This window comes from Cyprinodon tularosa, unplaced genomic scaffold, assembly GCF_016077235.1.
Source record: "Cyprinodon tularosa strain WSP-4 unplaced genomic scaffold, ASM1607723v1 ctg31, whole genome shotgun sequence".
NCBI lineage: Eukaryota > Metazoa > Chordata > Actinopteri > Cyprinodontiformes > Cyprinodontidae > Cyprinodon > Cyprinodon tularosa.
This window is the reverse complement of record NW_024039019.1, coordinates 2,045,649-2,189,827: the sequence shown is the minus strand read 5'-3', so window position 1 is coordinate 2,189,827 and position 144,179 is coordinate 2,045,649. Positions and strand designations below refer to the sequence as shown.

The following is a 144,179-nucleotide window of genomic DNA, read 5'->3' as shown; positions in this document are numbered from 1 at the left end:
AAATATGTAATTGCAATAGTTAGTCCCTGCCCATTCTTTGCAGGCAGGAAGGGAAAAAGACACATTTAGCATTTTGTGAGACAAACAGAGTGAATCATGGAGGAATGCAGTGTCGTAACAGTTGGTGCACACCAACCCCCAACTGCATTGTAAAACCTCTGACCCCAGGAGATGGGATGTCCTCAACACTTAGAATTACACTGCAGGGCTTCAGGACGTGAAGAAAACAGGGCGCCTCAGTGCTATACTAAAATAAGAAGAGAACAATGGCATCACACACTACAAAAATTTAAAGAAAAGAACTTATTCACCACTACCAAGTTGTGTTGGCACCCATTTCGTCTCCAACCTGCAGACTGAAGGGAACCCCAGGAGTGGGCTTTGGCGCCCAGGTCACATGATCAGAGGTGAGAATCCAGGATCAAACATGAGAACACACAACAGGACCACCGCTGAGCGACTTGCCATGCCCCAATTCTTTATCTGCTGAATCAGAAGGTGTCCAGAATAGCAGTCAGAAACATCTGGATACAGTCCCGCTTTAATGAACTTTGGTCAGCCTTTCGTGGTCGACAGAGCAGGACATAGAAACCAGCAGACCAGTCATCTACTGAAACCCCCGTCCAGGTTTGGACAAAAGGCTATGATCTTTGTGGTCCCAACTCACTGCTGATTCCCAGCCATAGAAGACTCCCCCAGATAACGCTTGAGTCCCTTTTGTTTTCAGCCAGGCATGAAAAGCAACAGTCAAAGGAGACATCTGTTGCCAGGTCCTATGAGCAGCACTTTGCAAGCACGTGCAGCATCATCATGTACAGCAGGAGAACAGTTCGCTTTCACTGACCTTCGTAATCGCTCAACAGCGTTCGGCTTTCATACAACAGTCCAGCAGAAGATGGGCCTAGTTCAGCATCATCATGTCTTTGTTCAGCAACAACAGCGGCCTGATGCGGTAATCAAGAAGATCCCTTCAAATACATCTTCCCATGATCTCTGAGCTTAAAAGACCCTTCCCCCAAGATTGCCATCAAGTCAGAAGGAAGGAGAACTGCCAGAGAAAAAATAATACAAAGTAATTCAAAAGCAAAACTTATATTTGCCACATTTTGTTACTTTCACTATCATAAATAAAATTTATCTTGTGATGCCTCCTCCCGTGTGGCGCTAGATTTGTTGTTGTTATAGCACAAACGGCCAACTGCCCCAAATCCTGAACTGCAAAAAGAATAGATAGAAATTTGTTAAAATAGTCCACGATCGGATGTGCCAGAATTAAGAAAATAATGACACTTACTGTTCAAAATCAATAAACGTCAATACCTCGATGACATTCACTCTGCTTGTGCCAAATATCAACTACAAATTCTAAAATCACAACCTCACAAACTCATTAAAGAATTAGAACAAACTCTAGAATGTCCAAGTACTGATACTTATAAAAGTTGTGATGGAATTACCCTTGGTCAAATAATTATGAATTGCATATTGTTCTACTAAATATCAAACATCCTTATCATTGTCCCACGCTTCAAGACAAAGTCCTATTTCAAAATTTCAGAAATCCTTTACATTTTATCTGAATTTCATAGCAGTTTTAACCAAAATTTTCCTCAAAATTAACAATTTACACCCAACTGTATATAATCAAAGTCAGCAGTGATGCAGAAATCTATCAACAATTTTAAATGTAAATAAACATGGCATAGATGTTATTTGAAACCGTTCAATTTTAGATGATCAAATCTAATTCAGTAGAAGCTTCTATATCACATACATCATATTTTAGCAAAGCAGGAAGGCCATATGACTCTACATTAAAGAAATCCATAATTCACTATTGTTGAATCGAAAAAATCAAAATTATTGATTAACTAATTTACCATTAACCATATCCAAAAATTTACCAGGAATTAGGGTCTACTTCTGCTTCTCCCCCTGTTGATATAATAAAATTCTCATTTTGAAAACAATTTGGAATCTATGTCACTTTTATATAATAATTTGCTGAAAAACCAAAATATCATAAGATGTTCCACCATTTCTCCAAATCTTCCATCTAGTATTCAAACTAGACTGAGATTATGTAAATTTCAAAGTTCCATCTGTAATGTCTTCTCTTTATAACATCCCCCTGTGTTTTCTTATTTCCAAAAGAAAAACAATTTAGAGGTGGAAAAACAAAAATGGAAGAACTTACCCCCATTATGCTAAAATTTCAACATGTCCAATCAGTTACCCACAAAAAATATAAACCAAGTTTATTTAGTTAGAATTTAGGTTAGTTTGTTAGTGTTGTTAGTCAAAGTGGATAACACAGTTTCCTAATAACTACATCTATCTGCTTTAAGCCAAGGCTGAATTCTCGTTTCATATTAATTTCACTGCACAAGCAGATGATTCAGCTTTAACCAGATCGTGACAGCAAAATATGAAATCGTCATTACCTTAAAATTGTCCCTTAAAGCAGTAATAAAAACATATTTATGAAACAAAAACCTTCAGTGTCCCTAAATAGTTTAAAATAAGAAAAATATCACACAGCTACACACTAAACTGAGGTCATATTTACACAGAGCATCCTAAAACCCATCAAAGGCCATCAGCCTACACATTCACTCTCATTCACACTCAAGCAGACTCATCAACACCCCAGTGTAAGAAAGATGCAGGATGTTACCCCAGATTTCAAACCAAAATTCGTCCTGTGAAAGTCTTAAACACAATTATTATAACACCATGGTTGAAAAAAAAAAAATCATCCAATAGGTCCAATATTGTTCAGTTTTGAGTGAACCTTTTAAAAAACTCCAAATTATACACACACCCGTATTTCATGATAGCCCACTGTTATTAGATGGCTACCTAGACCCCCTGTAGGAAAACCCAAAAACCGTTCATGTGGTCATGTAATATGCGAAATGGGCTGCACACGAAGATCGTCCTACAAGAAACAAAGTCATTCATTAGTGTTTCAACATGTCCCACATTAACAGTGTAGAAAACACTGTTAAGCAGAAAAACATCCATATGTTCTCCTGTTCCAAGCAGTGAGGGTGTTCCCTCCTGTGTCAGGAAACCTAGAAATTTAAGTGATTGTCAATGTTACAGTATTATAATAAACAATTGGATCATTCCAGTGCTCAAGCCTGGAACTGATGCAACACATTTCAACCGCTGAGAAAGTAAAAACATCTGTAAATCTGTTATTTTGTACTTTTCATTTCAACACAAAACACAGTCCTAAAGCAATTCACATCAAAATCCAAGAACCCTGAAAGCGTGAGCTGGAAATAGCACAGAACTGAAGCACTCCCAAAATGCAAATAAGGGGGGTCAATCAGTCCCCCTGCTGTGAAACAAAACTTGCATCCAAAACGGAGACACCTCTGTCCCACAGAAGCACATTTTAACAGAAAGTTAGTAATACAACATCCAGCAAAAATATTTAACAATATTTCAGAACACAATCTTGAAACACAAATCACTTCCGCACAATCTCAGCACAATTCAGACACAGACAGACGAATAGACAGCAGCGCGTGGTGGGACATAGGCTACAGTATAACGGGGGAAGACAGACACACAGCCACAAACACAAAGAAACATACAAAACACAGAAACACAGACAACGTTGTAGTTCAGTCAAGAAAAGACAGAAAAGAAAGAAAAGAAAACGTCAGGAGCCGGCTAAAAGAATGTATGACGCATCTTTTAATTGTCCAATTTCAATTTTACAAATCCTTTTTATTCTCATTTCAACTTCTCAGTCCTACACTTCAGAGCTGGGTCAAGCTCGAGGCGAAAATAAGCCTCAATTTAGTTTATTCGATCACTCAATCCGCCCAGTGACAAAAGGTTTTTTTCTTTTTCAGCTGGGGAGAGCGATTGAACCCGTATTAAATCAAATAATTTATTTTAGTCCTTTATTTTCCACGAGTGATACAACTCGGTCCAATTAACCCGCTATTAGTCCTTTTCCATGAGTGATACAACTCGATCCAATTAACCCAAATAATTATAAGTCCACTGGAGATGAGTCGAAATCTCCGGCTGATACAAGCCAAAACTAACCAATACACAAATTTCCAAAATACTTTTTTTAGAGGCCCAGGCATTGCTCCTCAGGGTAAAAATAATAAATTAATCTTTATTAATTAATCAATTAATTAATTAATCAATCAATAAAACCTTCTTTTAAAAAACCCAGCTTAAGTCAGAGTTAACGTAAAGGCTCTGTTTGAACTAGCCACAGTTCCCTGCAATGTGTATTTATTCAAATCCTTAAACAACCGACTCTTTTAGAAGGGATTTTATCTACCTCTGCAGCATCTGAATTCTGTGAGGCCGCACACAGCAAATCAGCCCCGGTCCGACCACACGGCGCTTCAGACAACTGAAAAATAATCAGATACTGTCTTACCACACCGAAGCGTCGGGCCGAAACGGATCAATCAGGACCAAACAGCCGTCCGCCGAGACTCCAGAACCGGCACGAGCCCCCAATTTTAAAGGAAGAAAATATTCTAACATAGTTAACTTTGGAAAAAGGTTGGCTTTTGATTCTTCCCTTCCCCAGGTCCACTCGGCGAGCTGCGTGTGGTCACTATGAAAATCAGCAAGGCATGTTGACATCACAGAATTACAGAGTTTAATCCAATATAAGACAATGCATACACTTAGAAATAAGACAATGCACAAGCCTACACCAGAAACTGCAGAACAACAGAGACATACATTCCATTACCTGACATAGGAGGAAAGAAAGCAAAGACGTACAAGACATCTTTGGAGAGTTTGCAAGAGCAAAATCTGATCTGTAACTTCTATTTAGAAAGCTTTATCCTCTTGTATCTAATCCATTCAAAAAGGGCTGGCCCTCGGTCCTCCAACCAGAGCCATCTCTGACACTGAGCTTCACCTAATTTACTGCAAACATCTGGGGTCATTTGCTTCTTTGTTTTAACAAGAAAAGGCGGAAAGCTTGTCCTGGCATCTAGCATTCCTAAAGTCATAAAACACAAGATAAGCTCTCACAGACAGCTTGTGGAATGCGGGGGGCCTCACTTTTGACCTTCTGTAAACCAAGCAGAAATCTCTCCTGCAGGCTTAACTGTTATTCACCCCCCAGGAGATACTCATTCTATGGGCTGGTGGTCTAAATACTTATCCATTAGTAGTTTTAAATCATTAACACAGCCTTGTTCAAAATTAAGAAATATGTTCAAGTGAGAGTGTTTACACATGCCATAAGATTAACTGTATTAAAGTCTAAAAAATAATCATTTTTCTTTAACACCTATAATCAACACAAACAGAAAGATTTTTCAATAGGATGATCAGCAGTTATTCAAAAATAGCGGAAACATGGTAAAAAATAAAAATAAACAAAACACCTGATTTATGGTAGGACAGTAAAAAAGCATCAAAACAAGATTTATTTTTGTTGCCACGGTAACTGTTGCTACCACCTCGTATCCATGGTTGTCAAAGATGTGCTCATGACTATTGTGATGCTGAGCTATTTGTGATTCATCTAACTTTCTTCAGCTCTTAATAAAGGCATTGTTGCGGTGGCTCTCTGGCATGTTGGCTGGTGTCGTATACTACTAGTCAGAGCGTCTCTGGCTTGAACCCCAGCTGTTCTGGCCCAAAAAAATGTTAATAATAATACTATATTCTAGGCTGCTGCAGACATAATCTGTATTACTAAGAAATTCAGGAGGATCAGGTATGTATGGCTGATTCAGGGTTTGGATACATCAACACATTGGAGCCTCATTAGTGAGGATGTCCTGTTTAGTTTACTGTTTTTACATAAGTTTAAATGGAAGTCAGTTTAAAATAAAGTTGTAGTGATTGTGGCAGATTGTGAATTTTTACAGCATCCTAGTTAAAACAAAACTTTCTCTCCCCACAGCCTCATTAAAACAGATGCTCCAGTAATTTATTGATGATGCCCTAAAGCTTGTTGATGTTTAAAACATATATAACTCAGATAATAACAGATAAGATGCCAAATTCATTTATACTTCAATGCCTTTAAAGTTACAAGGCTGTCATTTATAGAACAAGCCCTCATAGTTTGATTTTTGTCCTTTCTTTTGTTACTGTTTTCTGTAAATCGTTATCTAATCAGTCAAAAAATGTTTCTTTAAAAAAAAAAAAAAACCTTTCATGCTGTCATTTGTTTGGTGACCTCAGAAAAGATTAAAGGTGCTGAATGAAGTTTTTGCGGGTTTTTCTTTTTATTTAACTTAGTTTTCTTTATTTGCAATTTTCTAATCAAAATCTCTCTTCACAGGTTTTCCCTTGTATTTTGTACGGCGGCGTTGGTATCGAAACACTTGGAAGGGATCCCTGAAGAGGACCAGAACTTAAGTGGACTGACCTAATAGATCATAAGCTATCATATGGATTGGTGTTACTGAAAAAAAAAACTTTTGGTCTAGTTGATGCATCGCATAGAGATGCCTTTAAAGTCTCGAACCTGGTTTCTTCAGAATCTCACAGAAAGTTGGAGGAAAATTTAGAAAAATATGCACACAAAAAACCATCTAATTTTTATTATTATTATTATTTTTATTTATTTTTTATTTTTGTATAATCTAATGGCGTAGGAGTTGAGCAGACGACCATGGAGGCCATGGTTATCAACATTCGTGTCCCAGCTTGTTGACCTTTTCCGAAAAACTTGTCCCCCTCTCTTTTAATCCCATTTGTTTATCAGTATACTTAAAAGAAACATGATCAAAAAAAGGCCACTAAACACTAAAAAATGTATTCTAGTTATTCTTTTTTATTATTATTTTAAAAGGAAGCAAGCAGAGCAACGCACAGAGCCAGTGCCAAGCACTGACCCTGGTGAGACGGAGGAGGAGCAGGAACCGGAGGCACCCCACAGTTTCCAGAATCTCCATGCTCGACATGCTACACCTAGCAAACCATCAGAACAGCGTCGGGTTTTATGGCCGGCTACAAACAAGGAGGCTCAGTGGCGGCAGTTTGATGAGGATGTTGATGCTACTCTAAAGGCATCTTGCAGAGGAGAAGTTGATCAGCGACTCCAGTTGATGAGCACACTAATCATCAGCATCGGTGCAGAGAGATTTGGCATAAAATTACCAAAGGCTCAGAACTTTGCTAGGCCAAACCGGCGTGAGACCAAGATCTCCCAGCTTAGGAAAGAGCTCAAAGCCCTGAATCGCCAGTATAAGAAGGCGGGTGAGGAGGAAAGACCAGCCCTGAGAGAACTCCGGGGCATCCTGAGGCAGAAACTATCTCTGCGTCGGGCTGAGTGGCACAGGCGGAGAGGCAGAGAGAGGGCTTGTAAGCCAACAGCCTTTGGTGCAAATCCGTTTGGATTTACGAAGTGGCTTTTGGGGCAGACGAGGAGTGGGACCCTACAATGCTCAGAGAATGAGATCAACCAGAGCCTTAGTGCCACATACAGCGACAGCAGGAGAGAGGAGGAACTGCCTACCTGCAGAGAGCTACCCACACCTCCGATACCATCTGTCCAGTTTAACATTAAGGAACCCACCCTGGCAGAGGTCAGGAACATCGTACGAGCTGCACGTACTATTGCAGCCTAAGGTCCAAGTGGAGTGCCCTACAAAGTCTACAAACATTGCCCGAGACTTCTGGAGAGGCTCTGGAGACTTATTAGGGTAGTATGGAGGAGGGGGAAGGTGGCCCAGCAATGGCGTCACTCAGAGGGTGTTTGGATACCAAAGGAGGAGAATGCGAGTGACATCACGCAGTTCCGCACCATCTCCCTACTCAGTGTGGAAGGCAAAATCTTCTTTAAGATTCTTGCTAACAGGTTATCTGAGTATCTCCTGAGAAATTCCTACATTGACACCTCTGTGCAGAAGGGCGGAGTTCAAGGCATGCCGGGCTGTCTGGAACATACAGGAGTGATCACCCAGCTGATACGGGAGGCGAGAGAAAACCGAGGAGACCTTGCAGTCCTTTGGCTTGACTTGGCAAATGCCTACGGATCTATTCCACAAAAGCTTGTGTCAAAAGCTCTGACAACATACCACGTTCCTGAGAAGATCACTGAACTCATATGGGACTACTACAGTGGTTTCAGTTTGAGATTCACCACTGGAACAACAACATCTGCATGGCACCGCCTAGAGAAGGGCATTATCACTGGTTGCACCATGTCAGTGGTGTTGTTTGCCCTATCTATGAACATGCTGGTCAAGGCTGCAGAAGTGGAATGTAGGGGCCCCTTGTCCAGATCTGGCATTCGCCAACCACCAATTAGGGCCTACATGGATGACCTGACTGTCACATCAACATCAGTGACAGGATGCCGGTGGCTCCTCCGTGGTCTGGAAAGGATCATGGCATGGGCAAGGATGATATTTAAGCCAGCCAAGTCCAGATCCCTTGTCCTGAGGAAGGGGAAAGTGGAGGACAAATACCGCTTCTGCGTGGATGGAGTCCCAATTCCGACAGTGTCAGAGAAGCCTGTGAAGAGCTTGGGGAAGATCTTCGATAGCACTCTGAAGGACAAAGCAGCAGTGGAGGCAGCCCAGCTAAAGCTAAAGGCATGGCTAGCAGCAGTGGACAAGTCTGGTCTCCCGGGGAAGTTTAAGGCATGGATATACCAGCACGGAATCCTGCCAAGACTTCTGTGGCCGTTACTGATTTATGAAGTTCCAGTAACCATGGTAGAGGGCTTTGAACGCAATGTCAGCCAATACCTACGCAGATGGCTGGGTCTACCAAAGAGTCTCAGCAGCATTGCCCTCTATGGGCACTCCAACAAGCTGCAGCTTCCTTTGACTGGCGTGACGGAGGAGTTTAAAGTCACCAGAGCCAGGGAGGTGTTGCTTTACAGAGACTCTGCTGACACCAGTCTCTTCTGCCGGCATCACAGTCAGAACTGGGAGGAAATGGCGAGCACAACAGGCAGTCAACCAAGCAGAAGCAAGACTGAGACATAGTGTCATAGTTGGCTCTGTGGCGGTGGGATGAGCTGGTCTAGGTAGCCTTACAAAGCTGCGCTATGACCAAGCCCGAGGACAAGTGCGTCGACAGATGATACAGGGAGAGATTCGTGCAGAGGTGGAGGAGGAACGCCAAAGTAGGATGGTGGCAATGCGCCAGCAAGGAGCCTGGACCAATTGGAACCATGCTTGCGCCCGGAAGATCACCTGGACAGAACTATGGAAGTATGAACCAGCAAGACTTAAGTTCCTGATCCAGTCAGTGTATGATGTCCTTCCAAGTCCATCTAACCTTTATACCTGGGGCCTTGCAGAAGCACCAACATGCCCACTGTGCCCGGCTCATGGTTCCCTGGAGCACATCCTGAGCTGCTGCCCTAAAGCACTGGGAGAGGGAAGGTACACGTGGCGCCATAACCAGGTGTTGAAGGCAGTAGCAGACACCATCTGCACTGGAATCCTGGAGTCAAAGCACCAGTCCCCTTTGAGGCACAATACCTTCTTTGTCAGGGCAGGGGAGAAACCTGAGAGAGCAGGTAGGGGCACATCTGGACTGCTAGCCGTGGCTCGGGATTGGCAGTTGCATGTGGACATTGGAAGGCAGCTAAAGTTCCCAGAGCACATTGTAAGGATGTTACTGAGACCAGATCTGGTCTTAACATCTGACTCAACGAAGCAAGTTGTGTTGCTGGAGCTTACAGTCCCCTGGGAAGACAGGATGGAGGAGGCTCATGAAAGGAAGAGGGCGAAGTATCTTGAGCTGATCGAGGCATGCAGATGCCGTGGATGGAGGGCCCGCTGTGAGCCAATAGAAGTGGGCTGCAGAGGCTTCCTAAGTCAGACTGTGCATCGGGCATTCAGGCTCCTTGGCATCAGAGGGTTGCTTGAGAGAAGAGCCACCAGAAACATCAGTGAGGCCGCTGAGAAAGCCTCAAGGTGGCTGTGGATCAAGAGGGGACACGCATGGAGTAGCGCGCTGCTTGAACACAAACTGGGGCCTGATCAACCCCGGTTGGGTCGCCCAGACGAGGGTGTCTGAAGATCAAAGACCCGAAACACCCTATGACCCTGGGTCCTTCACTGACGATGTGTTCAGGCTGCACCGGCTAGGTGTTTCAAAATCTGCATTGGACCTTTCCAGGTGTACCCCCTTCTTTCACCCTCCTTTCATAGCTGCAGACAGGCACCAGCCCCCTGTGAACCTCACTGACAGGCAGCATAAGATAGATGGTTGGTTTCTATAAAATATAACCTGTAATAATATATCATCCTGCCAAAACAAACCCTGGGGATTTCAAACTGAAATTTGAGGCTCTTCCGCTGTCCAGCTATGAAAGACAGGACCACCACACCCTTGCTGACAGGGCGCTGAAATTCATTTTCCCTTTTCAAACAGCCTGCCTATGTGAGTCTGGCCTTTTTACTCAAAAGATACTAAAAGAAAAAAAAGCATCTCTACATTATAAACACAGATTCCTCTTTACATAAAATGTTAATGTTTGGAGTTTCATTGCATAGAAAAGTTTAGGAACCCCTGACTTATACCACTGCCAGGCAACAGGCAACATCAATGGGACAAAGTAAACAAAAACACAATTTCTCTTTGGACCATGTTCCTTCTCCGTTTCTAACCATCATTTGCAACATGTCAGAATCTAGATAGCACTTGCTTTTGTACGTGCTTTGGGGTAGACACCTCACAGCAATTGCTAGCTGTAATTCAACAGACATTTAGAGTGTTTATCTTAGAGGGCTAATTCTTAGGCCTATTTGACCATCTGCTGCTGCCTCTGCTGCTGACGTGTTGCCATCTTGTGGAAGAATTAGATCTTAACAGGTGGACTGATGAATCTCATGAACAGGCTTCAAACAAACAAGTTAGATAATTACAACTTTTAATCTCCTTTGCTTTTGCAGTTGACATGTTATATTGCAATATATACTTACTGTCTATGTTATTTATCCTACAAGAATGCAGACATAAGGTTTTTCTTCTCATGAAAAACGTTTATACCTCTGAAGCTGCAGAGACCGGACCTTATGATAGGAAAGAGTTTTATATATATATATATATATATATATATATATATATATATAGTAAGACATCAGCCCCTCAGTATTTGCTAGCACAATGGATGGAGCTAAATGTAACACAATGCTGAATGGAAAACCTGATAGCATCTGGAGAAGACTTCAAACAGTAGCAGACAACTCAAACATATAAGCAAGTGTACTGTAACTAGTAGGCATACTGAGTGAGCTCAACTTTGTTAAATAAGTTATATGCACTACACTGAGAAATTTCACTTGCAGTAATTTAGTAAATCAAATTTATAATTGTGATTAGTCTTTACTAAGTAAAACCTAAATCTAAAGTAAGATATCAAGTTCACATTACATGGTTGTTTTAGTAGCCTAAACATATATGTCAGTCAACTCTACAAAGGATGCACTACTTAGTACAACTTAAAACAAGTTATGTAAAAATCAGCCATAGAATTATTGACCACACTTGAGTAAATAGTAAAATATCATTCTTCAATTTAAAATGAACTTGATCCACATTTTGAAGTTGTAGCAGCTTCATCTCCTCTGTGGAAGTTGTCCATAATTGGGGGTTATTTACATGACTTTTTTGACGATACTAACATAACTGCATTTGAGAGGTTTCACTAATGTTGGACAAGGAGGCCTGGATGTCAGTCTCTGCTCTAATTCAGCTCAAAGGTGTCCTCCCGTGTTGAGGTCACAACTCTTTCCAGGACATTCATGTATGTCCACACAAATCTCTCCTGTCCATGTCAGTTTGGACCCATGTGCACTGGTCCACAGCCATGTTGGAGAAAGAAATTTCAAAACTATTGGGTTACCTTACTAAGAGTTGGGGATGTAGATTTGTCCAAATGATCTTGGTTTCTTTTACTCGAACTGAAAAAGCCTACAATATAATCCCACTTCCACCAAACAGATTATACTTGAAATTATAACCACCTGCAGGAACGAAAATAAATATTTAACCCTCTATTGACTTTTCTTGAGCTAATCTGGAGGCCACAAATACAGTTTGGTAATCTGTAGAGACTGAGTGCAGAAATTTGGTGACCTCTGTGGGCTTCAGCATCCACTGTCCCCCACACTGTCAGTTTAGGTAGCCTACTGCTTTGTGGCTGAGTTGCTTTTCTTCACTTCCTGTTGTTTCGTATATTAAGGAGTGAAGAATTTCCACAACTTGAGATTTTGCATTGACACAGTAGCATCCTATCAAAGTACCTCAGGGAAGTTCATGAAGCCTATGAGAGTGATCCATTTTTCACATTTGTAAAAATTTAACATTTGCATGCTTCGTCTTATAAACCTGTGGCCATTAAACATTCCTAGAATTAATAGAGGAAGTCAACACCTACGGTACATAGAAAAAATTGAGCACAGTGTATTATGTTAATTTATGGTGTATGGGGGTGGTGGTTCTACAGTGGATGAAGAGCTTTTTGATTTGCAGGAAACAATTTGTGAAAAATAAATGACTATTACCAGGGGTGTAGATAGTTGGGGGCCACATGGGCTCTGTGTTCATCGTCTTAAATGTTAGAATATTAACGTAATGTACTATTAACTATTTGTTTATTGTTAATATGCAAACAAATAAAATGTAAAATCTATTAGAACATTCTACTTGAGAGTACCGCTGCTGCCACACTGTTTTACAGGGAAATTGCTTGTGAATTATGTCCACATGGGAATCACCTGGTAGGGAAGGCTGCAGAGGTGGCCAATTATTGGGTAAGGATGGCAATGGCCGACTCTGTGGCCCTCATTTCCCATGTTTTTCTACTTTCTAACTGCCTCAGCCATATCTAGACACGCACAACCTATTCTCATTATGAGTGCGTATGAAATCGTACGAATAGTTATGCACCATAATTTCGTACGTTTTGGACGTTTTTTTCGTTGTATGCGCATGCACATCTGACGCACCATTTACGAATCTAGAATATAAATTACAATTAGCCCTAACCCTGAATCCATACCTAAACCTAACCCTTGCCTTAAAATTACACTTAGCCTATCCCTAACCCTGACACTAGCCCTAAAACCTAATTTTAAGCCTTGCCCTACCCCTAAAACCTAGCCATTACTCTAAAAGCTAACCCTAATTCTCCAAGTTCTACAAACTGGCTTGGCTATGGATCTGAGAGATACCAACGAACGTGCGCCGGCCCGTGCAATGCCTTTGATCCCCTAACCAACTGCTCTAGTCGTCGGACTGGGTGGGGGGGTCATCGAGAGAGTGTCTAACGCCTAACCCTAAGATATAAAACAGCAAGCAACGTAGTTAGAGACATGAATAAGTGATGATTGCACTGTTTTTCCCAGTTTTACATCCGTCCGCGGATCCGTTTTTTTTTTTCTATCTGCCAGTGCATGCGCACTGATGTGGTTTTCTGAGGAAAAACGTCCAAAACGTACGAAATAGTGTGCATAACTTTTCGTACGATTTCATATGCACTGATAATGAGAATATGTTGACACGTAGCTAGTCCGTGATTGTCCCTCTTGAGTTGTGGCGTGGTTAAAATGTAGATTTAAATGCGGTAGTATAACCAGGCTGGACAATCATAAACTAGCTCAGGGTATTCTCATGATGAGTTCGTATGAAATCGTACGAAAAGTAATGCACCGTAGTTTCATACGTTTTGGACGTTTTTTTCGTCGTATGCGCATCTTACGCACCATTCAAGAACATAGAATTTAAAATACAATTAGCCCTAACCCTGACCCTAACCCTAACCCTAAGATATAAAACAGCAAGAAACGTAGTTAGAGACATGAATAAGTGATTATTGCACTGTTTTTCCCAGTTTTACATCCGTCCGCGGATCTGCTTTTTTTGTCTGTCTGCCTGCGCACTGATCTGGTTTTTTGAGGAAAAACGTCCAAAATGTACGAAATAGTGTGTATAACTTTTCGTACGATTTCATACGAACTGATGATGAGAATATGGTGACTAGCTGTGGGTCTAGATATGGCCGAAGCGGTGAGGAAGTGGACTAGTTTGCACGACAACAGAGAGACATGATCCCAAAAAAGTGTGTGGATCCAGGTGGAAAAAGGGTCCCGGCGTTCTCGCGCATCTTGCTCTTCTTGGCCATACAAACAAAACAGGCCAGTGAGATACTAAACATGAAATACGCATAGTGTAGAGCGGATGTAGATTTGAACAATCAGAGGCCTCCTGTCTGCGGTCATCTACAATTTTGGAGAAGTGCAGCACAGTGTCAGAGGGGTTGCAGGTTTAATTCTTGGCCCGGCGTCTTTCTGCATGGAGTTTGCTTGTTTTCCCTGAGCATGCGTGGGTTCTCTCCGGGTACTCCCGCTTCCTCCCATAGCCCAAAAACATGACTGTCTGGTTAATTGGCCTCTCTATATTCTCCTTAGGTGTGAGTGTGAGTGAATGGTTGTTTGTCCTGTTTGTCGCTGTGTTGCCCTGCGATGGACTGGCGACCTGTCCAGGATGTACCCCGTCTCTCGCCCATAGACAGCCGGAGATAGGCACCAGCACCCCTCATGGGCCCACTTGGAATAAAGCGTGCCAGAAAATGGATGGATGTTGTCTGCTAAATACATAAACAAGGAATCAGAAGGATTGTTGATGTTGGAAACAATAGAAAAGAGAGGAATTTGATTAACTCAGTTTCCCTTCATTCTTGAATCAGACAGGAAATCATACATACAGCATAAGGTAATTTATATATTGTTAATTATAAATAATATCTCTATGAGTTTAATAAGTAATTTTACTGGGTTGTCTAATATAAAGTCATCGTTTTCTAATTGTACTTAGATTATGTTTTACTTTCCATAATCTTGTGTGATGTCTTCATGAAGTGAGAAACCGTCAAAATGTAGAGGGAGCTGCGGTGTGTTCTTGCGGCCGCTAGGGGGAGACATAATGTCATTATTGAGAAGATAATAATGTGTGTTTCTGGTCTCCAGCGCCTGTGAAAAAATGTTCTTCTGAAATATGAAACAGTTTTACATATTTGAAGCACTAGGTGGCTTTATACATATTAGAATTAAAATATCTGTAATAAATGTCTTATTTATTATCTTTTTTATTATCTACTCCAAAAATAAGATGATATGACTGTTAAAGAGATAAAATAGGGGCAAATAAAAACACATCATTAAGTTTAAGATCTTTACCCTAAAAGACTGAAAACTATCATTATGGACTCGCTCCCATGGATTCTGGCTCTGAAACATGTCGATTTGTCATGAGTTTTCTCTAGATGGATCCAAAACTCTGGTCCAGGTTAATTAGGCAGTTTCTGACACCAGTGGAATTTAACTGCTGCTGATATAAGCTGAGATGTTTAGCAAAAGATGTATTACTAAATACTGATAAGAGAGCATCTGGTAAGATGTTCAGTTCAGATCAGAGGTTGCTTTCTAGACAGCTCATATGGCTTAAGGGGAAACATCTATAATAATTCCATCATAATGCTTGTTGAACAGACTGTTGGCTGTTGCTTGATCACTAATGAAAAAAGAACCAAAAAATAAAAGAGAATTACACAGTGTAAATCACTAAATCCTTGTTTATTCTGATTTCTTTCATCGTCTATCATATAGCCTGCAATATAATAAGCATACATGATTAAGGCCACTTAATGTTTAAACTGGATTTCAGATTTTTGTCATATAAGAGGTTTTAATTTGACAGATCCACAATCTCTCTAGGGATGTTTTATTTTTCTTCTCGACAATCGGCATGCAGAAATGACAGAAAACGCTCAAACTCCATCAAGTCAATAAGCGATTAATCTGTTATTTAGATGAATCTCTTACATAAACAGCAGTTCAGACATTTTATTTGAAATCTTGAGAGATGGAACGGGCTACAGTCTGTCATCAGAGGATATCAGACAACAATAGCAATCAATAAATGCAGTAGTTCTTAAAATAAAATAGCTTTATGTGTAGTAGGCTATATTTCCTTCTATAAATAATTATAAGAAAGAAACAGAAAAGTTTTGTGAGTTTCTATTCAGGTGTTTGTTGCACTGTGAGATAAAGTGTTGGTTTACTCCAGTTGAACAATCTTATGTATAAAATGTATCTAGCAAATAAAAAAAAACCTGTAGTGATTAGCGGTTTAGTTTAATTTTTTTTTTTTTAATGGTTCAATTCTGACATTAGAAAGGAAAAGATAATAGCCTTATATTCTGGAAAAAGCCGCATTCAAAAACCCAATTCTGAGAAATGATTTATCACCAAATCTTTTTTGTTGAAATCAGAAAATCATCTAAATTTCCAGTCATACTTATTCTGTTTGATGTTATGTCTTCAGCTCCGCTCTCCGATCCTGTTCCCATCGTTTAAATGACAGGGAAAATGTGTTTGTACATCTTTGCTTTGTCATCAGCATCGGTTTCTCTAGCACAGTTTAAATGCATCAATTTAGTCGGCTGTAACCTGGATTCCTTCTTCTTGTTCTTTAGTTATTTCTTTCAATGGGAATTTCCAAAGTGTCAAAATGACTAAATGTTAATCAGTGTGTCTTTCAGTTAACTGCCAATAACCAATATCTTTTTCAAACTGAGTCAACAGTAAACTGTTTTCATATTTCATTTATGTATATTTAACTCACAGCATAGTTGTTATGACCAAGTTATCAATCAATAAGTGGGCTTATATAAAAGTAACATACAACTCTTTTAAATTCAATCTTATTGCCATATTTAGCAGTTGCTGTTTATGTGAAACAATGCAAAAAAAAAAATCGGATTCCAGGAAGCCACGTAATTACTTTAATAACAAAAGATAGAATTTCTATCTACTAATAACATGTTATTAAGTTATTAGACTTGAAGCATCATTCAGATGCTTCATGTCTATTGGAAAACACTCATGACTCATCCTGTTCACAGCTGACAGTTTATCTATTTTATGAAAAAAGAGCATTCTTTTTTTTTTTTTTTCTTCATTTGACGTTTTTGAAGTAGTATTATTTTTGGAGAGAAGTTCAAGGCAGATATATCAAACTTGCTTATTTATGTTGAATATGAATTAAAAATACACTAAAAACAGTTACTCAAAAGAAAAAAAATGGAAAACACATTAAATAATGTTCTAAATACTTTTTTCTAGTCAGATGTAGGTAAATGAGAAGCAATCTGATAATAGATTAAACGCTTCTAACTTAACCCAGACTTAAACCAAAAAAGAAAGAAAAAGTTAAAGAATCGGCTCAAATCAGTATTAACATTTTGAAATAATTCTTAGAAGAATTAGCAGCTAAAATGCCCACTGTCCAGACACACAGTGATGGACAGACAGAATTGAAGGTTAAAAAGTCTGATGTTATGTAGTTAAAATTAATCGAAAAGGATTTCAATCTGAAAAACTCACACAAAGAGAAAGACAATTAGAAGACATTTATTGATAAAATTACTTTGTCTTTGACGCTTAAGAAAAATAGCGCTGAATTTTTAAAGATATGCATGAACAGGAGCAAAGAACAGGGCTGTTTCCCCCCGAGGCCTGAAACTGGTGATGGAGTGGAGATAGAGGGAGTTGGTCAGTCTGTAGACTGCTGGTTAGTGAGACGGCCTGCTGAGCTTAATGGGGAGATCCATTGGACTGAGTGAGCTGATACTAGAGCTTCACTCAGGGACCTGGAAGATGGAAGTCCAGTTAGATAACACAGGTTGAGAGAACCTGTCCATGATGAGCAAGTATGAAGCGACAGTGGAGAGGAAAACTCACTGTTGGGAAGAAACCTCTGGCAGAACCAGGCTCAACATGGCGGTCTTATGCCAGACCGGTTAAGATGAGACAGGGAACACAGTGAGATTCCAGGAGGAATGACACTCTGATGAAGCTTTAGCTACAAAGGTGGAGGAGGGGCTGGAGGTGGGTTGAAACGGGGACATCTGAATGAACAGCGCAACCACCGCCCCCGCACAGGAGCAGACAGGAGCGGATCGGAGGCCTTTTAAGATTTTGGATGCTGATTGGCCTTCGTGGAGGTGTGGTTCAAAGCTGATTGGCTGTGTCGCAGGTGGATGCAGGCGAGCAATCAGTTTCTTCAGTTGAACTTCCGCATAGGCTCCATTTTAAAATACCTGCCATCAGCTTGTAAGTTCATCAGAGGTGGGTAGGGTTCCCAAAATCTTATCCTCAAGCGAGTAAAAAATGTATTTGGTAAACAGACTATTTACGTACTGAGTGGTTGTCGGATCATAAGATTTGATTTAATGTTTAGAAATAATGCAGCTTAAAAAAAAAATACAAATACAAATAAATGACAGGATTGGAAAATTACAAATGAACAACATAGAAATACGCTTCCAAATCCTTTTCTTTTAAGAATAATCTTCCAAACTAACCCAACATGTACAGTAAGAACTGTTTATGTGTGGGGATGGCGTAATTAACTTCTACTGAAAATATCTACTGTTTTCTGTATTTTCACCTGATCTCAAAATAGCTCAAGTTACTCTGATTAATCAAAAAAGCCAGAAATTGTAATCAGTTAGGAGTAATAATATTTTATAGCAATATTACTTAGTTACAGTACAGTCAAGCTTTATTTAAAAGAATAATTTTTTTAAACTGTTAATCAAGTAAATGTAACTGAGTAAATGTAAGTAGTTCGTACTAGTTCATCAAAAATATTATAGCCTTAATTTCGTAGGTTTTTTCCATCTTAAATGACATACAGTAACAATGATGGTGATTAGCTTCTGGGCTAAAACCGTAGGTGACTAAAAATAATTTGTATCTAATCAAAACAGCTTTAAACTACTAGTAACCAGGGGTGTCAATACTATTGATATTTATTACTCAAGTAGAGTTAGAAAGTGTAAAAATACAATTTTTAAAAGTATTAAAAGTATAAAAGTAAAAGTAATGCTGGAAAAAATGTAAAGGAAAGATGATTTATTGCGCTAGCCAATAAAAGGAACATTTTTCTACAATTCTGGATGATAATACTTATACATAATTTTCTCAGTATTATAACTAATGGCAACCGTGCCAAATTTAAATTACACCATCTTGAAAAACTTTGGTGTTTTTTCAAACTATGGTGAACAACAAGTTGTTGCAGTAACGAGTCCAACCACAAATAAAGTAACAGTAGCAGTCTTCCAAATTCTGAAAAATAGAAAACATTCAATTCAGTTAAAATTTGAAAGGAACAATTTGCAGTGTGAGGGATGTAGGTTTTACATGAAAAATCAGGTTCAGTTCAGTTCAAATCTGTACAGAATTTTCACACATCAAGTGACACTGTGAACGGATCATTCATCATAGGGTAAAACAAAATACAATGTAAACACCTAATCATTCCTTAGAGAAATTTAGAGGTTGCCTGAACCAACATGCACATATATCTGGAGTGTACTCTATCTAATACATTTTACATATTGCCAGATTTAGTAGAAAGTACAAGTCTGGCTTTCCTTCTCTTGAAGGAAACGATGTTACAAAAAGTATTCATTTTATAACAGTCTTAAATTTTGCATAAGCACTTTGGAAACAGGAGAGGAATTAAAACCATGTAAAAAAGAATAAGTAAAAAAAAAGGCCTGACTGGGCTGCTGGTAAAAAAATAAAATGAATCTCATCTCAAAGATGAGATGAAAACAAAAATAGCAACTTTATTACAGTTAATTCACTGTTACTTTAGTAAGTCATCCTTGAAATGTTTCCATGCGCCTCTCAAAACAAATCATAAACCTTGGATTACCTGCAAAAGCCAGTCTCATCTTTGAAGGCATCTCTAAGTTAAATATATATATTAATTTATCAGTGACTTCAGAATGACAAGTATTCCTGGATTACAAATCACACAGAGCAATTGCTTATTCATCTTGGCAGTGTATTCTGAAGAGATGTTTTTACAGTATGTAAACTATGGCTAAGGCTTTGATTACAATTGTAAATATGAGGTACATCTTAGTGTATGTTGGAGATTGATGGCAAGAGACTGGAGTAGATTTAGATTCGCATTTTTATTGTTTGTAAATATTCTGATAGGACAGGCCACCGAGATATAGACAGGGAAGACAGCACTGCATAGAACAAAGAAGAAAATTCAAAAAATATGTAAAAAAGGAACTAGGAAAGCCTTGCAAGGGAAAAACTAACACCTCCTGTTGTCTGACCTCGTGTTTTCAGCCAAATATTCTCATCAGTATCTTAAAGGACATCTTCTCTTAAATTAAAGTGGGGAAAATATCTTATAGTGTCATATCATGTCTCAGCTTATGCTGTTAAGTAATCACTAGAGAATAACTGATGCAGAGTTGTTATGGCTGGTTCAGATTATTTTGATATCAGTCTAATCAATTCCTATTATGTGCTGAAGCTGATTCTATTTTTCTTCCTCCATTTACATGATAAAATTTACACAATGATAAAAAATATTACACAAACCTCAGTTAATAGAAATAAAATAAAATGAAAAAATAGAAATGTAATGATGAATCAGATGAGACATTAACAGTGGATAGAAAAAGGGAAGGAAGGGCAGCAATCCAAGGGTGCAACTTTGCGATAAAAGTTGGTGGGGATGCTCTAAGGGTGGTGGCTGATGGACCTACAACTACTCAATCTGAACACTTTCAGTAGGGTTTATATTCTCGCGAGGGATGCTGGTGCCTATCTCCAGCTGTCAATGGGCAAGAGGCAGGGTACACCCTGGACAGGTCTCCAGTCTACCACGGCATCACAGAGACAAACAGGACAAACAACCTTTCATGCACACACTCACACCTAAGGAGAATTTAGAGAAGCCCGTTAACCTAACAGTCATGTTTTTAGACTGTCGTAGGAAGCTGAAGTACCTGGAGAGAACCCATGCTCGGGGAGAACATGCAAACTCCCTGCAGAAAGACGTCGGGCCGAGAATCGAACCCGGGACCTTGCTACTGTGCAGCCCTCACATCTATTCAACTTAGATTTATTTTATATTAAAAAAAATTGTGATTAGCATGACATAATTGATTATGTTGAAAAGCAGAGAAGAACAAAGCCAATTTTCAAGTGTTGCTACAGTTTCTAAGTCGAGTTTAGGTTTTAAATTTGACATTGGAAAATTTACTTTGACCGAGGTATGTCCAATGAAATTCTGACAGTACGTTGAGAGTCCATCACGGTCTAAAATCATATGTAATTGTTTCCTTGATTGCCCCTTGTTTACCTGCATCCATCAGCTATGACTAACTTCCCCCACCCTACTTAAAAAAGAAAAGCATCTTTAAACATAGAAATAGTGAGTTCTGGGTGAAGAGTAGTGTTAATTTTCTATTACACATTATTTTTTATCATTTAAGGAAATAATTCAGTGTTGGTCACATCTGATCATATAAATATATATATTTTTTAAACTGATGCAAACTTTGAACATAAGTAAAAACTATGCAACTACAGCCATCTTACATGGGTCTGACAAAACAAAAGAAAACTAAACGATCCAGCTCTGGTCATGTCTTCACAATTTTGTGTAAACTCAGATCCAGAGAGCAGATTTTATCTCTAAATAGTATGTGCCATCACTTTGCATTGAATGACACCAAAGGTTTCTGAAATCAGTTTATCACAAGACTGAGACAGAAGGGAATTAGAAGCAGACAAAGTAAAATAGAGCAATTTACTGAATGCAAATGGTGCGGAGGCAGGAAATGACAGGTAACAGAAAGCAACACCTTCTCAGAGCCAGGCTTATTTTCATGGTATGATGGATGACTGAAGGTTTTGGTGAGGAGGGAGAGGGAGGCAGACATCTCCAGCTTGCCCTGCCCCCTCATCGGTCTCTGGGGAGCAGGGGTTTATAGAAATATAAAAATGCAAGAGAGAGGGACACTGACAGAGAGGAGGAGAGAGAAAACAGGAGAGCGGGGGAGAGACGGAGCAACGCTATTGGCTGACTTTTATAACACCAACCGTGGTTGAAATTTTTCTCTCGCAGTCTAAGAAATAGAGGAAAGAGACAGCCACAGGCGGCAGACTCAGGAAATGCACTCAAAATCTCTGGAAGGGGGTTTGAGAGAGAGCGGCTTCAGGTAGAGAGACAGCACAAACAGGGAGATGCGAACAGAGACTGGTATCAATAAGTCATGACTTCTGAGGGATTTGGACATGTCTTACTTCTCAACAGGAGTGTTTTCAAAATCAGCATAACTGCGTACTATGAACATGGGTTCTGGTTAAATTTCTCCCCATCTTCCCCTACTTTTTAATTGTTTTTTGTTTTTTTTCCCTGTCAGAAGTGAAACATTTTCTGGCACATTGGAGAAGATCTGCTTTGAAGACTCCTCTTTGACGGGAGAAATCTGAGGAATGCATCTGAGGCGTAGATATAGGGCAGACAGTACTGACATGGTGCCAACCCAAACTGATAGAAACAAGGGCAGAGTGGACTGTTCAGAGGCAAAAACGACTCCTACCAGACACAGGTATTCTCTACTTGATGTTAAGGTCAGTTAAGACATCCATCCATCCTTAGATCGTGCATTTGTTGATCCTCAAAGTCTTACATTTTCGTAATTCCAAACTTATCTGTGCTGTCTTGATCTTGCTTTGGTAAATCACTCAATCAACAGTGAATCTGGGTTTTCACAGTTAGCCTACTTAGTTATTAAAGCAATATGTTCAATTTAAGTTAAGAATAATAAAAGTTCAACAGCTTATTGATGAAATAAACTGGGTACCAACTATAGATGTCTACAAAGGTGTTACATATAAGCTGAAATAACATGCCATTAATGATGTTTTAGACTAAACTGTAAGCCATAAACCTAACTACTAAACTAACATAAAGCCATAACCATCCTAGACAATATTCCTGTTGGTATCTTGTTTTTTTACTGCTCTTAATATCAACAAGAATCCTGTGCTTCTGCTCTCAGCGTGTCCATCAGACACTCTTACCTTCAGAGACAAATGTGTGGGTTTCGTCTCAGGAGAAACTCCTTTGGGGAGGAGGAGACAGACATTTTGCCTGTCAGAGATTGAAAAAGAGGAGCACTGGGGGCACAACAACAGACAACTGGCCGAGAACATATTTCCTCAGAGCTTCCCTTACCCCAGCGAGACGACTGACGTTTTGCTGTCAGCTACACAAAAGGAGAAATAGTGGAAGCAGCACAGCTGCAGCTCGAGCTCACTATTGATTGTTACTTTAAGTGATTGCTCTACCTACCAGGACTGTATAGAGTCTGCTTGCACCTGAAGTGGAAACCGACAATAAGCCCTACTCAGGTAGAAGAGGGAGGGGAAGCTACCAGTAGCTTAAAATCGATATTATTAGAGCAGGCAGGAAGTTCTACTTCCTTTTCACCGGTCATCAGGCTGGCTGGTGCAGCCATGGCGTTCACCTTCGCGGCCTTCTGCTACATGCTCACCCTGGTACTGTGCGCCGGGCTCATCTTCTTTGTCATATGGCAGGTAAGTGGCACTGTGCACACTGAATCTACTGAACACATCGGGAAAGTGAAACAGGCCTGTGGACATCCACTCTTATATCATCCCACACATGCAGACAAACACATCCACCTACACGCAGTTGTACAACACCTCATGTGTTTTTTCTCTTTTCTTCAGCGCACACACTGCTCAGGCCATTTAGGGTTAACACAATAAAGTTTAGTCCTTAAATGTAATTACCAGTGCTGCCATGACCAGACATCCCTACCTATGATCACAACAACCCATTACTACCCTGAAAAAACACAACCTGCATCACTCTATATTCTGTTTTTCTGCAAAATGGCCACTATAGCAGCTATTCAAATAGCTTTTTTGTGTATTTGTGCAGGTTTTGATGTTATACTTGCACATGATTCACTTACTAAAATCCCTTGTGTTACTCTGTACCACTTCCAGGCCAACTAATGTAAGTTAGGGCTAGGCAATTAATCCCAATTTAGAAAAATGCGACTTTCAAAATGCAGAGGAACTGAATTTTAGTCACAATACATTTAACAAGACACTAAATTACTCCCTTAGGTGGCAGTAAAGTGGGTATGATGTTGCATAAAATGGAAAAGAGAGTTGCAGCTGGCACTTAGATCTATACATTACTGGATTCTGGACAAGGTGGCTTCCAAGGTCATGGAAAAACTGAAAACCTGGAGTAAAACGTCGACATGGCTGTGCTTAGTGAAAAGTATTATCGCAATAAAATCACAATATAGGTTAAAAATAATCACAATTTGGATTTTTGGCAAAATCAATCAGCCCTAATGTAAGTTTGCAGGGTTATTTTTTAAGTAAGTAAGTAAGTAAGCATTATTTATATTTCACATTTCACAGACCAAAGCCACAATGTGCTTCAAAACACAGTTTAAAAACATCAGAGAATACACAATATAAAAGGCCAAGACAATACTGTAGAAAATCATTGCACCCCAAAAGGTAGTTAATTAAAAGCCTGTACAAATAAATGGGTCTTAGGCGAGCTGTTGAAGGTGACAACAGACACAATAGAGCGCAATGCTTGCAAAAGATCGTTCCAAAGCCTGGGAGCAACAACCTGAAAGGAATGGTCACCTCTAGTATGATAACAAGAGCGTGGATCCTTCAACAGATTCTGATCCGCAGGCCTCAGAGCCCCAGCATGGGTTTAATACTGGATCAGATCACTGATGTAAGAAGGAGCCTGATCATGTAAGGCTCTGAGAGACATAAGGAGAATTTTGAACATGATCCTATAAGACACAGGCAGCCAACAAGCACTCTTGTAGAAATGGGAATACTGTAGGTGAGTCCTTAAGCACCAATGTAAGTAAAAACAACATCAAATAAAAAAATATTGTATACATCCATCTTAGGTTTTTTCATGCACTGTTGTTATATTTTTCAATAATAAGCAATACAATGACCATGCTCTTCTGCAAAATACTTTAACAGTAGTAGACATCTTAGTCTGACTTTTACACCTTTAACCTTCATTTCGACCGTATAAAAATCAGAAGACGTTATGATTTTTGATATGACAATAAGTGTTGAAGTTTACTGTATAAGACAATGATTGGTAGGGTAGAAGAAATTATATTTATGTCAAATTTATTTATAAATTTTTTCATGCATGACTCGGTTTCTTTGCAGCACAGATGTTATATGCTGGATTTTAACTATTTGAAACAGAGGGTAACTTCACCCACGAGGTGCATGCAGTTTTTTTTGCATTTATTCAACCATTACAGAGATCTAACAATAAAGAGTTCCCTAAAACACGGTGCTCTGCATTTTTGCTAAAGCACACTGATTATAAATCTTAGCCTCCTGATTGGTGGGCCTCTGTTTCCTTTGTTTTGGTGGAATTTGTACAGACATCTCAGGAGATCACTTTGTTTGGCCGTTACACAAGTACACACCCTGTAAATACCTCAGCTTTGATCTCTCACCTATATTTACATTTGCTGCACGGAGGCAGGAACGATGCAAACTACAAAACGCCTAATTATGACTATAGGACTTAAAATGACTAACGTACCAGTTGACTAAGTGGGTGAGACTACATGTGAGTCACTCGATGTGTCTACATGTGAAAGAGATGGCGGGAGGAGTGCGTCTGGCTCGGTGTTGATTTAAAAACGCTGTTCAAACCTGGAATATACACCCCCAGTCTGCTTCCACCCACGGGTGCAGCACCCCAACTATCTATGGCTCGCAACCAATCAGTTTTTTTTCTCTCTATAAGAGTAACCATGGTGCCCAGCGAGGGACTCACCATGTCTCCATGGAAACTGCATCTGTTTATAAGAGAGCTAAGTGTGAAAGATGAGGGGGTGCCATATGGACTTAGTTGGGGAAATTACCAGGACATTTTCTATTAAACATACTAGTGGTTTCTCTTCATGCAATCACTTACTAGACGTTAACGTCACAGCTGATAGTTTTTCTCTCCTCCAGTATTTTAACAAGTCTTAAAAATGTGTTGCTTCCCTTTAAGGATTAACTTTAAAGAATTACTAATCAGATAGATAAGAGATAAATTCTCTTTCATCCCGAGAGCTCACAGCTTACACCAAAGACGACTGAAATAATTTGATTTTGTTGTGCAACAAATAAGCAAAATACTTTCATGTAACACAATCACTGCATTTATATTTTGGATACATGAAATTTATTCCATTTTAAGATTAAAACAAATAAAATCATACATTTAATATTAATACTTGTATGTCCGTTTATTTATCAAAGGTTGGATTTAAAATTACATTTTCCAATCATTTATTTGTCTATGCAGTCTGTCGTGGCTGTTTCTATGTATAAAGGCTTCTGAAACATACAAGGCAGCAAGATCAATCCTTTCACTAATTGCATATGCACATTCACTCCTAAATCACCATGTGTGTTCCTACAATGTGAACAATGTGGCCGCAGCTGTGTGGGATGCTGAGAGGCGCTGCCATCGATGGTATCGGCCTGCTGCCTGAGACGAGGCAATTCTTACAAGTGAGGAAGAATCGAAACAGAAAAGTCGAAGGAACATTTTCTCACACCATTGTGCTGTTTTTTTTTTCTTTCCAGATTATTGCCTTTGATGAACTCCGCACAGACTTCAAAAACCCCATTGATCAGAGCAATCCCACCAGAGCGGTAAGAACCCTGTTGTTTTTCCCTTCTTGCAAAAAAAAAAACTAAACATAAAACCTTCATGTGCACAAAGAGCAATCTCCACTTTCAACTTTTAAAATAAGCCTTTTATTTTCTTTCTCTTGAGAAATGATGATATTTTTATAATAATAACAAACACAGTGAACAATAGACTCGGTCAGTCACCATTTAATGGAGAAGATTTGTCTCAGGATCCCACCAAATATTTAATTGAGCTCAGTTAGGGCAATGCATTCATTTTGTTAACAATAAATATTTGTACTATTATGATTTTACTGGTAATCCTGGCTTCCAAGCGATTGCCTCAGTGGTGAGCAGACAGTGTTTTCTTTGAGAAGTCATTTGTATGCAGATTAAAGCAATCAACGTTCTTCAAAGACGTTGGCTCCTTGGCCTAATCAGTTAAAGAGATCCATTCAAATGAAGCCCCTGTTTATACACTGATAAACTGTGCTGCTGTCAGAATAAAACTTCTCCCCCCAGTGTAAAATTTATTCTAATAAGGAAGTGAATAATTATTCAAAAATGCACTTTTTGGTCTTTAATGATGGTTCCCAGCTACAATGTCTAGCAAAAGTTTTCTTACCTATTAGAATTTTATTTAAAAAAAAGCATCACATTAGTCTGCTTTTTTAGAACCTGTTGTTGTTAAGCATTGTTATATATGAGATATATAATTTGATCAAGCCTTTTCTAATATTCCAATCAATAAAATAAGTAATAAAAATATGATTAATGCAGATATTATATGAAGTCCATATCAGTATCCATCGATGCTCAAAGATGAAAATGTAAATTTATTTGCTTTATCAGGACACCCCTCGTTTTCAAAATCTCTCAAATGTTTAAAAGTGATCTATTTTCATTTAGTCCCTATTACTATGATGTCCCTAAAATTCAACAAAACCAATCAATAAACCCATAGGAAAAAGCATTGTAATCAGGGGATGCCAGAATTTTCCTCTAGTCAACACAGAAACACTTTCGCCCTGGTGTACTAACAATCTGCATGTACCGTATAAAAACATGTGCAAACAATGAGTGGACTTGCAAAGCTGATCCTCTAATCAGGTGCAGACATTATTTTATATAAGACAAAAAAGCAGGTGGCCATTTAACATTTCATGAATATGCAGAACATGATGATCATCAGAAAGTGCAAAATACTAGGAGGAAGATATCTAAATACAATTATTTCACTTTGCATTAATCAAACCTGAAAATGATTGGTGTTATGTGCAGGCTAAATAATCTGTGGTTGTTGTGAAGTATACGTGCAATGGAAAATGCAATAGATAGAATATTCCATGTGCATATCAACACTCTTTGCAAGACACTGCATTGTCTATTATATGGAAGGATCCTTCAAGCATACTGTCGCAATTAGTGGCACTCTGTCCTTTTAACAAATACAAAGCAAGCTGCTGCATTGGCAACTTACGCACAAAAAGTTTTATTCAAATGGCAAATCTTTGCATTTGTATAGAATATAAGAATTAACATTTTAAAATTCTCAAATATAAATATTCAACATACCAGAGACCAACATAACATTTTTCATTGCATGCAACAATGCATGCAATGCATAGTATTTACCTATTAAAAAGGTAAATACTATTATTAAAAGCTGGCAGCTGAAGATTTAAAAAAGAACGCACGTATCAACTAAATTTTCTCTCATTAATTAAATCTCCAATATTGCAAAGTCTCGTTCCAGTCATAATTAATGTAGATTATTTGTTTTTATAAGTCTTAAAACTGAGAAAATAAGGTGCTGACAGGCAAAGCTAGAGCCATTGAAATACACTAAATACCTTAAAAAAACTATTCTTGTAAAGAAAATAAATAAATTTACAGAAATGTGGTTATTTTTCCTTTATTGTTCTAAAATAAAGTTTCTGAAAGGATATCATAGACTTACCACAAGTCCTGTATACGCTCCTTTTTAACGCTGCTATGTTTACACAATTCAAGTAGCAAATTGCCTTAAAGTTAAATAGAGCTTAAAGCATAATCAACATGTAAATTAAAAATCAAATAGAAGTGAAAAAAGATGGGGAACTTATTGCATTTTAAAATCTGATCCATCATCGGCAGTATTTCCCAGCCCCCGCTCCTCATCCATGTCTCTAACAGGGTTATTAAATAACTGATCTCCAGCTGTAACTGGACAGATTATCTTTGCTCTCTTGATTTTTCCCTCCATTTTGTTGCAGCTGTCATGACTGGTTGTTATCAATAGCTATAGAAGAAACAAGTCAGTTTTCAAAAAGTAAGAACTGGAGATATTTATATTCAAATGTTGTGAGTAAAAGTAAAAATTCTTCAAAAAAAAAAATACTTAGACACAGATAGTGAGAAAAGCCATTTAATTACAGTCACACATCAGAACATACAGTACCTGAAACAAATCAAATTGATACCTAAACATTCAGGAAGGCAGGAAAATATCAATAACTGAAGAACTTCTCTGCAACGTCCAAGAACTTGGCTCAATTATGTTATACTGATATTTCAATTTATTTATTTTAATTTATTAATTTTTTTATACTTTTTGTGAAGCATCTGGTTGCCTTGTACATGAAGTGTGCTATATTAATTAATCAGTTTTGCTTATGGTTAACATAAATTCAATAACAGGCATGTTCATAAGTGACACTGAATCTATGTGGCCCTTTTTTTTGCAGCTCGATACAGCAACTTTTAACATAAATGCTATATTCCTGCTTTAGCAGTTTTATGTTACTATTCAAATACTGTGTAATATTTGATGGGAAAGGATTATTTTATTGTTACTTATAGTTCTGTGATATGTTATACGTGTTTCACCAACTTGTACTTTACTAACCATGATACCTTTAGTCCTCTCCTTATATATCTTGTGTATCTCTACCTGTTATATATAAGCTTTTGCAGCAGTGTTATACATTTCCCTCCTTCTGTAGTCTGGGCAGAGATCATGTGAGGTTAGGCAGTAGGTGCTGCATTCATGTACTCTCCGATTTCTAAGCGTCAATTCGGCAATTAATTGCATTTGCATTATAATCGCAATTTTAAACAATGCAATTTTCAATTCGCAGAGACAATCAATTTGACAAGAGTAAGACACTTAATTCCTCCCTTAGGCGGTGGTAATATGATTAAAGAGGGTATCCTGTTGCACAGAAGGGGAAAAAAAGAGTTGCATCTACTGTAGCACCTAGATCGATGCATTATAGTAGAAGTAAGAACGTTTTCATGCAAATGTTACTGCAAAGTCCTGCATCACTGGATTCTGGACAAGCAGGTTTTCAAGGTCATGTAAAAATTTAAACCCTGGAGTAAAACATTGGCATGGCTGTGCTTAGTGAAAAGTATTAATGGCAATAAAATCACAATGGCAATATTGGTTGAAAATAATCGCAATTTTTATTTTTGGCAAAATCATTCAGCCCTACAATAGTCTCACCTGTGTGTTTGCATGAAAACTAAGTAAGATGTCTGCAAACCGTAACAATGAGGTACGTAAATCTTGTGATTGCTTTGGAGACGATGAAAACTAATTCATTGTGGCCTTTCCACAGATTTTGCCTCCATCTTGGGGCCAAATCAGATGCTTGCCACAGTCTTTAGTTTTCCAGCAAGCTGTGGGCAGATTCTTAGCAATAATTACTGCCTCTGATTTCTATTTTCCTAACAATCTATCCCCCAAGTTATGCATGCTCTTTAGTACGTCTCCTGCTTGTCTTTGAGCTTTGACAGAAGTGGAGGAAATACTAGATATTTACAGCTGGATCATCCTTAAAATTAGAATCTCAATTTTATTGAAAACTAAAGGATCACAACCCTGGATGTTCCAGGGTAGTCCAGGAGCAACCATTTTGGTGACCTCAAAAGATCTTATACTTGGACAGGGGTTCAAATTCCAGTAGAAAAACAGTCCTAAAGATCCAGTAACAGACATCTTAGATTAGTAACATTAGAATAGCCTTGACAAAGCCTAAGCCAAATTTAAAATCTGTGTCTGTCATAAGCGGGACAGATGGACCCGGTATTCAAGGTGAGACAGCCAGTAGGAAAGTTCAAAACGTGTATTAAAACAGACATAACAGAACAAAACAGAAGGACTCTGCTGTGGATCTGCAGCTCACGGCTGCTGCAGGAGGGGGCGGTTGTGGGAGAAACACAGGTAAATGACCACAATCATCTGACAGAAGATGATTATCTCAGTGAGTCACTTACCTGCTTTAACAGTTCAGTCCATCTCCCTAGAAGGGGGTACGATCCAGCCGATGGGCTGACAACTGACGCAACGTGTGTCTCCGGTGCTGCAGCCCGGAGGACTTGCAGGAAGTCGATCAGAGTCAGGGGAAGACAGATCAGACAGGAACAGACAGATCAGACATAATCCAGGCTTCCAGGCACGGAGGTATTTCACGGAGTCCAGAAGCGTGACCAGGCGGAGACGCACAGAAGCAGACGGGCTCAGGTGCAGACGGGCAGGCTCAGTGGTTGAGGGTAACAGAGACAGGACATTGGACCAGAACTTAATGTCAGAAACTTTAAACTGGTCTCCTCCTTGGAGCCAGGCTTACAGAAATAAAAACTGATCCTCCCCGCGTTCCGAGGCAAAACCCTGTGGAGTTAACTGAAAACACAGACTAACAGGAAACAAATAATTATCTGGCCTGGATCGCTCAGGCTGAACCGAATATAAGACAAAGGAAACTGGTGACAGGAATAAATGATAATTACGACAGGGAGGGAAACGACAGGTGAATGAAATAAACAATTTAAAGTGGAAGAATCAGGCCAGATCATGACAGGATCAAGATGTGAAAAGCGTAAGCTATTTTGTGAGCAAAGATAGGCAAAAATGTAATATCTCTACTTGTGCAAAGGAGGTAGAGTAAAATCTTTAACTCAAAGACAAATTTTACTTATCTGTTATAAATGTGTCACACTATTAATCAGTTTGCACTACCTTTCATTAGTCTATAAATGAAACCTCAATGAAATCCATTTAACTTAAAGTTTTAGGGGTGTGAATATGTTTCTGAGGCACTTTTACCAGTAACTATTGTCATTACCTAATAGCTTCATGAGCCAGAATAAAGTGCCATCACTCATTTAACAAGTAGAGCAGCTGTGAACGTCTTTTTCACAACGCTAATGTTCTAGCAGTCATCTGAACCTTCATCCGAAAGTGAGGGAGTGATGAGGAGTGGGAGAGGAAACTGTGAAAACAGGCCTTGGGTGTGTGGAGGTATGCCAGCCACAGGAAGTGGACACAAAGCAGCACCACCTGTAAAATCTATAACAGTCCCTGACAGAGTGGAAGCCAGTTTTCTACGCTGAAAGCTTGATTTTGAAAGGGGTTGCGTCAAACCAGCATGACTAAATGGCATCACCCCACACTGTAAGATGACAATATGAACATGTCAGTTGTCGACAGCCTAATGTGCCAGGATGTAGTGCTGCCAGTTTCTCCCAAGATAAATAACCTGGACAAACAGGAGGGGAGTTACATGGACACAGCCTGGAAAAATACACAGCACTGATTTCAGATGTGTACTAAGAGAAACCCGTGTTCACAAAGCAAGGGTTGTGTACAAAAAAGAAAAAAAAGCAGTAAACATTTGAAAGCAGTTGATAAATGACATTGAGGGTTGAAAGGTGTGTTTTCTGTGTGGATTTGTGATTCTAACTAATATTCACTGGTGGATTCTCAAAGGTAGAGTCAAAGGCTGATTGGACCTGTATAACTTAGTTTAGAAATTGTCACATCTCAGAACGGAGAACCTAGTATTCAGACAGACAGTCAGATTTCTCAAAAAGCATGCATTTGAAAACAATAAATTTGCAGTGAAGAGCGAGGGCATCTAAGGCAGGAACCCCTGCAGGAAGAAAACACAGGTTAGTGACCATGTCAATCTGCTGGAGGATGATTACGAATGTGTGAGTCACTAATTCGGTCTTAAAGTTCAGTCTGTGCCCTGAGGACGAGGTTGGTTCCAACCGGTCGGCTGCCGACAAGATGCGGCGGATGCTGCACCTGAAGACTGAAGAGCAGGCGGGAGATAAGATCCAAGCAGACAAAGGAAGGCAGGATAATCCAGAGGATGAAGCCAAAGCCGGTGTGAAGTAGGTTCACAGGAGTCTGGGCAAGAGGTAGCAAAGGGAAATCCAAGACAGTGTCAGGAAGAAGTCCCGGTTCCGTAAACAGGCATAGCAGGCAGGCTAAGAAGTCCACAGGCAGAACAGATCAGGATTAGGCAATCATAAAACACTACTACTCTCTAGAAGACTCTCATCAAGGGATCTAATAATCTGTTACTGATGACTGAAACCAGGCAGGTTAAATGTAGACTAGAGCAGGTGAAAGAGATGAGCTATAATGAGAAATTGGGCGGAGCTATACAGGTGAATGAAATGAGTAATCCAGTCAGTCATCAGTACCAAGGTTATGACAGACATTCTTTCACGATTTAATTAATCATCAATCCTCAACTATCACCCAAGTTTAAAAATCAAACTTGTAGAACAAAGCACCATTTTATATATAAATCTATATGTACATTTAGTTTTAGCCTTTGAAATAAGAGACTCCAAAGTACATGTTGACATAACAGGTTGTCAATCTGTAAAATAATTCAGAGCTCAGATTTGGAAATGACAGCCCCCAACTAAAACATGCTTTGTTTCTTAAAGATACTGCTGAAATGCTCATCTTGATTATGTTACTGCATTGAATCACCAGCTTGACAAGAAAGACAGTGGGGAATGGTGTTCTGGCCTGGGGGGTTAGAACATAGTATATGCATTGCGAAAAATCTGAAAGTGGTGCAGCTGAAATGAATCCCAACGAATGCCTCTCACTCTGGCTAAAGGTCTATGAGTAAGACCTTAGCTCCATGTTTCTAAAATACCCATAGTGTTATACTGTACTCCATAATGATTTGGCTCAAATTTCATTTGAATATACACAAATGTGATAAAATAACAATGATTCTAACCAAAAAAAAAGAAATGGTTAGAGATACATAGGGCTGTGTCTCAGATAGGTTGGTTTGCAGTACGGGGGTCCCACATGGAACAGTGCTGGCACCGTTCCTCTTCACCCTTTACACTGCAGACTTCTGCATCAACTCCCTACTCCAGAAGTTCTCTGACGATTCTGCCATAGTTGGCCTCATCCCAGTTGGGGACGACTACTAGAGTACACACAGTAGACCCAGAACTTCGTGGTCTGGAGCCAGCAGAACCACCTTCTAATTAATGTAGGGAAAACCAATGAGCTACTGGTGGACTTTTGCAGAAGCAGATCCACCCCACTGACACCTGTGAACATCCAGGTAACAAAAGGGGACATTGAGATAGTGGACATTGGATAACTGGACTGGACTGACAACACTGAGGCTATGTACAGGTGCTGGTCATAAAATTAGAATATCATGAAAAAGTAGATTGATTTCAGTAATTCCATTTAAAAAGTGAAACTTGTATATTATATTCATACATTACATACAAACTCATATATTTCAGATGTTTATTTTGTTTAATTTTGATGATTACAAATGACAACAAATGAAAATCTCAAATTCATCATATCAGAAAATTAGAATATTGTGAAAAGGTTCAAAATTGATGGCCCCTGGTGCCACACTCTAATCAGCTAATTAACTCAAACCACCTGCAAAAGCCTTTAAATGGTCTTTCAGTCTAGTTCTATAGGCTACACAATCATGGGGAAGACTGCTGACTTGACAGGTGTCCAAAAGACGACCATCGACACCTTGCACAAGGAGGGCAAGACACAAAAGGTCATCGCTAAAGAGGCTGGCTGTTCACAGAGCTCAGTGTCCAAGCACATTAATAGAGAGGCGAAGGGAAGGAAAAGATGTGGTCGAAAAAAGTGTACAAGCAAGAGAGATAACCGCACCCTGGAGAGGATTGTGAAACAAAACCCATTCAAAAATGTGGGGGAGATTCACAAAGAGTGGACTGCAGCTGGAGTGAGTGCTTCAAGAACCACCACACACAGACGTATGAAAGACATGGGTTTCTGCTGTCGCATTCCTTGTGTCAAGCCACTCTTGAACCACAGACAGCGTCAGAAGCGTCTTGCCTGGGCTAAAGAGAAACAGGACTGGACTGCTGGTGAGTGGTCCAAAGTCATGTTCTCTGATGAAAGTAAATTTTGCATTTCCTTTGGAAATCAAGGTCCCAGAGTCTGGAGGAAAAGAAGAGAGGCACTTCATCCACGTTGCTTGAAGTCCAGTGTAAAGTTTCCACAGTCAGTGATGGTTTGGGGTGCCATGTCATCTGCTGGTGTTGGTCCATTGTGTTTTCTGAGGTCCAGGGTCAACGCAGCCACATACCAGGAAGTTTTAGAGCACTTCATGCTTCCTGCAGCTGACCAACTTTTTGGAGATGCAGATTTCATTTTCCAACAGGACTTGGCACCTGCACACAGTGCCAAAGCTACCAGTACCTGGTTGAAGGACCATGGTATCCCTGTTCTTAATTGGCCAGCAAACTCTCCTGACCTTAACCCCATAGAAAATCTATGGGGTATTGTGAAGAAGAAGATGCAATACACCAGACCCAACAATTCAGAAGAGCTAAAAGCCACTATTAGAGCAACCTGGGCTATCATAACACCTGAGCAGTGCCACAGACTGATCGACTCCATGCCACGCCGCATTGCTGCAGTAATACAGACCAAAGGAGGCCCAACTAAATACTGAGTGCTGTACATGCTCATACTTTTCATGTTCATACTTTTCAGTTGGCCAACATTTCTATAAATCCTTTGTTTTTATTGGTCTTCAGTAATATTCTAATTTTCTGATATGATGAATTTGAGATTTTCATTTGTTGTCATTTGTAATCATCAAAATTAAACAAAATAAACATCTGAAATATATGAGTTTGTATGTAATGTATGAATATAATATACAAGTTTCACTTTTTAAATGGAATTACTGAAATCAATCTACTTTTTCATGATATTCTAATTTTATGACCAGCACCTGTATAAGAAAAGGTCAGAGCAGACTCTTCTTGCTGAGGAGACTGAGGTCTTTTGGAGTCCAGGGGGCTCTCCAAAAGACCTTCTATGACTCTGTTGTCGCATCAGCCATCTTCTATGGAGCTGTCTGTTAGAGCAGTGGCTTATCTGTAGCTGTCGAGCCTGTCGATTCTAAACTACTTTTTTTTAACTTTTGATTCTTGCTGTATTTCCTAGTGGGAACAAGTATAATTCAACATTAGATTACAAAGGAAATGCCCCATGACAATACTTTGAAAGACAGACCAGACCTGCTCTCATTACAGCCCCTAGTGGTGGTTCAACATGTATTTTTAAATTGACAGAACCAAACTGATATATGGATCAATTCCATAGTGAACATTAATTATTCATATGTACTGTAATAAGTAGAAATAAAATCTTTAATGTCTTTGCCTCACCCTTTTTCTTCCCTTTATTCATTTGTTTTGTGTAATGTCTTTATCGCCTCTGATAAATGTTCCCTGTTTGGTTTCATTATTGGATCTGGTCCCATTGAGCGTGGATGACCCGACACAAATAAGGGCACCTTGGGGTAGTGATAGGCAATAAAGTTGCAGTAAAACAGCAATTTATCGCTCCAATACTAAACCAGATGATACGCAGTATAATGCATCTACCTGGTGGACGGAGATTGGTAGATGTTAAAGCTCTGTGTTGCTAATGGATGTGGGGCATGGTGCTAGAGAAGGAGGGAATCAGGAAGACTATGCTGAGGCTTGATAGTTGATATCTTGCTGAAGATTCAGGGCAGAATTTACTCTGAGGTCAGCAGGGGATTCTCAACGTCTGTCCACAATTTCAAAAAAGCAACTAAAGGGAGCAGACATCAAGGGGCTTCAACACAAGACAGAAGCTTGAGTGGGAAAAAAGAGCCAAGTTTTATAAATAAAAGGGAATTTCAGACATTCTTGATTGAACAGGGCAAGTTCTTTTTCATTTGATGTTACTTATTTAACCACCAAAAAAAAAAAAAAAAATCAAAAAGATGAACCATATGTTGCTTATTGAACTAATAGTATTTTACTCTCTTCATTAAATTGAATCTCTTTAAGCAAAACACATTTTCTTAATATTGGCTTATGAATGAAAAACTACATTAAACTTCCTGATGACAGGAAGTTGTCTGATAGATAATCAATGCTGTAAATCAATGCCGTAAAAGATGGAAGGCTTCATATCGGAGCTCGTAATGAGCCTTGTGTTATTACTCACAGGAGGGCTGTTAGTTCGACCAGCCAAAACAACTGCACCAAAACATCACAGTCCATTAAACATCGAGTGCATTTTTGGTTGACAATTGCAATCAATCCAGGCTTTTCTGGACCATTTGAAAACTAAAGAAAAACACACATACAAAAGATCTGTGACCTCATTTGATTATTTGAAAATGTGATTTTGAGGTAAAATAGTGATGTTTTAGGATTCAGTGAGTAATTTTACATCATCTATCGCATGAATACCTAACATATTTCACCAAGATGCAAAAAATGAATGTAAAAAAGCAAGCAAAGAGGTGTTGTTTCCATTTTTAACTATTTATATCATTAGTAAAGTCATGTAATTTGCTGACTATTGACCAGTGTTTTCTTTACATCCACCTTACAGAGAGAAAGGATCTTAAACATCGAACGGATCTGCAACCTTCTCCGCAAAGTGAGTAATAGTTGGTTTTCACCTTTGGGGGGTGGATGACTAAGAAAGGCTTCAGACCACAAAGATCACTTGTCTTTTTCTAAGTACTGTCATAATTATACTGCGATTCACATATATTCCTGTCCTCAAGACGCATCATTCAGGTGGTGACGGCAGGACCATCAAGGTCTTATCTGTCTGGAGGCTTTGAGAAAGAAAGACAAAGCTTAAGGTCTCTGAGAGCTCAAGTTGTTCTTTATGCAGTTTTGAAAATACATTAGATGGAAGCTCAGTTGCTGAAAGCATGTTAAATCTGGAGGTCATCAGAATATATATATATATATATATATATATATATATATATATATATATATATATATATATATATATATATATATATATATATATATATATATATATATATATATATATATATATGTATATATAATTCAAATTGAGAAGTTATTGTAGTGCTTTGGTGGTTAGCTGGTAAATGATGTTATACTCTAAAGGAAATGGATTCCTACTGTAAATTCCAATATATTACATAGATATATATATATATATATATATATATATATATATTTCTACTCTAGAATAAGCAAAGGTGGATAGATGACTTCAAATAAGAATAGGAAAACATATTTTTACTCAAGTAAAAGAGAAAAATCATCATAAAAACAAACATGGAATTAAAATTACAAAAGTATTTGGTAGAACAGCTATTCAACCAAAGTAACTAATTGAAACATCAAATTTAATTTAATTTAATTAATCCAAAATGATGTAATCAATCCATTTTATATAAGGTTATCTCTGAATATTGATATTTTACAGACTAACGTAAAAGAAAACAATACCAATAAATTATATTTAGATAATAATAACTTCAGACAGAAGAAACCCTTTTCCTAATATTTTTTTCTTATAGTATATAGAACAGGGTAATGTGCTTCTTACTGTGGATAGAAAATACTATAAAAACCACAAAGCTTGTGTACGAACAAGAAATCTCCTTTTAACATAAACTCTAGAAGTGAAACAGGTGAATTTTTTTGTTAAAACGTGCTGTTCTTCTTTAGTGAAGGTACTTGCTGACGGTATAGTAGACAAAAATTTAGCCGAAGTACAAGTAGTGATATTCATCATAATATTACTCAAATATTTTTAAAAAGGCAGTTCTTTAACACTACTACTAGATGATGGATTATTTTTACATCACGCAGCCAGAGCTCTAGTGGAAAGGTTTAGATCAAAACATCTGTCCGTATGGTCTAGTCCAAGTCCAAATCTAAATCCAATTAAGAGTCTGTAGCATGGCTTAAGCTATGCCAACAGGTACTTCCTTTTAAAGGTAAATCGAAAGCTTTTCATGTTATAGCTGGTATAGATGTACCCAAGCAGATATGCAGCTTCTAAAAAAAAAAAAAAAGCTATAATTCTGACTGATAGCTGAATGCTTGAATAGGTCTATCCATTATGCTGGATATCAGATCGTATTTGATATACAGATAGTATTTGTAGTATGTGGTTTAACCAATCGTCTCCTCCAGAATTTAGATGAAGCACTTCTTAACATTGTTGCCACCATGACAATGTAATTTGAGTTAACCTTGACTGCTGCAGGAGAGGAGATGCGTGACGGTATGCTTTTCAGTTTCACTTTGACCTGGTAATCCTGAAACATTGGCTTTCCTTCGCTTCACTTTTCCGTCCCAGGTATGATAGTCAGTTATTTTTTCTTTGAAGCTTTCATTTTCTTAGTTACATTTATTACATGGCACCTTGTTGCATTTGAAAGCCCTTTGTTGATAATTTCACCTGTGTTCCTCTATTTTATGTTTCATTAGCCTGTTTCCTAGTTCTGACCACAACTTTGAAGTTTCCTTATTTATTTAAAATCAGTTAATTGTATTTTGAAATATACGTTTGTAGCATAGTAAACTGTACAAACAATACAAGACACATTTTTTTCTGGGGGTTTTCCTATATCATGCTTTTTAAGCCTTCTGAAGTCAACTTAGAATTTGTGGGTTTTCTGTAAATTCATGACTTGGAGCATTTATTTACTGCATGGCAACATTCCTCCTCTGGAGATCTTTGCTGAGAACATAGTCTGAGACCTTTCACAGCCAAAAGAACAAATATTCAAAGTTACTGTGCAGATTTGATTAAATATCAAAATTACAATATTTTTAACCAGTATTTCTTTTTAATGTTCATTTTCCATATCACTTACCACAGCCATATCCTAATTTGGCTGCAAGTTTTTTTTTTTGTTTAAAATTAATCCTCTTTCCTCCAGAGTCCATTTTTGCAGGACTTTTTTGTTGCAAAAAAATAAATAAAAAATAGTTACAAAATATGGCCATCTATAGGGCTGGTGTAAGAAAGTTGGTTTATTACCCTGGTTGAATATATAATAACACTTAAAGACAAGGGCCTCTGTGATCACGCTTTTTTTATTTACTTTTATCTTAATTTGCAATTATACATCAAATGTGATCAATTGCACTGCCATTGTGTTAAAAGAGCTGCTTCATCTCCACTTTGAGCTCAAACGATCATGCCCTCCCTCACATGAATGATCTCTAATCAGAGAAAGTGGGAATGTTGTTTACTGGGCAAGCGACGTCAAGGTAGTTACTTCCTGGAGGCGGCAGTTGATCACTACTCCACATAAAACGTTACTCAGACATGCATGAATCAAGCAAAATACCACTTTGGGGATGATTTTGTTGCATGAATAACTTTACAATATTGTTAAAAGTGCAAAGAAGTTGATAAGTGATATGGACTCTTTAAAAAAAAAAAAATATATGATAAAAAGGTATATCAGCAAAACAAAGGATAGATAGAATAAGAGAAACTCTGCATTTAGACAGGCTAAGGTGGACGGGGGGTCTGCAACCTGTGGCTCCGGAGCCACAAGTGGTTCTTTGGACCTTTATAGTGTCTAATAATGACGAATAACCAGCTTATAGTTTTGAATATAGTTTAACAACAAATACCATTCTTAGAAGCTTTTTTAAGAATATTTCAATTAAATGTTGACAACAGAAAGACATTAAAGTTCTAGCCATACTCTTATGTCTATTTTTCTTGTCACTAGCTTAAAAATTACATAAAAACAATTTGTTGTTTAAAATTAAATCAGTTTTAATACAGTTAGAGGATGATTAGCAAAAATAAGTTGAGTTTTATTAAAAGTTAATCTAATATTTGTGGCTCTATATGGTTATTATTTGGCTGGGCTCAGGGCTAAATGGCTCTTTGGGTTTTAAAGAGTACGGAGCCTTTAGCAGGAGTCCAGCGGCTCACAGCCATGGTTGGACAATCATCAAAAACTGCTGCATCAAACTGAGAGTAGGGAGGCTATATTGAACTCTTCTGCTCCCCTCACTATTATCTGCAGGCCCCTGTGCTCTATAACATCACCAGTTGTGTTTCCACTGATCAGCAGGGTTTTGTTTCAACAACAGGATACTTATTTCATGAGCTCAAACAAAGAGGATCAGGTTAGAAACCGACAAATTAGATAAACAAACAGATGCATAATTAGAAGCATTGTTTAAAGGTATTGTGCAGGATTATCACAAATTTTTTAAAAGGCTTTTTAAAAGCCTCTCCACTTTGAAAAAATAAGCACAGACACAACCCTGTACCCGCTCCCACAGGGAACGCCTATTAAATGCGTGCTAGATCCCTGTCTATTTAAGGGCTGTCTATTAAATCCCTCAATCACTATATAGAGCGGGGATTGACCGTTTGGACACATGATCACTAAGTTTCACTCCCCATTGGTCACCCCTCCACCGCTCGGTGCCTGCACCATCTTTGTCATTAGTCGCCACTGTTGTGGGCCGCTGTGACAGCAAATCCCATAATGCTTTGCGAGCAGAGCTCTCTGTGCAAAGCATTCTGGGATATATCAGCCTCTTCTGAGGCTTCTCTTTTCTTCTCATACACTTCAAAGACACTTTTTCTCTTACGACCCTTGGCCATTTTCAAAGAACCCCAGGGGGAAAGGTGAGCTTTAATGACTGGCTGAAACCGTAGCTCACCACACATATATGCCTGAAAGTGCGCATGCGCAGAAAAAGATAGCCATGGTGGCCTTTCCTAAACATATCAACAGAATGATTGACAATTAGGAGGACCACTTATTTAGATGATCCAAGCAGAAATAAAAGATCGTCCTCTATACCTTTAACAGACAGGGCAGTTTTATTGTGCCAGTTTCTTTGGGGCATTAAAAGTCTGAAACAACAACAAAAAAACCCTCTGAGTTTTTTATACGTGTCTACAATGAGTGATGATGAATCACTGGGAGTTTTTAGTTTGCTATGGAGGTAAGCAAGCAGCTTTTAAATGTGTTTTAAAAACATTTTGTGGGATTTTTACAACCTTATTAAATTAAAATCAGGTCTATATACCTCCTGGTATATTTTTGCAGCAGCGAGTTGTCATGACTAACTTTAACACCTCCAGTGTGAAGGTGTTTGCCTCACAGTGGGACTTTACATGCTACGACTATATAGTTGTATCACATTAAGAAGCAATGCAGGTTTCCCAAAAAGTGTTCACTATGTAACATGGCAAATATGTAAAACAGAGTCCCTGTGTCTGTTCTAACCAGTTGGTGGTACCAGAGTACTCCATCCACGGCCTTTTCTGCCTGATGTTCATGTGTGCTGGAGAGTGGGTCACGCTTGGCCTAAATATCCCGCTGCTCTTCTACCATCTGTGGAGGTACGGTCCCACAGCAGATGTCTGCTCACAGAGTTTTGAGTGGATGAGCAGAACTTGCTGTTCTTTCAGGTTTTTTCATCGGCCAGCCGACGGATCAGAAGTGATGTACGATCCCGTCAGCGTGATGAATGCTGACATTCTTAACTACTGTCAGAAGGAGTCCTGGTGTAAGCTGGGCTTCTACTTGCTCTCCTTCTTCTATTACCTGTACAGGTGAGTAGGAAAATAAAGGGGGGATTTTCTTCTGTGGAGGTCTTCTGAAAAAAGTGTGGAGATCTAGAAAAAAAGACATTGATTTTATTGCTGATGAATCAAAGTCAACCTTTACTCATCAAAAAAAAATCTTTAATTAAAAAAAAGTTCCAACCCCCTAAGAGCTATTGTTGTGCTCTTTTGGTGGAAAAATCTTCAGTAGAAACTTCCATCCACAGCAGCCTGGTGATGCTCCACTCTTCAGGTCAAGCTGCCAGATGTTTGAGGAGTTTGCTGCTTTTACAGCCAGTCTAACATGACCTCACAACATCGTGATGAGACCTGGGCTTTGATTTGGCCCTGAACCTCACTTTTCTAGATGCTCAGCCAGTTTTTGTTACATTACATTTCGGGTTATTGTCATAATTAGACTTAGACAAACTTTATTGTAATTTTGTATACACAGAGTGTATACAAAACAAATGTTGTTGCATACCGCTAACATCGATGACAAGAACATTACCACTTATAAAGTGCAGCAGTGATCAAAAATGTAAACAGTGTAGGAGAAAAGGAAACCAGTTTAAAAGTAATGGTGCAAAAGACAGTAAAATGGAAGTTCTACTGCAAAAAACAGTAGAACTTTGAGGTGTGTTCTATTTAAAGGAATTCTAAAAAAAAATCAGCCATGTTAGTAGTGCAAATATGATGTTGCAACTGTGATTTAGTGTCCAGTTTAGAGTTTCACAGTTTAACAGTCTGATGGCAGAGGGGAAGAAGCTGTTGCAGAACCTGCTGGTCCTGCATTGAATGCTGCAAAGCCTCTTCCCAGAGGGCAGCGGGGAGAACAGTCCATGGTGTGGGATTGAGGGGTCACTGATTAAGTTACGAGCTCGGGACACACAGCGCTGGTATGAAATGTCTTTAATAGAGGGAAAAAGAGCCCTGATGATCCTCTCTGATGTTCTCACCACTCTTCTCACGTTCTTCCAGTCTGAGGCGCTGCAGCCTCCACACCACACTATGGTGTTTCCACATTGATAATTTCACAGTTGATCTCATATTTCCCTCTGATACATGTTATTATTCATGGTGGATTCTATGACGGAACCTGCTGCAGTTAAAAAGTTCCCAAACCATGACACTTCCACTTCTATGCTTCAGAGCTGATATGACACCTTATTCCTAAAGGCCTCCAACAGCCCTTTGATCTCTCCTCTGTGTTATCTCAGTTTAACTGTCAGCAACACAGTAGACCACATGTCTAAAGGATAAACAGGGCAAAATTCATTCAAAATGCTGAATAGGAATGTTCACATCCTGTTATGTATATTATTATTTTAGAAGAAGTATCTTTTTTTTAATTTGTTAAATAATTTCAAATGGATTTTAATGTAATTAAATGCCCAAATATGATAAAAAAAAGAGAGAGACTACACTAGACATTTGCTTTTACATTAGAATAGGACTTTTTTTTTTTTTTTTTTACAAGGGGTGGTGTTTTTTTTCATTTAGTGGGATTTTTTTTCTTCTTTTAGGTGTGGTTTGATTTTACATCAGGAATCAAGAAAAAAAACAATATTGTAATAAACATTTTTTTTTTGTTCAGTGACAGAGATAACAGTTTGCCAAATTAAAACAAATTTTACTAATACTGAAAAAATATATTAGTTGACATAAGGTTATTCAATGTATTATTTTGCATGGACGTGTGTATATGTATGACATGAATCGCTTAGATTTATATTTGGAATTTGGAATTTAATTCAGTTTATTTAAATTAATTTATAAATTTTTTATTGATTTACAAAGCTTCTACAGCAGGTTTACAGTTTGGAACACTATCAAAATATTTGTGAAACATTAAAAAAATGTGACTTTATCTTTCCAGCACTTTGCAGCCCTAGTTCCAGCTCAGTAAAGCCTCTTGTTGTATGACTTCCATCCTGGTAACTTCTGTCTACTTTCCCTCCCACAGTATGGTCTACGCCTTGGTGAGCTTCTAACAGGTGATGTAATGATCTAACTGGAAGGACCTATTTGATACCCAAAACCATCGGAGGCAAGCCTTTCTTCTTTTCACGTTTTCTGACTTTTGTGGCTATCTTTTGGACAAAACAAAAAGACAGATCAGACTCAATGCGTTACTTAGGACCTTGTTTAGCCCATCATCCCTTAAACCACTGTCAGGCGCCTGGAGAGAAAAAAAAAAAAAAAAAAACAGCTCCCAAAGACTGAAAAGAAACAAGAAGGGATATTGAGATGCCTTTGACCCAATACATGATTTACCAATATTAATGAAGGGCTGGATTTCTCCGCGATGCTCTTACTGATCCAGCCGCCCAACTCACTGTGAATCTCCAAACACTTAGGGGCTGGAAAAGAAAAGAACATGTCTGTAATCTTTGACTTGAAAAATTTACTAAAAGCAGGATTGTTTTGATTTGAGTCATTTTAATTCAGACACTGGTTATGTCGAACAATCACGCTAATTATGTGGAAGGTGCATTTCTCTTTATGAAAAGGCTGAAACCGGAGAGCTTATGCCCAGGCACTGTAATGAGCTGCAAAGACCTACTAAGCTTGCTCAGCTCTGACTAAACTATAAACTATAAGGTGATTAAAGGTAAATATAATAAAGGTACAAATTTAACCCAGTTTCACAAAAAACATAAAAAAAACACTTTTACGAAAATGTGCAAATTAGTGCAAATCTAATGTAAGTTGATGAAAAGGGTAAATGTGGACCCAGAGTGGATTCAGCTTTCATAGCTCTGTGGATGTTTTGCTCTGACACTAAGTTTAACCATAAATTTGACTTTAAGGATCTTTATGCTTTCAAAAATGGGTTTGTTTGTACCTCTTAAGACATATTTATTGCTTAATAGGTTCATGCTTTTGACAGAGCATCATGCTCTAATAATACCAAAAGTTTGAAATGAAACAAAAATGTGCCAAATTTTAAACTGGCTCCCCTTTAGGGACATTTAAGGCAATTTATCAGATTTATAAATTAAGCTGTGTGAGGTTTTAAGTACAAGTCTCAGCTCTAGACAGCAAATCAAGGAAAAATGAACAAAACTTCACTTTTAACTCACTGATTCGCAGTTATTAACATTTGGCAACCAGATTGTTTTTGTTTTTATAAAAAAAATGTAGAAAAAGAAAAAAAAATGTCTGTTGTACTTTTAGTGTACAGAGAGCGCCTTATTTCTGTCCCAGTGAAGTCATCTCAGTCATCTCCATCTATACGATAGTCATTTTAGCAGGCAAACTGTTCTCCGATTGAGGTAGAGTAGTGATCACATGTACAAAAAGCAATTTAAAAACAACAGAAAAGCAATGTAATATGACTCCTGATACATATCAAAGGAGTGTTATTCAGTATATATGATACCAGTGATTGAGGCTCAATCGTTGTCAGGGGAGACATTTATGAGTCAATGACAAAGTTTCAGCTATTGAGGAAGTGTAAAAAACATAGTGAAGTCATCATAATACTGCAGTCACAGAGAGGACCAATGTGAGATTTTAACCAGCAGTGACTTTCTGCAGCACATGCTGCCTGTGATGAAAGTATGGTCTATTTGTGTATCTAACTGGAATAAAATGCTTAAAGAATAAATAAGCTGGGAGGCTGTGGACATGCTCTGATGTTTGTGTACGCTGCAGCCAACGGAAGACGTTCCTCATTTCATCTCCAAACTTTACAAACTACCATGAGCTTTGATAGATGATCATCAGTAGAAAAAAAATCACCTACTCCAGGCATATTTAGATAAAAAATAAAAGAAAACAATGTGTATCGACCAAATGTGTGTCCACAACCAGTGTGAGACCAGAGTTTTTTGGGGATGCCACAATTACAGTCAAATTATTTAGTTCCTGAAAAACAAATATATAATTTGATTAGCATAGAAAAACAGAAATACTTCAAAAGCACAAAATGTGCATCAGACAACCTGTCCAGTGGATAATATACACCTAAATTTCTTATTATTAGTTTGGTGCCAACTGTAGCCATCATATCAGATTGGGTACTGATCGAGACATTTTGGATTCATAGGTCTCTGATAGATTTTTCGTTTGCTGTCATTTAATTCATTTGCACCCATAGTTTTATCCAGCAAGCTACTCAAATACACATATGACCAATTTTCTCAAAACCCTTGAGATCTTAATCCTCAGTTTGTATTTTAAAGCATGAAAATGAATCTAATGATCCAAGATTATCTGTACATCTCTGTACCTTCATGCTGATGGCAGATTGTTCTGGATATTGCCGCTTGCAGCCTACTGAAACCATGTGACCATCACTGTGTTCTCATGAAGCCCAAACACCACAGACCCTATGTAAGTTCATGGCTAAAAAGTGAGTCTATGAAGTAGAAAAAACCTGTTTATATTTTTGTCCGAATAAATTTAACCTTGAGTCACAAAAGGGAGGTGTGATAAACTGATTATCTCTGTATATGTATGTATTATCAATGAGATACAGAAACATTATTAAGAGGTTTTTATTTATTTATCTTTAAACTTTGCTTTTCTGTCTTTTTTGGGCAAACTCGGCTGTTAAGCCTTATATGGTTTGGATTTTCTACCTTATGGGACATAGTCTCGTTATATGACTTTTCAAATATATATGCCAGTAGCTAACTTTGGTTGCATAAAATGTTTTACTGAAAGATAAGCTTGTCTTTTTTTTTGTCCCAGCTGCTAGAACCCAAAAGTCTATTCAAGATCATATTAATTTCAAGGCTCATCAACAATCCACTTACCAGGAGAATAATTTAAAAAAAAAATATTTTAACATGTGACCTTTTTTTCATTAATTTAAACTAAAAAACGTGTTTCCCATGATGCTGCATTTGGCAGAAATGTGATTTTTTTTTTATTCTTTAATGTTTCTGTAGATTGGTTTGTTAAACGGATATTGGCTGGTCTTTGATCTCGTCAAGCTGTAGCTTTGCAGATATTGCTGGATAGTCAGGATCTATAAGGCAGCTGGGACAATAGTCGCCATTGAACTTTCTGATTGCTCCAGCTGCAGGTAGACCTCTGCTTTGTCTACATATTGCTCCCACTTCAGAAATTCTATTTAGGCTCAAAAGGACTGTGTAAACACTATCAGGACATACAGTAGGCCTAGTTAATATTACCTTACATTATTGTGATCAAATGTTTTTAGGTATTTTATGTGTTGGAATATAACCTGACTATGCCCCTTAAGCCTTTTAAAACAGTTGGCTTGAAATTTGGCCCAATCTTTCAGGCAGATATGGCTTTCCTGTAGGTCATCTTGCTTACAGAACAAACATAGATTTTAAGGGAATTAAATCTCATTATGATTTTGTACTTCAAAGTTGGGAAGATGTTTTTAGGCTTGCAAGATATCCACCAAATGTAACAGTTTTTATGCTGGCAAAATAATTCAGTTTTATATTCATCAGACCACAGGACATGTCTCCAAAATGAAAATATACTTATGTCCTTGAAGGCATCTGCACATGATATATGAGCTTTTTGTTGTCTTAGAAATATTGGATCTTTTTCCTCTCAGAAGGGCCTTTTAAGCCCATGTCGATAAAAAATTTGTCTCACTGTGAGTAGCAAAGTTTTACAAGCTTAATTCAACATCCTCACAAGGTTTCTAGCTTTTGTTCTGTGAATGATTTGCAGACTGTGTGCCAAAAACACATTAATCTCGGGGATACAGAACCCGTCGCATGTTTTGACATCCCAATGGTGTTCATTCTTCTGTATAATAGTTTGAACAGATCATTGGCGTACTTTAGGTGTCTGGAAACTGTTCCACAAGAGGAAACAGATTTGGTTTTTCTCCTTTTTTTCAATGATGTTACCCAGAAAAGAAGTGTCTTTGCGGTGGTGACCTAAAATACATCCACAAATGTGTCTCTATTTACTGTAACTCCAATGTTGTAAAGTAAATAGAGGCCATTAAGTCATTATTTTGGCTTTCCCAAATTGTTAACAAGGGATGAAATTTGGTTTTAATTTCAACAAAGTAAAAATGTATTTCACCAACTTTAATGTATGTAGGATAGCCTGTCTAGAATAACTCAGAGCAGCGGTAAAGACAAAACAAAATTGCAAATGACATCTTTAAATAATTTATTTATCTTATTGTTGCTTTTATTGTAATTATAAGCTATAAATCTTACAAAAAAGCTCAACATAGCAATTCTGAATTAACAGCAATATTATCTGTAGGAAGTTCTGTTGTTTTTTTCAGATATTCTGTGCTTGTTCCTCCACTCTGTCCACCATGCTCCAAATGATTAGGAGAAAATCTCAACTTGACTGTGTGATTTTTCTTTTTTTATTTCAATCACTGAGCAACTTTCATTGGCTGCCAGTGTTTTGAGGGACAAGCAATAGTGCAGCCACATCGTGCCGAGAGAAGTTTGCAGATAATCACAGGACACAGAGACCTCAGTTTTCTGCCAACTGTGTGAATGTGTGGGTCTGGACAATCACTATCAAAGCACAGGGAAAGGATGACAGGGGACGAAATAAAGCCTGCCGGAACGTCGTTATGTAGTTGCTCTAAATAAAGCGTTTTAGGAAACTGAATTTAATGAAATCTATATTGTATCTGTCTTTTATACATTTCTCATACTGCTAAAGTAGATTTGGTGAATTACTTTATATTTATTCAGCTCTACTATGATGTGCATCTATTTACATGTCATATCCCAATAAAAACCATCATGACAAAATCACTTCTAAGTTTCTTCTTTCATGTTGAAGGTCAGCGGTGTGTTCGGGTTGTGAGGAAGCCTGCTGTGCCAAAGCCATTGCTGTACTTAAAGAGAAAAAATAGCTCTCTGAGCATGCAGGGTGTAGGGGGGGGTTCATGAGGAAACCAGAGTGGTAAATTAGATGGGGAAGGACGAAAAAAATGCTGAAAGCTGCCTAGGCTAACAGCTGCATTTAGAAGTGGCTGCAGAGACATTAAGACACTTCTTGACGAGAACCAGTATAACTGTGCCCCCACTGAGATGGTAATCGCTTCCACTTTAGAGGCAGCAAAAGCAGGTTATAGCTTTTGAGTTAGTGTCTACCGAATTTTAACATGAGCACAAGTTATATTCGATGCTTACAGGGCACTGAAAATTATAATGGCTTTAACGATAACTTTAGGTAGCATCTCCAAAGAGCATCACATCATCATATCATCTCTACTGTCACGGTAAAAAGAAAGCACACCCACTTCTGGGGTTTAAAATATCAGGATATAGGAAAAAAATGTTAAAAGCATGATTGATTAATTACATTATCATGTATTAGAAACATGAAGTAAGAATTTAGAAGTGTAGCTTCATTATAATTCAAGAGCCTGTGGAAACCCACTTTACAGATTAGGTACTGTCTGTTTCTGCCTCGCTTTTTTCTGAGATTAAATTCTGCGCTTCGATTTTGTTCTTTTCATTAAATCAAACAATCCAATTTTATTTATTACAGCTTTTATTCACAGAGATGATAGTGTACTGAGATTGAATATAAAGGGACAAATGCACACCAGAAAATGTTAAACCTTGCAAATATAGCCCACATCAACCAGAGAAATACATTGAATCATTATAGAAACTAAAGAAATGTGATGTCTTTCAAAATGAAGATACAGCCGAGTAAAACATGTAATTTAATGCTTTTTTTAAATGATGGGATCGTAGATTTGCATCTGTGTGCTGGGTTTAATCATTCAATTTGGGCTTCAATTTCTAAAGAGATGTCCTAACTCAAGTATGAAACAATTGAAGTGTGACCTCACAAGTACCATCCCTCAATCTCTCCTACTTGTCGGCAAAGAGCCTGATTGCTGTATGAGAGAAGAGTAAAAAACACATCTAATATCTGTTAACTTAATCTGAATCTTCTACATGCCTATCTCAACTAATAACATGTCAGACCCTTCCATAAAGGCAATTCACATGGTCATTGGATGTTTTTCCACCTTACTGTTTCCAAATCAAGTAAACAATGTCCTGGTACCTTTACAGCTCAAATTGATTAGAAGTTTTCTATCTAAGGAAAACCAGTTGATTGCATCGACTCATTGACTCGAAGGCAATCCCTCACACTAAGCGTGCTTGTAGCAACAGTGGAGAGGAAAAACTCCCTTTTAACATGAAGAAACCTCCAGCAGAACCAGGCTCAGTGTGAGCGGCTATCTGTCGAGGCCGACTGGGGTTCAAAGAGACAGAAGCAGAGATACAAAAGGGAACTGTAAAAAGTGGCCCTGTCCAGGAATCACACTGCCAGGCAGATGAGCTATGAGCCTGCTCCCATTTCAGAGGATGAAGAGAGCACATCCAGCAAGTCACAGTCAGCGAAACAGGACTTCACTGAAAAAAGGCAGATCTCCATTATCTATAGACGAAGCTGTTGATGGAAGCAGTACAGCTGATATTTCTCTCCAGGATGGAGTCACAGCCAAACAGGAAAGACGAGGCGAAGCTACTATGAGAAAAAGCAGAGAGAGCATGAAAGCCAGTCCCCAGACCTAAACCCATTAGAGAATCTTAGCAGGGAGCTCAAACTCTGTGTTTCTCAGTGACAGCCCAGAAACCTGACTGATCTAGAAAGGATTTGTGTGGAGGAGTGGGCAAAAATCCCTCCTGCAGGAGGTGCAAACCTGGTAAAAAAAACTCAGGAAATGTTTGACCCCTGTAATATAAAAAATAGGCTACCATACCAAATATTGACATTGATTTTCACAGATGTTCGGATGTTTTTTGCAGCTCTATCTTATTAATAAATTGTTAGAAAATCCTATATTGTGATTTCTAAATTATAATTTTTTTATAGATTATGTCTCTAATAGTGGACATACACTTATGATGACAATTTCAGACCCCTCCATTATTTCTAAGTGGGAGAACTTGCAAAATTACATGGTGTGCAAATAGTTATTTTCCTCACTGTAGGTATGGTGTGAATTCACTTCAGAGTAAAGTTAGGGTTTGGACATACTGGGAGTATTTAGGGTTAGGGCAAATAAAGGTTTGAACAGGACTGAAAATTAATGGAAGTTGATCCTCACTACATATACAGTAGCAAGATAAGAATGTGTGTGTGGTGGGGTGTTGCATTAGTATTGGTAATGCATTAAAGTAAAGGTGTCTCTGCTTTAATGGGTCAGAAACTCAGTTACTTGAAAAAATGCAAAGCATGTTTTCTGTAAAAGGAAGGAAATTATAACTGAAGGGGTATTTGAAAGAGAGTACGCATAGTTAGAATTTTATTTATTATCTGAGTGTGGAGGAAGGTCGGCAGCTCTAACTTCCTCCAGAAGAAAATATAGAGAGGAGGAAGATAGTTGAAATGTTGTAAAAGCTTCTGTGTTGATACTCCTGATGACTTGTAAGGAACGAGTTTGTCCATGATTGTGGACACATCTTCCTGCAACCTTTCAGACATGTAAACTAACCTTGTTGTGTCTTTTTTTCTAAATATGTTCAGTATGTTGTTTGCTATTGCATAATAAACTAAATTAAATTTCTTTTGGCAAAGCATTACTGTAGAGTTATTAATGCACATTCTGGAACATGAGAAGCTCTTATTCTTATTTGTCCACTGCCTTCCTGGAAAAGTTATCTTGAGCGTTTGATCTGCTGGACTCTATAATCCCAAAACATCTTTCTTATTGGTACTATAAATGGTGTTTGACAAAAATAAGCCAGGGACTTATTTGAGGTCTGTAAGGTTCTCCAGTACATCAATAGTTTAAATAATGATTCAGACAGAAAACAACAGGGCTCCAAGCTGGTCTTTTTTCCTCTGTTTGAAGAGGACATATCACTCCCTGCTGTCACCATGGAAACCAAATTGTACCAGAAATTCCTGTTGACTCACGTCGAGGGTCTCACTCAAAGCAGAAATATTAAAGTGAAGGTGGTGCAGATGCCTTGCAGTGCCGCCTTTTCTTCTCAACACCTTTTGACGAGACATAAATAACTCAGGCTCAGGTACGCAGTCATCTCGACCTGAAGCCCAGTACATGTCAGCAGCCACAGACAGGAACGCACAGCAACATGCTTTGGTTTTTCCACTCTGTCTCAGCCCACGGTTCACACTCCTGCACTCCCATCATCCTGGGCTCTTCCTTTTGCAGCACCCTCCACCACAATAATTGTCTCAACTCCTTTCCCCTCTCTCCCACGTCTGTGCTCTCCCCGAGAGATGTAACCATGGAAACTGGCCACAACTGATGGGCTTGAAACGTCAGGACTGGCATGCACAATCGGCCAGAGCTTACGCACGCGCAGAGGATGTATGCACAAAGACAAACACACACGGACATGCTTGTGATTATTGTGCTCATTCATTATTATGCAAGACACCCTGAGCTGCATGTTATTTTGATTGTATGGACAGGCTAGCCCTGCATGCTCATATATACAGCCAGAGTTTCATATTTTAGTGGAAGATTACCAGCGCATTAACTGACAAGGAGGCCGTGAAAAGAAATCCAGCTTTGTTGAATTCATTGCGTTTAATCAAAAAATAAAAGAAAATGCTACAATTCCTGTTTGCATCATCCCTGTAATATATTGAAAAGCCAAGCTATTTAACACAGAAACTCTTATCTCCTAAAGTATTTATACCTACCATAAATGTTTTCATATTTTCATACATTAGAAGCAAAGACTTTATTGTGTTTAACAGGAATTTTAGATAAAAGTGCAACACAAAGCAGAGCGTAAATGTGAAGCGGAAAGAAAATGATTTAGAGTTTTCAACATTTTTAAGAACAAAAACCTGAAAAGTGTGGCATGTATTTGTATTCGACCTCCTTTCCTCTGATACCCTAAAATAACTGATCTGGAAACTCAAACATCGTGGTGAATCCAACTCATTCATATAGATAGTGAGAACTTTCTAGGGCAGAGGTTCCTCAGGGGTTGGTTAGAGCAGAGCTTCTCAAAGTTCGGTTTGGACCCCCTTTGAGGGTTGCGAGACACCCAACAGGAGGTCATGAGATGGTATAAATGAATGCCTGAAGCATATGGAGGGCCAGAATATACAATGGAACACATGAAATGTCCCATGAAATGAATAATTGTACCACAAAATAACTAGCTGTATATTTTATTCATATTGATTTGAATTTTATATTAAGTATTAATTATAAGATGCACAACAAAGAATTCAGTGTCCCATTAAATTATTAAATAGATTATTAAAAAATACATTTAAAAAGATGCATAAAAATAAAATAAATATATTTAAAGGAAATCTATCTATCTATCTATCTATCTATCTATCTATCTATCTATCTATCTATCTATCTATCTATCTATTGTGGGTGGGTAGAGGGATGATAGCCAGTCTATGGCATTATATATGTTTTTTTTGGTTCACAAACTGAAAAGGAACCCTTGTCAGAGAACCATTTTTTGGGAATCCCTGTGTTTGAGAACACCATCAAGACACAGGAACCCACAGGAGAGGTCGGGTACAAGCAAGGCCATTAAGAAGTTACATCTCACCATTTAACATATCATACTGCACCTAAATTTAGAGGTGCGTAACAAAACTATCCCATCAGACTGGGCCCATTACGAAACAGAAAGGCTTAGCAGATGGCCGCTCACACTGAGCCTGGTTCTGCTGGAGGTTTCTTCCTGTTAAAAGGGAGTTTTTCCTCTCCACTGTCGCTACAAGCATGCTTAGTGTGGGGGATTGTATTTGAGTCAATGAGTCAATGCAATCAACTGGTTTTCCTTAGATAGAAAACTTTGTATCAATTTGACTGTATGATCTGGTTGAACTGTAAAGTGCCTTGAGATGACATGTGTTGTGAATTTGGCGCTATATAAATAAACTGAATTGAATTGAATTGAATTGAGTAGCAAACAGTCTATAGTACCTGAAGGAACTGCAGAGATCTACAGCTCATGTGGGAGGATCTATTCACAGGACTTATGTCATTCAGGCACTTCAAAATTATGGCCACTATGAAAAAGAAGATTATTACTAAAATCAGATTTGCAGTTTGACTCAAGCAGTCCATAGAATCAGCAAACATCTAAGCATTGTTGCTTTGGTCGAAGCTGATGAGGCTATTCTGAACATTTTGGCCCCAATGCAAACTACTGTTAGTGATGAGAAACTAACACAGCACATCACCATAAACACATCAACCCCCAAATACTTTCAGCAGGCAGAGGACAGCTGGTCACAGTCGATTACAAGCTTGACTTCAAAATGACGCTTTGTTTTCTATTAGTGTATTGCATAAAATCCCAGTAAAACACTGAATCTTTGACTGTAATGCGACAAAAACAAGGAATAGTTCAGAGATAGGAATACAGTTGCAAGTGTGGCCCTATCCCAGTGTAAATGATGGAAAATCAACTCATCTGATCTATATTTCAGTTTATGCCTTTTATAGCTTCAAAAAGATGAAGATATGGAAGCGTTTTCTTAACAAGTGTTTTGGTCCAAGAATGTGTCAAACCTGTTCACACTTATGTTTTATTCAGACTGCCGATTGTCTGCCCAGACGGAAACACCAGCGTGACTCACTTTGACAGTCGTCTCCCGTTTTATTTATATTAATATCCATCACATTCATCCAAACTAAGGGCTAATTTCATTTCCAGCTAATGGCTGAAATGAGACAGGAAAATGACTTGACTTCTGCTATAGCATTCCAGATGCTTGCAGTAGTTGGGCCAGACAGGTATGTTTTTAGAAAATGTAATCAACTTATATATCTTCTAAATGATGCTTTCAATGTCTGAAATCTTTTTCCTCCTGCTTATATAATTTCTAAAATCAGTCTGACATTTGAAAAAGGGCAAGAACAAACATCAGCATGAATTACTGCAATAACATTATAGCTTAATCCGAAAATGCAGAGAGAAATGCCAATATTTACAAGTATGAACATGTATAAAAAACTAAGAAATGCTAACGTTGTGGAACAATCACATCATTGTATAACCGCCTTCCTAATTAACACTTTGCATATGAAAAACAACAGAAAATAGATTGTGTGGGTGAGGCCAGAGGCCAGCTGTGTTGGAGAGAAGGCTTAAAAGGTGACAAATGAAGGTGCATCAGCAGAGTGCTCTGTTGTCTGTGTGCACACCCCCCTGACTGTATCGCATCATCTGCAGAATAAATGCGAAGTGAATCATAATGGAAAAGGGGAACATATTTGTAGATAAATGTTAGAAAAAGGTTTTCAAATTTGTTTAACGAAAAAAACCCAGGATGAGGCAGACCAGAGGTCGGTACCACTCACCATCATGGAGACTTTCCTTTAAAGGTGGTAGCTGCACAGAAACTGCTCTTTAACTGCAGCTAAAGAGTATTATTTTTCACGATAAACAGGTTATTAAAGGCTACTATGGTTATTACTTATGATCTTGGCACTGATGCCTGGTCTATTACTTATTTCACACACCTGCTGAACTCCGCCCAGTTCTCATTACCTGCTTATCTGATCCACCTGCATTAGCCTCTATTTAACCAGCCTTCAGATAAGTCATCAGTGCCAGATTTTTGAAGCTATTGATGAGAATTATTCTAGCGTTCTGATTACCTGATCCTGACCCGTTTTGCCTCTCAATCTTTGAGTCTGCCTGTCCCTGTCTGATCTGTTTGCAAGACCTGTCTTCTGACTCCTGCCGGATGTCTGCTTGTCTGTGTACCATGCATGCCTGGAACTGCAACTCGACTCTGTCCTGGATTCTTCCTCTGCATCTCACAGGATCTCTAACCTCCTGGCTGTGACAACTGAGCGTGTCACCGACATCGGCTTTGTCCTCAGGGTATCCTGCCTACATTTGACTGCTTGGTTCCGATTTCCTGCCTGTTGTCCGACCACCTATACATCAGTGTCTCGGACTCTCTGTGCGGCAGTGGCCGCGCCTTATTGGTAGCTGGAACCATCCTAACTGTAACTCCTCTCAAAGCACGACGACAAGACGTAGGTTTTCTTTAACGGGTTTATGCCTCCCAAAAACCGTGAAGACTGAATAAACACAATACACAATATCAGAATGACGTTAGCTAAAACGCTAACACGAACCAAACCTTACAGAAATGAATAAAATAAATTACAAACAAACAAACCTCGTTGGCTGCGTGCGTGAACAGAGAGAAATTAAGTCCTTGGTGACTTGAGTCCTTGTGGTCATCAGTCCTGAGTTGAGTGTAAATGTTCATATTTAAAACTTTAATGACAGCTGATCTTCTGTTGCCGAGTCCTTGGTGGGCTAATGTCTCTCTGAAGTTTAACTGGCAACGTTAGTCGTTACTAGGGTGTTGTGGCAACGTTAACTGGCAACGTTAGTCGTTACTAGGGTGATCGTGAACACGGTAAGTATATGAGCAATAACCAAATAAAAATAATTATAAAAATAACAAACCCTTTAGATGAAACACTTAAAAAATGCTTGCAACTGTTACACTAACCCTCTGGATTCGGACTGAACTATAAGACAAGGTTAGTAACTCACACGCTCGTTATCATCCACTTCCAGAAAGACATGGTTATAGCTCTTGGCTTGGCTTGGAGCTGTGTAGGACCACCAGCCCAAAAAGATCTCTATGATGCTGTTTGTTCACTACTGTTCACAAAACAAATAATCTCTAAATGGGGAGATTAAATTATTTACTACTTACAGGGGACTTCAGAGACAACTGATTATATTTAATTTGAGGTATAAGAATGGGAAACCCACACCTGCTTGAGTTTTTTTTTTTTTTTGAAACTCATCCGCCTCAGAAAACACTCTTGTTTGTGTTGGTCTACCACATAAAAGATTTCATAGGAATAAATACTTTTTCTTCCAAGACAGATATTTAAAATAAATAAAAGAGTACAGGTATATGAATGCTAAGGCAATCAAAATGGGTCAAATGAATGCAAAAAAAGATCCCGAAGCTTTATTAAGAGTTTTAATTTATTCCAAATATATGTCACCACCAAAATACATTTCACCAGATATTATAGCTCAAAGGTTTTGATAAGGTTTTACTAAAAAAAGGCACTTTATGGATCTTAATTCTATTAGTAGAAAATATTTCAACAACATAAAAAAGGAGATGTATATTGATGATCAACTTTACATACAATAAAGGAACGGAAGTTTTAAAAAATCATACTGAAATTGTTTTTACATATATATATATATATATTTATATATATATATAAATATAGAGATTGGTTTTACATTTTTTTCATTCATGTAAACTAACGTTTTGCACACGTTTTGTTGAATCCTACATATTTTTCTTTTCAGTATATGTACGGGAAGATCCTGTAGGGAACCCGGCGACAGTAGGTGTCCCACGCGAGGCCGTACTTGGCTTTGCACTGTCTCTCATCCCGGGCCTCCCGGTGAATCAGCAGAATGGTGAAGTAAATCACATAGAAGTAAGGCAAGAGATGAGAGAAACCTAAAGGAAAACAGAAACACGAAGAGCAACAAGTTTAACAGACCAAAAAAGCGGCATGAACAGCATTGAACAATGCGTAATCAAGAGTACAGCCTCCTCTGCAAATTGCAGAACATTTTCATTTTTGTCTGCATTGCACAAAAGACTTGCAGTGAATAGCTGTTTGATTATGCTCATGCAGTTCCGTGTTGATTCATCCTGACGGTCACCTTTTAATCCTTTACTTAGAGCCTTTGTCTCTCTGTCATCGTTTCCTCATTCTTTTCTTCTTTTTTTAGAGCAGTTCTCTTCAGTCTAGAACATGCATTACATGATTCTTTTTTATTGTATTTTTTTGGGGGTAGGATGTGCAGAATTTCTCAGTTTGTGGATTTGCACCAGCAATTATGACAGAAACGAAATAATACATCTCAGTTACAAAAGGCTGCTACAGCAGTGAGTCACTTTAAGCTGAATATCAATGAGAGGTAAAGAGAAACGTCAACCGTAACAAAAGTCTGACAGCTGCTATTTCAGGGATGGTTCAAGGAAAAGGGAGGCAGTTTCCTGGCAGAGCAAACGGTCTTATCATTAATCTGGTCATAAAATCCTATGCATTCTTTGCAAAAAACCCTGAAAACATTAGAAAAGGGTTCACAGTTGCTGTTTTGGCTTTATCTTTTGCTAAAAGAGCTATATGTCCTTCAAACCCATTCATATTTAAAAGGGTAGAAATTGCTAGAAACTCTGAGAAAGTTCCATGAGAATTTGAAAGGGTTATCAGGCCCGCAGCATAATGCATCTGCTACCTAAAATGAACTGTGAATAAAAGACTCTCCTGCCAGGAAAAAAAAAAACCCACACAGTTCCAGGTAAATTCTATTGAGAGATGAACAAATTCATAGACTTTTTTGGGACCCTGATAAAACTGCAGTTGGTTACATATTTGTCTTGAAGGAAACTTCAAGGTGGACGATTTAGCCGAAATTGCTAATTTATTTCGAGTGTTTTCCTTTGCATTAACCCCAAGTTGCATTGTAGATGTTTCCCTCCAAGCTTTCAGCTTTTGAAAGCTTGCTGGCCCAGAATCCAAGGTTACAAGACTTTTCTGTAACCATTGTGTGAAAAAAGTGTTTACTTCTACTTGCATGCATGGATCTTTGTGCTAACTGCAACCTTTCTGTGTGGCGTCAAACCCACTTAAAGCATTTTACCACCACCTAAAGGGCTGCAGGGAAGGATTTAGTGTCCTACTCTTGTTGGAGTTTGATTAAAAATCAGTGCCTCTGTGATTTGAAAGTAGCATTTTGTTAATTTGCGATTATATTGGAAATGCAATTAATTGTCCTTATGGGAATCAAATAAATAACAGGTGTTGTGCTTTGTAAAATGATTGTAAAGTCAGGAACCCATTTGAGGCTCACCTAAGGCACAGAAATTGGTTCTGACAGTGCTACTATTATTTTCTCCACCCAAGTCGGCTTCACAATCAATGAAAGACGTACAGTAGCAGCCATTCAAAATGGCCCTTCCCAGTCAAACACCAGCGGAATGGTATCCCACTTTCCTGTAACTCACAGCCAAGGAAAAAAGGCAAGGACCCACCAAGGGCTCATCAAGGAAAGTGGGGAAATTTTGAATGGCTACTACTTTACACACCGGAAGTCTAACGAAAATGATAGAAGTCGGTCCCAACAGGAAGTTGATGAAATCATATTAAATCCACTGACCTTAGCTTTAGGTTACTTAACTCTTTTCCTCATATTATATTATATGAAGAAATAAATTCCAGAACATCCATTCAGACCCTTTTTGGTGTGTATTTCAAAACATAATTAATAACATCAATGTGGCCAAATCCCAAACCGCCCCCTAAACACTTCCCCTAATCCCAGAAATAGTGTTATTTGACTGTATGTCTTTATTTTTAAGAAAGGGGCAAATGTTAGATGTCATGTCAACCTGCACCACAGAGCTACGGCCATGCAGATTGGGCATTGCTGTGTTGCCATAGCAACAACCGCTTTTCTTTTTGGTGGAAGGAAGAGGCCATCCCATTCTGATTTATACCCCCACCTTCAATCAATGTGGCCTCCACAGCGGCAAGTATGACCTCTTTGGGATGGTGAATAGGTAGTGAATGGGGGCAGTTTGGGATTGGGCATAGGTCTTCAAAATAATTGAAAAATCAAAGGAAAACCAGGAAAATCTTTTCCATTAGCCCTTCAAACATCCTCTGGATGGAAATTTAGTTTACTTACTAACTACTTACTTCTACATTTGCTTTGCATTCATGCATTTACATCTGTCAGCTGCCATACCGAACACATCTGGATTACTTGAATGTTCTCTGGTCTTTCCAATCTCAGTGAGTAGCAAGAAGTAAAAGGGCTCTGTGATGTCATTTTTAAAACTTAAGAGGCTGGAAACTTTTAATTATATGCAGTTAAATGTTTCTAAGCAAAAGTGCTTCAGCCAGATTCTGCAGGATTGTGGGAGGTTTAAAAAAATGTGTTTTATACGTTTTTTTTTATTTTCATAAAAACTGGTTTTAACTTTTATGTAAAAGATTGTGCTAAAACAATTAAAGATGGCACATCTCTTTACCAGGGTGCCAATAGGAGCTCAGGAAGCTTCACACCTGTTTAAAATGAAATTCCCTAAAGATAAGGTCTTAGAAAAGGGGATGTTGTAGCCAAAACAAACTTAAGCAGCAAACTATTGCATTTTCAATACCTATGGTTATTTTTTTACCTGAACTGTGTCTTGAAATCTGTTCAGACAGATGGGAAAACCACGGATTGAATACAAAACATCATTTAATCAAAGATGACCTGAAAGCAGTGAAGAAGGTGTTTGGCTGTCGAAGCTCTGGAGGCTTTGATATACAGCTTATGTAGGGAGCATTGAAAAAAGAGGGAATTCTCTATCTTAAAGTCCTGTCATTCAACATTAAAGGAGATTAAAACAGGTTTAAGTAAGCCTTGCTGACATGCACTGGAAATGATGACGACCTACAAGACTGTTCATGTACAAACAGCCTGACAATCCTCTCAGCTTGATATTATCTGTAAAGATATCCTGACCAACCACCATGTTTTCACAAAGATATGTGCTGCTGTGGTTTACTCTGCAGTGTCTATATGTGCTCACTAATAATATGGAACAGAAATCCCTGAAAGACTGATTATAGGGCATCCTGTCTTAGGGGACTAAAGATAGCGTCTGATTCTAACAGGTTTCATTTCCCACAGCTTGTGGATACATTAGAGATCTAAAGGCAAGGAGTCACCTTGTATATATAATTTATTATAAAACATGGAGTTCACCTGGAGGATGAACTGAGCTATTTCCTCAAGGAGAAGAGTTTCATATTTTTATTGTAGACGATCTAGACGCAGATCCCAGATTGTATGTATTTACTGTACGACCGAAAAGTCTATAGCTCTGATTTCTTAATCTATTTAAAAGATCCTTGCTCAAAAAAAGGGAAATAAATTTTTTCTGAAGCGAAGAAAAAGAAATGCAATTAAAAAAAAAGAAAAACAACTGAAGCAGGTCTTGACAAGAGTGGTAATCCCATCACAGTGTTGTCAGCGGGAAACCTCTCCCCTAAGCCACTGGTGGCAGGAAGACTTTGATTGGAAAAAGTAGAACAACATCCCTGCCAAGTGGTTTAGATCTAACAAGCTAACAGAAAAAAAAAAAAAAAACTTTTCATCCTGTGAAGATAAATAGCTATTTTTTTCTTGAACAGGTTTATTCAATCAATTCATAAAATAAAAATTATCTGCATCCGTACTAGCAGGAAGAGCTGCTCCTTAAAGGTACAGTGTGTAATAATTACAGGGATTTACTGACATAAATGGTGTATATAGTCTGTGTATTTTATCTATTATCACCTATGAACTTAAAGTCTCTCTCCATATCTTTGCCTTGCATTAGAAATTGCCACTGTATCTGTAATAACAAAGGAGTGGGTTTGCATTCTAGAGGCAGACATCGTTTGCACTACGGCAGTGCATCTCTGAAAACTAGTGACTATAGAGATCACCATTACTATCGAGTGGAACTGCAGCAAGTTATAGGCTCTTACGAAATATTATTGATAAAATAATAAAACAACTGCCTGGGTGTTATCAAGATGACCGATTTAAATCGCCATTTTTTTGTTTTATACTGAGCGGATTCAAATCTTTCTCCTGCCCTTGTTTGTCCATGTTTGTTCTGGTCAGAGTGGCCAAAACAGGGGGACAACTTGTCCCTACCCGATCCGTCCTGGAAGCACGATCCGTAGCATCAGCTCATTTGCGCATGTGCAACCAGATATACATCCGGGTTTCCATAAACAACGTAATTATGGTACTTAAATTACTTATTTCTATCCTTAACTCACTAAGATTGCTAATACTCATCTTAAAAATAAAGTTTTATGACTTTTCTGAGACACTTTTGATGCTTTTTCCAGTTAAACTGCTTGTCTGATGTCATCATCAGACATGCTCAGAGCAGTCAGGCAAAATACGCTTAAACCATGTTTATCTACATTTTAGTTGTTTCTGTTTTTAGATAATGCACTATATACCGTAATGTTACACAAAAGGAAAACGTAAAACTCAAAAAGACTAGATTTATGTTTAAATCCAAAGTAGAACCCAAATTGGCTGCAGACAAGTGAAAAAACAGAAAGGATTTAAAGGCAGTTATTTTCTCAGGAAATACATTATTAACCTTTAACACCTAATAGTTTAGCAGGCTTAATATTTTTGGAGAGGGAAAACCTATTTTAGGGTTGCACATGCGCAAATGAGCTGATGGTACCGATCGTGCTTCTGGGATGGATAGGGTGGTGCAATGACTCACCTGGACAAAAGAGGTAATGGTTCATCTGACCGTTAGATCTCACTGAACATTACACAATGCAGCTTTAATTCAAACCAATCCAGTTCATTGTATTTAGAGATCACTAATCAATGCAAAGCTTTGGATGCTGAACTGTTTTATTTTGATGAGTCATTTGCAGCTTTTTCTATCATCTGCGCTCAAATTTCTACAGATGTGAAGCTTTTTGAGATCGTTTAACCTACTTCATGCTGTCAGACAGTTCCAGCGAATCAGTTTAAGAGCGACCGATTCACAGAATGTTATTTATTAGAGCATTATGTGAGACATTTCTAAAATTGCTATTGACTGAAAAGTTAGAACATGTTAACTTTTTATACATATTCGTAGAGAGAAAAACATCACAAATGTACAACTTAACAGACAAAAGAGAGGGTGTGGAAATACTGCAGAATTAGTGGCTCAACATATTATATATTTCATATATCTCATTTTATGTCATAACATACAGGAAGAAATGCAGAACTTAATAAGCCATTTTGATTTCTATATGTAAACTGAAGCAGTGATAATAAGAAGATTGTAGAAAAGATAGATTAATTTGAGATCTGCTCTATTCCACCTGAGTTATTTTATAATCTGTCCTCCACATGGTGATTAAAAGCCTCTGAGACTGCGTGAAGTTGGTCAACAAGGCAGGCAGGAGTTTCAAGCAGTCTTACCACATGGCAGGGACCACGCCAGCGCCATAAGGAGGTCACCGAGGTAATTGGGATGACGAACGAGACCCCACCAGCCTGACACCAGCAGCCGTTTCCCTGTTGCTGTGGCGATGGTCTCCAGTCCTGGAGGGAGTCGTGAAGAATGCAGATTAGGCAAAAACATTTGCACATCAGCTTCCCATCCTCCTAACCTGATCTGACATCAGGAGGATTTGCATGAGTGGAGTTACTTTATTGGAAATGAGAAAACAGTTACCGTGTAGAAATTAGCATTGCTTATGTGAAAGGAACAGAAACAACAAATGACCTGAGACGCTTGGGTGAGTTGGGTCTCGTCTGAACTGGTTCTTCTGCGAGTTGGATTTTCTGAAAATGTAATATCCAACACCTGATGGTAAACAGGAACAGGTTTATCTTAAACAAGCTTTCCAGAAACACAACACAGCTAATCCTGATGAAAAGGAAATTCACCATTCAGTGCAACTATAACTGCAGCTTTGAGCAAAGAAAGGGTCTGAGGGTGAACAACCAGGAAGGAAGCCTGCAGGCTGTAGGTGAAGGGAACCCAGGCCAGGTCACCAAACACTAGCATGAACCCAAATCCATCATGCACGATATCCATGGTGGTCAGAACAGCCTCCTGATCATATACAATAATAGCAAAAAAAAAATGTTAACCAAGGAAATAAAAAGCTGAATCAATCTATATGTATCTCGAGATAAAGTTCACCTCATTCCATAAAGCATCTGCCACATAAAGCAGCTGGAAGCAGTTCACCAGGATCATGGAGAGGGAGGGAGAGCCTCGGAGTTCCACCTCCTTCATCAGCATTCCCAGGTTTATAACCACCTGAGGACACAGGAAAGATAACCAATTATTTACTATCTCTGAAACTATTTCTACACTATGATATTGGCTGTGTCTCAATGTCCGTGCTAACCACTATATAGGAACAGAAACAACCTGGAACCACTATCTAGGGCACTGTATAGTGCTTACACCATTTTAAATGAGTGTCCGAACAACTAGTGGATGAAAAAGAAGTGGACGTGAAATGCGTCCCACAATTCACCTTTCCTCGCAAAGAAAGCATTATGGGATATTCTGTCACAACAGCCTGGTACCCAACAACGGTGACAAATAACAAAGATGGATGCATGGAGCACAGTTATGTGACCAACAGGCAACAAAAAAGTTGTGATCATTTTTCCGAACGGTCGGTTAATTGAGTTCACTATAAAGTCCCCTTTATAGTTCCGCTCTATATAGCGATTGAGGGATTTAGGGGTTAGGGCGCACGTTCTGACACAGCAGGTGTTTCATTTATCACAGCACCTACAGCTGACAACTTACATGTGATCTACAAAAAGGACCATTATTTTGAAAGGGGAAGGAAATGTGCTAAATTGGACTTGTTGACTTCAAGCATTATACTTTATGCCACAAAAACCATCAAGGTAGGTCATCCTAAATGCAACCCCCATTGTGGTAAATGGAGGTGGCTGCATCATGCTGGGGGATGGGAATCTGGGCAAGAACTAAAAATTGATAATCATGAATGCTGTTCATCAGGTCTGACTGAGCTGGAGCTAAATTGCAAAGCAGGATGTGAAACATTGGCAGCCTTTCAATTGCATAGAGTTGGTCAGAGTTTTTGTCAACACTCCGTGCGGTTTGGCAGAATATGTTAGCTCCTACCAAAACACACAGATACATACAAAACTTTATGCACAACTGCAATGTGCCAGTCCATCAGTCACTGCTCACTGATTTCCCAACTTTAACATTTTCACATTTTGTAATATACGAGTCAATTCTAGCCATGTCAGAATTCAAAACTCTCATCAACCAAGAAATTTTTTCTAGCTTCATACTGTAAACAAATTATTATATTTATCATTACACAATCGAGCGAACTCAGTCATTTTAACATAGGATATTATTAACGTCTGTAAAATTCTGAAGGCTGAAAATACATTGTTTTGACATTTCCTAGGATGTGAAAAAAAAAAAACTCCATATATTGTCTGGAGCCAGTTGGTGGAAGGTTTTTCTTCTCCTCTCCTACGCACATTGCTTTAAAACATTCACATGTACAAAGGTTTAACTCTTTATACTGCGACTACAGAGAAATCAAAGTACAGCCTTTGTATTCTTAATTAAACCTTAACTGTCTCACTATTTTTGTAATTTTCTATTGCTTGTTTTTATTTATATATATATATATATATATTTATATAGATATAGATATATAGATATATATATATATATATATATATATATATATATATATATATATATATATATATATATATATATATATATATATATATATATATATATATATATATATTTAGGGTAATATAAACATTTAATTCCAAATTAAACTACATACTATATACTTTTAATTTTCCTTTATGATCCAGATCCAAGATAAAAGTGTCCAATCAATCTGTTACTTCTGTGTCAAAAGGGAAGGAACAGCTTTTAATCTGGGTTTTTACAAACTGAGAATGAAAATGAATCTCAGCAGAGCAACAGTGCCCCCTGGTGGTCAGGTTGGGTTATTCATCAACTGCGTCGGATGATTTTTATTATGGGTTTTTATCCCCCTTACTTTTAGAATAATACAGATTTGGCATAAAAAAAAAAAAGTAATAAAAAAAATTAAAAAATTTTCATTTGGCTAACATAACTTTTAACTCACCCAACCAATCAGACCAGGCCTGAGTTCACAGAAATATTTGAGATCAAAGTTTCCAATCCGTGGGTTCAGCTCCCGTCCAATGAAGAAGTCATAAAGAGGATTTCCTTCAAAAAAAAAAATAAAATAAAGAAAAAAAAAACAGATTTAGTAGACACCTGCTCCAACTTTCTAAATCTGTTTTAGTTTGAGGAAAGGCACTGTGGCGTTGGATGTAGAAGTTTGCCCTGAAATCGAAGGATTGACGGTTCAAGCCCCGGCTCTGACTTTCAGTGTTGTTGTGTCCTTGGGCAAGACACTTCACCTGCATTTTCTACTGATGGTGGTCAGAGGGCCCGGTGGCGCCAGTGTACGGCAGCCCCGCTTCTGTCAGTGAGCCCCAATGCAGCTGTGGCTACAATGTAGCTTGCTACCATCAGTGTGTGCATGAATGGGTGAATGAATGTAGTGTAAAGCGCTTTGGTCAAGTCTCCTAACTTGGAAAAAAGGCGCTATATAAGTAAATGCCATTTACCATTAAAAAAATAAGAAAAATGTATAAATAAACACTAACATACAAGTTAGAATTACCTACAGTTAAAAGCTATTTCCCTATAGCTTGAATAATACACTATCTGACATATTTAGAAGCTCAAATGGATGTAATATTTATTCAAATTCAAGCTCTATCTTTAAAAGTCAACTCGTCTTGATTCTGGATGAAAGTAGATCTGTCCAGATGCTTTACAAACTAGTTAAACTCTGATGAGTGAATACTAGTAACAAGTTGCTTTTTTTATTTTTTGTTATTTCTTATTCATCTTTATCACTGCCTTATATAGCTATAATAATAAAATAAAGCAATTGGACACATGATTTTAGGATTATTGCTTATATCTCAGTGTTAAAATGCTTACAGTACATTGTTCAGATTATATGTATGTGCAATTTTCAACAGATGGATATAATCTTATGGTTAAACTATGGATATTGAAAGAAATAATTTGTTAATTGTTTTAAAAAAAATTCATTTATTCAAAATTAAAAATGCTCGTTTTTATTTCTGTTACAAACAGAGACAGAAGTTATCCTCTCAGAAGAAATATTATAATACCGCCTTTTTCTTTTTATTTGGATGCTTTCTGCCTGAGGATACATGAGTCGACCCAGCAAGGTCAGCTTGCTTACAAGGGAAAATTCAGTTTATGACTGATGCCTGCAAACTCCTGTTGAGCATGCCTCTTAGATATTCACCCACAGGAATATCGAAAATCCTGCGATACAGCAAACAAGCAATTCAAATGCAAAGAGAGTAGCCGCTAGTCATTTCATTGTGATTTTATTTTTTGCTATTAACTTCGGTTTCTCACCTGTGTCTCCCCCCAGGGCTAGAGCATGAGAGGGAACCAAAAATGAGCGGACGTAGAGGTAGATGGAGAACAGGAACGACACGGCTATTGCAGACACCGCCAGAGGCACGAGAAGCTCAAAGAGAAATCCAAGAGGAGCCCTGAGCCCCAGCAACACCATCAGCAGCACGGCGCTGACGCACAGACTGTGAAAACCTCGGGGAGGAAAACAAACTAAATTAAATGCTGTAGACCTGGGGAGAGATGTAAGCAAACAGATGGAGGACTGCATTGAAAAAAAAAGCTATAAGTTGGCAGATAGAGGGAATTTTATCTAAAGTAAACTTGAACTCAAACAGACAAACATAAACGCCTCGTTAATTCGGAGACAGAACAGCTTCAATCTAAGCCCATATATACCATTTATGGGATATTTAAGACGCGTTCCATCCCTCAGAGCCAATCCTTCAGAGACCTGCAGGCAAAAAAAAAAGCAATCATGATCAGTGGATCATCAATGGATTATCATTGATATTTTACAGTCTATACTTTTAGTATAGAATTGCAAGGATTCTGGACTCCCTTATGCCCCCCAAAGCCTAAAGATGTGATTCACCAAGGTGTACATCCTATATTCCTAACTAAAAGCCTGATCTAGGCATTAAAGTTTATGACACAGTCCTTTCAGAAATATCTGGATTGAAAGTGATTTACTGGAGCAAAACAACCCAAACTATTCCACTGTAGCTCTGGGTATATGTCTATAGTTAGTGTCCCACTAGAAGTTAAAGCTGTTCATTAATTTTTCTAATCTCTGGCAGGCTTTCCTCTAGCCTTGCCATGCATTTACTAATTTACTAATCCTTTTCTGCCTCTGCTGAGCAACCAATGCTCAGAAAGAGGGACACTGCCATCGCCAGGTTTCAGTGGATCTGATTCATTTCCACGTGCACTTTCAGTTTTTGCCCATCGAGGCCAAAGAGTGCATTTGTATCTATGTTTGAGAGCAACTTCTTCCACATGGTCTCCGTATCCCATACATGGATTGCTACACGCTTTAAACTCGGCACGTTACAGCATAGTTTTCAATGCAGGCTTCCTTCTTAGCCGTCTTCTAGCTTGACAATGGAGAATATTGGCTGCTTCTCTGATTAAATCTATCTTAAATCAACCTGTCGATTTATGTTGTAATCCATGTCACAATAGGTTTGGATTTGTGATCATTCAAAGCGTACAAATACTTTTGCAAGGATATGATGTAGAGTGTAACATAGGAGGCTATCAGACCTTCCCAAACGGCATGAAATAGAGAAGGGCATGCAGTCCAATCCATCCAAGCAGAAGCATTGGAGCCAGCGGGTCCCACAGCTGGTTAGTAGAGGGGAGCTTTGGGGGCCATTGGAATACACTGGCCTCAGGGGATTGGCTTACACCAATCAGGAAGAGCACAGTAAGTGGGAGAAAAACTGGAATACAAACAGCACCTGGAAGAGAAAAAAAAAAACACTTTAAATACATAAAACTGGATGGGAGGAAAAAGGCTTAATCAGTTGAACTGTGTGAAATTAATAGGACAAATATTACCAGAGAATAAAGACCTTTCTAATATTATTACTAGGGCTGTAGCTAACCATTATTTCGCAAATTGATTAATCTGTCCATTACTTTTTTATCAGATAGCAAAAGGTTCCTTAAAGAAGACTTTTTGTGAAATCAAACCAGGTAAAATCTAATTTTTTCCGCTGGAGGAGTTCTAGATAGAGCATAATGTCATACGAACAAGTTCTTTATATAAAATAAAGATGTTTACATAATTTGTTTTACAATATTGGTATAATTACTGCTCTAAAAGGGTCGCTCTGTCAGCCAAAGACATGTTTTACAGTCTCTGCAATCCAGTTAACCATTACTAAATTAGTTGACGATTATTTCAATAATCGATTAATCATGATTATTATATTATTTTAGACCTACTTGTTACAAAGAGTAAATCAAACTGCATGGTTGAACATTCCTGTCAGTAAAAGAGCATCAGGAAAAAACAATATTTGTCTGATTGTTGGTAAACATGTTAGAAAAGGGCAACACCAACATGTGACCAAATAACATAACATCCCTTCAGTATATTATCATAGTTAAATGACAAAAAGACAATATTATCTGATTATATCGACCTCTGTAAGAAAGCAACTCTATAAATAGTGTCCTGAAGCATCAAATTATTCACATTGGTTCAGTTAAATGTTAGAGGATGTTATCAAATATTAATAATTCATCTTAAACAAAATTAGACAACGCAATTCAGTGAGACAACAGGAAGAACGTTTATTCCACATTTAATTGGAGTCCTTCCCTTTAATAAATAGGGGACGCCTCCTTCAATTTGTGCCCCTTAATCAAGTAACATGAGCTTCTTCACCGAGTGACTGTATTTGATTTTTTATTTTATTTTATTATGAGTCACAATAATTCAGTTTTATGTTAAATAACATTATTCTAGGATTCCTATTAGCAGACTTTTCTTTTCCAAACTTCTCCTATTAAAGTTGTGCAGACTCTCTGTTTGTACAGGCATGTACTTTTATTTTGCCAGAAGCAATTATCTGCTGTTCGTCCCCTGAAGACGTTTTGGAAGCTTTCTTGATCATCTTGTGATTTGCTGTCAGAGTAAGCATGTTTATGCAAGATGACAGCTGCTTTGAATGTCATCCACTGACTACTTTTTTTTATGGAATGTCAAAAAACTACCTGGAGGTAATTGGAATAAAGATTTGAATAAAAGGGCCACAAACAAAGAATAAGGTCAGAACAGAAACTGACTAATGGAGCCAGGGGATAGAAGTGAGAACAAGAAATAGCAGGTTATAATGCCATCATGTGACGAAAGTTCAGAACGACAGAGGGTGACGACTGGGGCTGCAACTACCGATCATTTTGATAACAACTTTTAAACAGTGCATGCACAAGGAGAAATGGGCTCGTGCACACTCTTACACGCCTATTAAAGGTGTGCTCTAGCCCACCTTTAATAGGCGTTCCCCGTCCGAAACGGCTACAGGATTCTGCATGTGCTTTTTTTTTAAAGTGGAGACGACGGGTCTTTTCAAAAATTCGTGAAAACCCTCCTCTATACCTTTAAGTAGCCCACAATTATTATTATAATCGTTTATAATTATAATTGATTAATAATAATTAATTAATTAGAGGAGAACGATATCACATTACAACAGGAGAAGATCAGAATGGTTTTAAAAAAACATGATGAGGAAACGATATTTCACTTTGACACAGAGCATATGGACAGAACATATACATCTGACAGCTACACATAAAACCACTACATATATAGCTTCTGTTAAACGAGCATGTCAGATACACACATTATATAGTCACGTAGCAACACACATTAACACATATTTTGCACAAATGTAAAGCCATATAAGATTAAATATAGAACTGCAAATGCTATCCTAGGGTGCGTTGATGTTTTTGCAGCATGGCTCTAACTTACCCAAAGTTCCTCCAAACTCTCTTTCTGTGTCATGGGTTGGTCTGTGATTTACTGCCTGCTTGTTCCGTCCCATTTTTGTCCCCTTGTATAGAAAAGTGACACAGATGGTGGAGATCATTGAAAATACAGACAAAGAGGATGAGTATGAGTAATATTGTCTGGAATTTAAAACAGCTTTATTAGATGGACTGGATCATACATCATTAGTGGATATTAAAAACAAGATGTCAATGAGCAGGTTTTAATTAATTAAAAACTCTCAATAATTCTCAGTGATCAACAAATATAGATGCAGTGGTGTGAGAAAATGTTTACCCACTTCCTGATTTTTTATTATTATTTTTTTTTTTTGCATACTTCTCACACCGATTTTTTCTTTCTTTTTTTTTCAAATCTGGTCAAAGATTACACAATTAAATACAAATGCAGTACAAAGGCCCTGTGTGAAAAAGTAAACACTTTTTCCCACTGCTGTACTGGTTGGAATAAAAAAAACAAACTCTATTCATATTTATGTAAGGGAAATATGCTATTGCAAGATGGAAGCGCTGATCTCTATTTATTCACTGGATTGCTGATAGCCCGAAAAATGTGAAGCCACTGGCCGCCATATTGGTACTCCCCACTTCCACAGAGATGTGCAGTAAAAATGCCTATCTGTGTAGCATTTGGGTGCAAAAACAGTTTGACGTTTCTCCAAGTAATTTCACAGTCAGCGTAAATCCATATATACACGGATGTATCCTATGGTACAGTAACATTAGTCTGGCTATCTCGGACTGACTCAAAGATATTGACTTAGTTAGCCATTGAAATCGTATCTAACATTAGAAAATAGAAAGTAGATTAAATAGAAAGTAATTCACTGTGACAAAAAATAACATGCAAAGTCAAACATTAAAGGGTAATGCAAAGACACAGCATAAAAGTATATGGCATCATGCATGCACAGTTTGCAAATAGGAAAATACAACAGCATTAACAGACATTTAGTTGTATTTCACTCTTTATGTAAAATCTTAAAATTATATGTAATGTGTAATTACCACAACAATGTCATCAATACATGTCTATTACATGTACATCATCAGTTTAGAACGTTTGGCACAATGTATGATTATCCTCCATTAACACATTCATTTTATTTTGATGCATTTGTATAATCTGTTATATTGCATGATTTATACACTTCATTGACTTCATACTGACTATGCAATGTGTTGTGCCTATTTGTTTAATATAAGTTAAAGTAATCTACTGATGCTATTAAACACCAAGTGTGTGTCAAAGTGAGGAATTTATCTTTATTTTAAAAGTCTTAAGCCCCCTGAAAATGAGAAAATCATTGTTGTTGGATGCTGTAGCGCACATATTGTTAACATTCCGACTGGTCTAACTAGGGAGTACCAATATGGCGACTGGTGGCTTCACTTCAACCCCGTACTAACAGCAGGCTGTCAGCAATCCACTGAATAAATAGAGATCAGTGGATGCAAGTCAGGCAATATTTGACAACTTTCTGTCTCAAAATTTAAGGTTAACTGTGACAGTTTGCTTTCCAGGGTTGGATTTTAAGTTCAGCAACATTGGTCTGTTGGATCATGAACCAAGTTACCTCAAACTTAAAAATGTTTGGAGGAAAAAAATTCCTCAGTAGGACTTTTAAACCTGAGAACAACTGAATAGCTTTGATTGTGGTGGTAGCATCATGCAAAGGTTTCACCCCCTATAGTATGGCTGTTTTCACCAAAGAATGAACAAACATTTTGGAATAAACAAAGTCAGTTCTATAATATGCATGTATTACACTTTAAAGCCAAGCAGGCATTCAAATTGAACAGAATGAAATGAACAGACAAGTGGTCAAATATCCTACAAGAATTATGACAAATATAAGAAAGAGATTATATGAATGATTAGGAAATCAAGTGGCAAGGAGAAAATTCATGTATTTAAAGTTTATGTACAGATATATTGTACAAAAAAATCTGTTAAACTGGAGAAGTTTTTTAAAGCACAATCAAAGGTCAACAATAGATTGTTATTGGTATCTGACCTGTATATTTAACACCTGCTATAATAGGCCTGTTTTTAAAATTAACATGAAATTAGTATATTTAATCTGGACAGGTGGTTGTCTGGAAATATAATTGCTTCTGTAGCTTTTAAATAAAATCCTTGACAAAGAAAATGAATGGTAATCTAAATGTCAACAAAACAAAACCGTATTACCTTCATAAATTACAGAGTCCAATCAGGGGTCAAAGTCCATTGAATCCCTTAGAATTCACACAGAAATCTGAGCTAAAACATCATCAAACCGCAGTGGTAAAAATATCTATAAGCAGTTTGTCGTGTGTTATACTAAATTAAAGCTCTTACCAGTATTGAGTACAGCAGTGAGCCAGAAGAACATCAGTTGCTGTCCTGTCAGTCCATACCGCGGGCTGCAAAGAGCCGCCCACAGTAAGGCCTGTGGGCATGGAACTTTCTCTAAGCCAATCAGATATGTCCATGGTCATCAGAAGAGGGTGGGGACAAACGGCTTTAGCCAATCAGAGCCAGCTGACCAGATGGCGACAGCACAAACCGGAAACACTTCACCGGCTGGTTCATGTTATGAAATATTACCTGGATTTCAGACGTTAATGCTAAAAAGCAGCAGTTAAACCATCTTTAACTACGCGATCTATTTATAAGGATATACATCAGGTGTTTAAAGAGGACATATTAAACACCATTTATTATTTTGTAGAAATGCACAGTTACTATGGAGGACCAATCCTGCCATAATAAAAAATAAATACAGAAATAAATAAATGCTCCAAAAATAAATAAGCATACATGTACGAGACATGTATGCTTATTTATAAGCATAAATAAGCATACATTATTTTACTCAGGACAGATACTCAGATCCGTCCTGAGTATCTTAGAGCTCTGGATGTTGTCGGGCTGTCATGGTTGACACGTCTCTTCAACATCGCGTGGAGGTCGGGGACAGTTCCCCTGGATTGGCAGACTGGGGTGGTGGTTCCCCTCCACAAGAAGGGGGACCGGAGGGTGTGTTCCAATTATCGGGGAATCACACTTCTCAGCCTCCCCGGAAAGGCCTATGCCAGGGTGCTGGAGAGGAGAGTCCGGCTGATTGTCAAACCTCGGCTGCAGGAGGAACAGTGTGGTTTTCGTCCTGGCCGTGGAACAGTGGACCAGCTCTACACCCTCTGCAGGCTGCTTGAGGGTTCATGGGAGTTTGCCCAACCAGTCCACATGTGTTTTGTGGACTTGGAGAAGGCATTCGACCGTGTCCCTCGTGCTGCCCTGTGGGGGGTGCTCCAGGAGTATGGAGTCGGGGGCCCTTTATTAGGGGCCATCCGTTCTTTGTACAAGCGGAACAGGAGTCTGGTTCGCACTGCCGGCACTAAGTCGGACCTGTTCCCAGTGCATGTTGGACTCCGACAGGGCTGCCCTCTGTCACCGTTCCTGTTCATAACTTTTATGGACAGGATTTCTAGGCGCAGCCAAGGACCGGAGGGGGTCTGGTTTGGGGAACAGCGGATCTCGTCCCTGCTTTTTGTGGATGAGGTAGTTCTGCTGGCTCCCTCCTGCCAAGACCTACAGCGTGCGCTGGGGCGGTTCGCAGCCGAATGTGAAGCGGCCGGGATGAGAATCAGCTCCTCCAAGTCCGAGGCCATGGTTCTCGACCGGAAAAAGGTGGCTTGTCCCCTTCAGGTTGGGGGAGAGTCCCTGCCTCAAGTGGAGGAGTTCAAGTATCTTAAGGTCCTGTTCACGAGTGAGGGAAGAATGGAGCGGGAGATCGATAGACGGATCGGTGCGGCTGCTGCAATAATGCGGACGCTGCACCGGTCTGTCGTGGTGAAGAGAGAGCTGAGCGAAAAGGCAAAGCTCTCAATTTACCGGTCGGTCTACGTTCCTACCCTCACCTATGGTCATGAAATTTGGATCATGACCGAAAGAACGAGATCCCGGATACAGGCGGCTGAAATGAGCTTTCTCCGCAGGGTGGCTGGGCTCTCCCTTAGAGATAGGGTGAGGAGCTCGGTCATTCGGGAGAGGCTCAGAGTAGAGCCGGTTCTCCTCCACATCGAGAGGAGTCAGTTGAGGTGGCTCGGACATCTTTTTCGGATGCCCCCTGGACGCCTCCCTCGGGAGGTGTTCCAGGCACGTCCCACCGGGAGGAGGCCCAGGGGACGACCCAGGAGACGCTGGAGAGACTATGTCTCTCGGCTGGCCTGGGAGCGCCTAGGGCTTCCCCCAACAGAGCTGGAGGAGGTGTCTGCGGAGAGGGAAGTCTGGGAGTCTCTGCTTAGTCTGCTGCCCCCGCGACCCGGTTCCGGATAAAGCGGGAGACGACGAGTACGAGTATATATACACACACACGTGTCTCACTCCGTAATTTCATTTCTACCCACATTTATTTGTTTATTATATTTTGGGGGGCAATTAATTGTATGCTTATTTATTTTTGGAGCATTTATTTATTTATTTTAATTATGGCAGGATTGGTCCTCCATAAGAACAGACTGATAACAAAGATGTAATGTATTTAGGATCACATCAATAAAATAGTCCACAAATAAACTGAAGATTTTTATTGTTGGAAGAGCTTAACTTTTTATTAATATTTATTCACACACATATGGGAGTCCTAAACATCTAAAATGTATCCTTATATTTCAAGACAGAATTCATTATTGTTATTTATGATTAACAGAAAAAAAGACAATTGTAGTACGCATAAAAGTAGAGTCAAACAGTATCATAGCGATCTTGGAATGACGCCCATGAAGAATTGCAGGATCAATGGAAAAAAAAAAAAAGTTTGGATAAATATTACTATATTATGCTAGCTGTAATCACCTTATGTGATGATAAAAGTGACTGAATCAATGTGGCACAGGTACATTTAACCTCTTTCACAGATCACTTCAATCACACTCTGCTCCATTGGACAGGGGTCCAGGCAGCGGTGGGCAGAGCTTCCCACTATTTCATCCAACAGGAAGTGCACCAGGTTCTCATCCGAGACGAAGCGCCACAGGTACATCTGCAGGTAGTGGCAGTCGACCTGGATCTGCTGCAGGCCATAGCGCCCAAAGGTGCGCAGGCGGACACACTCCAGGAATGTTTTCAGGCTGATTTTGATGATTCCTGTCATCACTGAAACCTGGGTAAAAGAAGAAGGGGGTATATCAGGTTTTATGTTACATTTTAAATTCACAGCTGTTTTTTTAACATTTGAAGCTGGCTCTGTTTCATTATTATTATCATTTTTATTTTATTTTTTTGCTATATAAACGACACAAAACCATAATCACTGGGTGCAAAACTAACCCACAGCATGATGCTGCACTCATATTTAAAAAGTTGGCAAAGGGAGTTTAGGTTGATTTCTCCCAAACGTTTTGTCATTGTGGATAAGTAGCTAGAGAATTACATTTCAGACCTTTTAGTCTGACCTTAAATAAGTGCAAAGTAAAAATGAGCCCCAACTTTGGCAATGTACTTATTTTCACCATTTTTTTTAACTTCCCATGTGGCTAGAATTTAAAGTGAGAGAGGGGATCAAATACTAAAATTGACATGCTAAGGTCCTCCCACATCTGTACCATCAGAGTCGTAAAAATCTAATTCAAAATCCAGCCATGAGAAGCTGTGAGAAATAAAACCACTGATCATACTCCAACTCTCTCGTTCACACAGACAAGCAGTCTTTGCATCCCAGATCATGTTCTGCTTGTATTAAGTGCTGAAAATTCTCAAACGCAGCTCCTAAGACTGTTACATTAAACGTCAGGTCTTTAGAGCCGTATAAGCAGAAAAACACTGGGTACCTCATACAACACAATGTCTCACACAGGCGTCTTTCGATAAGCTGGGGTTAATAAATGAAACAACAAGCAGTACCCTGATATTTGACACCTGCTATTATATATTCAAACAGATAGCACCTGATTGGTAACACACAATTTTCCTACTGATAACTAGAGGCAGTATAAAAACTACTATTATAAATATAATTGTCCTTTGTGTTAAAATGTTAAAGTCTGGTTTTGGACTAAAGAGTCTTCCCTAAAGGACTGTAGCCAGAATCAGGTCCCTTTAACAAAACTAATCAAACATATTGACCCAGCTGAACTGCAGCACTGACCTTGTTAAACTCCACAGAGCTGAAGATGTCAATCCTTTCAGAAAACAGCTTGTGTATGTTGCTCAGCAGATTGGTATCCATGGGAGCACTGCAGGTACACAACAAGTGACAAATCATCCATTGTTTCATATATAACTATATAATAAAAACTAGGGATGCACGATATAATCGGTCCCCTATCGGTATCGGCCTGTATCGGCCTTAAAACTGAATATCGGACATCGGCCACCCCACCGATATTTAACCCGATATTTGATCAGCTTCTGAGTTTCTAAAGTCTAAAATAATAATAATAATAATAATACTACTACTTCTTCTTCTTCCTCAAAAACTTCCTTTTTACAGACTTAAAAACTTCTAAAGAGGAGGGAAAAAATATTGATACATTAAAATATCACAATATCTTCATATGCTGATATATTGCCATTTAAAAACACCATATCAATCTCTTTTACTAATGAAATATTGCTATTTGTCATCGTTATGCTACGAAATCCCCTGAAAATTCACGAAATTTTGCCATATTTTTATATGTTGATATATTGACGCGGTATCAACCTATTTTATTAACAAAATCTCACAAGAATTTGCCAAATATCACGAGAGTTTGTAACAGAACGATGAAATTTCACGAGAGTAAAATAGATCGATACCGCGTTTTCAAAAATCAGTTTGATATCAGCATATGAAAATATATTTGAGTTTATTATTTTTCAAAGTGTCAGAAATGGATAACAGAACTGCTATTTTCAATGACTACTTATTTTTGTCCAGCTTTAACATCGGTATCGATATCGGTTATCGGCTACATGAGTTCTAAAATATGGGCATATCGGATATCGGCCAAAATCCCAATATCGAGCATCCCTAATAAAAACAACACTGTGCCACACTTATACAGGTAAAACTGATTTGGTAGAGTGTTTAATTAAAAAAAGACTTCACACAAACAAACAAAAAATTAAAAAAGATTTGAAAATAAAAATAAAACCTGACCAGTACCTCTTCCAGTGTAACTGAGATATTCAAAGATGATGAGAGGAGAATCAGCTTACTAATGTCTCTTTCAGTAAATATTTGATTCTCTTTTTGTTGTTTTCCCTCAGTTTACCAACAAAAATGGCTCTATATATCATAATAGCAGCTAGGAGATAGTATAGAAATCAACTTTATTGTCATTACACTGTCACAAGTACAAAGCAATGAAAAATGTAGTTTGCATCAAGAAGTGTTATACAGGATATAAATATTTATTTATCTGTACAGAAACTATTTATGTATGGACTATAAATGGTATATATAAACAAAGATTATTTGTAAGAGGCTATAAATAAATAAATAAATAAATAAATAAATAAATAAATAAATAAATAAATAAATAAATAAATATGGAAGCTATATATATATATATATATATATATATGTGTGTATGTTAATCAGGTTTCTGGATGGGATGTGGTTCAAATTGCCTCTCCACCAATTCATCACTGGTGCAATTTGTTTATTTAAACCAACACATTCATTCAAGCACATATCATGTGCTTAAACAAAACTCATCACTTTCTACGACACTGCAACTATTCATTATTTATCTTTTAAGGACATAAAGAAGAAAAAAATATATACTTGTTAAAAGTTGTTAAAAGTGGCTGTTGAATAATAGTGTATCTTCCTACTGGTAACCATTACTAACCAGGTGTCATAACATTTCTCTATACAGGAGAATGATATTCATAAAGCATGTGAACACCCTCCAAAAGTATAACATGTTGAAGAAGATGAAAACCAGGCAGCTTTCTCTACCTCTGATCTGCAGTTCTAACCCCTGAATAATACTGATAAAGGGTGTAAAGACAGCATTTAATGCTGGATTTATAGAGCAAAGAGATGCAACAGTGTTCCTAAACAAAGTCAAAAACATCTCCTAATCAAAGCTTAAAGGAATAGTACACCCAAAACATGATTAGCCTTCATTTTCTACTCACCCCCATGCTGAACAACACTCTGGAGTACTTTTTTGATATCTCAAATGCATCTGGAGATCTGGGAGGCTTCTTGCTGTCTGCTGACATTCAAATAATGGAGGTCTATGGTGCCAGAGACAGAAAGGTCCATAAAAGTCCACAAAAACGTGTCAATATTCCTCCATACTGCTTGTCCAATGTATTCCAAGTGTCCTGAGTGGGTAGCATCCAGAATTTACTCGAAACGAAGTCATTTAGAATGTTTTTAGAGCATAAACAGTAGTGTATAGTATTTCCTGAAAGCTCGCGCCAGCGCGTTCAGGACGCTACGGAAGCCGGCAGACCAAACCAGATGAAAGTGCGCATTCAGCGTCTGCTCTGCCGATAATGCAAGCGTAGAAGAAGAAATGTGCTGTTTACCTGTGCAAAGAAAGAAAAAACGAAAGAAAAATGTCTGAGGACTTCAGTGTTGAGGAAGAGCAGGAGTTCTTTGCCGAGCTGAATGCGCTGGTTTGGTCTGCCGGCTTCCGTAGGCTCGTGAACGCGCTGGCGCTTTCTTTCAGGAAATACTATACACTACTGTTTATGCTCTAAAAACATTCTAAATGACTTCGTTTCGAGTAAATTCTGGATGCTACCCACTCAGGACACTTGGAATACATTGGACGAGCAGTATGGAGGAATATTGACACGTTTTTGTGGACTTTTATGGACCTTTCTGTCTCGGTCACAATAGACCTCCATTATTTGAATGTCAGCAGACAGCAAGAAGCCTCCCAGATCTCCAGATGCATTTGAGATATCAAAAAAGTACTCCAGAGTGTTGTTCAGCATGGGGGTGAGTAGAAAATGAAGCCTAATCATGTTTTGGGTGTACTATTCCTTTAAGATGGTCGATGCAAAGGTCTCTCTGGTGCTTTAATATCATTACTGCAGCAATTTCCAAGTGCTGAAGTCGAGTCCACATAGTTTTGTATTATATTAGGAAGGATATGAACAAAAGTTGTACGTTTTTCTGTTTCTTTACCTCGGAGTGTAGCTGGCAGCATAACGAGGCTGCTGCCTGGAGCTGCTGTAGACAGAAAAGGTCCTTTTGCTTGAGTCGCTACTGTGAGCCTTCCTCACGCCTTCTTCATACAACAGACCCACCTGTTGAGCAGGATGTTCACAGATCACTTTCAGAAAGAAGCAGATCCAGTACCACACGGTCTGTTCTTCAAAGTGATACCTGCACATCGATCGAGGTGGTGTCCTCCACTACCCTCTTCATCACAGCTCGGACGTTTCTGGGCTCAATGGTGTTGACCCAGTCTCTAGTTTCAACACTCTTTCTTAACATTTGGGAGATGATCAGCCCCTGAACCTGGAAAAAAAAAAGGAAAAAATGATAAAAATCTCTGACATATGCTGCCCTCTTGATACTGTGTTGTTTCTTTTAATGGGAAAATACCTTGACGTAATGGTTGAGTAGTTTTTGCGCTGCTTCCCTTGCTTCTCCACATAACGTTGTAACTGCCGTTATGGGATTTTGGTGCTTAAAAAGAAATGCCTGTTTATTAACACTCTGAAAACAGCTGCAGTTTTTCTAAAATGTCTTTACAAGCCTTGAGCTACAGTGAAATGTTACGCAGTCATACCCATCAAAGGGGTGCTCTAATACCTGGACGAGGAACTGTTCATCTGTAAGCGTCAGTATGTAGGAGATGGTGGACATCTCGAAGTCCAAGCAGAGGCGCGACAGCAGCAGCAAAAGAGCCGGGGGAGTCGATCCTCCTTTGTCTCCTGCGCTTTCACAGAACTGTCGAGAAGACTGGCACACAAACCTGATGAAGTTCACCACCAGGTTCTCTCGGACACCCTGGCTACAGAACTCCCCCTGTGAAGATAACAGAGAAACACAGAATTTGGTAAAAAATGACATTTTAGCTTCTCACATAAAAGAACAGGATATTTACCTTGAAGTAAGGCTTGTTGGAGAACGTAATGTCCTTGGCGGTGAAGAGATGCACCGATGCCAAAACCGACTTAATCTGGTTTAGTATAGAAGCCGATAAGGATGAGAGAAGCTCTGGGAGGCTGTTTGGAGCGTCTCTGCCAGAGGCCGCCCCCCCTAGATGAGCTCCCCCTCCAGCCACAGAGGCTGCGGCCACAGAGAGTCGAGGCGTTGCCAGGGCCTGACGGACGTCTGTTAAGCTGTCCATGTAGAAGCTCTGCAGCGCGGTGAGGTACTGCTTCACTCGCTCCGTTGCAGCTCTTATCACAATTTCTGTCCCCTGGTTTGGAACGGTGGAGCCTGGCAGCAGTTTGGACACAGCCTGAAGCCTGCGGTGGAAGCGGTCGAGCGCACGGACCAGGAGGGAATTATCACTGACTCCTTTCTCCTCTTGGATCCTCCTCTCAACAAGCGAGAAATAACGAGCTGCCAGATCATCCACGAAGGCCTTCAGCTTGTTATTTGCCATCTGTGGAATATTCTTCGAAGCTAGCTCCCCTGTCTGAGCGTGGTTGATGAACAGCTCTTGATAGGAAGTGATCACCAAACATAAACTGCTAACAAATTCATTGCAGCCTCTGTCTATGAACTCCAGAATGTCTGTGTTTGGGGTAGGGGAAGGTAGGGAGAGCATTTTGGGGGAGTTATCCTTCGGAGATCCCGGAGCTGCAGTGGATGGTGACCTGCATGTAGCAGTCTCTTTGACAGCTGGGGTCGGCAGGTGGGGTTTAATCTCTGCTTCCAGTCCCTGCAGGTCCAACTCCAGCCGAGACCGTGCGTGGCTCAGGAACTTCTCACAGAGCTCCTCTGCTGGCTCGTCCAGCTGCAGAAGGAGCTCCACACACTCGGACAGGTCTTTGGCGCTTGTCCCACCATCTCTAAAAAAAAAAAAAAAAAAGAAAATCACAAAAAGATGTTAATACATTCTAGCTGACCTCCAACATCAGCATGATCTCATCAATTTGACGCTGTTCCCGTTGTGTGCTAATAGAGCCAGAAGAAGAAGTCAACAGGAGCCAGGTTAATACAGCGACTGCAAAGTTCTGAGAAATCTCCTTCTTTCCTTTTTATGCAGGCCAGGTGCCTGCAGGCGCATAGCTGCCCCCCACGGGACACTGTGACATTTCATGGGCATTGCGCTGCCATGCGTTATGTCTAAGTTAGGCTGTCGTTCCACATGAGTTCTGGACTCGTTATGAATACTTTATGTATATGTTCAAAACTGAAAAAATACATAGAAAGTTTAGTGTATACCCGATCCTAGAACATCAGGATCAGGTATGACAGCACCATTAGAAGCTGTGACCTCACATCAATACAACACTGACTGACAACTCCTGCCTTTAATCAATACATGTTCTGAGAACTATGTCGATTTTACTGATATACAGATTTTACTAACATTGTTTACTATTTTTCATGCAAAAATCCTGGGATCACACAGTCCTGCCAGGTTTTTTTTCTTTTAGTAGTGTAACACCTGTTAAAAGAGACATTATGTGAAATTTAACTAAAAAAAATGCCTTTTTTATTTCACCCTCATTCTGCAAGGAACATCATATCTGATAGAGAAGAAGAAACATCGTTCCAGTATTCTTCTAATGGGCTTTGTGTGAGCTTGAAAGACTCCCACCTGAACTTCTGCCGAAGCTCCTGAGCCAGTTTCTCCATAATGGCGTTACAGTCATCCTGAATCCCCTTGAAGGAGGGAAGGTGGCTGTACTGCTGCAGCACGCAGCGAGCACGCCGGTGGGAGCTCACTGCCTGAGCATACGCCTGCAGCTCCAGACACTTATTCAATCGGGCAGGCAACTCAAACAGAAACTGAAGCTTCCTCAGCAGAGTGTGGACGCCTGGCGGGAAAAAAACAAAACAAGGCAGAACTATGAAAACAATTGTCCTAAAGGTCTTCGACGGTACAAATGAAAATAAAACGCAAGATCATACCTGAAAGTTTTGTGATCTGTGCGTGTTGGTCCTGAAGGGTGCCACTGATAGAGGCGCTAAAGTCTGTGATGGCGGCCATGTTTGCAGACAAGCAATCCATTTCATCCTCCATCTTTTTGAAATCATTCTTCATTTTTCTAATGGTGTCTAACAAAACAAGGAGAAATAAAACACAAACCAACGTTACAAACTGGGTCACGGTACACCTGCAAGCTTCAGTGGGATTTGTGGATTAATGAAGACAAAGTAGCAGGATGGAATTAAAAGTGGGGAAAAAATGCTACAGTACAACTTAAACCAATTGGGACATTGGGGAAAAGTATTTATGACTTTATTTATGTCAGGAAGTGGAAAAAAGCTGTAGATTCATTATGCAGAATTAAAATAATCTAAACCTTTATCTCTTAAATATTAAAGTACAACATACTATTGATAAGAAAAAGTTTTTTTTCTATTTACCTAAGATACAGTAAAAAATAATTGCTAAAAATATATATATGGTTCAGAGCAGACTAGTTTGCTTGTGGTGACCAAACCATGGTGATTGGACCCCTTTTGATCCCTCAAGTCCTGCTGGAACATGAAATGAACATCTCTATAAAGCTTGTCTGCAGAGGTAAGAGTGAAAAATGCTCCAATATTTATTGGCAATTGGCTGTGTTGAACTGTCAATTTCAGATAAAAAAGTGGACCATAGCCTCCCCAACCCTTCTAATAACTGAATGTGGAATTTGACTTCAACTAATGGGGATTCTGATCCTCTTTACTTTTCCTCCAGATTCTGGCACCTTGATTTCCAAATAAAATGTAAACTTAACTTCCATCTGAAACAGGAGTTTGGATCGCCGAGCAATAGTCCAATTCTTTCCCTCAACCTTCAATGCATATATGTAAACACAGAACTCTGATTAGTTGATCAGCGCGACTCCATGAGTTTCTAATATTTTCCAATATTTTGGAAAATATTGTATGCTCAAAATACTGATTAGTTGATCAGCGCGACTCCATGAGTTTCCAATATTTTCCAATATTTTCCAACTTTATATGCATGGGTCTACTAGAAATTTTCAAGACACTGGGTGTTTCCGTTGTCTGTAAAAAGTATTGCGCATTTTGCATATAAATAACAAGAAATAAAAGCTTGACATTTTTCTCTATGTCCAAGTTTTAAAACAAATGGCAATAAATATTGACGTTTTACACTATATTCTATTTTAACTGTAGTCAGAGAGCCATTAGGAAAAATAGGGGGGTTTTAAGAAAACATAAGAATGACTCAAAATGTGACGAAAACTAATGGCGTAACGACAATGGGCCTGTAAGCAACATTATCTGGGTGGGCCCGAAATGAAGTACAACACCTCAACGTGCCCCATACATACACACTTCATCATTCTTCACCTTCACTAGACATGGATATACTTTCACATATTCTGCTGTACAATGAGTCTTATCAGTCTACCTTGAGTTTCACAGTCCCCCTCCTCACCCACGCTCTCTCCATTCACCTCCTGCTCGCAATCTTCACTCACTGTAGCAGCAACGTCCACCTCTCCCTCTTCGGTTCTTTGAAAGAACCTGTTATTTTGGGAAGTTTTTTCCGTTCTTCCAGCAGCTCTTCTTTCCTTTTTCTTTTCTGGAATCTGCTTAAGTACCTCTTTTTGGTATCCATCATCGCTAACACATTGTAGATAACGGTTATGCTTTTAACCTACGCTCTGGATTACCCATGATCCCAAGAACTCAAATACATCATTCTTTTAAGATCTTTACTGTGGTTTGAATCATATTATATGAGTGTATCTTTTACCAACTGTCTAATGAACTATACACAGTTATTAACATGGTGATTGAATGTACCACTGTCTGCTTTGCTATTGGTGTCGTGTTTAAACAGCTCACATCCTGTTGAAATCTGCCATGTGTTGGGGTATAAATAAGATCCGGTCAGTCAATCTAGTATCAGGTGGGTTTAAGAGGAATTTTTCGCACCTTTACATCTGCAAGGAGACGTCCTAGTCCACAATTGCGTAGGGGGCCTACCAGGTAAGGTAAGGCAAGGCAAGGCAAGGCAAATGTATTTGTATAGCACAATTCAGTACAAAGACAATGCAAAGTGCTTTACATGATTAAAATACAGGAAGAAAAAACAGAATCAAAGCAAGTAGGAAAAAAAAAAAAAAATGCAGAAACAAAAAAAGAATATTAAAAACAGTTGGAAGTTTTTGTTTTTAGGTGTCAGTGACGGGGCCCCTAAGCAACTGCAGTCTCTGTTTACCGATAGTTATGCCATTGATTAAAACATTTGCTTTATAACAAGAAGCACTACTTTGTTTTGGTCTCTTGCATAAAATGCTGGTAGAATATATTGAAGCTTGCTTTGTTTTTAAATCACAACAAAGTATGGAGAAGATGAAGACCTGTGGAAATATTTGCAAGCTCCTGCATGGATGCTATCCTTACCTGTAGCAGATATGAACTTGTTGTAGTTTTCATAGACCAGAGTCTGCATGTCACTGTCCAGAGAGCGGATCTGCTTCACCATGCAGGTCTCATGGTCCATCAGCTCACCCAGGGAGCACTCTCTTCTCAGCTGGAAGTTCATAAAGAGAAAGTGTAAAAACAATTCATATGGCACCAACACAAATATATCCTTCATATATATGGGAGGTGACACAGAGCCACCAGGAGGGCAGGGGCGGAGCTAGATGGGGGGCCAGGGGTGACCATGGCCACCCTTAGCCAATCTGTGGCCACCCCTACTATTTTTTTTTCTTCTAATACAGATGATGGCAGCAGTAATTCTCTGAAGTGGAATATTCGAAAAATTTTAATTTTTCATATATTAACATTTACTTGACAATAAAAATACTGTGGTTAATTATGACATCAATATTCTATTGTACATTAAATATGATAAATAGAGAATTCATTCTATTTTCAGAACTAGATTTTGTGTTATATGGAGTAAAGAGAAAATGATGTGTCTCTGCGAGTCTTCTAGAAGTTTTCAATGAAATCAAAGATAAAAAACTATTTTAATAAAACGTATTAAATAATCAATTTATGCTGATATTAACCCTTGTAAATATCAATTTTATGCAGAATGATTATTGATAAAAGTAGGTAAGTGATGACAATGGAAAATATGTTCCCTATACCTTTCATCTAGACAGATGTTTAAGAATACAGTATGTGTCCATTTGTTAGCAAAGGCTGTAGGAAAGTATAATTCAGTTTTAATTAAATTCCGTTCATTTCTATTGCCCCAGTTCACAACTCATGTCATCTCAAGGCACTTTACAGTTCAGATCATACCAAATAATCATCAGATTGAAAAAAATAAAGTATAGCTTGTGCCACCCTTATAAAAATTTTCTGGCTACGCCTCTGCTTGAGGGCAGACTTTATAATCACTTTATTTCTTGTGCTTTTACAATAATAACTGACAGAGCTGTCATATCAACTACAGTAAAATAACAGGGTGACTTCAGACTGCTGTGGTGCTCTAGATGTTCAGCAGACAGCACCTTGTTGAGGTAGAGCTCCGGGTCGAAATGCGGGCCGTTGATGTCGCAGGGATCCAGGGACTGCGGCTGCTCCGGGGCCTTTCCTTCCTCGTTTAGCCCGTAGTAAAGCTTCAGCATGCCGTGAACATTCCGCCTCCTCCCGGACTCGTCCAACATCGAGCCTTCAGCGTCCATACTGAAGTCCGACCAGCTGACAAGACGGACAAAGGGAAACAAAGACTTGACAGCTCAAAAACACGGCCTGAAAATGTAACTCCTCGGTTCAAAAGGAATAATTATGTACTTATCCTAAATAACAACACTATCTACTGAAAATATGCCATAAAGGTATTTTCGTTTGGAATGAATAGCAGCTTTTTTGGAGTCTTTGTTGTTTCCGCATTTGTAGCCAATCACATTTTACGTTCTCATAGCGTTTACGTAAATGGATACTCTACTGCGCATGTCAGCGCTCATAGGATTTAAAGGGCCAGTTCATTTCTTTGGACATAATTCATAATGCTGACAGGAAAAACAAACGGCAACACAATGTCAGTTCAAAATCCAATACGATATTAATTAATTGCATGAATAGTGGCACTAATCAGGATAAATCCAATTGCAGCAATTTAAAGACCGTAAATTCTGTTTTACAGAACATTTGAAGTCCTAATGTATGATTAGATTAGAACAGATTAGATTAGATGAGCTTTATTGATCTCACAGCGGAGAAATTCACTCGTCACATATTGGCATAGAAGTTACAGAAGGTGCAAACAGGGAGGAAAAAGGTGCATTAGGAATAAGCAATATATATATACAGTATATCAAAATAAATAGGATTAAGGTGCAATGTTTAGTTCAGACATCCCCAAACTCGGTCCTCAAGGCCCCATGTCCTGCAGGTTTTAGAGGTTTATAATGACCTAATGACACTGTATTACTACCATACTTGCTCCAGTGCTGACCTGCCATGGCCACACAGTCCTGTTGTAAACTATTTTTTCTTATGTAAGGTTTGACACTGGAAATAATTCTACATAAATATAGAATTTGCAAAGTCGTTGTCCATACTTTGCCTTCCACTCAGTGTCGCATTGTCTTCCATAGAGCACTTTGCGGACACATTCCCTCCTTCTGGAAGGTCTCAAAGACTGAATGTTAGACTACCGTCAGCTCTGCAGTCTGCCCTATGATTGTTCCAACACATTTCTGTATTAAAATCTTCATATTTGTCTTCTGTAATAAGTCACTATTGAAAGTGAGAACCTGTGTCTCAATGAGATTTACCTTTTTATAGCTTTATGGAGTGACCTAGTGGGTTAGAGCAGTGCGCTTGGGCTCTGATAAGGTTACAAGTACCCGATTCAATCCCCCCCAGCCTTCACTCTGGGTCCCTGAGCAAAGACCCTTAACCCCCGATTGCTCCCCCCCAGTGCCACACAATGGCAGCCCACTGCTCCCCAATGGGATGGGTTACATGCAGAGAATTAATTTCCCCATTGTGGGACAAGGAAGGGATTTACATGCACCTTTAAGCCATAATAGCTAACAGAATTAAACTTCTCAAAATTAAAGTTATGATTTTCTACTTTGATTATTGTACTAAAAAAACTTTCTAATAATTGAGATGAACCACCACACAATTAGGAACAGAACTGAACAAATAGTAGCATCAGGTTAATGAGAATTAGTGGTAGTGTATACTGTATAAGCTAAAAGCGATGTATATAAAAGTTTCATGCAAACACTAAAAGAACATGATCACCAGACTAAAAGTATGCATGAGTACAAAAAGAGACAGGATACTAACTCTAAGAAGTATGACAAAAGTTTTACATTATATTACATTGCTTTGTTGAACAGCAGCCATATTGGATGTTGAAAGAGCAGACGAGAAACCTCCAATCTTCCCACTTGGAGTTCAGACTTCAAGGATTCTTCTTATTTATTTTTATGGACGTTTCATTTTTTTCCCTTCTCACAGAACACAACAAACAGAAGCTCCTCACCTGTTTCACCATTTAATGTCTTCATAGTTGGTCAGTTTTCAAATCAGAGTAAATAAAGGAGCATTTGAAAGAATATAGAAGTACTTAGGAAATCTTAACCCTTTGCATTATTTTATACACATTAAACATAAATATTTTACAACATTTTATTAACATATGTAGTATAAATAATGAACATGTTTAAAGTTAAATGTAAAGCAAAACTAAGTGGGATGTTTGGTTAAAAAAAACAAAAAACAAAACCAACACTAGTGATAAAAGAGGTTTAAGAATAAAGTTCTGACCGTGCATCAAGCTGGTTCAAATGGATATGGCTTCAATATAAAGTACACAGTTTCTAGTTGTAGTAAGCACAATTTTCCAACACGTTACTTTATTTTACTTTTTTTTTTTAAAGACAGCAGAACTGACTGCCAACAAGACAACATCAGTAGGAAAGTTAACATACAAACCATTTTTGTTCCTGATTTCCAAGGATAAAAACAGGCAATCAGATACCAACTCAGTTAAAAAAAAGGCACTTCTGCTTCTGCAAAGCGACTGCTTTGTATCTAACTAGACTTAATTCTTCATTCACTTTTAATTATTTTATCATACAAAGACAAACATACGAAGATGGAAGTGAAGGTATTCAACCATATTAGCAACCCAACTAAAACAGTCAGTAGATTGAAACATGTTTAGAAAGACTATGTTAGTATTAGTGCAACATTACATTAGGTTGTTGGAATGAAATGTTCTAAAATGCGTCATGCATAGTGTATGCTAGCAACAGTGACTTGGGACTGCTAAGGGTTACAGACAGTAGCTGAGATACAATCAGGAGCTCAAAATAAAAAAATTCAGGTTAGAAGAGGAGGAAGAATATGTGAGGCTATCACCTATTAAATGGGACTGTATTTCACGAGGACTGTTCATTACATAGAAAACACATATTTTGGGGAGTGAGGTTTGTCACTAAATGAACTGCATGAGGTCAGGCAGATTTGGTTTGATGTGAAAATACATATATACAGTACAGTCTTATGCACCATTTACACAGAAGTTAGAGATGCTTTCTTATATAAAAAAAAAAATCTGCAGACGTTTTTCAATATTACATTATCTAAATCCACCAGTGCCTCACTGATGGACAGCACTAAAGGATGGAATGTAGAAATTTTTTTTGTAAAGCTGAAAAAGTTCTCTTAGTTTGCTGTTGCTTAATCTCCCTTTAAATCTAATCAATCTTTACCATAAGAAAGTTTAATCAGGTTAAATGAGTTGACATTTTACAAGAGGCACAGGTATAAACTTGCAGGATTTTTACTTTCGTTTTGCCTGTCAGGACAGACCAAATAAATAATACCAAAGATTTATCTTCAAACGTTCTCTCCAACTAAACAGAGATGCTTGGCCTTTCAAAAGCATACTCCATCCAATGTTTTACATTTGATCACATTAAAACACAAATGTCAGAGTTTTTTAATGGGATTTGGTGTGACAGAAAGAAAACTAGAGCACACTTGTGAGGTGGTAGATAAAGGACACATAGGAACTAAAATCTAACACTGTTCCTGGACACAACAGTTAAACATGATGGTGGCAGCATCATGCATTTGTTATGGTGGAGAAAGGAAGCTGGATAAACATGAGGAAAAGCTTTTAGAGGCTGCACAAGACTGGAAACTGATTAGAAAGTTGGTGTTGACCAGAAATATACAGCCAGAGACACGAGTAAGAATTTATATTAAAGCATACTTATGGGTTTAAAAAAGCAGGTAAAATCTGGATCTAAATCGAATTGAGAAGGTTTGGAAAAACTTACATTTCTGTTCCCAGATGCCATTCATCCAGGCTGGTTCAGCTGCTAAACTGAAGTCACAGCAAAAACGTCTTATTCTACAGAAGATGTGCAGAATCTGGTAGACGCATGCCGACAAACACCACTTTACAGTTATCAAATACTTTATGTTGGCCTATTGCGTAAGCGACTAATTAAATACAGTTAAGTTTTTGTTTGAAATGTGCAAAATAAGTAAAAAAGATGACTGGGTGAGGATGCTTTTGTAAGGCACAGCACCGTACTGTTAGCTGTCTTTTTACTAAAGTATTTAGCACTTGATTTTATTACAAGTCTTTGAGTAAAATATGAGCAAATAGGCGTATAAAACTAACAAATGATATGAAATATAAATGTACTCACAAGAAACCTCCGCAGCACAGAAAATGTGCTGCCATAACAAATAACCCTTTATGTTTCTACCAGTACTTCTCTTACTTGACCTCCGCCTTGATCATGAGAAAAATGCACTGGTAGTGTGAAAAAAAAAACAAATAACCAACAGAAGAGTGTCATTAGAACCTAGAACCACCCCCGCCTCAAAAGTGTTTGTCATGCTGACTGAGGGGAAGCTGTAACACCAATGTTCATCAGGACAAAATGCAACATTCTTGACGTAAGCTAAAAAAAGAAAGAGGTACTGTGGTAGTTTATGCTCCTTTGAGGTGTTGCACTCTGCAGAAAAGCTCAGAAACATATTCTTAGTTTCCTTGGGGCTCATCTCCATTGAAGAGGGTTTGAAGGAAGTGGAAGGACTTCTGCCTTGCAGCAAATTCAGTTCAATCTTTGCAGGTTTAGTTTGAAGAAAGATCTTGTTTCTCGCCTTAATAAACTTTTTAGTGTACACAAATTCAAAGGTAGATATACTCACACATAGATACAGCTTACTTGGTCCTTAGTTTGCTCAGAGAGTGTTTAAAAAAAAAAACCTTGAGTCCTTTGTATGCAAGTTTCATTTTCCACGTTTGAATCTCAGTGTGAAAATGTTCAGGTTTGGTCACTGAGGGAGCGATGCAGAGACGTTTAGCCCTGCTCCAGGCTCTCTGTTTGCACAGCAGAGTAGGTGGCCACTGGGGCTTGTCGAGCAAAGAATGAGGCAGCTCTTTTTGGCTTCAAGCGTTTGATTTCTTTACCTAAAAAAAAAAAAAAATGGAAGCTTGAATCGACCCTTTGGGTTTTTTTTTTTCTTTTTTAAGATCTTTTCTGGCGCTCACCATTATCCACGTAGCTGATGGTGTTCAGGGAGTGGACCCGGCTGCACACCACGCTGCCCTGCCTCTGCAGCATCCCGCGCCTTCCTCCGCGGCCGTTCCTGGTGCTGGATTCTTGTCCTGCGGGCTCCTGAGAGACGCCTGCCTCGCTACCAGTCTCGGCTGCGGCGCCCCCTTCTGTTGCAGTCTTCAGCTCCACACAGAACTCGATGAAGCCGCTCATTAACTCGGCCTGCAAGAAACAAAAATGATCTCGTCTGCATCCCACATAAAAACAAAATCTCTAATCCTCTATATTATTAAACCATCAGAGGAGAGGAGGCACATAAACAGTGATGCTGGCATCCTTGGATTAAAGCCGACTGATTATGATTTAATACCTCTAAGGTTATACAACATCTTTTCACCATCTGGTTCCCAAATCAGTTTTTTCCCCAGCTGAGCTTTCCATGATGTCAGAACACTGGACTCGTCACTTTGTGCCCTAATATACTGAATTAACAAAGCCATACAAAAATAGCCATTTCCCCTAAAAGTTGGATCAGAAAAACTTTCCAATCTAACCTCAGTCTCAGATTTAGGTCTGACCTTTGACTAGGCCGTTACAGAATGTGAATATAATTCAATCTTCAACAATTAATGTCTAACTTCTGTCCTTAACAGGTGTCCTGCAACTGTAGAAACATCTCTTCAACACCTCAAAATCGAATGTATCCAGATACTGCGAACCTAACTCCATTGGAGTCAACCTAGATCAGAAACAATATTTGGAAGGTAAAACTAGAGCCCAGTCTCAGGGGCTTTACAGCCTCCATCAGGTGTTCTTCCAGGATTGTTCTGTGTTCCTACTCTGCTAAAAGCTTCCAGCACCGCCATGTTTTAAGGTGAGGATGGTTTGATCAGGAAGATCTGCCTTCGTTTTTTCTGACACACAAGCGCCTAAAAGTTTAACTTTGGTCTTACCTGACTGGAATATGTACCCCAGACATGTGCTGTGCTTCCTTATGAAAAGTTTCCTTTCATAAAGGCCAGATTTATAGGACAATAAGGTTTGTCCAAATCTAAGACATTTTATCACAGACAGGGGTAGTCCATTCGGTTTTCCTTGTAAAGAGGTCTTGAAACCTTTCATTTCCACTGTTTTATAATTTGTACTTTGCGTTTATCACATTAAATGACAGCATAACCCTGAAACCTGTGGCTATAATGTGATTATTTTACTAATTCCCCCGTTTTTCTTACTTGTTTTGAATAGATCTTCAGCAGCTTGTTTACAGGAGTGCCGTCTTCCTCTCCGTCAAACTCCAGCCACAGGATGTGCGAGTCCCCCTCCTCTTCGGGGTAACTGTGGTCCCATGAAAGCTCGCTGAAACGTAAGCCGAGCAGCACATGCTGCAAGGAAGCATGATCAAAAAGAGAAAGGAGAACGTAAGTATGTCATTAAAATACTAATTGCTGTCCAGCTTTGCAAAAAGCAACCCCCCCTCACCTTCTCCTTTACATCCATCACATAAACTCCATCCAGGCAGATCCCAACGCTGACAGCTTTGCGTTTCCCCCGCTGGAGGATGCCTTGCACAGGTTTGTCAATCTCCCCACAGAAAAAAGCGCACCTGTCAGCGGATTTAAAGTTTATTACAACATTAAAACAAAATGAAGCCGTTTACTGACAGCATTGGCATACAAACAGCAGCTCTTACCCATAATAAGGCAGAGTGTGACACATGCTGAGGTACTGGTGCAGGAGCTCCCGCTGCTCAGGAGCAGTCCCTCTGGATGTGCTGATCTTTCTGTACTCCTCAGAGAGCTTCTGCTCCAGCTCTGCCTGGCGGCTCGATTTCCCCCGCAGGGTGGAGAAAAAACCACCGCTTCCCACGGCAACGTGAGCTGGCACGAAGGAAGACAACTTCTTTTCCCTGTGCGCATCAGAGGGCAAAGGGAAAATGAAATTCTGCCACTTCATGTGTGATGATTCACTGTTTGTACCCCCAAGTACAAAATCTTGGGTTTTACTTTGCAATGACATGTTCACTATAAGTAAAGTGATCATTTGCTCCAGAGGTGGATCGTAAGGCAAAGATACAGTCAGACTATTTTGATTAGATCATGGTCATTAGAGAAACACAGAAAACATGCAAAATATATATATATTTTTATTAATATTGTCAATTTTACAAACTTGTATCAAGCACAACTAAAATGCTGATGGTTTCCACAAACCGGAACAAAGGAAGTTAATCCAGAAATGGCCATGTTATTAGTATAGCAGTAAACAGGGTTACATAGAAACAGCAACACCATGGCTTTGACTTGTGGTTTTTAAGTCATTCCTTTTTGTGAGTCATGGCTATTTCCAGTGCATTAGAGACATATTAAAAGATGCATCCTTAAAAAGATACATAGATCCAGTTTGTTTGCACAGAGCAATTAGAAGTGGACAAATGTAAAATGCAGGGTAGTGTGGGGACTTTTTAGTGAGCAATTAAGTGATTAATCAGTATATGATTGGTATATTTGCTTGTACCAGTCTGATGCTTAGTCTTTATTTTAGTCTCAAAACTGAAATGAATGTAAACTGAAACTGATATAAAGTTTTTACACTAATGTAACAGAAATGTGGGACATTAGGTGGAATAAAAAGGTAGGGATGCACCGATCCGATATCGGTCCAGATATAAGGGGAAAAAAATAGATTGGTATCGGTGAAAATTGACTCTATATAGGGGCCGATCTATTCATTCTAACTCTATGCTATGCTCTGCCATCATGTGGCAACAACACAACACGGTCATTTTAACTATAACACCACCAACTTAATGAAACAACTCCAGAAGTTTCATAACAAGGAAAATGCTGAGATTATCGGACTCGGCAAACAAAAAGGAAGCAGCGGAAAACAGCTAACTTCACATTTTTCAATGTAACAGTATACAGGCCAAAAAAAAATCACAGAGATGATACTTGATAATGATAATGACACTTTTTTTTTTTTTCAGAGAACTTTTTGGTTTGATTTTATGCACAATTGTTAAATAAATTCATTTAATTTTACATTTATATTGTTTCCTATGTTTTTTAAAGAAAAGGAAGGTCAACTAATATGCACAAAAGAATGATCCCAGTTTTTTTTTTTTTTTCACACAATAAAACCATTTTTTAGCTGATAATTCAGTAGTGTTTTTGGTATGGAGCTTTTAATTTTCAAAGCTAAAGCTTTTCTTAACAAATTTCAAAATGACCTTACTGCTAAAAAAGCAATCAGAGTGAATCCGTTCTGACAGTTTGCGTTTCCTCTGGCCATCAGCAAGCCACAATCGCTCAATGTTTAGCAGCACTTTGCTCACTTTTTTCTTCTGATTTCTGAAATTTAGAGAAAACTTCTCTCAACTTTTTGGTTTTGTATTTAAACCAAACAAACTACAACTTTCATGCTTGATGAAGTGGAAAATCGGGATTCATTGTACACTGCAAAAAAAAATTCTTGAAGTAAGTACAAATGTCATAAATTAAATGTATTTACCCATAATTTGAGTGGTAAAATGAGAGGATTTGCCAACTGAATTAGTATTTTTATTCCTAAAATAAGATAATTAGATAATTTGCATTTGAAATAAGACAATGCAATTGTGTTTTTTTATTTTAAATGGAAACTGTCTTGTTCCATTGGCAAAGTGTCTCAATTTCCTCCATTCAAAAAACAAAAACAAAAAACACCTCACTTATTTTAAGGAAAAATTACTTATTTAGATTTAAATTTTTTGCAGTGTACTATGACAATGATGAGACAGACCGCTCTTCTTTATACATGAGAGCATTTCTATAAAATAAAATAAAAGTGAATAATCTATCAAAGTGCATAAAACAACAAGGAAGATAATTTGCTTTATAAATAATATAATGTTCTGTTATTTCATGCTTTGAAATCCTATCGCTCACCTCCAGTCCCAGGGGGAAACTCTTAGGTTTTAAAAACAAAAAAAAGAAGGTCCAGATTTATTAAAAAGGACTGACGAATGGTAAATCGAATGTAAACATCAAATACTTAAAGCAATTGACAGTAGAGCCACAGTCTTCTATTCGCAGATGGGTGGGCTACTTAAGTACCTTACCCTGAGGCACATCGACATGTGGCAGCAGTAAACAAACTTCTCTTCTCTTTCCTTGAGCCAAGGTGTCACAAAGTTTGTGAGATCTGACTAAAAAAGGCTCCAAAGCAGAAACAGAGGGACACTTCAAGCTTATAATCCTCAGTCATTCTGCCACTTTCTACCTTTACAGCTGCTGGAAAACTCAGCAGAATCCCAACTTGAGAGTTCTCAACCTAAAAGCACCGCAAAACAAAAAAGACATAGAACCTACATAGATAATATTTTAATGATGCAGGTGGATGTTCACTGAATGCACCAAAAAGTACCAAGAGCTGCAAAATAAATCTTTTAGGGACAGATTTAATGGAAGTTGGTGCTTAGTTTTACTATATAACTTTGATCCAAACTATCTTTTATGTTGTCATATTTTACAACTGAACCTAAATCAGGTTTAAAGACATAATCCAAAAATCAGAGGACTACTTATCAACTATGGCTCTAAATTTGATATCTACAGATCAAATACAAGAAAAAAACCTCAAGCATTAAAGCTAAAAACTTCAACTCTTTGCTCCACGAAGAAAACTATTTAAGACTCTATAAAATGCCTTTAAAAGCAAAATAAATCAGATACAACCGACAGACCCCTGATGCATAAATGAGGTTAATTCTTCATTTTCTGTTAACACACAAGCTTGTGATGAGGTTTGAAAGAAGAAAACTGAAATTGGCCACAAAGTGAACCTGCTGAGCAGATTTCAAGCAGCAGAAAACAGCATTAGCCAGTAGAACCTTAACGGGTCCATAACCAGTGCATAAGAACAGCGTAGAACGACTCGGGCTGCTGGTTAGACTGTTAAACATTAACTCAATCAGATCTCCAGCCTTCAGGCTAAGCTCACTTACCTAATTTTAGCTGTGCTTTGCTGGTTGTCGAGTCCAGCGCCCTCTTCAAGAGCGAGGGTCAAGGCTCCAAGCCCCGCCCAGTGCTCGGGGTCACAAGGGTATCGGCCAGTGAGGATGTTGCTCCTGGCCTCCTCAAAAAGAAGTCTCAACACCCCTTCATCTTCGATCTGTGCAGGAGTTTGACACATCTGTGATGTTGGCATTCTTTTTTAACACTTTCATACTTCATATAACAAATCAATACACTTTACTCCTAAAGAATCATAAACGCTTTATTGTTGGTTCTACCTGCAGCTCTTTAGATTTGGGGTAAAACACATTTCGTCTGTACTGCAGATACGGCTCATCTGTGGAAGAGAAACAAAAAACAAAAGATGCGTCAGTGTCTGCTGATTTTAAGGTCATTTAATTTGATTCCAACCGAGACCCATTCATTCAGAGCGCAGCACTGAGGCTACAAATAACCCAATCCACTCAGCAGAGGCTGGCAACCATCAAAAATATATTCATAAGCAGCCATATACTTCCTTTGCTATCCTGCTTCTTTATTTTTAGTTTTCACTGTCACTTTTATCTTTAAGCAAGCCTTTAACATGTGAGCCATTCCACTTTGCTTCCTAAAAAAATGTAAAATAATAACAGCAGGCAGGGTCACCGGGAGATTTTAAAGCTCTGCTAGTGAGGAACACCAGTTTTCTGTTGTGAAACCTTTGATTTTGGTTCTGTGTCTCACCAGACTGTGACGTGCTTTATGCAGAGAAAGCTTCTCTAATCCCACAGGAACTGTTACAGTCTGGTGAACTTGGATAACAAAAACATCGAGGTCTGTGGAGGCCTTTTTATTTAAACTAACTCCTCATAAGTTATCAAAAAAGCTTGAAATTTGACTTCTACCTACAACTATCATTCGTAAATGTTTAGATTCATCGAACAAAAAGAAAAAAAAAGAAGCAGGTACTATGCCTGTCCGTTTGTGACCTTGTTGTGCTTTGTTATTTACTGTTATTTTTTAATGTTTTTAAACCACCATTGGAAGCCAAATTCCACAGATACGGAAATATGATTTCTATTAAACGATTACATAACATCAAGACCTTTGTGTTATCTAAAATCTCAAATGAAGTTTCAGCAAACAGGACAAAGAAAGCAAGCCGGTATGTTGACAAAATATTCAGCTGATAATATTAATTCCATTCCATGTGAAGACAGAATATGAAGCATAAGACCAGTTTAATTAAATTGTTTAAAAAACTGAGTCATGTGCAACTTTTACAAGGACAGAATTTTGTTATTCAAAACATAAGCAAATAACAGACAATAAAGCAAAAAATGCTTCCTGTTAATGGTTATGAGGTTTCCATCGGTGGATTTAGGTCGACTCCCTTTTACAGAAACTCTCATGACCTCTTGAGTTTCTTTGCTGCTGTTAAGCAACCGGAAACTTCCACTTCCCCCACAGATTTTCTCCTCTAGAATGGCTCAACCACAGCCTGGAATTACTGTGGTTCTTCTTTAGTGTACTGTGGGTCATTAAACCCCTTCTCTGTGCACTAGTTTCTAGAATGTGGTGAAGTCATGGTGCATCCTTAGCAGAAAAGCAATACTTTTCAATCTCTACGGTGGCCTGTAGGGATGGTGCTCTTTAATCTAAATCTCTCCTCCTCCCAAACACAGATGTTTGAGTAAAAGCTGCTGCATCATCTGCTAATCCAAAGCCTCCTCTAAACCGTTCAATTGTTCACAGTCAAAACCTGCAGCTTCTGTAACAGAAGGCGTCAAAATGTCGACCGATAATAGAAAAGTTATGGGGTGAATGTTATGGTGACCGAGATACCATCAGATCATCAACAAGCTCTTCCTTCGGGCTGATCACCTTACTCATCATCATCCTCAACCAGTGAAATAAAATCATGCTTAAAGGTTTAAGATGACTGCCGTTCTTGGTCCTTTTATATCGCCTCCTTTTCTGAATGATTCCACCCACAATAGCAGTAAACTAGTCACACAGCATTTCACCCGATGATTCTGCAGTTATATCCGAATCTTCAGCAGATCTACGCCCCCTAAGAGGCTTTAGTCTTCCCTGCAGTAACAGAGGACTCTCTGGAAATTAGGGTTTATACACAGCACACGTTTTTACTGCAGCAATTTCAGTTGATTTATTTTTTACATTTGTATTCTCCATATTGCTGCATCATTGGAACATTTATTCTTTGATATTTCTAAGTAGGGACTAATATACAGAATGTTGGTTCCATTGGTGCTCATGAAGAGGATGCACACCCCCCAATGAAGCATGAGTAATATAACAAGTGGCAACAGAAAAGGGAGGATTGAGTTCAGTTTAATACCTAAAAGTATTTTTGAAGACCTTTTTCTACCTCCAATTATGACTCAGTTAGCGAAGTATGTTTAAGTGAACCCTCGTTTATCATGAAAAGAACCCGCGATAGGTGAAATCCGTGAAGTAGAAACCTTTATATTTTTACAGTTATTATACAATGAAATACTCCATAAGTCATTGAACTCAAGGAACAAAAACTTTTTACAGGTCCAAGCATTGGTTTAACAAATAAAAGTACTATATAAATGTTTGTTGCTGTTGTTTTTTTTTTTTACAAATAACGCAAAGAGACTGTTTAGCCAATCAGAATGCAGAACACAATGCATGATGCAAATCCGTGAAGCAGCGAGACTGTGAAAAGTGAACCGCGTTATAGCGAGGGTTCCCTGTATATGTTTTACATTCTTATGTCGTTATTTTATTGTTAACACTCATTGAAGTTTATGTTGTATTTTAGTTTGACAGTGGGGTAAAATCTTCAACAAGGTGGAGTTGCAACGATAACAGGAAGGTTAAACAATCCACATTAAAGCTGACTTCATGCCATCTGTAAAGGTTGATCTGTTTAAAGTTTATAGAAAAATCTATTTTTTTTTTCCTTTCTCGGGAAGTGCTTTATAAAGTTGCTGCCTCAACTTCCTGCAATTCACTGTAATCATGGATGACAGCCTGCTTACCTTCTGTAAAGCCAACCAAACAACAATTTATAAGCTGGGAGGGGAGAGGAAACCAGTGCAAAACAAAACCGGCTATAAGCAGCATCTAATAAACAATCTATGTGACTTTAGGGAAACAGATTCAGCCAAGTTCTCATCGTTTTTCTCTTAAAATCCTGTTAAAGAAATTTTATCTAAACTGATTCTTAGCTGCAAAAAAGAAAAAAGAAAATAAATTTTACATTAAGACTAAACACTAAGACGCTGATTTATGGTGTTATCTGATTTTAAGTATTTTGTAGATAGAAGCAAAGAGAGCCAAACACTGCAGTTAGCCAAGGCTGCATACCGCTAAGCAGCAATGCCAGCTGATGCTCATTCCTACACACATCTGTTTATTTAAGATAAGAAAAACCTTTACTGTCCCACAGTGCGGTATGTCTCAGTTAAACTTTAAACTAATTAGCATGTTTTCTCCAGGAAGGTCGTGCATTTGTGAAAAAAATAATGGCACTCATAGAAATTATGCAAACTCAGTGTTAAAGGGCCCCACCCCATGAGTATTTTCGTAAAAAGAGCCTTGCTTCAAGGTCCCACCTTGTATAATGTCATCTTCTGACGCTTCAGTGAATCGATAGAGCAAATCCGGCCACTGCCGGCACAGTTTGTAAGGCTGATGCCTCGCCTTTAGCTGCAGCTCTGCACAATAGAAAGAAAAAAAAAAGTTTAAAGTTAATTGGGTGAGCTGTATTTCAGTTTAAATAAAAATATAAAACTATCCCCCAAAACGATTAATAAAAACAGGTTCTTGCCGAGCAGCGGAGAGCAGAGCCAAAAGGCAAATGCATCCTGTGCGGAATCGGGAATCTGCAGAGTCTCCCGAACGCTGCGGCCCAACTCCTGCACGGAGATGCTGCCTAACCCTTCCAAAGTTAAATGTACCGCGCTCTCACCAAACACATACACCAGCACATCCTGAGCTGTGGGGAAAAATGCTAAAAGTTATTCACAACACCACACTGAGGACTTTTGTTTTAATTCTAGCTCAATTATTCTCCATGCTGAGTGGTTTGCACCGTACCGCGGGAAAGGGTTGCAGAAGAAGCAACGCTTCCTCTTTGCGAATGATCATCTGACAGATCTGAAGGAAAAGTGCAATTGTCACCCTCCATCTTCTATCTGAAACACAGAAAACAAACAGTTACAGGAATTACACAACAGCAGAAGTATAAGCAACATGTACGACAAACATTAATACAAAACAAACACAAAGCCAGGAGAAACAAACTGCAAACCTCTCACATGTTTTTATTTACAACTTAACCTGACTGTGCATAGAGCATTTTAAGCTGTATGGAAATACGGCTCAGAAGGTGGTAGTCTGTCTCAAGCAGATAACTTGTAAAATCACTCGGCATGATGAAGAAATAAAAACAGAACCCCTTTGCTGTTTTATTATAAATGACAAGCCTCTTTATTGTCAATCCCAAACTTCACTGTTTTTTTATGTGACAGACAGCGAGAAAGATATGGATTGTTTATGAAGTGAAAGGAAAACTTCAGTGTGATACTCCATCCATCTTTTGTCACACTTAATCCCAAGTGGGGTCGCGAGGGGTGCTGGTGCCTATCTCTAGCTGTCTACGGGCGAGAGGTGGGGTACAACCTGGACAGGTCGCCAGTCCATCGCAGGGCAACACAGAGACAAACAAAACAGGACAAACAACTATTAATGCACACACTCACACCTAAGGAGAATTTAGAGAAGCCATTTAACCTCACTGTCACGTTTCTGGACTGTGGAAGGAAGCCGGAGTACTCGGAGAAAACCTGCAAACTCCATGCAGAAAGATCCCGGGCCTTCTTGCTGAAAGGCAGCAGCGCTACCCACTGTTCCACTGAGCAGATATACCATAACAACTTAAACTGGCAGGCAGGGGAGTCCTGGTCAGATATTAATATCAGATAACCATCTGATATTATCTCAAATCTCCAAAAGTGTGAAGCTGATAAGAAAAAAACTCTGCTTCTAGTTAAACTTCCTCTAACCCACTGGTTAATATTACATGGGTCAGTTACTCTCAAACCTTTTGTTCTCAATTTAAGTAATATCGCTTAATGAAGCCTTTCCTAACATGCTACAATATACAATCAGTAATAAAAGGATGTATGATTCATGCTGATATCGTATCAATATCGTTATCGGCTCAATATCCGTATCAGTCAGTTCTCAAACCTGCAACACTGGTTGTGCATCGGAAATTTAAAAAGTTGCATCAGGACATGCCTTCAAGCAGTTCATCACAGAAACAACAAAAAAGCTGGAAAGCTGGAAAGATCCAAGGCTCAGATTGGAGAATGGTCACTGCTGCCTTCTTTAGTAACTAAATGGTCTAGGAAAAAAATAATTTGTCCCTGCTTGACTGATTACCTCTGGGATCAATTAATGGAGGTAGATGAGGGTTTCATCCATCCAGTGTTTTCAAGAACTACGCAGTTTTTTAGCAGCAAAAACAAAAGAACAGATAAGAAGGTTAAGAATAAGAGGACAGATAATAATAATAATATATGTGCTAGAATAGCTGCCGCCCAGGCGCCATTTGGGTCCCAGACTGGGAATGATCAAAATCCAGGGTCACTGTCAGCCTAAACTTTCCATTCTGGTTTTGTTTATCAGTTCTTCAACTTTTAACGCCTTTTCCAGTCAGGAAATGATAAAAAAGTCCGACATTTACTAAAGACTCAGGGACAAAATTAGCAAATTCCTGAACCAAAAAGGATTAACAGCCAAACATATAGAATTATCCATCATCACCATTCAAACATTAGCTTAAGCTAAATAAGAGACACAATGCTAATGATTTAAACATAACTGAAGACTAAACGTTTACTGTTTTTAATTAAGTATACATGCTGTGTAATTCAGCAGCCACTTTGACTATTTGAAGACTTATCTCTGGCCCATCAGCTAACTTTCAGCGTGTTTTTGTCTGCAGTCTGTAGCAGAAATGAATAAATATTCTTCTTCTTATGGGATTTTATGGCGGTTGGCAGACTTGTGAATTGTGCATTACCGCCACCAACTGATATGGAGTAAAGCAAGAAAACAGGAAACGATTCACCCCCCCCAAAAAAAAAAAAAAAAAAAAAAAAAAAAAAAAAAAAAAAAAAAAAAAAAAAAAAAAACCTGTGTAACTTAAACCAACATAATACTAAATCACATTTGCCCATATAATTTTAATTTACTCTAGGTCATCGTAACTCTGCCAGTTTCTGATGGTCCCATCGGTCCTCCCATCATACTTCCAACCATCTCCCAGTTCAAATCTTTAATGTCCAGGTATTTTTCTGCAGCCTTCACTATTATTTTGATTTTTTCCGTTTTTTTTGTTGTCTGTGCAGTACAGTTAATCACTTCTACCATGAAAAGAACAAAATTTGTCTTTTTAACAATAAGTGAGTCTTCATCAATTTTTAGAGATTTCTCTAGAGGTTTGGAATTTGCCGTGTGTTGAACTGTAGGTTTGGGTTTTTCTGACTGAGATGGGATCCTTTTTGCAGCTTCAGCGTAGGTTATTCCGAGCTCAAATTTCATTTTTTTAATTTCCTCAGACCTTTTGCTTGCTTCACAGCCGCGATAAGCAGCAGTATGTTCTCCACCACAATTACAGCATTTTATTTTAGCTTCTTTTCCACATTTTCCGTACTCATGTTCTCCTGCACACCTTCCACACCTCTGTTTCCCTTTACAAACTGCTGCAATGTGACCGAATTTTTGGCATTTGAAACATCTCAATGGTGGAGGATTGTAGATTTTGACATTATAGCTTATGTAACCGATGAATACTTTGCTTGGTAATTGCTCTTCTTCGAATTTAATTAGCACAGATAAACTGTCAGATCTTTCTCCGTTTCTTGTTGTTTTTAACCGTTTTACTTCTTTTACTTTTGCACCGCTTATGTTTTCCAGAATCTCTTTTTCAGAAATTTTTAGAGGAACTCCTCCAATGACTCCCCTGCTGATCTTTTTGTTCTCCATTAAGCTGCACTGAACTCTTATCCCGTCAATTTTGTTGATCCGTATTGCTTTGCCTTGCTGGGCGCTGTCTCTGCAGTTAATTAGCAGGTCTCCACTGTACAGAATTCTGGCACCTTTGACTTCTCCGACAAGTTTATTGATGGTTTTTGTTAAGTGAACCGGATTCCAATTTGTAAAAGAGTCTGCCTGATTAACGACTTTGAATATGACTTTGAATTCATTTTGTTGTGCTGTGGAATGTATGGAATAATCATCACTGGATTGTTCTGAACTAGATTCCCCTTGAACTGATCTCTGTTTTTTCCGCTTTTTCTCATTTTTTGGTGTTGCTATCTTCCAACCTTCATTGTCACTATTTCCCTCTTCCATCCCACAAGAATCGCTTCCTGTTTCCTCACTACTCACGGCCCAGGACATTTCTCCATAAGCAGCTTCAAAACACGCGCCATGCACCAAACGACCATCCACATGCAAATCCAATTCATCACAGGCCTTCCCTGCCTGAGACTCCAATCAACAACGCCTTCTTTTCCTCTCTCTCTCCTCCACTTTCCATGAATAAATATTCCGTTCACCTACCTGTATTATAGTAAATTCACCTCCACTCGCTGCGTCTTCTAGTGACAAAACGATAACTTAAGAAAAATAGCTAAAAACATGAGTCGACAAACACTTGTCTCCTGTGGTATTTCCCTGACAAGGGTTAGCCAGGCGCCTGAAATTAGCTTTCCGGGCAGGGGCTGTTCGCATTAGCTGAACGATTCAACTGTTTTGACCAGCTCTTCCCTTATGCGACGCAAGGTAGGTTCTAAAATGCGTTTAACCCGACTGAGATGGAGGAAACGTTAAACGAAAATTATCTCTTAAAACATATGATAACAATATCCATATTATAACGGCAGTATAACGTCATATGATCTAAATGAACGACATATTTTTAAGAATGTCGAATGAACTGCATCCCAAAAACAAATCGGAAGTTAAGAAGCGCGCAGTAGTCTCGTCACGTGACGGTTCACGTCATCGCATCTGTTATCCACCAGATTATTTTGTTTTTATCCAAGCAAATATTTGTTGGTTCATATACAAATGAGAGATTACAGCCAAAATGGATTCATGCAACTGCTACTTTTATGCATAAAAGTAAGCAACAAAAGAAATTTCAGCAAATCTACATATTATTATTATTATTATTATTATTATTATTATTATTATTATTATTATTATTATTATTATTATTATTATTATTATTATTATTATTATTATTTCATGCTTTATTTGTATGCAATGTTTTGGCAAAAAATTTCACTTAATAAAAAAGAAGCATTACCAGTTTCTTGAATTGTATCTTAGTTTGTTTTTTAAACAAACAAAATTTTGGCAGGTCATTGGATGAGATGCTTCCTTCACAGATTGACAGTCCATCACATGGTGAAACAGAACGACACGGGAGCAATTCACCGACACACAGAAGCCAATTAACCTCTGAGCTTTGTCACTCAGAGAAAAACTAACGCAATACAGGTTATAAAAACATGCAAACTCATAATGATCCATATTATTAATATCACTGTTAAAACAACTCATAATTTTAAAGTAAAGTAATAATAATAAAGTAATTTCTACTAATCTAAAACTTTTTCATCATTCATCAACCCTCCTTTAGGACTTTGCTTTTTCCCCAATCTGTTAATGCTTTGATCATACTTAATTCTTCACTTGTTTTCTCAACGATATGATTATAATCAATCAATGGCACTCATCAACTACTTTATGTACACTCACCGGCCACTATATTAGGTACCCCATGCTAGTAACGGGTTGGACCCCCTTTTGCCTTCAGAACTGCCTCAATTCTTCGTGGCGTAGATTCAACAAGGTGCTGGAAGTATTCCTCAGGGAGTTTGGTCCATATTGACATGATGGCATCACACAGTTGCCGCAGATTTGTCGGCTGCACATCCATGATGCGAATCTCCCGTTCCACCACATCCCAAAGATGCTCTATTGGATTGAGATCTGGTGACTGTGGAGGCCATTTGAGTACAGTGAACTCATTGTCATGTTCAAGAAACCAGTCTGAGATGATTCCAGCTTTATGACATGGCGCATTATCCTGCTGAAAGTAGCCATCAGAAGTTGGGTACATTGTGGTCATAAAGGGATGGACATGGTCAGCAACAATACTCAGGTAGGCTGTGGCGTTGCAACGATGCTCAATTGGTACCAAGGGGCCCAAAGAGTGCCAAGAAAATATTCCCCACACCATGACACCACCACCACCAGCCTGAACCGTTGATACAAGGCAGGATGGATCCATGCTTTCATGTTGCAGACGCCAAATTCTGACCCTACCATCCAAATGTCGCAGCAGAAATCGAGACTCATCAGACCAGGCAACGTTTTTCCAATCTTCTATTGTCCAATTTCGATGAGCTTGTGCAAATTGTAGCCTCAGTTTCCTGTTCTTAGCTGAAAGGAGTGGCACCCGGTGTGGTCTTCTGCTGCTGTAGCCCATCTGCCTCAAAGTTCGACGTACTGTGAGTTCAGAGATGCTCTTCTGCCCACCTTGGTTGTAACGGGTGGTTATTTGAGTCACTGTTGCCCTTCTATCAGCTCCAACCAGTCTGGCCATTCTCCTCTGACCTCTGGCATCAACAAGGCATTTCCGCCCACAGAACTGCCGCTCACTGGATGTTTTTTCTTTTTCGGACCATTCTCTGTAAACCCTAGAGATGGTTGTGCGTGAAAATCCCAGTAGATCAGCAGTTTCTGAAATACTCAGACCAGCCCTTCTGGCACCAACAATCATGCCATGTTCAAAGTCACTCAAATCCCCTTTCTTCCCCATACTGATGCTCGGTTTGAACTGCAGGAGATTGTCTTGACCATGTCTGCATGCCTAAATGCACTGAGTTGCTGCTATGTGATTGGCTGCTTAGAAATTAAGTGTTAACGAGCAGTTGGACAGGTGTACCTAATAAATTGGCCGGTGAGTGTATATTCTCTCCTTTTCTTCTCTCCAACTGGATCACATTGCTTTTCTTGTTCGCTGCAATGCACACTATATGATTAAAAAAATAATAAAAAAAAATACATGCAAACTGATTTTTCAAAACCTGGACCTCTAGCTGCAAAGCAACAGGTTATCATTATTGTTAATAGTAGTCATTAGTGACGTGAAAAAAGAAAACATGCACACACACAAATGTGAAATGTAACATTTTACTGTATGTGTCAAAGTGTATGCCATAGTGTTATTTAATTTTGTTTTTCATTTGAATATTAAAAAGAATAAAGCCTACTCTCAGTTTACAGTGCCTGTTACATTCACCTGACACAGGTGAGTAAATGCAGAGGGCAGCAAGAGGCGGATTACATCTGTTAATGGGTTTAGGAGCTCTAAGAAAGGTGTCAGAAAAGGGGACACACTTGATGGCTTTAACTGCATTACTGACACCGCTTAATCAATCTTCTTATCCAAGTCCTTCATGGAAGAGGAGAAGCAAGGACAGAGAAACAGGCTTGTGGATTCACCACATATATGATGTTATTTGCATGTGCTTGATTTGTTTGTGAGTAAAAAGGAAAAGGGACACCACTCCATAAGGCATTTAGTAACTTCAAACTTTAATAAGTCATCTGGTAGTTTATGTCAAAGTCCTGTTATGCAGCGGAGCATTGCGTCTCATGTCTCTCTACAGCTTTATATCCTTTTTTTTTATTAGGTCCAAAAATCATTTGTGTACACTGCCTTATCAAATACTGCTTTATCGCTGGTTTTATTGCCTTTGACAGGAAACAAGGGTTGTAAAAATGCAAAAAAAGGTGATGCAGATTAGTTTCAAAAGCAACACTCAAATACAGTCCAACAATGATGGGTGACATGTACAGTTAGTAACAAGCAAAATAAAAATGAATTTATAAAAGTGGTTTATTTTGCAAAATGTTGATCCCATTAAATTGTTTGAAACGATCTGTTCATTGTAACTTTTGTGCTTCTTTCATTTGTAATGAAAATCCCAGCATGGATTTTAATTTGAACCCGCCCCGCTGAATATTCATTGTAAACTGACAATTAAAAAAATACTATGTCTATTTTGTGACATTCAAATAAATGTGATAGTTGAAATCTCTTTCTCAAATTAAAATAAATTGTCTTATCATTCTGTAAAAATTATTTACATATGAATGCATGTGTGTGGTTTAGGTGGTTGCGGGGGTCTCTCCAGTCGTGCCTTCTTCAACCTGGTTTTTGAGCAACAGGAACGTCAGCACGGGGTCGAGGTACTCCATGATGGTTTCCTTCACTCCCTTCTCAAGCAGGTACCCTTCCGTTTCAATCTCTGTGTTCTCCTCCCCTGCAACTGCTTCCATGGAGGTCTGCAGGAAGCGAAGGCTCACCAGCACTGAGCCCTTAGGAAAGAAATAGAGGAAGTGATTAAATTTTGCCAATTGTAATTCTTGTTAAAGCCCCTGTCACACTTTGACAATTTTGCTAGCATATGCCGTAAACGTACAAAAAATTTGGCAAAAATGCTGGCCTACGTTGGATAAGTTATGGGTACATTTTGTATAAGTTATGAGCACGTTGAAGTATGCTGAAGCATGCGTACGACATACGGCAAGTACGTCAAGAAATTATGAGAAAGCTCAATATTTCTGATGAATGCCAGCGTATGCTCATACCTGGGCCATAAGTTACAGGTAAATTACCTGATCGTTGACATTCGTTAACTGTAAGTTACTCATAAGTCGTGGCGTGTAGCTTATCCAAATTCTATGACTAAATTGTGGATAACTTATTAATAACTTACCTCCAATGCATATCAACGTATTTGACGTACTTGACGCCATTATATCCTACTGTATAACGGCGTATTGGCAGCATTTTGGATGGCCAGGACCAACAAACTTCCTAGCAGACATGATGCTGAATCTGCTGCAAATGCAAACCCTCTTTCCTTCTTTTTTTTTTTTTCTTTTTATTTATTTATTTAATACAGGTTAATACCGCGATCAAAGACATCTTTTTATGCAGGCTGGGCGCCTCCGGGCGCATTGCTGCCCCCCTCAGGACACTGGCTTGTGACATTTCATGGGCATTAAACTGATGTGCCTTATGCATAAGCTATGCTGTCGTTGGACATATGCTTTGGTCTCGCTATGCATCATCTATGTATACGTGTAAAATAAACTTAAAAAATAGAAAGTTCAGCGTATGCAAGCATTTTAGAAGATTCTGGGACGTCAGGCATACGCTGGCTAAATCGTCAAGGTGTGACAGGGGCTTAAACAGATATCAGAAAGCCTTTGGTTAACTTCTTTCTGTTCCATGAATTAATGTTTGACAATAATCTCATGGAAACACCAGAAAGTCTGTCTGCATTTAGTCTTTTCTGTGAGTTTACCTGCAGAAGGAAGACTGACAAAACTCCAACCCCAATAGTGTTCATCAAGCCCATGTAGTAGTTGACCAGGGCCTCTCTGCAGCCTCTAAGATAGATGTTGAGCTCCTCTGTTTGGTAGTCATAGTTGTAGTGCGCTGAGTTGTTGGTCAGGTGATACTGGATACATGGTCGTGGAGAGCTGGGGTTACAGCAGCTAAATGGGACTCCATCCACCAGGTAACGTCCGTCTACGTTGCTCTTGATTCGGCTAAGGGAAGAAGTAAGAAGTTACTGATTTACGAGATTTACTCTATCAATATACCTTAATGTGGAGCCCAGTTGGTTATATTTACTTACTCTTTCACTTCCTTGGAGCTGAAATCAAGGTAGCGGTTGCTGATCCACTGGACCTCAAACCAATCCCTGAAGTCGTTGTTTCCACAGCACTGGAACTCCATCTGCAGACGGTCAATGTTCTGCTTCTGGAAGCAGCGGCCCGGGGTGTCGGTGTCCTTATAGAAGCGGATACCGTTCCTTAGACCAGCTTTCAGGGAAGACTCCAGGCTGCCCTTCATAGCGTAGCTCATAATTACGGCCAGCAGCATGAGGACGGTGAAGAAGCATGAGACGGCAAAGTAGGGCTTCAGGAAGTTCTTCCAGCGAGGGAATCGCCCTGCGTCCAAAGCGTCCTGACAGATCTTTGAGGCAAAGTAGTTGATGCCCAAGGAAGCCAGGCCAACAATCATGAGGGTGTTGGGCACGATATGTATGTCTGAGTTATCCATAACCTACAAGTCAGCCATAAAAAGGACAGAAAATTTGAATCACATTGATTAAGTCTCTTTGATTGTTAACATTGTGTAGCAATGTTAAAAATAATAAAAAAAATATATGTAATATCTATATATCTATATACATATATCTATATATATCTATATATATATATATATATATATATATCTATATATATATATATATATATATATATATATATATATATATATATATATATATATATATAGATATAGATATATATATATATATGAAAATATGCTGCTGCTTGTTTGTTTTCACAAAGAGATAAAACACAACAATATGAACGTTGTGCCTAAAGTCCTTTTGTCTGTCATTTATATAGTTCAGTAGAGCCAAGAAAAGAATAAGAGTTAGCAGATGTGTTTTTTATGGTATTCCTTCTTACCAATAGGAAAAACATTTCCAATGAGCCAACTTTGAACTTTCTCTGTGTGGTTCATTGACAAAGAGGTCAAATTTCAAATACCGGTACTCAGAGATGGGAAGTAACTAAGTACAAATACTTCGTTACTGTACTCAAGTAGATTTATCTGATATTTTTACTTTACTTTACTACTTATTTTTATGGCGACTTTTTACTTCTACTCCTTACATTTTTACACAAATATCTGTACTTTCTACTCCTTACATTTTAAAAAATTGTCTCGTTACTTTAGTTTTGAATCATTTCAATGGAGTTACCGTTATTATTTTTCACGTCATCAATACCAAATTCAATCTAATTGGATGGGAATCTACGTTGCATTTGACGCACCACTACAAGATGAATCGACAGATTCGGCGGTATTCATTGGCGGCAAATCATTGCAGCTTGGTGGCGGTGGCGTTAGCATAGTAGCATGGACGACGAGATGATTGAAAATGAACACAACGGAGATCTAGTCCTATTGGCAGACATCCATTTAAAATGTAGGCAACGGCATGAAAAAAGTGGTTTCTACTTTTACTTTTATACTTTAAGTAAATTTACAAGCCTGTACTTTGTTACTTTTACTTGAGTAAAGAAGTTTAATCAGTACTTCCACTTTTACCAGAGTATTTTTTAACACAAGTATCTGTACTTTTACTCAAGTACAGAAAGTGAGTACTTTTGCCATCTTTGCCGGTACTAAAATAAGGCTTTATCAAGCATGAATCAAAACTGATAATGTCTAAATTTGTTTAAGTTATACTGTATATTCAAACAGAAAGTAAAATGTACAATTATCTTTTTAATCTCTGCAAAATGTTCATATAAATCTGAGATCACAAAACTTATTGTACTGGGACCTTAAAGTTGCATTTTTCCTGGCATCAGTGTTTTAGGGAATTTCCCAATAAACATCAATTGACCTCTAGGTGGTGCTGCTGAAATCATTGGGGAATGTTGCTTTATTTAAGCCATAGGAGGTTTGGGCTCCAAAATTATTAAACATGTTAAATGATGTTTGGTTTGAACAAAGCTTTAAAGCTTTGAGGAGGTCTGAAAACAACAGAGATATAAATATTCTTGTTGTGGCTCCCAACCTTAACTTTTCTCAAAGATGAATCAAAACTTTGTTAAAGCTTAGTACCAAATGTAATTTTGTAATAGCTAACTATAAACAACATACCATGAACAATCTGTTTAATGCTAAGCTAAGGTTCTTGACCTAGTGTTACTGTCAACAATGCAGTCCCACAACATGATGCTGCCACTACCATACCTGTCTATTTGTATAGTGCTCTTCACTTTGACTCATCCAAACATTCTTAGACTCACTGTAGCACCTCAATCATTGTCTCATCAGACCAGTACAAGAACATTAAAATGATAAATCATTCCTTATTGATATATGGTGTACATTTTTTGGAAATGAATAGTAAGTGTTGATATCAGTAAATATTTTATGTTGAATCAAGAAAACTCAGAATAATATGAAAGCACACTGGTTTATCAAAAGCAGAAATGAAAGCCTCCAGAATTAAGGATTAGTTTGATTGAGACTGACAGATCCTGAATTATAAAATGATGAGTCAGGATCTAAGTGGGTCACAGCACAGTAAACCTTTATCGATTGAAAGTTAATGATGCTTTTCTTTTTATTATATTAATCAGTTTGTCAATAACTAAAAATAAAAATGACCATAAATCATAGTGACAGTTGTTAGATGTATGGGTGCTTTGCTTATGGATATAATTTACTAAGGAATATTATCCTACAGCATCTAAAATAGTGTAAATAAATGTTTGGTTTCATTCCTGCATGAAGTTCAAGATAATTAGTTGAGGTTATTTTCATTTTTAAAAATAATTGGATTTTTGCTTGATTCCAGCGATTAAAGCTCTGAATTCATTGATTTTATTTCTAAAAATCATAAGCAAAACAACTAAGATACTAGATCATATATTATCACAAGGATTAAAAAGACATGTACCTCTGATCTCCTGCGGAGCTCCGTTTTTAAGAGGCATCCCAGGGAGAAGGTTGTGGCCCCGGCGACTGTGGCACACCAGGATAGGAGCCACAGTCCCTGGGCCAGCTTCACCCGTTTCTGAAAGGGGAACTTCATCTTCATGACCACCATGGTTGCAGTGTGGGAATCCGAGTCTTACCGGGGGAAGAGGGGAAGGAGAGCGATGAGCCAATGAGACCCGATGCTGCGCTTAGTCTGCCAGAAAAGAGCAGAGTTTAGAGTGAGACCTCCAAAAAATAAAAAAGAATGCAACAAAACAGAACTGTATCTCCAAACTATAATGGAAGCAGCTTGGTGAGTAAAATTGAAAAATGTGAAAAATATATTTGAAAGCAAAATACAAAAAAAAGTTTGTTCGACATTCTTAATTAAAGCTTTTTAAGCTGACATCTCCAGTGATGTGTCCAAATAAACAGGACTGAATGCACCCAAGTTCACCTTTTTAGTTTCCACAAACCGCCCTGAAAAAGTCCAGTTCTCCACCGATCACTGTACGCCAACCTGTGTGCCACACAGTGGATTTGGCACACTGGATTTGGCAAACATGGATGGTGGGAGCGTCTTACTGCTAATGCTTACCTATCCTATTAAAGCGGTCTGCAGATCCAGGCCAATGTCTGCTCAGCACACATTACTCACTTAGACGTAAATGACAAGCCTTATTGAATCTGACAGGAAGGTATTGGATATTATTAATATCACATTTATTATTTTAAAAATGCTGAAGCTTAGAATAGAGATTTAAATACCTATATGCAATACATTGTGATAAATATAAGACTACAAGACAAAAAATCTGAAATATCAAAAAGAAGTTTTTCTTTTAGATGAATTTGTACATTTTATTATTATTATTTTTACTGCTTAACATTTTCAGATATTTTAGGTTGCAGAAAGCTTGAAGGGTAGAATTTATTTTTCCATCGTACTTACTTCCGCAAAGATGAGATACTCCTGCTGCCATGGCCGAGGGGAATGTGAAGAAGAAGAGTCTTAGGACTGATTATCTTCAAATGCTAACGAGGACTTTAGAGGGACAAATATAACTCACAGGGCAGGATAAAGAGGCTCATAACAGTTCCTACAAAGCACTACCCTTAGACATGCACAGAACATTTACAGAAATAAAACGTTCAGAAAACTCAAACAGCTTTTGGTTAAATTTATTTAGCATGGGCATAATGGTTATATGTCATACATCCATTGATTTGAAGTCATTTTAACAGATTAAAATGTAAACATGCACTATCACTGGTATTTTATTGGCTTCGTTGCAATCAATTAACTTTAACAATAACCGTTTTAAAGATTGTCCATTAATATGTAATGTAGTTAGAGGCAAGGATAATAACTGCTTTATCCAGTCCAAACCCAGTTTGGATTTTTTTTAGGATCATTGTGCTGTTGGAGAATGCATTCCTATAGTCTTAGTTTAAGATGCTTGTACCATAAGCAGAAAAAAAAATGCTATCTCCATCTTGCTTTAAGTTCTCCAATGAAAAGACTTGACTCATCGGGACAAAACGTGTTGTCATTATTGCAGTGTTAAATTTTGATATTTTTAAACATTTTCCAGTACCTGGCTGGTTTGATCTATGGTGATTTCTGGGTTCCTCCAGAACTCCAGACTTTCTATGCCACTGGTGCTTGGAAAAAAAATAATCCAAGCTGTACATTTATATTATATTTGTATCCAGAAAAAGAAGTATTTGAATAAATCATTAAAAGCCCCAAACTAATATTACATTTTTACATCTATGATAAATATATGTACATTTCTCTGTATAGAGACAATTTATTATTGGTTTAACTTTTCAATTTCAGTAGTCAGCTTCAGTGAATTTACACATTGCAAAAAAGTCAACTACAATCCTTATTTTAATCATAGAATAAACAGCTTTAATGTGTAATTACTTTGGGTTTAACTATTTATTTTGCTATAACACAAAATTTAAAATTAATACATGAAAAAAAAAATACTAACAATATGGGGTTTGGTGAAAATAATTTCTACCATGTAAACCACAAGCCTAGGGCAGTGCTTCCTGACGTCTTTTGACTTGTGCACCCCTTTGGACATTTTGTCTTATCATGAGTAGCCCTCTAAGTCAAAAGTATTGATGATTGTCCAAAAGTGGAATGTATGATAACTGATTATAGAATAAAAACTATTTTACCAATTTTTTTAATTTGAGCATTTAATTCTTAGGTATTTTATTCTTTCCATCTCAAATAAATTTCCGTAAAAGTTAAAAAAATCCACTGGACTTGGTTTTCAAGATTTGAAGACGTTTCGCCACCTCTCCAGGAAGCTTTCTCAATTAAAATGTCTGGATCCGCAGTGAGTTTGAGTCTTTATATAGGTCACTGCGGATCCAGACATTTTAATTGAGAAAGCTTCCTGAAGAGGTGGCGAAACGTCTTCAAATCTTGAAAACCAAGTCCAGTGGATTTTTTTGAACTTTTACGGAATGACTATGACTTGGATGACTGAGAATCTTCATCAGCATATCTCAAATAAAACAAACAAACAAAATAAATATGTTTCATGCAAGCTGGTAGGGAATCAAGATAAATACAAAATAAAATCAGATTATAAACCTGTATCTTTGAAATTCCTCTGAGTAACTCCCCTATAATCACATCTAAACTTGATAAACAGTAGGAAATCAGTGTGAAAAACAGCCAGGATGTTCTCTACATCCAGTCTGTTCCTCTGTTTGATTTGGATGTGTGACGCTGAAGGTGAACTGAAAGAAAACCTTATTTTTTGGTTGATAAAAATAGGTAAATTTTTCAATTGGGTCCTCACATTGCTAAAAAGAGCCCAGTCCTATTTTGTTTTACTCCCAAAGAAGTGAAATATTTTTATGTACCCCTTGCAATGCACTCATGGACCACTAGGCCTGTTGGGAATCACTGGCTTGGGGTATAATCACTTTGCTCTCTAGGTACCTCAGGTGATTGTCCTGAGATATTCTGACATTATTTCAAAGACCCTCTCCTTATCAATCCTGTCAATTATTGCATGTGAAGCATCTTTTTACGTATCCCTCAGAATGTTAGAATGTTCCTATCGTTTTTAAGGCCATAATAGTTTAAGTCAAGTAACAAGAAAAATAAATTAAGAATAATTTGTTCTCTGTAATGCTTTGGTATGGAATCAGTCTTACCAAAGCTAATATGATTCATTTGAAAGCTCGCTTCTTGACCTACCTCACAATCTTCCCATGCTGTCAAACAGCCCAAGTAAAGCTCTCATCTGTTATTATGTGAAAGCCACTCATAGGTTGTATAAGTATATATAGTGGAGAAAATAGAAAAATAACCAGAACCACCAAAACAGTAATTAAACAGAGTGATGAATGAAACTGGTGTATTTGTTTTAGGAACTAAAAATCTTTTATTATATCTCAAAGTAATTTTTGGAAGGTTAACAGCTAAAAAAACCAACAAAAATAAATTGCCATTTGGCTTTTAAATATGCTTACTCAATAGAAATATTATGGACTTCATTTATGAATTCTAAGTTATCATTCTTCTCATCTGTGTTACTGTATACTACCAATGTTTTCTTGTCTGTAATTAAGCGATTACAGAATTAGCTTAACTGATAAAGATCATATGAACAAACCAGGAATTTAATTTGTTGTATGTGCTCATAGTATACATACATATTTACAAAAGCAGTACTAAACCCCTGATATCTACTCTAATATGGTGGCATCATGTAAACTAATATCTAACAGCTGCAGCTTCCTCTTTCCCATTAGATCAGCTTGTTAGTTTGACTTTAACATTTTATTAATTGAGATTCTAGGTTAAATTCTTGCTGATCACAGCTTATTGTTGTTTACTTTTAGAGCATATTATGATACATATTAAAACTCATAAACCTAACCAATCCCTACAGAAGATTTCACATGTTTAATTAAGCTTAAATTAAGCTTAAACTACATTCTAGGTGAATTTAACACAATAAACCAAATAATACAGCTAATATAAACACTGAACCATTACTGAAGATTACAATTACAAAGAATATATTTAAGCAATTAAAGATTTTAATAGCTAATAATTGTTACATAGCAAAGCTATTGCATATATTTAGAAAACTAAGAGTTAATCCTTTAAGATCTATGCTATCTATAAAAAGATTAAAAAAAGAAATGTACCGGTAATACTAAGTGGCTTTATTAGATACATTATTGACATAGTTACATGTTGTTATTCAGTGTTTTTTTTTTCAGGTTAAGGTGTTTCTGTCAACAAGGCTACTCAATCTATTATCAGCATATAGAGTTTACCGCATAAGAATAAACAACATTCAAAAAGTTACAACCAGGTTACATAAGGAAAGAAATACTAGATAAATATACCTAACCAAATTATATCTACAATACAGGATAGAGAAAACAAAAGTGAAGCAAATATATCTAAACATTTGAAATCTCCACAAAATATTTTACCACTAAATAAAGGAGTGACTAACATGTTTCAATATTTACCATTTTCTTTATCTAAACCTGCAATACTGTCAGCAATTATTTTTTGCATTAGTTAAATTAGGAATCTAATGTAAAAAACACATTTAAGGCTAAACTGTAATTAATATGTTACTAAAAGAAGAGGATAAAGGGGAATGATTTGCCTTATTGTTTGGAAGAGGAATGCTAGCTATGAATTATCATGAAAACAGAATAATGTGTTTTTAGATGTTAACTGACAGAACTGGCTTGTTATTTACAGCTGATCATAAAATATCTGTTATGATTCAGCAACTCAATCTTTAGTCGATTATTTCTTTTTTTTTTTTAACAGTGTTCAGTCAGAGCTGTGTTCGTTCCCCTTTCAGAACTTCCTCTGAAATCCCTCCTGTCCAACCAAGCTTCTCAACACAGCCCGGCTCCCTTCCTTCACTCGGCGGGGTTTCGTATATGAAGTGATTAAGCAGCTGCTCTGCTGACTCCAGGCAGGCTAAGCTGCCGTCTGCCTTCGGTCCTCCACTCTTCGTCAGCCTTCTGATAACTGTGTCCCTATCATTGCTTATTCTCCAGTGATGAATGATCTGATTATCGAGATCCTCGATTGCTTCGTCAGCTGAATGACGAAGGTTCATCATGGCCTCTGTTCCTCTGAATTCTTCATGATGGTGCGTTAGATGGATTTCTTCCAGGCTTGCAGACCGGATCAGGATGGCAGACTTAACATTTGGGCTTGTGGTGATCCTGTAACTCTCCTCGCTATGCATGTTGTCTGTCAGATTTTTGAAGCCAGATGGTAAAGTACTGGCATAGGATGATGGCGTGAACTCATTGTGAATAGTGAACTGAAGATGAGGTATATTCAGTGAGCGGGGAGCGTGTCTTCTAGAAAGGTCCTCACTTCCGGACTCGCTGTCTTTGTCCATGTCGGCTTCTTGTCTCCATGCCTGACCTCTGTTTGTTCCCGTTAGTAAGAGGCGTGGAGTCTCTTCTCCAACCTCGGACCAGTCAGATTCCTCCTCCTCTGGAACCGAACCCAGAGCCTGTTCTGATGCAGAGGTCGCTTCTGTCCCATAGCTATGGCCGTCCATAAACTGGGCCGGAGGGGGAGCGATTGGAGGAATAATCTGAGGGAGGGCATCACCACAATCAGTATGTTGGTTGATTTTGTGTAGACCTGCTGTTGCCTAAAGGGAGCAGACCTGATCAGTTACAGTGCTTTGCAAATATATCAGTTCCCTTCAAACTTTTCCACTTTTTGTCACTATATGGTCATTAACTCCAATATGTTTAACTTGAATCTTATAGTATCAACCAATACAAAGTAGTGCACGGTTGTGATGTGGAAAGAGAAAATTGTTTTTAATCATTTTACCTAGAAAAAGTAAGTATATGTGGATTAACAGAATCCACCAGTGTGTAGTTTGATATCAGCATTTACCCAGCTTCTCTGTGAAGGCCTCAAGAGGGTTGTTAGAGAACACAGCAGACAGATCAGGGAGAAAGGCATGGAGAAGTTTAAAGCAGGATTAGGTGATGAAACATCTCACAGAGCCTGTTCAGTTCATCAGAATGGGAGGAGTATGGCACTCCTGCAAACATTAATAAAGGTCATAAGGTCATGAAGGTCAACTATCAGTTGTGCCAGATATGTGACCCCAATTAAAATGATGGTAAGACAGTGACACGCAGCAGTGACAGCATCATGATGTGGGGATGTTTTCCTTCATTTGGTTACAGGAATCTTGTCAAAGCTGATGGGAAGAAGGGTAGAGCTAGAAACTAGAAATCTGTTAAAGGTTACAAAAGAATTGACACTGAGGTGGTGGTTCATATTAAACCAGGAGAAAGAGTCTGATCATATGATCAGAGTTGCAAGGAAATGAGTTCCGTTGGAATATTTGAAGAAACCTAAGAATCAATGCACTGTTGTTCTTCCTCTAATCTGGCCTAACTTCAGGTATTGGCCAATGATATTTCCTTAGTTTTAAATGTAAATATAAATCTAATTATACGAATTAAGGATGTTGCCACACTTTTAGAATATCTTTTCTAAAACTTAATAATAGCTGGGAATCCTTTTCCTTCCATGTCACAGTTATGTACTACATTGTTTTTTTAAATACTTTGCAATGCACTGTTGTGACTTATGAAGAAAATTCAAATAGTCAACAAAGACTAAAAACATTCTGAAAATTCAAAGGTCTTAGTTCTTCAAGGTAATATGAAATAAATGTCTTCCTTTTGAGTAATGACAAAAATAAAAATCTCACTTTTATTTCTTCCATGGTGTTGGCATATTCAACTTCACTCAATTGATCTGTCAGTTCGGAGATACGCAAATTCAACCTTTCGCGTTCTCCTTCCATTTTCTGAAGCTGGTGGGAAAGACACAGATTTTCAAAAAATAGGAAACATTTTTTACAGTGTAGCTCTCCAAAATCTCTCAGAATAAAAAGGATGTTTGCTGCCTTACCACTGAGTGAAGCTTTTTCTCTAGAAGACTGTTGGTCTGTTGAGTGGAGGAGCAATCATCATGGAGCCTAAAAAAGAGCCGGAGACAGAGTAAGGAACATTTGAATTGATGTGGCAGATTACCTCAGCGAGCCATGGGCCACCTTATCAGGCATCACTCATCGGTAGTGGGTTGAATCCCCTGTTGCTTTTAAAACTGATTCAAAGTCAAGATTCTGAAACATTCCTCAGAGGTTTTAGGTGCAGCACGTGGATGTGATCCACATCCATACTAAGATAGACTATTAATTTTACACTTATTATTGCTCAATGGGGCTAAGGGGCAAGGGTCAGACCAAGTCATTGTTTGGAAAATCTCTAGTAAGTCTCAAGCCTTTGTCATCAAGTCCCAAATCAAGTATCAAGTAAAGGCTGTCGACTCAAAGTCAAGTCTCAGATCTGTATTTAGCTCAAAATAAGTGCAACTGAACATTTGTCTTTTAATTAAATTTAGCTGATGTTGGCTGTCTCATTGTAGCAAAAAAAAAAAACAAAAAAAAAAAAAAAACACTACCCACCTTTCAAGTAAACAGGCTCAAGTTCAATTCAAGTCTTAAGTCTTTGGAGTGACAACCAAGTCAAGTCACAAGTCTCTGAACATTTTTTAAAGTAATGCCTAAAGTCACAAAAATAAAGACACTAGTGTGACTCAAGTCTCCATGTCTACTAATGAGCCAATAGTGACCTGAAGGAATTAATTTCCACACAATAAAAATATCACCAGCAGCCTGTATGCAAAACTGAATGGGTCTTTTCCTCCTTTTCATTTACACTAAATCTATAATCCTACCACCTGAATGTCACCTCTAAAGTCGAGGCTTGTATTACCAGGCAACAAATCTTCTTTTGTTATTCTAATTCCATGTGTTAATTGTAGCCTCAGTTACCTGTTTTTGGGAACAGTAGTGGCAGCTGGTATGGTTTTCCGTTTCTATAACCCATCTGCTTTGAGGTTCATTCCCATGATCTTTGCGCTGATGGCTGGCTTAATTGCTCATTTCATTCAGCTGTCTATTTCTGCCCTGTTTCTAATCTCTACTCATCTGATTCAACTGCCCCTCTTTCTATTTAAACTGCTTGGTCCCAGACATCAGTGCCAGATTATTTTGGAGCCTTTGTTAAGAGGTTTTCAATCGTATTCTGATTGCCTGATCCTGACCCATTTCTGTATTGGGACCGTTGAGCCTGCCTTCCCTGTTTTGATGTGTTTGCCTGACCTGTCTTCGGAATTTTTTTGGATTCTACTGTGTACTGAACCAGGATCTGCCTCTTGACTTCCCCCTCTGGATTATCCTGCCTTTCTATGTCATCTTCTCTGTCAGTTTTGTGTGTTTCAAGGCTTTGGCATCTGGATCTCTCTGTGCGGCATGCGCTGCGTCTTTACAACTGACCGGTTGGTATCACCTCATTCTCTGGGCTCCCTGGTCACTAAACCAGGTTAGTGACTCACGCATTCAGATCATCTTCCGTCAGGTTTTCGTGGTCACTGACCTGTGTTTCCTCTCGCCAGAGTTACCTGCCTCGGACGCCCTAGCCACTGCTGCTGCAGATCCGCAAACCATCTGTCGTTGCTTTAATAAACACTTTTTAACCCCTTAATGTCCTTGTCCAACTGCAGCCTGCATTTTCCTATGAAAATGATCAACCGTTTGGTTGACCAGGCTGTTAAAGGGCTAAGTTATCTCACTATCTGTCTTGCCTGAATCCTAGGTGCCTCTGTTCTGAGTCATTACACTTATGCTTTAAGATATGGTTTTCTGAATACCTTAGTTGTAATTAGCAATTGTTTATGATAAGCTTGCCTTTTTGTCATGTCTAACCAGTCTGCCTGTTGTCCTCTGAGATTTATTTTTGTCTACACACAGGATGTTTCTTTTTAAGATCATACTCTCTTAGCCTGAGAGATGACGCTGTGTTAAATTTCCAGCAGCCTGTCCTGTACCAGCAATAATGTGAGGTGTACAGCTAAATGACCCTTTCCTCTCTATTATGAAGCTCAGTTTGAGGCGAGTCTTCATCAAACCTGGACCTTTAAATGCACTATGTTTCTCAATTGGGATTACAAGTATCTAAGAACCAAATATGGCTGAATGTATGATCCTATAAGGATGTAGAAAGCCAGAGCCGGTATCTGGCTGCAGGTTAAAGTACCCTTCGTGTGCTCACAGTCGGAAAAGATGAGTCTGCCCTATTTAGGTCTATGGTGCTGTAATGATCTTCAGCTCAGGTTGCAGTTGGAGTCTCTCATTTCTATATTTAGTTATTAAAAAAACTGTTAGAAGTTTTAGTCACATATTGAACATTTTGAATTTTTGCTTTTTCTTGATACTTTGCTGTTATTGAAATTAATTCAAAAATACTATTAGAGTCGCGCTGTAAAGGTGAGGGGATGTTTGCCCCTTGCACACTGGGCTGCTTCTCATCTTTGCCAATAAATTCTTATGAAGATATTATTGTTATCAACGGAATTATTTCCTTCAAAATTAAAGTTAAAAGAAGTGAAAGCTTAGAAAAGCCCAGTTTGCTGCGGTTTTCTGCTTTTATTATAGAGGCACCTGTTAAACCTATCCATGAGGTTGCTGAGCTCCATGCGTGTCCTCTGAAGTTCAGTTTCCAGGATCTTCTGGCTGCTGATGAATTCTTCTCCCAAACACTCCATCCTCACAGCTGTCTTCAGTAAACTTTGATGCCGACCCTCATTTTGGTTCTGCAGAATCCTTGACAAACAAATTGAAACATTTTTAGTAATTACTTGGGTTATTATTTGGGCAGGACTTTTTTTCAGAGCTGAACCCAAAAGAAAAACATTGGGCTTACATGATTTGGCCAAATTCCTGTGAGTTTTCCTGTATGGACAAGAAACAAATGTATTATTGAGATGAAGTTTATTCCAAAGGGACTTCTAATAAAGTCTAAACACTGAACATATTAATAAAGCACAAAATAATGAAATAAATACGGTTGGATACTCAATTGATTTCTGTTACTTTGTACATGGTGGCCAATCTATTGTTCTGCAGCAAACAATCTATTTTTCACCATAATGGTCATGCACTCGCCAGAATCAATAGGAGAGCAGATGAGATGAACATTGTTTCATCAATTATTAATTATGCTCATGAAATTCAATAAACGTAGCAAACTCTAAACCATAAGTTTAGACTTGGGAATAAAGTATTACTTTAACATGGGATGGACTGGAGAAACATGTCCGTTCTTCATCTAGATGAGAGGGATTACTGGTGTTCTTTGAATCAGTGCTGACAAGACATTCTTGTGTTCTTCTTGGAGGTGGACTAATGGTAAAACAGTCTTTTATGTGAGTCTGATGGTCAGCAAGCATACTATGTCCAAGATCACTATTCAGGCTAAGATCTGACTGAGATTCAGGGGGATGATCTTGGTGAAGACTTGTTTTGTGATAATCAACATGAGGATGCTCATTGCCTGTACTGTGGTGGTCTTTATGAAGATGGTCTGGACTGTCAGGGTCGTCTTCATGATGATTAGTTAGACTGTAGGAGGTTTCATGATCAAAGCCTGGACTGTGTTGGTCTGCCTGTTGATAGCCTGGACTGATGTGGCTTTCAGGGTGGTGTTGACCGTGATGACCTTCATGATGTTGCGTTGGACTATTGTGATGTCTATGATGATGGTGTGGACTGTGGCCATCTCCCTGGTGTGACATGTTTTGGTCTCCATGTTTATGGTGGTCTTGTTTGTGATGGTGTCGATGATGATGCTTGGAGCTGTGGTGGTCCCCATGATGATGACCTTGACTGTGATGGTCTCCATGTTGATGACGGGCTGGACTATTGTGGTCTGAATGATGATGGCCTGGATTTGTTTTTCCCTCATGAGGATGATCTGGACTGTTGTGGTTTCTATGATGATGATGCCCTGGACTGTTGAGGTCTTCATGAGGGTGGTCTGAATTGTGGTGGTCTCCATGATGATCGTGGTCTGCATCATGATGATAGCCTAGACTGTGGTGGTCTTGGTGGTGATGATGGCTTGCGATGTGGTGGTCTCCATGATGACGTTGGCCTGGACTGTGATGGCCTCCATGATGACTTTCTGAATTGTGGTGGTCTCCATGATGATGATGTTCCCCATGATGATGATGGTGATCTGAATTGTGGTGGCCTCCATGATGACGGTGACCCAGACTTTGGTGCTCAACATCATGATGATGATCTAGACTGTGATGGTCTCCATAATGGTTGTTTTCTGCATACTGATGGTGATCTGATTTTTTATGGTCTCCATGATGATGATGGCTTGGACTGTAATGGTCTACATGATGATGGTGATCTGAATTGTGGTGTGCTCTATGATGAAGGTGGTCTAGACTTTGGTGGTCTCCATGATGGTGACTCTCTGCATCTTGATGATGACCAAAACTGTGGTGATCTGTATCAATAAGGGGGCCTGGACTGTTGTGATTTTGCTGGTGATGATGGCTGCGACTGGAATGGTCTCCATGATGATGGTGGTCTGCATTGTGGTGGACAACATCATGGTGATGGTGGCCTGAACTTTGGTGATCTTCACGATGATGATGATGATGGTGATGGCCTACACTTCTACGATTTCCATTGTGGTGGATACCTTGATTGTGTTGATCTCCATGATGACGCCGCTTAACTTCCCTGTGGGAGTCTGTATGGTGGTGCTTTTTGGTTTCATTATGTTGATCATCATGGGATGGATGTTGATCTGTATGGTGTTGGTCTTCGTTGGAAAAGCGATTTGGTCGTTCCTTGTGTTCTTTATGATGATGTCGACGTGTTGGACTGTGATGACCTCCAATGTCACCTGTGGAACTATGGCGTCTATGCAGATGTGGAGTGGTAGGGCAGGAGTTTGAATGACTGTGCTGGTGGTGAGCTGAACTATGATGGTTCTCATGGTGATGAATTGGGCTAACAATATCTTCATGGTGGTCATGACTGTGATTTGCACAGCGATGCTGTTCGGGATACTTGTCTCCATACTGATGGAAATGTGGTGTGCTGTGTTGCCTATGGTGATGGTGATGTCTGGATTCTCGGTCATATCTTTGGTGATGAATTGGGCTGTTGCAGTCTTTATGGTCATGGTGATGGTGGTTGGAATGATGGTGGTGGTAATGCTTACGAGAAGGCAACCTGGATTGATGGTCATGAGCAGGAGACCTTGAGTGACAGCTTCTCCGTCTCAGTGGACCAGATGGACTTACTGAATGGTGACCAGGATTATTTGAAGCTTTAGAGTGAGACAGGTGAGAAGATTTGGAATGCTTGCTGTTATGGGAACGCCTGCTTGAACAAGCCGAGTCTGCACTTGCAGCACGGCTTCTCTGTTGTTTGAGTCTATCATTGCTGCTGTCTGTCTCCCTGGATCTGGCAGAGACTTGTCCTGGACTCCAGGGTCTTTGAGCGTTTGTCACCCCAAGAGAGTTGAGTCTCATTGGGCTAAGCACCTGACGTGTGATCTCATTAAGGAAGGCAGAAAACTTCATTTTTTCTTTAGCTAAATTCTTTTTGGCCACGTTTTTGCTCATCTCTTGATCTTCGCATTCATTGCTTCCGTTTCCTCCTTCTTCTTTAGAGGCTGTGAGATCTTCCAGTGATTTGGTTTTGCGGAAGCTTCCATTATTCCCAATACCACTTGTTTGATGATCGTTAAAGCCTGTCTTAATAGGGCAGCTGGGGGAGGATTTCGCTATTTGTTTTTTCTTTTTAGCAGATGACCTGTGTAGACTTCTTCTTTTATCAATTAAAGGGATGGTGTCGTCCTCTTCTTCAAAATACCGATGTTTCATAGAAATGTCAGTAAAAGACTGGGAATGCTGAGGCTTCCTGTGAGTGTTTCTCTCTGAAGAGTCACTGGTGTTTCCAGTAGATAGGCTAGAAGTGGAGGATGATGTTGTAGAGGAGGACGAAAATGATGAGGAGGAAGATGAAAAGGAAGAAGAAGAAGAACAGGAAGAGGATGTTGATGAAGAAAATGTTGACGATGAGGAATCATATGAGGTCTCTGAAACAGAAGCATTACGATGCTTTGGCCTATAGTGGTTGTGGTGAGTGTATGAAGAATGGCTCCCATCATTTTCTCCGTGATTTCGGTGGTGCTGCTGATGATCACCACTATCCACTGTTGAGAGGGTTCTGTTGAAAAAACATTATTCCGTTAGAATGTTAGATCATTTTACAAAAATATAACTTTGTCTGTAAATGAATAATGTAAAATTAGGGGGGACAAAAACCTAAACAAAAACAGCGCAATTGTAATTATACTTTATAAAGCTGTTGTTTCTATTCAATTGTGAGATATTACTTTAAAATGGAAGGAAAACATGGTCTCCAAAAATGTCACAAATGGAATTTAGAAAAAATGTTTTTCTAATCCAATGAATACTATAATAATAAAAATAAATAATTTGTAGAAACACCTCTTACAGCTACAACTGGAAAAATTCTGGGGTATGTTTCTACCAACCTTTACAAAGCTGAGGTAAAATATTTGTGTGTCTCGCATTTTCTTATTTTTGATTTTTTTGCTTAATTTGATTTGGCTCTTATAGTCTGTATGCATTACTCCAAGCCAACTTAATTTGACTCTTGTTGCGTGTTTAGACTTTTCCTCCTACTTGAAGGTCAACATTTTCACCAGTCTTAAGTGTTTTATGAGTAACAGGTTTTCCTCCAAGGTTGAGCAGTTTTTGGCTAAATAAATCTCCAGTCGGCCCTGACCACCACCTGTCCTTCTACATAAGAAGCATGACGCTGCCTACAGTGCTTCATTTTGGGGATATTGTGATTAATTGGATGTTCAGTACAATACTCTACCAGACATATCAGTTTGAATGGAGGTCAAAATCTCAGTTTGTCTGAAATCGATCTAAACACCCTCTTCCATGTGTATGCTGTGTCTCCTATAGGACTTGTGGCAAACAATAAATGGGACTTTTACTGGGGCTGTATTTACCACTTTTTCATAAATGCCTAATCTGTTGCGCCCACCAGCTATTGTCTTGTAGGCAGGTTCTTCTATCCGAAATATGGATCTCTCCAGGTTCTCCCGAATTACTAACAGCCCTTTGGCTTTTTCTCTAAATAATGCTCTCCTTGCTTTGCCTGTCAGGTCTTAGGTGTGCAGTCATGCTTTCTTAGGATGATAGACAGAAAAGTGCTCAGTAAGATCGAATCATGTTTTTAACTTACGTTGCTCTCAGTGTCTTCTCAATTTGATCTCTAATCCATTTTCCTTGGTTTTCCCCAAAGCTGTTTATTCACTAATAATTTTAAAGAAACATCTGAACCTTTCACAGAATAGTTAGATATATGCTGAGGTTGAACTACAAACAACTGGGCTCTTTGTTTAGAAAGATTTTCTCTCTCATAGACTCTCCTGATAAGTGTCCCTCTAAAAGAAGCTAGATGCAAACGTATCTCACATTTTCAGCTATATATTTTAAAATTAAAAAAGAATATCCAGATTGTTTTTTTTTTTCATCTTTGCAATTGTGATTAACTTTGTATACTTATGTCAAATAAAATCTAAATGAAATACTTTAGATTTTGTGGTTGTGGTGTGAAAAAAAGAAGGAAAAGGTTCTGGTGTGGATACTTCAAAGATACTGAGAACTGCAGTAACAGTGACGACTTACTCTTGGCTGACGTTGTCATCAGACCGGTGATGGTAATGATGGTGGTGATGGACTTGATGATGGTGATGCTGCTTCACCTGTTTAGCTTTTGAGTTGTTGTTTTTTCTGTGTTTCCCTTCTTTCTCTTGATGGTCACACATTTTAGACGGAGCTAGAATATTTCTTTGTCCAGCAGTTGAGATCTTTGTCACTGATTCCTGTGGAAATATCTGTGGTTAGTAAATAATTATATATTCACTTCAAATCTATATTCAATTTACAATGTTTTCAAGAATTATTTGAAAATATAAAACAATTAGTTTATTTTATCGTTTTAGAGAAACTCATAAATAATCTGGGATGAATATAAAAGGAAAATACCATTATTAGTTTCTTGTAGAACGTTACAGTATATTATTATTTACAGGATATTATATACAACAGATAATACCATAAAGTCACTATCGGTACTTACCGTAATGCTTCTCTAACTGATGTTTGATGCACCGTCAAACTGAGCAGGGAAGCACATGCAAAACCCTCTGACATGTCAATATATACCTCTGAGCCAACCAATTACAGAGGGGCTCAACTCTGCTACACTCTGTGAGACTGCTTATGCAAGGATCAAAGGAAAAAAATAAGAATAGGGATAATAATTACAGGACTATAATAATAAAAAACATTTCATAGATATTTTTATTGTAATGATTTCTTTCTTAATGAGACAAAGACAGCTTAGAAAAAGCATAAAGACGTTTTTAAATTATGATTTTGTTTTGATGAGAAAAATAATCTAACCTGACCTTATACAAAAAAAAGTAATTTACCCCTAAACCTAATAACTAATTGTCAGCAGAAATTGCAAGACGCTTCTTAAAAAACGTGTTCTTGTTTTTAGCTCATTTTATCAGCCTATTCACTGAGTCAAGTATTTTAATTGTTTGTTCTATTGCTGTGTTTGTCATTTTATTTCAGAAAAAGGTCTCTCTTGTAAATTAGATCTCAGGATCTCAGCAAGAAAACCTTTATAAATAAAGGTCAAATGACAAAAAAAAGAAGAAAAAAGGAAAAAAAAAAGTCTCACAATTGGAGGAAAATCTTAATGGTTTAGTGAAATATTTTGTCGACTTAAAGTCAAAAATGAAACTTTTGGAAAGTTGCGGGTCTTCAAAATCAGCTTTATGAGGCAGGATCTTGTACACAAACAATAAATATGACTCTTCTCAAGCACTTACAGCATAGAGACATTATAGATACAAAATGCAGTAAAAATTTACAAGAGAAAAATGATGATTACAGGAAAGGGATGTAGATTTGCAGTCATGTTTTAAATAAAAAGAAAGTAGAAAGAAAAGCCAGTTCTGATAAAGAATATATGCTTATCCTGTACATATATCCTTATGTTTATGTAACAAATGTCATACTGATTGTCAAACGTAATTGTGATAGATTTATGGGTGGGATTGGACAAGTCGACATAACTGATGAAACCATGAATTCCTGAATAACAGATCTTAGCCAACAATCAATAACTAAAAGCTTAAGTGCAGCAAAACATTAAACTGAATCACACCATCAGGTCTATATTTAATAAATTAGTACATAAATATGAAGTTTTGGAATGGCCTATTCAAAGTCCTGAATTCAATCAACTTGAGCTGCTGTGGCATTGTATAATTATAAATTAACCTATAGTGATCTCACAGCGGACAAATCTACTTCTGCATTTAACCCATAACCTTGGGGAGCAGTGGGCTGCCATTGTGGGGCGCCCGGGAGGAATCGGGGGTTAAAGGTCTTGCTCAGAGACCCAGAGTGGCAGTCTGTGGGAGTGGGGCTTGAACTAAGAATCTCAGAATTCCAAGCTCTATTCCCTAACCACTAGGCCACCACTTACCACCCATTATGATATACTGTATAGCCTTTCCACTGCTTTATCCTCCACTTTGGCTGAACTGAGGATTTTACAAAGAAGACTGGGCTAAATTTCCTTCCCAGTTATGCTTAAACCTCAGTTTCATCAAATTCTTCATCGAAATCTTTGCTGCTGCGCAACCAAGACTTTGTCAGGCAGACTCTGACAGTTTTTTTTTAACTAAAGAAATGAAATCAGACATGGAGTTTAATAATTACTCTGCCTGTAATTCAAATCTGTTTAATAATCTCTAACTTTTAAGTTGAACTGAGACATAAAAATGCTGCAAACTAGACTTTGAAAGCCATTCTTATATGTACAGAAATAAACCAAGTTAAAATGCTTAGTTTCATCTTCTTATATACCTTCGTTTCACAGAAACATTTTCCTTTATCATAAATATGGTTTGATACTACAAAAATAAAGATATTGTAACTAAAAAAGCAGAAACAAACAATATGCAAGAGTTCAAGAGCACTACAGTATATAGCCAGAAGTCTCTGTTACAACCATTTCATTTCACTTTTATTGTTGTTTTGTCCCTCTTACTCTTGAATTTAAGTACTTTTTTAAACAAAGCCTTTGCGTTCTGCTTTACAAATACCCATTTCTATGTATATCTCTGTATCAAATGTTCAAGTAGAGGTCTTTCAGCTGTATTTCTTTGTTTAAGGGCTGCTGTATAAATAGATACGCTCTACAGTGGAGGTGCAAATTACAGTGTGACATGTTGACAACAGAATCAAATTATTGATGAGTGTGTCCCTATTATGTCAGTGGAATGGACAAGCTAATAACTCAGTTACTGAGAGCAGCATTGAACTCCAATAATGTCAAAAAAAGCCACTGAACTTTGGATGCTATTGAATCCAGTTCATATATACATACAGACACAAGAGTAAAAATGATACAATAAAGCTGGAGTCATGATCTTTCCTCTGATCTAATAAGAATAACATTCTTTGCAAAAGTCTTCATACCACTTAAATTTTTGTAATTTGTGTCAACTCACAGCTTTGCAGATCAGTGTCTTTTTTTAATGTGGTTGATCAACGCAAGATGGCTTTAACATTTTAAGTCTAAGGCTAATGAAATGTGGTTTAAGATTTTTTCTGAAATCTAGAGTTGAAAGCATAGGTTCTGCAACAGCTTCTTCCCCACTGCCATCAGACTGTTGAACCTTTGATCCACAAACCGAACTCTGCACCTATTGCACATTATCGGGCATCAATGCTGCTGAACGTTTAACTTTTAGCCCTTTAAGTTCATCTCATTTCTATTCTAAATAACGCATTTTTTGCACAAATGCCTATCTGCACTGAACCATTGCAATTTGCACACTGTCTTTATCCTCTGCACTGTTTACACTTTGAAAACTGCTGCACTTTTTGTATAACTCGTGCCATTTGAAATATCAATGCAATGCTCATAAGCTGTATGTAACGCAAAAATGACAAATAAAGAAGTCTAAGTCTAAGTCATAAAGAGTTAAAAGCATAAAGATAGTGTTGCACCCAAAAAAAAATCCAGTTGCACTGGATTATTGCACAATAATATATATAATATATATTATTATATTTGTTTTTTACTGTGTCATTAAATTTCTAGTAAAAATCCAGCTGAAGGAACAGATCAGACATGTTGGTAAATCAATGGTGGAGAAGTTTAGTTACAATATGAAACATTTTTTCTGAGCTTTGGATATTTCTTTCCCCTTCTAACAGTTTCTGCTGGAAGGTCAGCCTCTGCAACTCCAATAATAACCATTTAGACTCAGGACCACTTTGCTGGTACCCACTGGAGAAAAGCATCCCTACAGCATGATGCTGCCACCACCATGGATCACATTAAGGTTCGTTTGTTTCTCGTGAAGTGCCCTGTTCTGTTTTCCTGTTTAGCATTTTACATGTAAAACCATGAATCCTTCCTCTTCTTAATCATTTGCTACTATGTGTTCTGTTACATGAAAGCTGAATGAAATGCATTCGTTGGTTTTGCAACGTGACTTTATGCAAAACAGTTTGATGGGTGTCGGACTGCTCCAAAGCAGTGCATGCATGAAACAGCCAGCAGCCTTTTGTGCATCAATTCATCATTGACTCAAATAAGCTCACAATCAATATGGCGAAGCTGTGATGCTGTCACCAACACGATGGAAAGTGTCACATGCATGTTGTTGGGTGTGAGGACAGTTCTTTTTTTTATGAGGGAAGCCTGCAACTGTTTCCTAAGATCTGAAAACCAATTTATTTTTGGCACCTCCAGATGGTATTTAGGGGTTTGAGTTTCCTATCCTGCAGCACGCTGAAGTGTTCTTCATCAGGATGACATCCCGCTGTCTCCGAGTGAAAATTTGTAGTACAGATAGAGCCAAGATGTATTTTATATGCGCTCTTTGTGTCTAAATAGAGGATAAACACATTACAAACTAAAGCCAGAGATGTGAAGTGGCATACTGTATGAATGTAGACCACTAGAAGTTCGTGGGTTTAACTAAAGGTTAAAAAAAATGTAGAAAAGCTGGCCATTAGAAAACAGTGGCTGGGCACTCCTTTACCGATAGGGTTAGGAGCTGGATCATCCAGGAGCCACTTCTCCTCCACATCAAGAGGAGGAAGCTGAGGTGGCTCGGATATGTTTTTCGGGTTATGATTAGAAGACGAATATGAATTTTCTGATTATAAAAGAAAAAGACAGAATTTAGGAAAAACCTCTGCATTACAAATTTCTAAAGACATGAAAACAAAATTGTAAAAAGTTTTGTAACTTTTGATTTGAAATGTATTATGTATGTATAAATTCAGTTTTTTCAAATCTAGCATGTGATGTGAGAGTAAGGATTTTTATAACTTTGCACATAATACAGAAAAAAAATTTAAAAGCAGGGAAAAATGAAATGAAAAAATGAAGGACCTTTTTAAATCTGATTGCTCCAACTTCTAAACTTAATGTCATGAAGAATGTGTACGTTGTTTATTTTAAGTAAAATCTTAAGCATTAAACAGGCATATGCAGCAAAATTCATCATTACAACAAATCTGAATATGGAAAAACAGAAACCATAGAAATCCAAGACTATCCGGTTGCATAATTGTGCAAACCCTTAAACCAGTGCTTCACTCATATACTGCATTACTGCACGTAATATTATATCAAATAATAATGCTATTACCACTAAATAAAATTATTTTACTGTCATAAATGAACAATACTTTATTTGATAAGTGAAATACATTATATTTGGAACAGGCTATAACCGTTCCCAGTGGTGCAACTCTCCGTAACCAAGGGTCAGTTGTAACATGTGACTCTGCATTCAGATGCAAATAGTTACAAACAAAAAAGTACTTGAATTAATCAGCCAGTTTAATGGTTTTAACATTTAACACAATGATGTTAGTTCACTGTATAAAATATAAAAATGAGAGTTTTACAATCCAAACCTCCTCAGAGTGACAGAGGCAAATGCAATAAGTGTAGCATCAGTTCCTCGATAACAGGGAAAATTCTTAAAGTTCAGTTTTTAATAATCAGGGTTTGTCAAGGCTATAAAATGTTCAATAATTATATTAATGACTAAAGAATAATTTACTTATATTTTATGATATGCTAAAAGAATGAGTAAAGTAGCCACTGAAAACCACTGAAATCGGTTTTGTCACAGTGGGGAAAAAATGTCAAAAAAACCCAAAGCAATCTGATGTCAATCAGTTGATGTCCCATTATGAGAGATCAGTGCCACAAGGTTAGATTATCAATTAAATGGCTCCCTAATAGGGTTGTCACGATACTGAACTTTTCAACTCGATACCGATACTAAGTAAATTATTCGATACTCGATACCGTTTTCGATACCACAAGAATAAAAACAAAGACTCTAAAATTCAACAGAAATATTTTCATTACTAAAAAAATACAATAAATAAAAAAACAATAAGAATAATATTTTGAGGTTGTATGCTGTGCACAATATTAAGCAAGCTTGATAAAAAAACGTACAAAATTAAAATTAAGCGTTCCTTCCTTGGCTATGTTTTGCACACATAACAATGACAGTAGCCAAACCAGTTAAACAAAAATAATTCTCAGCAGCTGCACCTGTTAAAAAAAAAGTCTGAAACTGAAAAATGCACTAAAATAGTGCATTTTCCACTATTCTGCACTTTAGATGGCTGTATCGATACTTTTGAAAATGAGTATTGTATCCGGATACAGCGTTTCAATATCGATACTTTTTTTTATATCGATACTTTTGACAACCCTACTCCCTAATAAGGAAAGACCCTTATTTTACAGATAACCTGTGGTCTGATTTCATAACGCTGCTGGATAAACACAGGGCCAAAAATAAACTCAAAGCAAAGCATAATTACAAAAAAAGCTTTTATCAAAAATTATCCAAAAATGGATATTAAAAGTGTTCCTGTGCATCAGGGGGCCGGCCCAAAAAAAAAACAGCCACAGTTGAGCTGAATGTGGGAAATATCCCAAAAGACTTCCAGCTGTGAAGAAGCAAAAGGTGGTTCTATAAAGTATTGAATGCTACAGTTTGTGTAGGTTTATCAAACAATTCACAGAGGAATTCAGAACTATGTGATAATAACCAAATATGAAAGAGCACGGTAAATATTGCTTTACACACAACATAATCTGTTAAAATAAATATAATCTCAGTGTTAAGATAAATATCTGCTGCAGCTTTTCCCTCCATAATTTCTGAATGTCATTAACAGATGGACAGAGCACCACGTCTCTTTTGTGGAACCTTATCGACTTTTGCATCAATATGTTGCTTAGAGGCAGGAAGTCTACAACATAATCTGTAATGTCATAATGAAAAAAACAACGTGCAGGAGATATTTATGCACCAACATGAAACAGAGCAGTCAGATGCTTTGCGGTCGTAAACTTTTGTTTTTTCTTGTGTAGAAATTGAAAAGATTCAACAGAGCAAAAGTTGTGATTTAGTAGTTTTTCCAATTTAATGGACACTCGAAAAAACCATCAGTAAAACAGAATACAGTATGAATGGCAAATCTAAAAGCAAAGCACTGTTTGTAATAATGCAGATCATCACAGTTGTAGAAATGCGAGATGGTGTTGGGAAAGTTTGACTCCGGGTGCCATGGCAACACAGAGCTTCTTTAATAATAGCAGGAATTTGTTTTATTTTCACAAAGAAATAAGATCTGACATTTCTGCCAGCAGATGTTTCCTCATTCGACAAAGCTTCCAAAAGAAATCTGAAGAACAGAAATTTGTTAACTTACAAGATCACAGAGAAATGTTAGCTGAGTAAAGCGTTGCCCCTCTTCACCAAAGCAGCAATAACTAGATAAAGTGTTTAAATTAGCCGAACCTTGGTCACCTCGAAGGTTCTATGCTCCCTGATCGGAATCACAGGAACCTGATCAGGAACGACCCAGACATGCTGTGATGGAAGGAAGAGGAACATCCTCTAGAGTTGGGCAAAGAGCTCCCTCTGGTGGGCTGTCCATGTATCAGCTCCTTTGCAGACCAATCCAACATTGCTCGTCTTGTAAAACACACAGGTAAAAACCCCACATCACTGCTCCCCCCCCTTCAGTTTTTGCCCACACGGATGTTGGGATTAAGAAGAGGATCTAGATTTGGATCTGAGCCGGCAGAGGCCCGTCCCAGTTTAGCCATGATGATTATAAGGGTGAAGAATCCCAGAACTCCAACCAAAAGTAGCATGAAGACTCGCTGCTTCCAGGAAAGAGCTGTCTTCTTTCCTCCAGTGCGGTTTCTGAAAGGTTTTAAGAAAGTAGACACAAAATAAAACAATGTTTTAATGTATAGCAAGGTCTCAAAGTAAACAAAGAGGACCATGTGTAACAACCCAGCATTTAAAGGCTTACTTTAAAATCCGTGCAAACCAACTGAGGGCTGGCCGCCGCCGGTACTTATCATCATCAAAATCAATCTGTGTGGCAGAGCTGTGGACGTCCCGTGTGTCATAGACCTTTCTGGGTGATGATGCTGAATAGTAATAAGAAAGAAAAAAACACCTCAATTATTTTAGAAAACATAAAGAGACAAAGTTGGGCCAGAAGCACAAAAACTGGAAGAAAAATGCTTTCTCTGACTCTACCTGTGTGTAATGTAATAGTGTCACTGGGGGTAGCAGCAGGAATGTTGACTACAGAATGCTCCGATATATTGGGATCTCCATTTTTATGAAGACGTCCGTCGCTTTCTTGTGGTGGAGCTGAGACGGCAGGTGGGCTGAGGCTAGTGTTATAGGAGTGACTGGAATATGCGGCATGTTTTTCTTGGGCTGTGAGAGCAAATGGAGTTTCATTATTTAAATAATGAAGACATAAATAAATGAAAATCACATCAGCATCCACATTACGGCACATTAAAACCACTAAAATACTTTGTAATGTCCTGAACTTTTCAGCTAAACAAACACAAAACGGGCTTAATAGCAAGGTGGACAGAAAATAAGACACAGACCCCAAAAGGTCTTACAAATGCAAATCAGGAAAGACAGGGGTGACCTTAAGTGACCTTTGGATCAGTGTCATTTTTTTAAAGGGGTAATATATTAAAATGGACCCTGTGCTAATCTTTACTGACTTTCAAGTTTGTATTCATAAAATGCAGTTATTTAACTGGTGGTACAAAAAAAAATAAAAAATAAAAAAATAAAAAAAAACAGTGTGGGGGATACTACTAACTGATTAACTTTTAGGGAAAATTCCTGATTTGATTCAGAAAGATGAAATCCATCCCAGTTTGGATGGAGAAATTTGTGAATTAACTTTGCTAAAAACCTCCATACACCTACTCAACTCCGTGGTCATACTTTAGACCTTCTTTTAACTACATTTAGGGTTTAGGCTCTGTTAATACTTTAAAACCTTAAAGGGACGTCATCAGATACTATGACTATAAAAAAAAAAGAAAAAAAAAATATAAACAATAAATAAAAAACAAAAACAGTTCTTTTAGAGCCTGAAAAGTTTCTTGCATGGACTCGATCAGCAGACATAATTATTTGAGTGTGCAAATTTAATTTTGTGATTTTTCACTAGATCTTGGGACTTTTCTTCACATCCACACCTCATACTGCTGACTTGCTCAGCTTCATTGCTTCTACAATAGACATAATATACATCTAGGATCTTTCTTTTTAACTCATTGTAACGTCGTCTTGTTATGATATATATATATATATATTCTGCACTGTTTGTTAGTAAACAAAGCTTTTATTTATATATTTATATATATATATATATATATATATATATATTAGTGCTGTCAAAATTATCGCGTTATTAACGCGTTAACGCGAGGCCATTTTAACGGCGATAATTTTTTTAACGTGAGATTAACGCTATGTGGTTTTATGGTACAATTTTCCAAGTACATCCCGCTGCAGCCTGCGGGAAGGCGGGGCTATTTTCCCCCAGTCTATGCATTTCTCACAGGCTTCCAGAGCGGAGCTCCTCAAGGGAAAAAGACGCTCATACACTGGGTGACGCTCGTGCCTTTTCTTTAAGCCCCACCACCAACAAACAAGTTGAGTGTCTGGTAACTAGTAGCAACCTGAAATACGCTGAGAAAACAGATTACTGAGGTGAAATGGAATCTGCTACGGCACGTCTTGCTGTCTGTGTACGCCACAGGTCGGTATCGCGTGTGTGTGTGTGTGTGTGGGTGGGTGTGTCTGTGTGTGTTCTCATTTTTGTTAAGAGGCTGAAAAGTAACTTTCTAGAGCATAGAACCTCCATCTAGTGATGTCGGTCTATTGATTTTGATGTATTGATTGAAAATTGTTCATTATTATCTTGGTTAATTAACATCTAATGTTAACTCTACTAAATTTTATAGCAGTAGGGTAAAATGCTTGTCTTTGTTCAAAAGACTGTATTAACTGTAAAGACTGTCTTTTACATCAGCCTGTTTTCAGGGCCTTTTTTTTGGCTACATATTTGTTATTTTTTGCTACATGCCTCCCCATCTTCTTGCCTTATGTTTCTATGGCATAAATCAGTATCTGTGACCTGTTTTCATTTTAAAAAAAGAACATTGGCACAAACCTAGCCTGTATGTATTTTTTTGTATGTCATCGAGAGTATTTAAATTATTTTCAATCAGGAAAAAAATGTGCGATTAAAATGCGATTAATCGCGAGTTAACTCAGGCATTGATGCGATTAATCGCGATTAAAAAATTTAATCGATTGACAGCACTAATATATATATATATATATATATAAATAAAAGCTTTGTTTACTAACAAACAGAGCAGAAAAAGTGTATTACACAGAAATATCGTTAAATGAGTCCAGAGGGAGCAATCATTTAAGTAGGGCTGGGTACCGAACTTCGGTTCTTTTATGGTACCGACCGAAATGCTTCGGTTCTACAGGGTATCGAAACATGCCTCGTCTTTCGGTACCAAGTTTCGGTGATTGGCTGTAACACTTAACGTGATTGCGTCATCCAGAAAAAATACACAGGTGGTCACGCCTACAGCCAGGGTTCATGTGTTTCTGTTGTGAACTGGTTGTGAGCGTCGCGGAAACCCTTTAAAATGCCCCCCAGGTCAAAAGTGCGGCTTCACTTTATTAAGACTGATGCTAATAGTGCGCAATGCAATACATCGTGCACGGAGACAATTTAAGACCGGAAAGTTGCTCGGTGTTTGACTGCAAGAAGAGCGGACCGCAGCCGGCGCGACCATCCTCCTCTCAGCAGCCCGTGGGCAGAGCAAAGAGTAATGCTGTAATAATGCTGCAATTTCAAACTGGACGCAGCAGGAGAAGCAAAATCACGTCTGCTGCTTCCTTTTTTGATGCTTGTTCCAGCTTCTGACGCGCGGCTGAAGCTGCTTTGCTGCTCTGGCTGCGCGGTGCAAAAGTGGCTCTGATGCGCGTTGGGCGGAGCTACTCTATCCTTTATTTGCCTTGCAGCTATATTTGCTGTGATCAGTGGGAATAAAGTAGTTTTATTATGTTTTTAAGTGGGAAAATCCACCTGAAAACTTAATCACTGCAGTCAGTTCATCCATATCAGCCTTCCAATATTCTTTGTCAGAGCCGCTCAGACCCCCACATACCAGCGGTGCGCTGTCAGTAGGATCCCATTCAACGGGCTTGTTTGTCAGACATGGTAAACTGCTAAGTAAAAGGGTCCTCACAATGTTACAGTGAATATTAGACACTGATTTTTTTTTTTTTTTTTATGTAAGAGGAAAAATGTAAATGGAAAAATCAGAGCTTAAAATAAAACTCAAGATTTGTACTTTTTTATGTTGTGTAATTTTCTTTTTCTTCGAATTGATATTATAAAACTGGTATCGAAAAAAGTATCGTTCAGGAACCGGTATCGAAGTGAAGGTATCGGTATTGGTACCGGTACCGAAAATTTTTGAACAATACCCAGCCCTACATTTAAGGGGAAACAACCTTTCCTGCAACCAGAGTAAGTTACTGGTGTATAAATTATGTAAAGCCATAGTTCATAACTAGGCTCTTTAAGCTGTAACTGAAATGCTGCAGACTTTAGTTTTCTTTTTCATTTACACATCATTTTTCTCTTTTTGATACCAAGGGTTAACCTTGGTGGCGTAGAGTGGGGCAGAGTGAAAACCTTGATCCAGTGGAAAGAATTAAGCCCAGTGAGACCATTTTAATTGGCTCTGTCCACTTTGATCATTTGAAATTCGTTCTCATTTTCTCTTTTATTATTGACCTCTCTATGGTCGACATGACTTCCACCTCTAACGTAGTGACCTATAGTTGTTTTTTCTCCACTGTATCTACATCTTTTCTTGCATTCTGTTCAGCTGGGGCAGCTTCCAGGTGGGGGATCTTAGCTAGGCTGCTACTCCTGGCAACTTGACACTCTCCTTTAAATTAACTACTTTTTTTCTGTTGGCTCTCCAACTCTCATTATAATAATAAAGTAATACATTTAACTCTATTGATCTGACAAGATGAAATTAACCCTCTGCATTTAACCCATCCCCTTGGGGAGCAGTGGGCTACTACTGTGCAGCGCCTGGGGAGCAATCAGGGGTTAAGGGTCTTTGCTCAGAGACCCAGAGTGGCAGTCTGTGGGAGTGGGTTTCAAACTCACAATCTCAGGATTCCAAGCCCTATGCCCTAACCACTAGGCCGCCACTCTGCCAAAATCTAGGTATTGACCGATTAATGATTTCTGTCCCAAAACATACTGATTTAAATTTGGATTTTTAAATAAAATGGCAAAACCATAAATCATTTTCTTTTGACATTCAAATAATGGACTACTTTGTGCTTTTCTGTCATTTTAAATCAGAGTTTGTTACAATCAGTTTTGTGGCTGTAATGTGACCACTATTTGATGAAGTTCAACAGGTATTAATAGTTTTCTTCACCATCAAATGTTGACCAGTCTGTGTAGTCAGAAACATCATTAGCGATTGTTCCTTCAAGAACCCCAACCGGCTCTTCAATCTGCCAAAAAAATTTTTTTTTATATTAGTTAAAAATCAATACATATTTAAGTCTTTTGATTATAAAAGCACACAATGCCATATGAAGAGATTATTATTACCAAAGGCAACCCCAAACCAGCCCGAGCCCAGTTGACAGACGTAAGCTGCTCTCTCAGCACATCTGCAACTGGGCTGGCCAGATTTGAAGGTGGGAACACTGGACCCTGGCAGGTGGGGCACTGGTACCCTGCTGGGGCCGTATGGAGCGGCAGCCGAGATGCCAGGCTATTAAGACACGCCCAGTGGAAAACATCTGTTGATTGATAAAGAGAGGGGTTGATGAATACTTCCTCTAGCCAAGCTTGATCCCTTAAAGTACTTTGAATTTATAAAGATATCATCTTACCATAGCAGATCAGCCTGACCGTGTCTTGTGTAGTGAGCGGATTATTGCAGAGAGTACAGTTTGGGTTGTAATCGCTGTCCTGAAGCCACTGAAGATAAGACTGGACAATACACTGAAGAGCAACAAGTGGAAACACAAAATGTTACTGCAAAGCTCCAAGTGTTAAACAAATAGATATCACAAGACAAAGCCAATCCCCTCCCCCATTTACCTTGTTGTGGTTTGAAACAAGGCAATGTTCACACACGTTCACACGATGCTCGAAGCAGAACAAATTGGTCACCTTCCTCTTCGGACACTTGCAGAGACCCATAGCCACATGTGCTGTGTGAGGGGAAAATAATAAATTCAGATCAGTTACTGGTAATAAAACAATACTTTAAGGCAAAGGAAAAGGTAGGTGCAGAAATGTATCTATGGAGACAAGCTCATTCTGTGAACAAGTATTTAGAAAACCTAATCCAATGAAGTGCAGCATCCCTGATCATAAAAGGACATCATGCATAGTGTGAGGTTCAAGTTTACTACTTTGAAGCACTGTGTCTTAAAACTAAGTTTGTGCCCAAGTGATGAAAAACACCAGGCTAGAAGTTGTTCTAATGTTTACAAGTCGAGATGTAAATTGGATAAAAATAAAGAAAAACTACATGTGTTTTCTTTAAAAGATGAGCTTTTATTTCAGTTATTCCTTCTGGGAAGTCACCTTAATTTAAAGGCCAATGAAATTCAAGCGAATAATAAACATATAACACACTAAATATTAGCAGCTAGTGGTATTGGGGGGCTAGTTTATTATGAGTTGAATTATGAGTTGACATATACAAACAAAAAGTAATGAATTGATGTTACTCTAAGCTATGGAAGCCCAAGGAGTGGATTGGTAAAGAAAAAAAACCCCAAAAGGAAACAAAGAAACATGTGAATTAATCCTTCAATAACAGAAATTACAATTAATCAAAAAAATTGACAAATAACCCTGCCCTAATAGAATTAAGTCCATACTTTTCAATTACTAAAAAAAGGAAAAGATTTATTTCAATGTTTTCTTGATACTAATATTATCTATAGACAATGCTTTTAATCTGAAACCGTAACATGATAATTATTGAAACCAGTCAGTAAAGAAAATGTTGTTTTGACCTTTTTCCATATGAGCTAGCTTCATGTAGGAACTCTGCTCATAACACTGTCCTGCTTATAAGGGCTCACTCGTCTTTCCATTTTAAAGACAACAAACATCCCCGTATGATAAGTAGAATAAAAAGTTAATGTTATGTTTGTGTAAATTCATAGTCATTAAATATGCATCAGAAAAAGGCTTGAGTTACATTTCTTTATAGACATTGTTGAGAGGTGCAACCATTTATTTAGCAAAAACATATAATGCAGCAATAAAAAAATGTATTTCTTCCAATCATTAAAAAAGAAAAATCTTTACAACTGGTGCCACTAATGGTGGAGGGTGCTGTACTAGTCAATAAGTATTTAGAAAGTGGATGGTGGCAGTTTTGCACCCAAACATGTGAAGTAAACCCATGTTTAACGGATATTCTAATGAAAATCATTAGAAAAGTAAAGCTGACTTAAAATGTCAGCTTAAGTTAACATCTTTAAATCATTCTGTTACAAAAGCCTAACCCTCCATTTAGCAAGATAAGCTTCTGTTGTGATATTTCCCACTCTTTGGTCATTAATAAGAACCGTGATTTTACACCGTATCTATTTTAAGTTTCAATGTAACAGCCACCTGGTATGACACTGTAAATTTTAAAAAGCACTTTTCTAAACCTTAATGATTTTAAAAAAAATAACCACCCTTGCTCCTCTCTGACTAAGCTTATTAGGAATCCTTCCATAATGATCAAAGTTTATCACCTGTTGGAAGATGTAGACATAACCATCATGACCCGTTACGAGAACCCCAAAGGTAAATTTAAAAGATCCCTTTGAAAGAATGCCGCTCTGGAAACCTGACAAGCAAGTCTGTTGAGTTTGAGTTATTAATTTTTTTTTGTGTCACTTCCACAGAGTTAATGAGATACTATTATACATAAAAACAGTTTCCATAACTATAAATATTAAGAGTTCTTGATCCAATTAAAACTTTTATTAAAGTTTTATTATTAAAGTAAACCTCAACAACCGGAGATAGAATCACAATAGTAAGGTTTTCTTTCAGAACGCACAAAAATCACAGATTAGAAGTTATTGTGGAGGATGAGTGAAAGGATGGATGTATTATGTATTATATTAGACATGTAGGAAGTACTTTCTGGTTAACTATTTTTTTATTTTTATTTTTCAATATTTCTCCAGATGTTTAAGACTGGATCATAAAAATCAATCAATTCCAATTTACTATTTAACTTAATAAAATAAAAAACAAAGGTATGTTCCAATTTTTTTTTTTTTTTTAAAGAGAATTACACCTACAGTGTAGTCTTAAATATAACATAGTGTTATTCATTTATTGTAGCTTCAGCATAAGGTTAAAAACCTTATGCTGAAACCTTATGTTTTTTACTTCGAGATTTTAAACATCTCAGAAAAAAAAAGATTGCATCTATATTGTTCAGATGGATCTTAAATATCTCCAATTATTTTCATTTTTATCTATTTTCCAGTATCCAAAAAGAGGTCAAAAAATAGTAAATTACTTAATAACACAACAACAATGCAAAAAAAACAAAAAAACAAGTCCCATTGGAAAACAATGATAAAATTCAGTATTTTAATCTGATTATGTCCCCTAAACAGCAAGTAAAACAGTTAGTATACATTTAATTGATCAACTGATGGTTAATGTTTATAAAACAGTCAAAGCACTCAAATCACCTATCTTTGTTACATCCATGTTGCCAACTGTTTCTAAATCACGCAGTTATTAATTCAACTTAACAAAGCTCAACCTCATCAAATATAATAAACAGCAGGAGTTTAAGAAAAACGCTTGGAAGGCGTTTTTTGAAATAAATAATTCATTTCGGCTAAAACCACTTCTGACAGCTTCTTTTACACATTTAGCGTTTCCCACATTAGTTAGCTGCTAGCTGGAAGAGCTAATGAAGCTAGCCACATGAGCTAAGGAAGTAACAAAGGTGAACACTCACCTAACCAGCTTCCACACTGACGGCTGCTAAAGGAAACTCCTTCGTTTTAAGTAGAGCTTTAATTCTGTCATTCAATGTGTCTCCATAAATGCCAACTGAATGCTGCTACAGAGGATGTCATCATAAGCTTCCTCTGTGTGTTTATGTGCCACGTCTCTTCCGGATTTCTACTTCCTACTCGGGAGTTTTGATTGGTGGCTCAACAGGAGCATACTGCCACCTACCGACCCGGAGGTCTTATTCATTTAATGTGAAGAGCCACAATCCAATAATAAAAAAAAATCACACGATTATTGGAATAAAATGTAAAGCATGGAGTAATTAGGCTTTTGATTAAATGATCCAATCGAATTTTTATTCATTTTTTTATATTGTACTTTTATCATCAGTTCATGTCCTACAAACCATCACATCTTACTGTGATGTCATCAAAATTACTTTGTAAAATTTGTATGTACAGGTGAATTTGGTTCAAGAGTTTTGTAAATATTGACTAACTGCACTGGGATGGTAAAGATCAAAGCATAATGATGTGACAATGGCAAGGGAAATAAGTATAATTTATATATATATAGTTTTAGTAGTTAGTTTTTATATATATACAGTATATATATCATATATATATCATATATAATGAAATACGTATACAAATGGATAGCACTTTTTCAGAAGATATTTCAGAAACACAAATGTGAGCAACAAATGTGAGCCAAGCTGAGTAGTAGTGTAATGGTATTACAGAGTACCTTTCCCTACATAGTAGTAGTCTGAGTAGTAATGATGGCTTACATGATTGTTCCAGCATTTTGGGATAGGAACAGGACTATTGTGTGAATTTAAGCTGTAATTTTCATTCATTACATTTCAAGACATATCAGTGATTACAAAGATCTTTAAATATTTTTTAAATACCTTCAGTGTCCATGATACTGAAAGTCCCTGAAACATTTTTTCTCTGTTTTCAGCTACTCATCACCTCTGCAGCCAAGCAGCTCTCAGCCGCTGTTTATAAAAGCAGGAATTTCTTCCTGTCTGCATGAAAGCCAGAGTGTGTCAATGACCAGGGCCGCACATATGAGAACAAATTGTTTCCTTCACACTTCACCGCTCCCTGTGAATTGCCTGTAGAGGGAGACGTTGAGGGAAAAATGAGAAAATGAAAAATTAGAGGAAGGAACCAGGAGAAAAGCAGGGAGAGAGAGCTGTGTTGCACATTTACAATTCAGTGTAACATATTAAACATTTACTTCTAAGAATGACACAGCAAAAAGTCAACTTAAACAACCTAACTATTTAAAAAAACAATGGCTGAACAGGGGAGTGTTTTGTTCTCAACCTCTACCCAAGTCACAATAGATGAAACAGGTCTCAGAAACAAGGTTGCATGTGACAGCCTCCTGATACTGTGAGAAAAAAAGGGAGGACGAGACTTAATGAGTTTGCACCAAGAAGCATGGACCTGTAGTGTCCTGCGGTGACAACTGGGGACAAGCATAAATCACCATGGGGTGGGGGGACGGGGGCTTATCAGATGAAGACAAATCTAAAGACAAATGACAGAGATGCTGGAGGACGTATCAGACACTCAGGTGCTTCAG

General features: G+C 38.2%; 7 protein-coding genes and 1 pseudogene across 15 annotated transcripts; 2 read left to right on the top strand and 6 right to left on the bottom strand.

Moving 5' to 3' along the window:
* Window positions 1–7,070: 7,070 nt before the first annotated feature.
* LOC119788153 lies at window positions 7,071–10,002 on the top strand (annotated as a pseudogene).
* Window positions 10,003–21,839: 11,837 nt separating this feature from the next.
* cnih2 (cornichon family AMPA receptor auxiliary protein 2) lies at window positions 21,840–44,897 on the top strand. The gene is made up of 6 exons (XM_038292292.1): window positions 21,840–23,420; window positions 26,511–26,579; window positions 37,258–37,305; window positions 41,924–42,036; window positions 42,106–42,249; window positions 44,207–44,897. Exons 1-6 carry the CDS (start codon window positions 23,340–23,342, stop codon window positions 44,232–44,234), a joined length of 483 nt encoding a protein of 160 aa, XP_038148220.1. The 5' UTR covers window positions 21,840–23,339; the 3' UTR covers window positions 44,235–44,897.
* A 12,263-nt stretch (window positions 44,898–57,160) lies between these two features.
* tm7sf2 (transmembrane 7 superfamily member 2) lies at window positions 57,161–73,271 on the bottom strand. Of its 3 annotated transcripts, XM_038292188.1 has the most exons (12): window positions 73,139–73,228; window positions 72,989–73,035; window positions 70,757–70,838; window positions 68,533–68,729; window positions 67,666–67,720; window positions 67,267–67,461; window positions 65,921–66,024; window positions 63,943–64,062; window positions 63,684–63,852; window positions 63,520–63,600; window positions 63,213–63,335; window positions 57,161–57,669 (listed from the first exon to the last, which is right to left on the bottom strand). In XM_038292188.1, the coding sequence occupies exons 2-12, from the start codon at window positions 72,992–72,994 to the stop codon at window positions 57,509–57,511; spliced, it is 1,293 nt and encodes a 430-aa protein (XP_038148116.1). In that variant the 5' UTR covers window positions 72,995–73,035; window positions 73,139–73,228; the 3' UTR covers window positions 57,161–57,508. The 3 variants fall into 3 exon arrangements, with proteins under 3 accessions (XP_038148116.1, XP_038148115.1, XP_038148117.1); XM_038292189.1 differs by lacking the exon at window positions 72,989–73,035 and having other exon boundaries at window positions 57,162–57,669; window positions 73,139–73,271; XM_038292187.1 differs by lacking the exons at window positions 72,989–73,035; window positions 73,139–73,228 and having other exon boundaries at window positions 70,757–70,874.
* Window positions 73,272–75,354: 2,083 nt separating this feature from the next.
* On the bottom strand, window positions 75,355–86,536 carry vps51 (VPS51 subunit of GARP complex). Its single transcript, XM_038292295.1, has 11 exons — window positions 86,363–86,536; window positions 85,296–85,425; window positions 82,833–82,979; window positions 82,519–82,738; window positions 80,848–81,763; window positions 80,553–80,768; window positions 80,343–80,426; window positions 80,121–80,255; window positions 79,920–80,041; window positions 76,929–77,016; window positions 75,355–75,944 (listed from the first exon to the last, which is right to left on the bottom strand). The coding sequence occupies exons 1-11, from the start codon at window positions 86,534–86,536 to the stop codon at window positions 75,684–75,686; spliced, it is 2,493 nt and encodes an 830-aa protein (XP_038148223.1). The 3' UTR covers window positions 75,355–75,683.
* Window positions 86,537–88,485: 1,949 nt separating this feature from the next.
* frmd8 (FERM domain containing 8) lies at window positions 88,486–104,292 on the bottom strand. The gene is made up of 11 exons (XM_038292276.1): window positions 103,999–104,292; window positions 100,462–100,559; window positions 100,193–100,360; window positions 99,978–100,079; window positions 96,669–96,727; window positions 96,381–96,547; window positions 93,087–93,302; window positions 92,876–92,999; window positions 92,629–92,778; window positions 91,390–91,618; window positions 88,486–91,308 (listed from the first exon to the last, which is right to left on the bottom strand). The coding sequence occupies exons 2-11, from the start codon at window positions 100,550–100,552 to the stop codon at window positions 91,199–91,201; spliced, it is 1,416 nt and encodes a 471-aa protein (XP_038148204.1). The 5' UTR covers window positions 100,553–100,559; window positions 103,999–104,292; the 3' UTR covers window positions 88,486–91,198.
* A 2,737-nt stretch (window positions 104,293–107,029) lies between these two features.
* Window positions 107,030–113,098, bottom strand: rom1a (retinal outer segment membrane protein 1a). 2 transcript variants are annotated; one of them, XM_038292168.1, is made up of 5 exons: window positions 112,995–113,098; window positions 112,023–112,256; window positions 109,167–109,597; window positions 108,831–109,077; window positions 107,030–107,835 (listed from the first exon to the last, which is right to left on the bottom strand). In XM_038292168.1, exons 2-5 carry the CDS (start codon window positions 112,170–112,172, stop codon window positions 107,626–107,628), a joined length of 1,038 nt encoding a protein of 345 aa, XP_038148096.1. In that variant the 5' UTR covers window positions 112,173–112,256; window positions 112,995–113,098; the 3' UTR covers window positions 107,030–107,625. The 2 variants fall into 2 exon arrangements, with proteins under 2 accessions (XP_038148096.1, XP_038148095.1); XM_038292167.1 differs by lacking the exon at window positions 112,995–113,098 and adding an exon at window positions 112,500–112,656.
* Window positions 113,099–116,800: 3,702 nt separating this feature from the next.
* si:dkey-273o13.3 (filaggrin-2) lies at window positions 116,801–127,219 on the bottom strand. 6 transcript variants are annotated; one of them, XM_038292306.1, is made up of 9 exons: window positions 127,168–127,219; window positions 126,714–126,910; window positions 122,241–125,211; window positions 121,877–121,905; window positions 121,615–121,776; window positions 119,022–119,088; window positions 118,819–118,923; window positions 117,987–118,005; window positions 117,484–117,672 (listed from the first exon to the last, which is right to left on the bottom strand). In XM_038292306.1, the coding sequence occupies exons 2-9, from the start codon at window positions 126,851–126,853 to the stop codon at window positions 117,623–117,625; spliced, it is 3,543 nt and encodes a 1,180-aa protein (XP_038148234.1). In that variant the 5' UTR covers window positions 126,854–126,910; window positions 127,168–127,219; the 3' UTR covers window positions 117,484–117,622. The 6 variants fall into 6 exon arrangements, 4 of the variants coding, with proteins under 4 accessions (XP_038148232.1, XP_038148233.1, XP_038148234.1 ...); XR_005281421.1 differs by having other exon boundaries at window positions 117,543–117,672; window positions 117,987–118,137; XM_038292307.1 differs by having other exon boundaries at window positions 117,553–117,732.
* Window positions 127,220–133,567: 6,348 nt separating this feature from the next.
* zfpl1 (zinc finger protein-like 1) lies at window positions 133,568–142,757 on the bottom strand. The gene is made up of 8 exons (XM_038292320.1): window positions 142,582–142,757; window positions 139,683–139,795; window positions 139,472–139,583; window positions 139,185–139,378; window positions 139,006–139,084; window positions 134,726–134,911; window positions 134,493–134,613; window positions 133,568–134,380 (listed from the first exon to the last, which is right to left on the bottom strand). The coding sequence occupies exons 2-8, from the start codon at window positions 139,782–139,784 to the stop codon at window positions 134,194–134,196; spliced, it is 981 nt and encodes a 326-aa protein (XP_038148248.1). The 5' UTR covers window positions 139,785–139,795; window positions 142,582–142,757; the 3' UTR covers window positions 133,568–134,193.
* Window positions 142,758–144,179: the final 1,422 nt, after the last annotated feature.

What these genes read in the sequence shown, in the direction of transcription:
- zfpl1 (XM_038292320.1), bottom strand. Translation starts at nt 139,784, where the DNA reads ATGGGTCTCTGCAAGTGTCCGAAGAGGAAGGTGACCAATTTGTTCTGC. An exon ending in GGTCAGGCTGATCTGCTATG is followed by an intron (nt 139,379 to 139,471) that starts GTAAGATGATAT and finishes ATCAATCAACAG; the next exon opens with ATGTTTTCCACTGGGCGTGT. An exon ending in AGACTGGTCAACATTTGATG is followed by an intron (nt 134,912 to 139,005) that starts GTGAAGAAAACT and finishes TTGCTCTCACAG; the next exon opens with CCCAAGAAAAACATGCCGCA.
- rom1a (XM_038292168.1), bottom strand. Translation starts at nt 112,172, where the DNA reads ATGGTGGTCATGAAGATGAAGTTCCCCTTTCAGAAACGGGTGAAGCTG. An exon ending in AGCTCCGCAGGAGATCAGAG is followed by an intron (nt 109,598 to 112,022) that starts GTACATGTCTTT and finishes GCTGACTTGTAG; the next exon opens with GTTATGGATAACTCAGACAT. An exon ending in TGTCAGTCTTCCTTCTGCAG is followed by an intron (nt 107,836 to 108,830) that starts GTAAACTCACAG and finishes TTCTTTCCTAAG; the next exon opens with GGCTCAGTGCTGGTGAGCCT.
- frmd8 (XM_038292276.1), bottom strand. Translation starts at nt 100,552, where the DNA reads ATGGAGGGTGACAATTGCACTTTTCCTTCAGATCTGTCAGATGATCAT. An exon ending in CCAAATCTAAAGAGCTGCAG is followed by an intron (nt 96,548 to 96,668) that starts GTAGAACCAACA and finishes ACTCCTGCACAG; the next exon opens with ATCGAAGATGAAGGGGTGTT. An exon ending in TGATGGATGTAAAGGAGAAG is followed by an intron (nt 92,779 to 92,875) that starts GTGAGGGGGGGT and finishes GCTTCCTTGCAG; the next exon opens with CATGTGCTGCTCGGCTTACG.
- tm7sf2 (XM_038292187.1), bottom strand. Translation starts at nt 70,874, where the DNA reads ATGATCTCCACCATCTGTGTCACTTTTCTATACAAGGGGACAAAAATG. An exon ending in TCTTAAATATCCCATAAATG is followed by an intron (nt 67,462 to 67,665) that starts GTATATATGGGC and finishes TTCCTCCCCGAG; the next exon opens with GTTTTCACAGTCTGTGCGTC. An exon ending in GGCGTGGTCCCTGCCATGTG is followed by an intron (nt 57,670 to 63,212) that starts GTAAGACTGCTT and finishes GTTTTCCTTTAG; the next exon opens with GTTTCTCTCATCTCTTGCCT.
- cnih2 (XM_038292292.1), top strand. Translation starts at nt 23,340, where the DNA reads ATGGCGTTCACCTTCGCGGCCTTCTGCTACATGCTCACCCTGGTACTG. An exon ending in CTCTTCTACCATCTGTGGAG is followed by an intron (nt 42,037 to 42,105) that starts GTACGGTCCCAC and finishes CTGTTCTTTCAG; the next exon opens with GTTTTTTCATCGGCCAGCCG. An exon ending in TTCTTCTATTACCTGTACAG is followed by an intron (nt 42,250 to 44,206) that starts GTGAGTAGGAAA and finishes TCCCTCCCACAG; the next exon opens with TATGGTCTACGCCTTGGTGA.
- vps51 (XM_038292295.1), bottom strand. Translation starts at nt 86,536, where the DNA reads ATGGACGCTGAAGGCTCGATGTTGGACGAGTCCGGGAGGAGGCGGAAT. An exon ending in GCTGCCAGCTACACTCCGAG is followed by an intron (nt 77,017 to 79,919) that starts GTAAAGAAACAG and finishes GTGTACCTGCAG; the next exon opens with TGCTCCCATGGATACCAATC. An exon ending in GCTCTGTGGAGTTTAACAAG is followed by an intron (nt 75,945 to 76,928) that starts GTCAGTGCTGCA and finishes TCTTTTACCCAG; the next exon opens with GTTTCAGTGATGACAGGAAT.
- si:dkey-273o13.3 (XM_038292304.1), bottom strand. Translation starts at nt 126,853, where the DNA reads ATGTGTGACCATCAAGAGAAAGAAGGGAAACACAGAAAAAACAACAAC. An exon ending in GATGACAACGTCAGCCAAGA is followed by an intron (nt 125,212 to 126,713) that starts GTAAGTCGTCAC and finishes TTTTTTCAACAG; the next exon opens with AACCCTCTCAACAGTGGATA. An exon ending in AGAAAAAGCTTCACTCAGTG is followed by an intron (nt 118,924 to 119,021) that starts GTAAGGCAGCAA and finishes CTTTCCCACCAG; the next exon opens with CTTCAGAAAATGGAAGGAGA.